The sequence below is a fragment of the Ambystoma mexicanum genome, chromosome 2p, assembly GCF_040938575.1.
Source record: "Ambystoma mexicanum isolate Mex_15411 chromosome 2p, UKY_AmexF1_1, whole genome shotgun sequence".
NCBI lineage: Eukaryota > Metazoa > Chordata > Amphibia > Caudata > Ambystomatidae > Ambystoma > Ambystoma mexicanum.
In genome coordinates, this window is record NC_090923.1 from 855,844,105 (window position 1) to 855,988,283 (window position 144,179).

The following is a 144,179-nucleotide window of genomic DNA, read 5'->3' on the forward strand; positions in this document are numbered from 1 at the left end:
TAGCAGCTAGGGAGACGCCATCTTAAATGATCCTTCAGTTCTAAAAATATGACCGTGCTATTTTGAAAGTTAGCAGGAAAAGCATGAACACTGAAGCCACGTGGAGGTTGAGCGTCTCATAGACTGTAGAGTTAATGTGGAGCGGTTGAAAATGAAAATGTGTGGTGTGGGGACGGAGGGAGAAGTGAGGCGACACTTTCATTTGCAGTTCATTTTCTGTTGCAACTGAAAACGTCAGTAAACAAAATAAAAGACAGTTTTTGCCTGAGCTAGGATACTGGTGCACGATGACTTCCTGTCCCATTAGACCATTACCATGAACAAAGTGACTTCGAATATCGCATACTTGCCAACATTCTGTGACCAAAAAGATGTAGGTTTTTTCAGGATAAGTTTCAAAAATAATAATTTGCATAACAATGACATCAAAAACACATTGGGCCTCATTACGAGTCAGGCGTTAAGGGTTAACGGCGCCGTAAACGGCGCCGACCCTTAACGCCTGATTACAAGGTCCCTTAGCGCCATGGTGAGTTTAACGCCTGCTTTTTGCAGGCGTTAAAATCCATGGGGCCTCATTACGACCCAGGCGTTAAGGGTTAACGCCGTCGTTAACCCTTAACGCCTATTCTGATTTTAACGGCTGCTTTTAGCAGCCGTTAAAATCCATGGTGCTAACCTGCCATGATGCTAATTACGCCACCGTAATTTACGGTGGCGTAATTAGCGCCTTCCCCACTCCATTTATGCCCTATGGGGCAAAAATGGGAATGGGGAAGGGAAAATGGGAAATGGGGATTTACCGCCCCACTCACCTTGGAATGGGGCGGTAAATCCGCCATCCACCATGGTGTAAATGTAGTTTACACCATGGTGGTAAGGGTACGACCCAGGCGGTAACTTACCGCCTGGGTCGTAATGAGGCCCATTGTTGGAACCATTGAAGCATTCTCAAATACACAACCCATCAAACAGCACAACATGGAAAGATGTTCAAATGTTAAAAATGTATAATTGTGAATGGTAAGTTAACACCACACTCAATTACCTAACTTCACAGAGAATACTCACACAGAGCTGGCAAGGAACGATTGCCAGTGCCCTGTAGCAGCAGCCTGGGCAGTACATATGTATTCCTGCAGTGTAAGTTGAACACTGAATGACATGGAGACTGATACCCCCCTCAGTGTGATAGGCAGATGCTGTGTGATGGTGTTACACTCTGCCACTTGCCTTCACTGGTGGTTCACCTAAAGGTTGCCCTCGGCAAGAGTGCAGGACAGAGTCACTGAGCCCAATCAAAGTAATCACCTACCAGCCCACTGCAGAGACAGACTAATTAATGTGTTGCATGCTTTGTCCTGGGCCTAGCCTCAAGCAGCCTACCCGAGTCACATAAATTACCTGTCACTGTAAAATGCAGTAGGATCTGTCACATAAATCTGTAGGTGGTAGGGATGCTTATAAAGCAGTAGCCTACTGCCTATATCTGTAGGGATGGCAAGTATCACATTGCTGTATGTGTTGCTGACATGTCTATTCATGCCGTGCTGCTTTATGAAAATCATTAATCTCATATAATCTGAATCATTGCCAAGCAGAAGTCCAATATCGAGGTAATTTCATGATGAGGAGATGTGCTTTTAAATTGTTCTATATGCTATGACCTTGCAGGTCACATTATAAAACACGCACACCATGCACGTCACCATCGGAAACACCTGCGCACAGTGGCCGTACAGATGTGCGATCTAGTGCAGAATTTTCATTTATGAGGCTAAACACCTGCTTCAACACTGATCTCTTCTGTAATAGTGCATTTCAGGAAAATGATGCTCGGGTAATGAACTGTATTGTTCACACGTACACATTGGCGCGCCTATATTTTAGCACAGCTGAAACCTCACCCTTGCAGTTAAGACAGTTAACTGATCTGGTCTGAGGGTGCTAGGCATTGTATGTTTTAAGTTTGGCTGCTGGTATATAAGCAATCCATAACACATAGCATTAGCTGTCAATGTTTTCCTGTTAGCTAATTATATAGTATCGACACATTTTTATATTGCATGTCACGCCAGAATCATCTTGCTTTTATTTAATGTAACAGTAGATGATATTAGCAAACCATTCAGTGGTACACACTTTAACTCAGAAGGATGAATAGCGGAAGCAGTTATTTTCGTCAAACCTCTGATTAAAGGTTGCATAAGACGCCTGAAGTAAAACTCTCTTGACCTTGAACTGCCACCCGACTGACCTAGCAAATTAAGGATTCAGCAGACTTGCAAGTTCCCACAGCATTTGCCCCCAGCCCAAAATCGCAGACAAAACCAAGTGGGAGTTTGTTATGGAGGCAAGACGTCGGTGGGCTAATCAGACTGTCGGACCTCTTAGCAGATTTAAGCTGGACAGAAAGAACTCTAGAATCTCTTTAAGGTTTGGTATACATTATGAAACACCCAGCTCACTTTCTGATACTCTGTGAATTGTTGTTGGCTGTTAGTGAGAGAAACGGGTCTGACCCACAATGGGTTGAAGAAGGGGAGCTTAATTGTAGCTACCGAGAGGAGTGGTGGCTGGTCAGTGTTAAATGTTCACGCTGGCTGTTCCCATACATTTCTATGCTGGCAAGACCTATATCTCACTAATACTCCTGTCCACCACCTCTCCCCCTGCCTTTATATGCGCAACTACTTCTCGCATAACTCTCTTATTGAATAATGCTTCACAGTGCCAATGTATCATGCACTACCATAACCCCTGTTGCTCTGCAAATGGCCAAAGACTTAATCTTACTCTCATGTCCTTATCTCTCTGAGCTATTTAACTTCTCGCTCTCCTTCAAACCTGCAACTGTCTTACCCATATTGAAGAAAGCCTCTGCTGATCCAACTGTCCCTGAAAACTATGACCCTGTTTCTCTACTTCCCCATTATTCGAAAGTCCTTGAGTGTGTGGTCTTTGACCGGATCACTAAGTACCTTGATGATGATGGCTTTGGAGATCCTCTTCAATCTGCTTCTGTGGGAAGCACTCCACAGAGACTTCACTCATGCATGTTTCTAACTTTCTATATGATGCTCACCACTCCAAACTCACTTCTATACTCATTCTGTTGTACCTTTCTGTCACTTTGATACTGTCAACCACTCATTTTCTCCTCCTCGCTCTCCAAGATTTTGGGTTTCACAAATCTGCTCTTGCCTTGATGGCTTCGTACCTGGAAGGCTGATCCTTTCAAATCATTTGGAACCTTTCAAATCGTTTGAAATTCGCAAACCTCTGACTGCAACCATCTCCCTATCCGTGTATCCCAAGGATCAGTCCTTTGATCACTGCTTTTCACCATCTATTCTTCTGAAAAAGGAAGACTCATCTCACCCTTTGGGGTTCACACTCAAATATATTTATCCTATCCCTCGTTCATCAGACACATCTTGGAACAGTCTCACTACAATTGCCTCATGCTGAACCCTTCAAAAATGGAAGTTATCTTTCTCCTATCTTCCAATGCTATTGCTACCCTCTTTTCTCCTATCTCCTTCCTTCCTGACCTTCTTCCCCCCTCACCCAAGGCTTACGATCTTGGTGTCCTCCTTGATAACGACCTACGATTGCAACAACTAATCGCTACCACTGAAGCTGCTTATCATATTAACCTCTTCACCATTAGGAAAATGTGTCCTTTGCTTACTAGAAAATAACAACAGGGTAAATTGTGGCTTAATCAGCCAGGATAATAAATGCCTTCCCTAACCATAGGGGCATACTATTACACACAAAACGGTTCACTAGGGAAAAAACTTTCATCTACTGGCCGGTCAAGGCGTGACGAGAGACGTCATTAGGATAGTTACAATGATAGTCCTAGCCATTGGACACAGGATAGAGAGCTGTTCTGGCCCTCTGGTTGGACACACATAAGGCTTTTTGCCCTCTCATCCATCCTCCATATATATAATATATGTACATTATAATAAGCTTTCCCATGCACAAAAAGTGTTGGGGGAATGAGGGAGGGCAGCGGAAGCCATGAGGGGATTGCTGAGAGCAGGCACAGAAGAAGGGGGCAGTTGGTGAGTGCCTGGGAGGAAAAACAATAATTTGGCAGTTTTTCCCCAAATAACTACAAATACCCAAGGGTATAATTGTGGGCATGAGTAGCTCATTACAACGTAACCACGGATATAGATTTTTTTAAAATATGTATTTTACAGCTGCAGTGACATTGGGGGTAGAAAATAACTGGCCTGTGGCTTGGTAGTGTTTTAAATGGCTGAAGGCCAAAAATATAATTTGTCCATGGCCACTGACCTGTTAGTTGCTGAAAAATATACAGTGGGCACAGTGGAAGGCCATGGCCAGTGGCACCAATACATGTACAGTGGGCACGGCTGAAGTCCTGCCCACTGGCCACAATGCCATGGACAGTAGTGTCAAAAAATATACTGCTGTCATGGTCGAAGGTCAAGCCCACAGACCATGGCCAGTGTCACCAAAACATATGCAATAGGATTGAAAAACAAATATGGTATGACAAACCCTTTGAAATTCAAGGAAATAACTATAGTTGAAGTTCAGTTAAGATGAGTAAACCTAATGTGAAAAACCATTGAAATTTTGGGGGTAATTCATAATGTGCGTGTGTGAATCTCTGCGCCAGCCACGTGCGCTAAAATCCATTTCCGCGCACAGCGTATTCATGGATTTTAGCTACCAAAACCAGCCGTGGCGCACAGTGGCGCAGCGACCCTGCAGCAGCGCCAGTTACGCCCCAAGAACGCCCCTCGCGCAGGGAAAAGCCATCAAAATCCCCAATCCAGCGCAAAGTACCAGTATACATGGCCGCCACACAGCACACGGCAAGCGGGGAATGTGTATTACTGGGGTTTGCGGGAAGTTTCACACGCAAAAGGGCCTGTGCGAGTGGGGTACGTGTATTACTGGGGTTTGCGGGAAGTTTCACACGCGATAGGCCCATGTGCGAGTGGGGTACGTGTATTACTGGGGTTCGCGGGAAGTTTCACACGCTAAAGGGCCTGTGCAAGTGGGGTACGTGTATTACTCGGGTTTGTGGGAAGTTTCACACGCAAAAAGGGCCTGTGCGAGTGGGGTACGTGTATTACTGGGGTTTGCGGGAAGTTTCTCACGCGAAAGGGCCTGTGTGAGTGGGGTACGTGTATTACTGGGGTTTGCGGGAAGTTTCACACACGATTGGCCCTGTGTGAGTGGGGTACGTATATTACTGGGGTTCACGGGAAGTTTCACACGCGATTGGCCCTGTGCGAATGGGGTACGTGTATTACTGGGGTTCACGGGACGTTTCACACGCGATTGGCCCTGTGCGAGCGGGGTACGTGTATTACTGGGGTTCGAGGGAAGTTTCACACACGATTGGCCCTGTGCGAGCGGGGTACGTGTATTACTGGGGTTCGTGGGAAGTTTCACATGCGAAAGGGCCTGTGCGAGTGGGGTACGTGTATTACTGGGGTTCGCGGGAAGTTCCACATGCGATTGGCTCTGTGCGAGTGGGGTACGTGTATTACTGGGGTTTGCGGGATGTTTCACATGTGATTTTGCTGTCAGAGCGGGGTACGTGTATCCATTGCGGTGCGCGGGGAGTCCTGCATGTGAATTGGCAGTGTGGGCCCTCCCAGGTGTCCCCTCTACCACTCCACGGCCCCTGCAGGCAGCCCACACCACAGGGGACTACCCTGCACCCCTGGTCATGTCCCGCAGGCAGCCCATCCACCATGGGCATGCCCCCCAGCAATGCCACATGTCACCTTGCAATATGATCACCAACTCTTGTCCCCCTGCACCCCCACCCCCGCAGTGAGGGGAACCTGCAAGCAGGCCCCCACTCATGTCCCCCTGCACCCCCACCCCCCAGCAGTGAGGGGCACCTGCCAGCAGACCCCCACTCATGTCTGCCTGCATCCCCACCTCGCAGTAGTGAGGGGCACCTGCCAGCAGACCCCCACTCATGTCCCCCTGCACCCCCACCCCCCAGCAGTGAGGGGCACCTGCCAGCAGGCCCCCACTCATGTCCCACACATGTCCCCCAGCACCCCCACCCCCAAGCAGTGAGGGGCACCTGCCAGCAGGCCCCCACTCATGTCCGACTCATGTCCCCCCACCCACTCACCCACCAAGCAGTGACATGCCCATCTCATGACACCAACCAAAAGTCAACTATGTACATCAACACATGTCCGTCACACACACACACAGGTTGCCATTGATTGAGTAAACCCACATGTCAACATGCATGAACCCAATGAGTGAATCCCACACATTGAAGTAAAAAATTACATGAAAACCAATTGAAAGTACTTAAAGCATAAAATAATGGCAAACATGAAATGAAATGCATGTCCAAATAAAAAAAAAAAAATACTCAAAAAAACCCAAGTAGTCCAAAAGAAAAATGGCCAAAACTCTCTGTCCACCAAACCAAATCCAAATGAAACGCAAAAAGGTAAATCCATTGATCCACGGTGAAATGAAATTAAAATGTCCAAATAAATCCAACATCCAACTATGTACAATACAATTTTCAAGGGTCCATGAGCCCAACGAAACAAATTAAACCTATCTAATAACCTACCTAACAAAATAACTATTTACAAAAGTTTGGGGCATAGTCCAAAAGCCCCAAAATAAAAAAAAAGGAAACCTAACACTATAAACTATTTACAATGGCGACGGGCAAGTCCTGCAGCTCACTCATTGATGTTTATGGAAAGGGCATCATTGAACTCCATGTCTATTTGCTGGAGGCGGGCCTCTTTCCTGGCCCCGAGGTCTCGCAGGGTGGCACTCATGGCCTGTTCCAACTCCCTGCGAGTCGCCTCGAGGCACTCTGCCCGCCTCGACACACGACGCAAGGAGAACTATGGTTAGCTGCGCCTCTTCCGCCCGCTGCCGCTCCGCACCTATACGATGGCCCAACTGCAGCCACACAGAAGGCACATCCATTCCAGGGTCCTCCTGTCCTCTGGCCAATGCCTGCCCCCCTGATGTCGATGGCCCCGAGACATCATTGCTCCCACCTAGAGCCTGCTCCTGCTGCTGCTGCTGCTGTCCATGTGCCCTGTCCGATGATGCCTGCACATCCTCCATCAGCTGGTCTCCAGTTGTGGTGTCCACCCCTGCTGGACCGCCGACTCCGGACTGTGGCAGGGATGGGATCTCCACCAAGCTGGCTTTGTTGGTCAGGCCAGGTCCACAGGGGGCCCTGGTGGAATCTGGGCCGGAAGACGGCAGGGAGAACGACTGGCGCATAGTCTCCACAGAGGAGGAGAGGTCCGCCAGAGTGCGCGTCACATGTAGGAACCCACCACCAGTGCCTCTCCCAACAATGCCACGTCGTGACGCTGCTGTTCGTGATGGCGTGCATTCTCTGCCCAGGAAGAACGCAGGTCATCACGAATGTCACGCGTGCGCAACGCGACACCAATCAGGACGGAGCCCATACATTCATGGGACCCCTCGTCCGCAGGTAGTGGAGAGGCAGATGACATGGCACTCTCCCCTACCTGCAGACGTACCTGGGATGGGGCATCCCTGCTGGTGGATGGTGGTGCAGTCACAGGGTCAAGGACAGGGACATGCACAGGCCCCTCCACGGTGACCTGTGCTGCCTCCTCACCCTGGCCCTGGACTGCACCACTTGCACCAGTGGTACTACCCCCACCAGGCCCCATGTGCGGCTCAGTAGCAGGCTCCTCCTCCTCTGTGGAGACCACCAACCTGGATTTGTCTGTACCGTCTTCCGCCACTGCAAGCCCCTGTGGGGTCTCACCCGGCCCTTCCGCCACAGCCATAGTGGCAGACACAGCACTGTCTCCGCCCTCTTCTTCACTTGACGCTGCGTAGAGGGAGACATAGAACACAAGCATCAGGGTACAGTACAATATTCCCCTAGACAGGAAGCAATAACACATGAGTGGCAGTGTCTAACATCACTTCCATCCTGTCCAACAACACATGGGTGAATGCACGCAACACACATGCATAAACAGGCAAGGCGCCGGCAATCAACATCAGCATCCATGTACAAGGGCCTCTATTAATCAAAATGTTGTCTTCAAACTCACATGCATCATGGCTCACACTGATCCCATGCACACACATCATCGGAGGGTCATGCATCATGCCTTGTACACCACAGATACAGTGGATAGGCACAGTGCATACAACGGTGACCGCACTGCATGAGTGAATCTACACATCATCACGGACATGTGTCATGAATCCATGGAGTATTGAAGTCACAGACACACTTCTCAGACACACACACATGTTCACCATACATGTAAATGACAGCAGCACCCATCCCTCACACCCCCACCATGTGCAAGAACAGACACTGGCATGCTTTCATGTGTGCATTTTCCATACAGCTCCCCATGTAGCATTAGAACTCATTCACCAACCATGTGGTTTGCACATTACTAGTCTCACATGCATGACCATGATGTCCCTGCACACACACACCCATACATGGCCCATGTCACACATACAGGCAAGTATCAGACTACCAGCACACTGCAACATGCCCTGTCTCACACACCAATGCTTGGCCACTTACCGCTCAACTCCAGATGGGTCTTCCTCTGAAGGATCTGGGCATGGACCGCTGGGCATACATGTTCCAGGACCCTCATCTGGAAGTCACTTATGCTGACCCGGCCCCCCTTCGCGAAGCGCCGGGCCTTGTGGAGGGTCCTGGACCTGAAATCCTCCCAGCCCTTCTTGACGTGCTTGATATCGCGGGTTGCCACCCCCTCTGCGTTGATGGAAACCACTACGTCGTCCCAAATCTTCTCCCATCCTTCCTTATTGGCGCGTGATGTTCCGAAGAGGGCATCATAATGCCCCAGGATATGCTCCACCAGGACACAAACTTCCTTCACACTGAAGCTGGTGGCCCTCTGCCTCTCTGGCTGGGGGTCACCAGTGGTCTCAGATGGTGTTTGCCCCGACATGGCGACCCCCGAGGCAGGCGTGGGTGGGAAACTGGGTCCTGGGGCTGGGCTGTGGAGCAATGGTATTCCCGTCGGAAGTCTTCTATTCCAGCAGGGGTGGACAAAGCAATTGGAACCCTGGCTGATGTGCAGGCACCAAATAGCAGGGCACGTGGGCAGTCAGGCAGCAGCAGATTGCAGGTGGGAGCATGCTCAGGGTTATGGGGGGCAGTAATTCGGCCTTCTGGGCAGGAGCATGGTCTTCCGTGTGTTTTTGCGTGGTCAGCTTGATACGGAGTGATTTGGCACGTGAAAAAATTGCACGTCAGCGTGTAATTGGAGGAAAGGCCCTTAGCGCGTAAGCGCGTCAGCACACATATGTGTTTTCATTGGACGAAAGGCCCTTAGCGCGTAAGTGCTTCTCTGACATTACGCGTGCGGGCGTTTCCCTCATGACGTGGGCATAGTGGTTCAGCGCACATGAAAAAACTGCACGTCCGCTTGTGAATGCGTGTAATCTGAGGAAAGGGCCTATGCGCATAAGTGACGTGCGTGGGTGTTTCCCTCAGCACGGGTTAAAGGTGAGCGGGGCCAGCAGTTTGCTGTACGTGCCTTTCGTGGAGACCGACGTGTAGCTGCTTCGTGTTGTTTCGCGCGCCATCACATCTTCACAGCGATCGAGGACGTATCTCTTCTTTTGGCGGGTGTATTGGCTATGCATGTTTTTCTGCATCGCTCTAGTCAGACATGTTTAGACGCTATTATATCCCACTGCGGGTGCCCCTGTTTATCGCACCCATTTTCGAGGTCATAGTAGCCTGCGTGTCCCACGCGTACGCGTTTTTCATGTTACTGGTTGCCACCACGTACTGAGGGAGATTGATTCCACGCACGTAGGCTGCAGGGTTGCGTGCACGGTTTTACTGCCGTTTTGGGGTGCCTGAGAGTAGCGTGACCCGTCACTACATCACCGGGGTCACATACAGCCTTGCAGGTGCAGGGGGGCTGTTAACATCTTGCATCCCACCCCCTTCACCCCAATTGCCCAGGTCTATTGTGGTGTACACCTCCCATTGGCACTACTCCATCTGTGCCGGCACTACTCAATCTGTGCCATGGTTGGAAGGCCACCAAAGGTGAGGGGCGCCTCAGCTGAGTGTACTCCTCATGGCAGGCGCGGTCAGGGACGTGGTTGGGGTGACCAGGGAGTTGGGGGACTCCAGGGTGTCCAGGGTGGCTGCAGAGGGGGAAGAGGCAGGGGTGCGCCACTTGAGCACGATGTTGTGCCATGTGTCGGTGCAGTCATGCCACCACCCCCTGTGGTTCCGGGAGATGCAGCTTTTGCATCTGGAACTGGCACCCGTGTGACCCGGCAGTCCGTTTCATCAACTGCCACGGGCCCAAGGGTAGTGGTAGCTGCAGGTGCAGCTGTGGACACCACCACCCAGGCTTAGGGTCTGCCAGCACAGGCTGCGTTGGCGATTGAAGAGCCCTTGGAAGATTTCCAACAGGACCGGAGGGAAACCATAGGGGCACGCAGGGCTGCCCTGACCAAGACACGTGTCCCTGCGACAGTAATGTCATCTGCTGCTCCGAACAGCCGGGTGTTGGCAAGTGCAAGGGCAGATGCAGCCAACAACACCCCGGTTGTGAGTCTGCCAACCAGGACAGTTGCGGTCAATGACCCTGCCACAGCGGATGTTGATGCGCAGGGTCCATTAGAAGGCACCCAGCTGCCACTGACACAAGTCAGCCCTTTGGTCGTCCCTCCACCTGCCACTCCCTTGGCTCAAACCACCAGTCCCACTGGCCATAATGATCAGGGCGGCATCAGCTAGCTAGGGTCTGCGCCACAATCCAAAAGGAGGAAGGTTGCACCTGCAGCACAGGCTGGGACCCCACACACAGCCACGACCTCCTGCACGTCGAGGAAGAAGCCTTTCTTCAACCAGGAACTGGACTTCCTCGTGGGCCACGTGCGGAAACACAGCTGTGACATGATAGTGGGTGCTAATTGTCAGACTACGGCTACCCACCGTGATACCCACTGGAAGCAAGTTGCGGAACATGTGAGTGCATTCGGCCATGATGTGCGCACGGCGCAAGAGTGCAAAAAGCGTTGGAATGACCTCAAACACAGTGCTAAGGCTAAGCGTGCCTCAAATTACAACTTGACTCTGGTGACTGGCGTTGGGCCTGCACCAGAGGAGGAAGACCTCACTCCGCATGAGTCACTTGTTGCGGAGTTCATACCATCTGAATCGGTCGAAGGAGTGGGAGAGATGCTGGACTTTGATGCCCAGTCCGGTGAGTGTTGATGCGTGTTTGTCGAGGATTTGTATGTTTTACTTGTGTGATGTGATGTGCATGACTGCCACTGCATGTCACGTGTACATGGTTATGATGTGTGAGTAATGCAATGCTTCCCTGATGCATGTCTACTCTGCTGGATGATGGACACATGGAGCAGACGGGGACTGTCCACATCACCACTTTTGCACCGTAGTCACATGCTGGTTACCAGTATGCCCCTCCGGTCCATGTTCCAGCTCACTGGCACTTCTGCATGTACCGTGGGGTAAGCTTCCTCTCAGCCCAGGAACTATGCATAGCATGACTGACGTGCATGTGTCCTCTGCCTGCAAGGGGTAGCCAATGTAGGCATGCTCCCTTGCCCCTCATACACCTGCTCTGCACCCCAATTCCATCTTAGCACTTGTCTGCTACAATATTGCTGTTGGTTACTTCCCTGGTTATGCCTCCTGTGTACATTCTAACATCCAGCGGCCAATCTGCCAGACATATCCATTCTGGTACATCCTTAGTACTTGATGCAGGGTGTCTCACTTGGACTGTGTAGAGGTCAGATGCCCCGCAGGGACATGAGTGCCCATTCATGCTCCATGTGCATTCCACGCATGCCAATATGTGTCCATGACTGGATGATCACTGTTACACAAGTCCATGATGACCCAAATTGCATGGCATTTCATCTGCCTTCCCATGTCAACTGTGGCTCAGTCCTGCCTTGCACACATGTTTAGGGTCTGACAATCTGTGAGGGTCACAGGCCTCAGCCTGTTTAATGGCCAATGACTCTGTCCAACTGGTCTAGTGTCTTCTTCACACGTGGGTGGACTTGAGAGGTTTCATCATGTGTCCTGCTTACTGTCCCATCATCATTTGCAGTGTTGTCACTTGACTCACATGAAGCTGTTGATGCTAGTCAAGACTGTCTGTCAATACACAGGTCTATGGTCAGCCTTTTGCTAGGCATCCCTGCTTTTGCACTTGGGTGGAGGGGTGCTTTGCTTCTAGATATGCTACCCATTGAATGCACATTGCATGTGATGTTTGAAGTTGACCTTGCACTGCCTTCACATTTTCTGACACACACCATGGAGTCCTTGTTCATGTAGATAGTGAGTAACATACATATTTGCTGCACTGCATAGACCCACTTCAATGCAGACTGCCACCTTTCAACAGGTCTGATCACAGAAGCAATTCCAAGTTGACCCAGCATGCATGCCAGGTTCTATTTTGTGTGACACATGTCTGCCTGATGTGTTTGTTATCAGTGTGTGTGTGTGTGTTGTGTGCTTCGAACATGTGTAGTGACCTTTTTTCTCTCTATTTTTCAGATGATGACACAATGGAGCCGGAGGATGGTGTTGTCATGCCAGGCACAGGGTTGTTATCACTACATCAACCCAGCACAAGTGGGGGTAGTGGAGTGGTAGGCCACGAAAACCCCCAAGTGCTACAGTCCATCTTGTCTCTGGTTGCCTATGAGAACAGCCCTGAAGAACACTCTGACGACAATGTCGAGTTGGATGAGCATCAGGTCCATATGTCAGGGGTGAGTGATTCTGATGTGGACACTCCTCTATCCGCGACACCTGCACTGAAGGGTCAGACAGTCTTGGGACCTCCGCCCATGGTGGATCAGGACGCAGGGTCACCCTCCACACGAGTCACTGATGTGCCTGGGACATCCCATCGACGGGGGCATGTAGTCGTGCAGCCACGAGCAGTGCCAACACAACAAGGACACACAGTCCTTGGGCCCCGCAGGGGTCAAGCCCAGCAACGTGGTTGCCACGCGCAACCACAGTATACTGAGTGGGAGCAAGACATGACTGCCAATTCTGAACGGCAGGGGGCAGCAATGGAGAACATCGCTGAGAGCATGGAGTGTGTGGCCCAATCTGTGCTCCCCCCTGCTAGGCAGGTGCTTCTCCAGCAGCAGGCGGCAAGGTCCACGGCCCGCTCACTCAGGATGGGCATGGCGGCCTCAGACAGGGCATGCCAGGCTGCAATGTCGTCTCTGCGTCAAGCAATTGCTGCTCATGCGGAGACACACATGAAGGCCCTGAGGGAGGAGCATGCTTCCCTCAGATCCACTCTGGGTGTCCTTCTGATATCCCAGAGGGAGCGGGCAGAGGAGAGATTTGCACAGCTTGAGCGTACCATCTCGGCTGAGCTACATGCTTGCCGGGAGGTGCAGCGGTTGTCCAGCCAGGCCTTGCAGGAGGAACTCTGTGTTACACGTGCTACCTTGCAAGAGGAAACACGTGTATCAAGGGAGGTTCTGCATTCAAACCTACGTGTCATCGCCACACAGAATCAGGCTCACCCGTCTGACAGACCTGCTGCCAACGAGGGGAAAGCTGCGGCCAGGCGTGGTCATGCGCCTGTGCCACGTCCTCCTTTCCAGGAAGAGCCAGACTCGGACAACAATCTATCTCCCACATAGGTCGGGCTGTGCAGGCGTTGAGCCCATGGAGGTTGTTTTTTTCCTCAGCATCACCGCAAGGATGGTTCGGTGTAACAGCCTATTACACAAGGGCAATAGACTGTCATATCTGTGGCATGTCTGCTGCTGTGGAACTTGTGTTAACACCCCTAGTGGGGATGATTGGGGTGTAATTGACCACTGTTCTTCTTTTGCTAGATGGGGTGTTTAATGATTCATGTGTACATTCATTGCTATGCATTGTGTAGTATGTTTCTTATCTTTAATGAACATGTGCTCGTTGAAAATCATGCCGTAGATAGTGTGTTCCACACTCTTGCTGTGAAAGACGGACTGATGGTGTGATTTCTGATGTACGTCTCTGACATGGTCCACTCATGTAATGCCTGAAGGGACACACACAGATGAATATTAAGCATTAATCATGTGTTTCATGGACTTTCTGCAGGGGGATGAGCCTCAAGACCACCTTTGCCAGCAGACATGGGCCATTGGACGTCTGGAATCTGGACACGTTTGGTGGTGCCGACATGCGCATGTGTGCGCAAGCAGAGGCACAAGGATTGCAATCATACATCCAATAAACAATGACGTGTTTCAAGGGACTCCAGGCAAGGTGAGCAGCACAGGGGGGTCACAACACAGTAAACCTTCCACCTGGCCAGTTGAACATGCATGCTTAGTTGCAGCACTGACGGTGAGCTTGGGCAAATATTGGTGTTGAAGAGCACAACACAGCTCAGATGTGTTGGTGGACTGATGGCTAGTTGATGGGAAAGTTGTCTGGGGCACCTGCATGGGCAGTGGCACATACCCTCCGTTCCACCATGGTCCATTGAGGCACTTGTATTAGCCATGTAGCGTTGCAAGACATGGAATGAAGCAGCTCACAGGGACAGACAGCAAGGGGCAGACTTGGGTGCAGTGCATTTCGTTTCCAAGTAGATTTTGATAAATGCACTGGCTACTTTATTTTGGTCATGGTGGTACAGGACTTGTTCTGAAGTCAGACCTTGCTATATGCATCTGTCTGCTTACCCAGGGAACATTGCATGTTGTGTGCATCGTGACAAATTGGTGTTCCATTTGCCATGCACTCACCGGTGCCTGACTTAATGCATTAACTGTGTATGAACCATCACAGGGGTAATGTTACGTATGGGTATGAAGCATCCACACAAGATTGTCTGTTTGCAGAGTATTTTGTTACTTTGGGGCATATTTGGTGGTGTGTTTGTGTTTTTTGAGCATGCACAGATTATTAACTGTGGCTCTTTTTGCAGCATTGAACTGCTCCTGTTAACGGACCTGAGAGTGTGCAGGCAGGAGGCCAGCACTCACCCAGAGATAAATTTCTCTTTGACTTCCATTTGAGTAATTTGCTGCTATGTGCATGTGAGCAAGTTTGGTCTATTTGTGTATGTGTTAATGTGTGTACTACATTTTGGTGCATTCCCTGCTTTCCCGTGTCAATCGTACTCCCCTCTCCTGCCCCTCATTCCGGTTATCCAGTATGCCAATGCCTGTGCCGATTGCATATCCCTGACCCTCCTTCCCCACCAGGGTCTCAGAGGCCTGTGTGAGTTAGACATTGCAGGCACCCAGACCACGGTGGGGGTGGTTGTTTTGTGCCACTCCTGGGCCTGTACACGGGAGCTGTGACAGTAGACATCCGTTCGTGTTGCATCATTCTATGTTATGTACCACACATGGTTCAGATCCTGTTGAGACATTGTTTTACTGTGCTACCTTGGTTGTTAACATCATTGTGGTAGTACTTGGCCTTTGTTGCATACTGCTACTTGAAGTCATCTACTGGAGGCTGTTCTGGTTTGTTTTACTGCCTGCAGGGTATTTGCTTGGCTTCTGTGGTGTCCTGCTTTGGGTTCTCTTGGGTTTTGTGTTTTTGCAAATCTAGGTGGACTCTGAGGGTACTGGCAACTTTTTACACACAAGGTGGGAGATGGTGACAAAGGGGAAGGGTGATCCTGTGGCCAGGTGGAATTCAAGGATGTCGGATGAATAACTCAGATGCAGTTGTTCAGTGGGTCGTGGTGATTTGTGAGGGAGGGGGGGTGTTTAGTTGTTGATAGTTGCCTTGCCCTGCAGTGTGATGGGCACCCTGAAATTGTAATTGTGCTTTACTATGTACATGATGTATTCTGCTCATCAATGCCTGTTCATGTGCTGTGTTTACCTTTCAGGTGTGAGGGGATAGTTGTGGTTTGACATGCTGGGGTATACACATGGTGAATGTTCACATGTGATGTGTAGAGGACAGTGATGGTCACTTGATTTCACATGCATATGTTGAGTGCATGTCCCTACTGACCCACACACTCACACTATGATCCACTACATGTACAACCACCCTTACATGTCCACGTGTACACTCTGTTTGCCTTCTGGTGCCCACTGTGTCCCTGCAGCAAATGTTCTATGACCATTTGTGGATCCTGTACATGCCTAATTTTGTTATTTTATGTAGTTTGATACTTAGATCTGATGCTCAGGGTGTGTATCACACACAATGGCTGTTCACTGTGTCATGTGCGCTGAGCAGTGTGTTGCAGGAGGTGGACATGGCACACAGTAGCTGCAGTGTTGATTATGCAATGCACATTATGCATGTGGACAGGCATTCATTGTTATGTTTCAAATACGACTTTTGGAATGCATTTGGGTATGACTTATTTTGGGTGGGAGGTTGTTGGTCAGTCATTTCATCTGATCCCATGTCAGGCATCATTGTCTGATGCCCATTTACATTTTTCACATGGCAATGTGTACCTTATTGGTACTGTGTTGGTGTATGGCTATTGCTTGCCATGTCATGTTGTGGTTTGGGAGGGTTTGAGTGACATACCAGTGATAGTCATGGCCTGTTTTGCAGGTCTGTGTGATTCACACCTTGCATGTATGCCTTTTGGTCACACAGGATTGCTTGTGTTTAAGTAGCTAGGGATGCACACAATGTGGTAACTCCATGGCAACAATCTCAGGGTAGTAAGGTTGTGACAGTTGACTGTCCCTTTGTCATCATCGATTGTCACCTGGTATGTGCCAGGCCTGTGTGCACTCCGCAGGGTTGGTAGTTTAGGTGAAAAATCTGGCCACAAGCTGGGACCGGGCTTCCTCGTCATGTGCCCGATCCCCTCCCATGGGCAGCGCCTGTGCCTGTGGTTAGGGATGTGGGGGCACCACCATGTCCACCGGTACGCCCTGCCATGTTGCAACATTGTGCAGGACACATGCTGCCACAATGATCCTGCACACTACTGGTGGGTGCATAGAGTAGCTGCCCGCCAGAGCGGTCAAGGGAGCGGAAGCGTGACTTGAGCTTCCAAATGTGCGCTCCACTATGGCCCTGGTTGCAATATGGGCCATGTTGTATCTTACCTGGAGTGGTGTGGTGGGGTTCCGGATTGGTGTCATCATGTGTTTGCTCAGAGGGTAGGCACTGTCCTCTGGAGAGGTGATAATGGTTGTGATTATTGGGGTTTGTGTATTTGTGTGTGTGTGTGACATGCATGCATGTGCACGGGCATTTGTACTCACCTAGGAGCCATGTGTCGCCATGCTTCCCAGCTTCCAGGGCCCGGCTCAGGGAGGTCATTCTGTATATGAAACTGTCATGGGTCGAGCCTGGGTACTTTGCATAGACAGAGGTGATGATTCCCTTTGCATTGCATACCACCTGTACGTTGATGGAATGCCAGTGCTTGCGGTTTTGGTAGATGTGCTTAGTGGCCCTAGGTGGACGTAGGGCCACATGGGTGCAATCTATGGCACAGAGCACTTTGGGGAAGTGTGCTACCCTGTAAAAGTCCTGGACAACGGCCTGCCTTTCTGCGGGTGTTCTGGGCATGTATATGTGCCTGCGGACTGAGGGGCACGCTGTCATGATTGCCAATACCTGGTGTAGGTAGCGTGACTCCGTGGCCTGTGAGACCCCACCCACTATGGCAGTAGTCCGCCGAAAAGACCCAGTGGCCAAAAAATGCAGGACATTGAGCACCTTCTCCAAGAGGCAATAACTGTCGTCAACTATGGTTGTTGACTAATCAAAAAATGGCACATTAACAGTAGAATAGACTGCATGACCACATTTGTAGTTTATGCAGTAAGTTGCCCTAGTAAAAAACAATACATAGGTTCAGCTGTATGTATGCTGAAAATTAGAATTTTACAGCATTATGGGACAATAAAGAATACGGATGAGATCTATCCATTAGCTGTGAATTTAGCAGAAAAGCATAACTGTAATGCTAACCTTATCAAATGTTTTGCTTTGGCTCATATACCAGAAAATAGATGCAAAGGTAATAGAGAAAGACACACAATAGTTAATGAGTCAACGCATATTATAACATTGAATACATTGAAGCCGTGTGGTCATAATTCTGATGCGGAATTAGAAATACATTTCTGCAATGAATGAATGAATGAATAATACAATTGAACTGATATACATATAATTCTATCAAGGGTATGAATTGTTCCCATTTGTTTGTGCATTATGAATGATAAATGTGAATACTTCAGTATCTGTAAGAACAAGTAATGAACACAAATTGATATGGTTTTTAATTCTAGCTAGTTTGCATAGATTTGTAGGTTGCTGTAATATATTAGCCCACTGGGGCGAGATGAAATATGAGTCCAGAGGGACAGAATTATACATGCAAGCAGAATACCAGTTGACCGCAAAGGCTATTGCCACTAATATGTATGCATTTAAAACATATATTGGTGCAATCAAAATAATGCATTTGGCAGAATAATATTTTTTGTGCAAGATTTCATTTAATTATGAATTTATAATTCTTGGAAACAAGTTCATAAACAAGTTTTAATGACAGACAATTAGGTATTATACCGTGATAAAATGTCCCCACCATTAGCCGTGTAAAGGCTGTGGCTATGGAATTGGGTCATGTGACCATAGTAGAACTTGAACTGCAATGTGAGCCACTGAAATAAATAATAGCTTTGTAAGATTGTGAAAGAAAATTGTCTGACAAAGCCTCTGCAATGGAGACGGAACGTGTGGCACACTGCTAATGGCTTGAGTGGACTAGTATTTTGCAGTAAGTCCATGCTGGTTAATGCCTTATGCTTATTAAATGTATTTTTGAACAAGTGACTGAGTTCAGGGGATATTTAAGTTTTGGCATTTGGTAGTGTTTAAGGATTTGGACCTATTTACCAATACATGTTTGTTGACATTTTCAGCTGTCTTTCTCTGGCCACACCCCTCATCACCCATATTAAGTAAGCAGAGCACCTTTAGAGAAATGTCTCTGTTCAATTATATATATATATGTAGTGAAAAAAATGTTGTTAAAAGGACGTTATGGTGAAGTTGTGCTACTAAAATCCTATCACCTTTACTGGAAAAACTATGCTAAAGGAATGTTATGCTTAAAGTGCCCTACTAAACACCAATGCAGTTCACTGACAAAAAACGTTTTTAAAGGGATGTTCTGGTTAAGTGGCACTAGTAAAACCTATGCAATTCAATGGACAAACGTTGTTACAGGGGCGTTATAGTTACAGGTAAAACCGAAAAACCCCAGAAATTCGCCAGTTATGGTAAGCTAAGCAACCATAGCTCGCGCTACCACTGTGCACTGCAAGCCCTAACACCCATGACATCAAGGATGAAATCACAAAAGTCATTGATGACATCACATGTCTGGCTCCCTCTTTTTTTTGTTCAGTGACATATCTACACCAGGTGCATTTCTTCACTGACAGTCAGGAAATACAAATTCAAAAAGGAATATATTTATAGACCTTAACCTTCGCAAATGTTCTTCCACTACTTTCCTTAGGGTTCAGTGACATCATATGATACATATACATAGGGGAAGAAGCAAGCCTGAAACACAGCAATCATTTCTGTGCAAGAAGATAATCAGTTATGTTATGGACACTTTCTGGTAGTATTGGTACCTTTTTGCTTACTTTACTTTCCCTGTGTATGCTCATATTTGTATGTGTTGTTCTCTTTAAGTTTTGTGTATCATAGTACAGTTATGTAGTAGGTGAGGCATTCTTAGCAATTTATTACACAAAACTGTGAAATGAAAGCATTTTTCATGTTACTGTCCAACATGGGAAGATTTTGAATATTGCACCTCTATGATGCATGCTGAAGACAATACCTACGTTTCTACATGAGTTGGTTCATGTACAGGAAAAAAAGAACTGTGTAATGCAATGGTGTTTATAGCAATGCATTGGCGAATGAAGTATTTATCTCATGATAGTTTTTTCAATGATCTCAGATCGTTTTCTGCCAATATTACAATGACAATCACTTATAGAGGCTTTTCAAGAAAACTAAATGCACATGTTATTTCATCAATGACATTTGTGATGTCATCTTTGATGTCATGGGTGTTAGTCCTTGCCGTGCACAGTGGTAGCGTGTGTTAGGGTTGCGAAGCTTACCATAACTGAAACATTTCTGGGGTTTTTCAGTTTTACCTGTAACTATAACTTCCCTGTAACAACGTTTGTCCATTGAATTGCATAGGTTTTTACAAGTGCAACTTAACCATAACATCCCTTTAACAAAGTTTTTTGTCAGTGAGTTGCACAGGTTTTTAGTGGGGCACTTTGAGCATAATGTTCCTCTAGCATAGTTTTTCCAGTAAAGGTGATAGGGTTTTAGTAGCGCAACTTAACCATAACGTCACTTTAACAACTTGTTTTCACTGAATTTCATAGCTTTTTACCAGGATACGTTTAGTTTGTATAGATGTACTGTACAGCATACTGAAACCAGTGGCTCCTTACTAATAGCCACAGTGGTTGCGAACAGGGCATCTGTTGGCGGACATAAGCTATCGACCATCCTGCCAAGAAAGGGAGGCGTGGTCATAAAATAGTGGTACCATGCAGCAAAGACAAGAAAGATATACAAACAGCAGCAAGTACTTTCATTGGAAGGGAACATGCAGTAGGTGTACAAACTCTGTACTTTTGAAACAAACAACGCAAATGCATAGGGTATGCAGCATAATGGAATGCAGCAACAAGAGAAGTAACGTCTGCCTTCAACAATCTTACCGCACAGCTGGTTCAAATACGAACAAAAAACAAATAGGCAGAGTTAGGGACACAAAATAGTGAGAGCAGAACGTCACTGCAACGTGGTAAGTACGCCAAAGTTTACCTTATAATTGCACAGGTCCTGCCATGTACAATGGTAGGAAAGCATGAGGTTTATTTTTTATTTTTTTATTATTACTTGTATATAATCAAGAAACAGATTTTTACAAGGACTGATTCCAGATGGAGCGAATCTCGTTTGCAGTGTGAAGAGGTTTGTCGGCAGTATAAGCCACAGTTTCAAGTTTCTGTAGATGACGGATCAGCGGCAGTGATGATTCTTGTCTTTTCGATTGCAAGTTTTAAAAGTTTGGCAGCTGCCGTGTGCCATCGGGTCTATTCGCCATTGATGATTCGATTCCACCAGATATCTTCGTTTCCTGCGAAGGAGGTGGCTGTCAGAGAGCTAAAGTAGGCGATTCTGGGTTGGTGCAAGGCAGGGCAGCACATTACTAGATGCCTTATTGATTCAGTCTGTTCAGAATTTTGGCAGAGTCTGCAAAATTTTTCTTTAGATCTCGTTCTAATGGCCAGAATTTCTTGTGTCGGTAGCACGTTCAAGCGGGCTTTCAAAAAGATTCTCATGAGGGATTTGCTGGGATATCTTTTGCAGTAAGCCATTGGCTCTTTCAGCTTATTTGTGTTCGATGGCAGGTTGACTAGAAGTTTATATGAGGTCGCTTTATCGATGGTGGTTATCCAGTCCCAACAGTCTAGTTTGGTTTTGACCCTGGTAGGGTTGTTCTTCAGATCCTCTTCCGTACAGGCAATTAAGTGGAGTTTTTGTTTTTGTTCCATGGCCCACTTGTTCATGAAGTGGTTTTTACCTATTCCAATTTCATCGGCTATCATGTGGTAGATTTCCAGGCTGTCTGGGTGGATGACTTTCCTGTAGAGCTGTAAAGTACTGTGGTCTACCATTGCTTTGAGGGATGTGAGGCCAAGTTCTCGTCTTATCGGCGCTACTGGTGTAGAATTGGGAAGTCCTAGGACTGCTCTCCAAATTAGACCTTCGAGTCTAAGCCAAAGATGGGAGGGAATTGATGGTGTGGCGTCCATGCCGTACGTCAGAGAAGGGATGATTTTTGCTTTGTAAAAACTGATTGCTGGCTGAAGTGAAAATTTGCCATATTTTCGATCGACTGCTTTTAGTTGGGCGGCTAAGTTCTTTGCCTTAGCCCAAGGGGTTGCTTGCGTATTCAGGGCGTTCTTTGTAGTATCGAGTTGGACTCCTAGGTATTTAAATGAGTCGACCACTTCGATTTTTGTCTCGCTTAGATGCCAGCGAAAACGATCTGTCTTTTTGCTCCCTGGTTTTTGCAAGATCATTATTTTTGTTTTGGATTTGTTGATCTCGAGGTTGTTGTTGATGATGTAAGTTGTGAGATTATTTAGTTGGCGTTGCAGACCGACCTGAGTTTGGTCGAGTAAGATCAGGTCGTCCGCATATAGGAGTCTGGGAACCCTTGTAGAGCCTATTTTGGGCGGAAACAACCGTATCTGTTCCTGGCTGTCTTTAAAATCACCAAGGAAGGATATAAACAGGGCGGGGGCCAGGGGGCAACCTTGCTTCACTCCGCGAGATGTTGGTATAGGCTTCGAGGTGAGACCATGATTGTTTAGCCGAACCTTTATGCTGGTGTTCGTGTGGAGACTGATTATAGGTTCCAAAATGTTTTCCGGGCAATGCCAAGACCTCAGTTTCGACCACAATTTGGGCCTGTCCACTCTGTCAAACGCTTGGGACAGGTCGACGAATGCTAGGAAGATTTGAGGGGCTCCTACTAAAACTCTTTCCTTTAGTATATTCAAACACATTATGTTGACGCTCGTGCTTGCATTTTTTTGAAATCCTGTTTGCAGGAAATCAAAGCACGTCGAGGTAGAGGTCCATTTCTGGAAGTGTAGGAGGAGGAGTGAGGCGAACACTTTCCCGATAACGTCGAGAAGGGCTATTGGCCGATAGTTCAAGGGGTCCTCTCTTACTCCTTTCTTGAAGATCGGGATGACCACAGCAGTCGTCCATGAGTCCGGAATCGTTCTTTTATCCTGACAAAGTTTGAAGATTGAGCTAATGAGGATTGACCATTCCTCCGGATGTTGTTTTAGATCAAAGTTCGCTAGGCCATCGGGCCCGGGCGCTCTTGATGATTTCAATTTTAGAATTATGGACTTGATGTCACTAATGTCAGTCTGGTCCACCCAGGTTGAGAGCTCTGTACACTTTGTTTCTTCAACATTGCCTTCTGTTGGATGAAATAGGTTCATAAAGTAGGATGCCCATTTTTCTTCTGGGATTGGATTTATCATGTGCGAGTTTGGGAACTTGCTAGATTTGTTGATGAGTGACCAAAATCGCGAGATTTTTTGTTAGTGAGAGCCTTCAGCATGTCTTCGGCGTCCCGTTGATATAGCCCGCTTCTTTCGTTTCTTAGCCATTGCCTGAAGTTCCTCGTTTCTACGTTGAGGGCATCCCAATCTTTTGGTAGGTTTGATGATACTGCCACTCTTTTCAGTTTTCTGAGGAATTTCCGTTTAACTACCAGGGTCGGATTGTATTTATGGGTGTGTTGTTTATTTTGAATTTTAGAGATCTTCCCTGGTTTTTTGAAAGCCAACAGAAGGGGAATGTAGCTTGATCTGGCCACTCCGTTTTGAGATGCGGGTTCTGAGGTCAGGCTGGCAAATTGGTCTGTTAGTTTGCGGATGTCTGGAGCGATCAATCGAAGACGGGTTCGTTGCGAATTGGTCTCGATTTGAGTTTCGTAGAGTTGCGCAAAGGTCTCTTTATTTCTGCAAATCAGGTTTAGTAGATTGTGATCACTGTGCTTTGTTTTAATGACGTTGAATGACACTAGGATGGAATACACAGGATCAGAGACGAAGATATAGTCCAGGGTGGCTGATGACGAGCCACGTTCCCAGGTTGGTATCAGGGCGTCGGGGTCTGATTTGATGGCTGAGTTAAGGAGGTTTCTAGATTTCATGATGGTGTTCCAAACGAAACCTCTATCTGAAGCGGAGCCATTGGTAAGATCTCGTCTGGTTGGGACGTTAGCTGTAAAGCAGTTCGCATTAAGGTCACCGCAGATCACAATGTTCGAAGATTTATATTTGATGGTGATTTCGTCGATTATGTTGGACACTTTTTCACACATGGTCGCTGAAGAGGTCTTTTGGGGGTTCCAGTAGACGTTAATAATTGCTACCGAGTCCTGGGTTATGGGATTAATTGGTGAATTTTCGGTGTTCCAAGTAGTCAAAATGGCCAGAATTTCATAACTGCGGGCAAGGACTTTTGTGATGGTTATACCAGATCCAATGCGGTTTGCTATTAGAAGTCCCGACGAAGGGCGACCCAATGGTCCTTTAGAGGCTGGAGATATTTCAATGCGGTAACCGTCAAGGGCCGGTTTTTCACATAGCCACGTTTCTTGAAGGCATATGATGTCGTACGGACTCAGATCTTGGCTGTCAGACTTGGTAAGGTGGACGTGGCCTCTAGTGTTCCATGAGGCTATGCTTATATTTGTTCTCGAAGATAGTTGCTGGAAAGATTTGAATGTGGGTGACGTCTCTACAACGTTGCCCGATAGTTGCTATTTCTTCACCCCTGGAGTCAGGACGTTGCAGAACCAGTTCCATTTGTTTACCTTGGCTAACTTTTCAGGCTCGTTTGGGGTCTGCTTTGTGGTATTACTCGAGGTTCTGTCGATCGAAGGAACCTCTTTGCTGGCATGGTATCTCGGCCGTGTGGTTGCGGAGTGACCATGATGCCGTTCGGAATTGTGTTTTTGTTTACGGTCTTCACTATGGTCTACTCTCTCCGCTCTCCTTGAAGTTAATCTTCAGCGTGTTGTTGTAAGGCGACCATCTGAAGGTGATCTGTTGTTCGACGAGCGCTTTTTGGATGGTGATATTGGGCTTCGGCCCCTTCTCGCTGATCGGTAGAGATCTTCAGTGCGTGACTTGAATCTATAGTTTTTTTTCGGAGACATTCTGTAGCTATCTTTTAGTGGATCTTTGAGGATCAAGGAGGGGATCTCGTAGAGGTTGAAGCCCAGTAGGGCTAGTTCGGCAAATATGTCATGTTGTAAATCGTCCAGTGCAGATTTTTTGATATGTAAGTAGGCCTTCGCTTGATTCTTTCTGTGGTATGGTTCGATTAGTGTAAAGTCGGCCGATTGTAAGTGCTGAAGAGTTTTCACCTTTTTGAGTGTTCTCAAGACCGTGTTATGGTTTAAAATCATGTACCGGTCGTTGGAAGTTTTTTGTTCGATTTTGAACAGACGGGTTGGAGGAGAGGTCTTCCTACTCGAAGTAGCACGGTTCTCCAATCCGCGTCTCAATATGCTCGGATTCAGGTTGGTACGGTTTGATTCGGGAGATGGTGCTATTAGGTGGTTCGAGATCGTTGTGGCCAAAGGAGGCTTGTTGGTTTTATGGACGGTTGGGATTGACGTGGTGGATGAGATCTTTTCGGTTCTGGTGACTTGGTCCGGTGGGGGACCATCAGTTAGGTCCAGATGTTGGCTTATATTCATCAGTGAACTCTGGGCCAAGAATTCGTCGGTAGATTTTGGGGAGGAAGAAATACAGATGACTGAATTGTTTGAGCTTGGTTTTTGCTGTGGTGTGGTTGGTATGTCTTTTGATGATTCTTTTTGTTTTATTCTTACTGCCATCAGAGGGTCAAGGGCCGACACTGTTTGAGCCGCGGGGGAGAACGTTGCGTTTGTCGCAGAGATTTTTAGCAATGGTTTACTCTTAATACTCTGTGTTGTCTTTTGTTGGTTTTCCTCTGGTCTCTGATGTTTGGGCACTGCTTGGTTTGATTGTGTATGCTTTTCCGTTTGACTTTTGAAAATCGGGGCTGGTTGTGGAAAAAGTGCCACGATTTCTGTTTGGGTCTCTTTATCCAATGCTGCTGGCGAGGTTGCTTTGAGACGGTTTGAGAGCTCTTCTAATCTACTCAACTTTGAGTCCAACATCGCACTCTGTTCTCTGTTTCGTTGTTCAAGGGCTGTTATGAAGCCTTCGATAAATATCATTTTGCTGTGCATCATTGCAGTAAGAACATTGCTGTCCTTCAGTGAGTCGTTGATGGCTTTGTAAAGCTTTCCAAATGGGGCTAAAGCTATTGTGATTGCAGACATGATGACTGGGAGGTCGGGTTTTTTCAAGGGTGATGACTTTGCTTCCGAAATTGTAATTTCACTCAATCTTCTATTTTTTGGCGGGGATCTGGATCGTGGCTAAAGTGGGGCGATGGGTCTGGTGGTTGTTGGAGGTCATCTGTTTGAGGAGAAACCTCGTCTGGAATGAGGAGGTGATCATCCAGAGGTCGAGTTGCACAGGACGTCGGCGGTGTATTGTTTCCCAATTTGTGCGCTCGTATGGGAGTAGAGGAGGTTTGGTTAGCCTGAGGACCCGGGTGTTTAGGGGAAGGGGACTTGCTTACATCAATGATGCTGGTTTCCAAGACTGAGGAGGGGTGGGTGCCCCTTGGGTTCGGGCTCGTTGGATCGGTGGTCGCTCCCTTTGGTTCGGAGTCTTTATTCACGGGGACGCCTGAGGGCACTTCGTTAGAGCCGTTTGATGTTTGCCTTTGAGGGTCGGGGGTCACTTTGCGTGGTTCTAGAACAGCGTTCACTTCTTTACGCTGGGGGACCTCGTTGTTTGGGTTGGTCGAAATCTTTTTCGGCGTCGGTTCGCAGCTGGGCGGACTAGTTGGGTCACTTTGATCCATTCGTTGGTTTTGAGATGGTAGTTTGTGCCGGCCGTGGGTTGGAGTCCCCGGCATTAATTTTCTTGCTTTGCTCATGGGTTGGAGGTCCTGAATGGCCTCCAAAATTTCAGCATCAGAGAGTTCTTTCGACTGGTCCAGTTTCCTTTTGAATTGTTTATTTATGAAGTCTTTCAGTGCACTGGACAAAAGGGGGGCTGGTAGAGTCCGCTTCCCTGTTTTCATTTCTTTGCTTGTTTTTTTGTTCGTGCTTATTTTAGACTTTTTGTTTCTTTTATTGGTTTGTTTGCAAACTTTTTTCAGACCGGGAGTTTTAGGATCAGGCGTAGAGTCGGTCTCTAGAAGGATGTTGGGTTTGTCTGACCGCCTTTCCGGGGTGAGAATAGTGGAAGTGACCCCCGGTTTCAAAGAGGGGGATTTGCTGGTGACGTACAACGCTGCGTCAACTGTTTCCACATTGAACTGTGTAGGTATGGAATCCCAGTCGGCTGGTGAGGGGGCCCAAGTGGTCAAGAGAAAGGCACTGTTGCTTTGCACTAGGGGTGGGGCGTGGACTAGTGCCTCCACTGCAATTGTCGTTGTGATCGTAGCCGAGATTTCGTCCGTAGGAAGGACCTTCGTAGGACCCTCCGAAACAGCACACGTGGTTGAGGCGGAGGTTTGGTCTGACTGAGCGCCCGGAGCTGACGCCGTAGTGGTGTTCAGGTGCAGCTTGGCGAGCGCCTGTGTCAAAGAGCTGCCGCGCTCGTTTGAAGGCCCTGCCTTAGCCGAGATCGACTCGCTCCTAGAGAAGCAGGTCCCGAAACCCTCGCCGCTGGCGGGCGGCGCAGGAGCCTGGCCTGGCCGTCCTCCGACAGCCGAAGCCAAGGTGTCCCTCGTCTCGTTTACGAGACGGTGGGGCAGCGCCCGCCAGGCGAGGGATGGGTTGCAGAAGGAACTGGAGCGGGGCGCCGTGTCGGTGGGGCAAGAGATCTGGCGGGCCTCCGTTTGTTGAAACGCTGCAGCGGATGACAGCAGACCGTGAGTCCTTAGTACGGGGGAGCACACGGGAAAGGAAGGGGGTGGAGGTTCAACCGTGTTACTAGTCAATGTTGTTTTTGTCAGCCCGGGGTTGGGCACTTCGTTTGCTGGGATGGGTGTAGATCCATCCAAAATATTTGTGGGGTTTTGGGGGTCGTTTGATGAGTGAAGTACGGCGTTGGATACTGGGATCGTGGCACCGGGGAGGTCTACAAAGTTTTGGACCTTTCGGTTTGTGTGGTTTAGAGGCCGGCTCGGAAGAGGCACGGAGCTGGCCGTGTTCGCTGTGGGCGCTGTGGCCAGAGTGCACAAAGAGATGTTGTTAGTTGCCATCAAAGGGGGCCTGAGCTCCTTTAGTTTTTTTGAGCATGGCGCTAATTTGGCACTCTTACCGTCAGATGTTTTTGAGGAACTCCTTAGTACTCGCAAAGAGGCCTCTGAGGTGAAATCTGTTTCGGACTGTGCAGGAAGGATTACGCTTGTGTCGGGGAGCTCCATGGCGCCTGCAGCAGACTGCGGACGACTGCTCACCCTCAGCTCACGCTCCGCTCACCGCTCCGCGGTGGAATGGGTGGTTTTAAGCTCCAGTAGAGAAAACAGGGTAGAAAGACTGCAGACTGCGGACGACTGCTCACCCTCAGCTCACGCTCCGCTCACCGCTCCGCGGTGGAATGGGTGGTTTTAAGCTCCAGTAGAGAAAACGGGGTAGAAAGACTGCAGACTGCGGACGACTGCTCACCCTCAGCTCACGCTCCGCTCACCGCTCCGCGGTGGAATGGGTGGTTTTAAGCTCCAGTAGAGAAAACAGGGTAGAAAGACTGCAGAGTGCGGACGACTGCTCACCCTCAGCTCACGCTCCGCTCGTAAAGAGTAGTGACTAGTTCTCATGAGCATGAGGTTTTCATTTTGTACGCAGCAATGGCAACCACTCTACAATGGCTGGAAGAGAATTTCCCGCATGACGAAATGAGTGAGGACGATAACCCCATTGGTAGGCGCCGCAGTGTGAAAAGTAAAAGAATTACAGCAATCGCAAGAACCCTAGAATGGCTGTAAGAGAATTTTCTGCATGACGAAATGAGCGACCATAGTAACACCATAGGTAGGGAACGCAGTGTGAAAAGTAACACAATTACAATATATTGCTTCATGTAAACCAAACACATTTGTTTTTCTTTAACAGCACATACGGGAATAGAAAGGAGTACACCACAAGCAGCACCTCTTCCACAACAACATACGGCCACAGGAACTGAAGGAAACGCTGTAAATACCAAACTAGACCTCCTGATTGCCAAAGTGATGAATTGCTGAACAATTTCGGCACTTTGAACGATTTCACACAAGGAAATATTATGGACAAAATAGAATACTACTACCCTACCGGCACATGCCCCCCTTCCCCATTTTCCAGCCCCCCATTCCCGCAAATTCCATGTCATGAGAGACGCTTCAATGAGCACTTAATCCCTTCCTCCCCTCACAACCAACTTCTAGAAATGCCGAAATCCCTGGTTTATGTATCCGTTTCTGGTCCCCGTTCCTTTTCCTAAAAGTGGCTATGAATGTGTAGAAATAAAGATTGATATGTAATTTGTTGCTGAATATATAAGTGCCTTTTGCTTTGTTTTAACAAGCCCATTATAACTCTGAGGGGCACAGTACTGGTGGGGATGTTTGCAAGTGCGGGAAAAGGAGGAGTCGTACGACTGCTGCACTTGGCTGGCCTGTGTACATTCACAATGGAAGCATCCGAAGGATGCCACAACGGGCCATAAGTCTGCATCCACACAACCACCTGTAAGCAGCTCTAGGAGCATATGTTTGTCGGTCGCTCAACTTCGCACTTGCGTATCTCTTCGTCTGCCGCCTGGTAACACCGCCCCAGGCCAAGATATGTGAAGAAACGTGTGATGTACTTTTAGTAGGTGGAAGCACTAACCCAAATCCTGCGGAATCGTTTGCACTTGAACATCCCACCTACTGTACCATTCACACACCCAGTTTGTTTAAAAATGTTCGAGGCACGTGTGCCATACTTTTAAGTAGTCCGGGGATCCCAAGGGTATCTGTAAAATACTTATGCACATGGGCACAAAGTATTCCTGCCAATATGCGTCCCGCGGACAGTCGTCCCAATGGAGAACAATTGCGACGTCACCATGAGAACAGAACCACGCTGCGCATGGGTCCTTATTGAGCAGACAAGATCTGGGCCGGTGCACATTTAAAAAATACTATTTTCTACAGTTTTACAGTGAAAGTACAGAGGTCCTACACTCTCCCTTCTGCATCTACTTGTTTTTGGGAAAGATTTAGGGCCACTTTCTGGTTGCACGTGCTCTGCAACAGTCCTATAAAAGGCCACACCCAAGCTGCGCTGCAATCCCTGTTTGACTTTGGAGAACAGAGCAGCAATGAAAATTGCTTCGTGCAAAAATTGCTTTGAGTACCATTGCAAGTAATGGCAACCAGGGCTTCTGCTACTACCTCTGACTCAGCAGCACCCATGCCCTCACCACCATCCCCTCCTTCTGAGGGTCCTAAACAAGGGAACAGGCGTGATAATCTAGATGGAGATCAAGAAGGAAACGAGGATAGAGTAGATCGATTCCCCATTGCCTGCAGCCAGTGTGAGTCGTGGGTGTGGAAACTATTTACCACCACAAGATGTGCCCAAATATTGTGCTAACCAGGTGAAATGCACTGAGTGAAACATAGTACTCAGTCATGGAAAACCTGGCTTGTACACCTACGGCACCACCTCCATGCGGCAGCACCTGAAATCGAATCACAAGGCAGCTGTGCAGAGGGTTGTCCCCTTTGAACAAGGCCGTAGGTTAATGTCCTCTGCAGCATCCTGCCACCACTAGGGACACTCCAGTGGGCCGGCGCACCCCGCAACCAGCCTTGCAGGCCATATTCACTGCAGCAGACCCATACCTTTCAAAGTTCACTGTATTGTGCATGTACTGCAAAGCGGTACTGTGCAGGGGTGATTAACTTCAAAGTGCTTATGAGGCTTTGGACTGGGAGCATTACAAACAGTTCCCCCTACCCAAGTAAGGTGCACCCAACATCTTCTGTTCTCCACTTACAGTTTCTTATTCCTGTGGTTGGTACCCTTTGTCAAACCTCCCTTCCTTTCCCTTCCTTCTGTGGCATTAGAAGAACAGGAAAAATGCAACACAACAGCCACCTTGCACTATTCAAAAATAAATTTTCAATGAAAGCATCAGGTGGTGCTGCAGTCTATAAGCGTTGCGTACAGGGTGGCGAACAATGGGTGGCGCGACTCCGTCAAAAACATTTTACACATTCCCAAAATGTAGCGGTGGCTCTGAAAAGAGCCTTTTTGTGCTGTTTGTGTGTGTAACGTTGGAAGCAGTGAACACCACTGGGGAAATGCTTGCTAAACTTGTAGGAAGCACTGCACTGCATTTTGGATATGACGCATAAACAACTCATTGCCAGCATCAGTCAGATGAACTCCATCTGACCAAAAGATTTTGCTACTACGAAACGTAATGTTGTCATTGTGGAAGGAGAACATGCCAACGTCTCGCAAAAAGGCACACACAGCCTTGTTCGCATTGCGCCACGCTTTCTCCATTTGTGGGCCACATGAGGAAGAACGCAGGAAGAACGCAGACATATCTGTCTATGGGCAATGCGAGAAAAAATAATGTGTGATTTTGGAAACATTGCCATCAGTTGCAGAAATGTCTACTTCATCGCAAACTGCAATGGGATGCCACTAACATGTCCTAAACTGTTCCCTCCACAATGAACAATAATAATGTCTGGATGATCGAGCGTCACCAAACTGGCACAAAGAGGACCCACATGCAGCCACTTCATCCCACGTATTCTGTACCAGTGGACATCGACATTAAGGAACCCCAGGTGTGGAACCAGTGCACAGTGTTTGGCGTAAACTTTTAACCAATGTCTCCAGGAGTCACCCAAAAGCCATATAGTCCACCTACATATCCATATGCACTCCTACTTGCAAACACACATTCTGGCACAATCTGTTGTTACACACCAAGCACAGAAATCTAATTGACTAATCCCAACTCCTGCACAGTCCCATTTCCATACGAACCACCATGAAAAGACCCAGCTGTAGCATGTGCGCATCTCCAAATGCTGCAGCTTTCGCGAACATATTGTCCTGTGGGGGGGGTGCAAGCACATTTGAATCAGGATAGAGAATCAGCTCTTTGTTGGTAGTTGTGAAAAGTGTTTTTTTTGTAAAGTTTGTAAAGCGACTTGTAAAGAAACACCTTATTGTTTGGTTTTTGTTGGGGATTGCTCTCTGCTTTTCCTCCTTACATTATTACCCGAGCTTCTGCAAACTACAATTTACATTGTGGAATACAAGACTATTTTCAATACGGTGAACAAAAAAAATATCACCTCCACTGACAAACGTCACATTAGAAGCACTAAGGTTATCTTAGGCACAGAAGAAAATCCTAGCATGGAACAGAAAAGAAGAAATACACCTGTTTGGATAATCCGTAGTCCCATTTCCATGGTAAGCATATTAAGAAGCGCAGCATGTGGCACGTGTGCTTTCCCAACTATCGCGAGGGCCGCACCCCAGTAAAGCTGGGGCAGTCCTTCTTCTCTTTCCAGCACTGTGTTTCCAGTACACCATCATTGTCTACTGTTAAATGATCACAGACGCATCTACCAATTACATTCAAGAATTCTGCATCTAACGCTATCATTAGTCTATACTAACCGTTAAACACGCAGAGCCTTGAAGTGTCTGGTGAATCAAAAGCACCTTCACTGGAAAGTATTGTAAAACGATCTACGAGTTGTGCATCCACATTCATTGGCATCGCCACCCAGCAGCACGGCCTGCAGGTATCACTTTTTGTACAGTGTATTTGCAACTGTGTTATATGTCCGTTGTAACATGGTACCTGGTACTGAATCTCAATTACGTACTGAAAATGCATAGTGTTATTTCTCCCATCATCTACCATGAAATGGCTCCTACAGTGGTAGGTGCTGGCAAAGTTGGCATTTGCCCATAGCAGCCATTGTTACATGGAAATGGTTACTCTGTTCTTTTGTTCTGTCAATTTTACAATGCTTTCCCCCATTAACACACCTCCTATGAAATTTGTAAAAATCGCATAGAAAAGGATCAGTCAGCGTATCCCACCAAAGTCCATACATTGACAGTTTTCTGCCACTTACCTTTTACACTTTATAGTTTGCACCATTTCTTCAAAAATATTTTTTTTCATGTGTGCACTGACAACAGTAACATTCAGTAACATTGCACTTGCGCGTTCTAAATGTCACTGCGCTTACTAAGATCTATGTTTTTGTTCCAAACTGTTCCCCTCCATTGCCTGGTTGTGCTCTGAAACAATTGTGTAGGAGCACGATACAAGTACAATATCAATATCAATAAATGTGCATAATGAATTTAAACGATGGAAACAGTAGATGCCCATGCACACACCAAAATATTCTGCTTTGCAGTCTGTACATCTTTCCAAACCTTTTTGTCATCCTTCCACATTAAGAAGTACTCCATTCTCAAAGTGATTAATCTTACACTAATACACACACTTGCTAAATAGGATATCATACAATATACTTGCAAATAACCCACCTACGCCTTCAACAAACATGCTTATGCTCCCAAGTCCCCATTCATATAGTAAACCATCCATGCACACACACACATTTTCTCTTCCTGCAAAGGCAGCCCCCTACACTTTTAAAGAATGTAGTGTACACATGCAATGACTATGCCATTAGCCAACATATTTTCTTGCCATCTTCTTATAGAGGTGCAGTACCCACCTCTCTCCTAAAAGCCACTGGCGTGTGCAATTCAAAATACAACCTGCAATAAACCTACTCGAACCAAGCAACAAAGTAAGTACAATACCATCATAGTGTTTTACGTCTTACTGGGAGAATGTACTATTCTTGTATTGTAGAATATAGATTTGCAGCAACCCACCAGAGTAAAAGTATATTTTGCATGAATACCGCCTGATAGTAAGCGATTGGCCTAAGCACATTTGCATCGCATTATAAATTGCATTGAATGAAGCTGAAACAGGCTAACTATGATGCCATTTTGAGTTATCTGCCATTTTGATTGTCTCTTGCTTTCTGTCCCATGTTTAGAATTGTGTTTTCAGCTCCAGCACAGCAAACTGAACTTTGTACTGTTTCATGATGTCAACATAGATAAGAATGTTGAAGCTGCTAAAGTGTATTTTTTGTCCTACACTGAGAAAGCTTGGAGGTAAACAAAAGCCGTAATAATCAGTATGTAGATACCATCTGTTCCAATAGTGCCTTCTCCATTCAAACAGCAAAGTAGAATGATGAATAGTTGAACGTGCTCTTCTTGCAGAAATCTTTGTATTCGCTCCTTGAAATTAAGCTGACTTTAAACTCAAGAACAAATGATAGACAAATATAAGCGAGCAAAATAAGGAATGTTACCTTTGTGTCTTATATTTGGAAAACATGTGAAATGTTTAAAGGAAAAGAACAAACTATTCAAAGATGTTTAGGCATGACCTAGTTATGTGGATAGGCCATGAACCCTAGGTAAATGTATTACATGAAGAGGGGATGGACGATGCCTGGGATTGTGGAAAACTTGTATAAATACTTGTGTTTTTGAAATGTCCAGCATTCTCTCATCTCATGGTGTCTTCTTGCACACATTGCGGGGTGTTGAGAGCCAGGCAGCTGCCTGTTAATAAATGCACATTATACTTTGACCTCGTGTCCAGCATATTTCTATGATGTGGTATTAAGCCTCGATATTCTTTAATCTTTCACCAGTATGTACTTCATTGTTACACATGCCACCTCAACAGTTGCTCAGTGTTTATTATGGCATCACCATTAGATTAATCCCCACATAGTAAGATACTGTCCCCAACCAAAAGTTAGAGGCCAATACACAGTGACACACATATGCCTACCCTCATATTGAACCACTCATGCACATGGCACAGATATACATGTGGAAATCTGCACATCCACACTTCCCTTTCTTCTCCAACAACACTACACAATGCCTACCAAACTAAAACTCTGGAGAAAGCAACACAGAAATAGAGCCAGGCAAACTAAAAGCATAGAAAGTAGCCATCCACTGCAAGCAGAACTTCTACAGAAAGTTGAAAGAGTACAGCTGTTAACCAAAATAGATGCACCTACCAATAAAGAAAGTGTAATTCATCTGTCAAAATTTGTCAATGAAAAGAAAAACACTAAAAAGAGTGCAACTCCCACTACTTCAAACAGACCACGTACAAATACTAATGTAAACACAAGCAAACATTCCAAAAAATGACTTTTACAAAAAAATTCCCACCACAGAGTCCTTATAAATAGAGGGGAGAAATCACACTCAACCCTCAAAACGTACCACAGAAAAGTAATCCTGGAAGCTCTTGTAGATAGCGCAATTGTCGTGAAACAGAAATTATTCATAGTAATTTTAAACAGAATGAAAACGCTAACATAATTGTTTGGTAAACTACAAGCAGTACTTCAAAAGAAACGCAATATCAGCATAATACCTTAGCCGTACCTGTACAGGTGAGTGGAGTCACACCACCAACATAGAGCAATACTTCAATGAAGAATCATACAAACAAGAGCAAGCAAAACAAATTGCCTTACATAGGAGTGGACAAGGGTATGGAAAAGATACACAATACCATAATGGAAGACGAAACACTGCTTTCAGAAATATCCCCATCAAACTTAGATGTCACTCTCCATTCCACCAAACCAACACACCTCACCTACAAATGGCCTTGCACATCAACTTGTAACATTCGGCAATGCTTAATCAAATCTTTGCAGCAGTTCCTCAATCATTATGTGAGAGTAAATGAGAAAAGAAAAGAAAATGAAAATACTACAAACGATGGACTCCTGTCCAGTGTGCAACTACACAGGAATACAAGGACATTCCTTAGCCTATATTTCACCTTCCACCATATCGAAATGTTAGCAACCCACCATTCAACTGTCAGAAATCTAGTTTACAAACTATACTATGCAAAAAGTGCAGCTTTAGCACTGCAACATTTAAATGATATTCTCGTACAGGGTACAGCCAAACAAGTGCTTGAAGAAATAAAGCACATCCAAAGGAAATATTGCAGAACTGAAGAGCACTTACAAACTCCAGCATTTTCAGACAACAGTACTGACAACATTGCACATGCCAATTTTTTATGTCAGACATACAAAAAAGAAATACAAAAGTTAAAAGCACATCTGCTGGAATGCCAAACCAAGTATGTGTGTGTTGTCATAGAACTTTCTATAGCAAGAGCACCAAAACTATAGATATAATACAGAAAATAGAAGACAATGAGGAATCCCAATAGTTTCAATTAGCTTTGTACCTTATTGCTGAAAACACATACAAAATTACTAACACCTCCAGGCTGTTCACATACTGCACTGCAAAACTTGACAATAACCAAATACCGTCACGGGTGATGAGTAATAATTTGGAAGTATTTCCACTGCCAAATGCACTGCAGCAGCTTAATTTGTATGAGAGCATTATAATGTTAATGTTAATGTTAAAGGACATTTGTACCGCGCACTATCACCACCGTAGTGGTCCCTTGGCGCTCTTTGTCAGTGCACCCATTTCAAGCAATAATACAATGTCAACCAAAAACTGCAAAATTGCCTCGCACCGAATTACTGAGAGGCATTTGTGGGAAAGTAGTCTATTTACCATTAGATCTGAAATAAAATGTAGACACTCTACAAAAGACCAAAAAAAAGTGCAGCAACTAGTGGACTAAAATAAAGTTAGGGACGCATTACAATAACTAAAAAAAAAAGCTATGAATACTTCAAGGAAATAAACGTTGAAAGAAATCTCAGAGAAACCACTGAAATAATTCAGGAGTCCTCAACAACTGGCCAATTTAAAAGTCTAGATCCTACTACAGCCTCCAATATTTTAGATCATTGTAATATTCTCACACTGCATTCCAAAGACACTTTAGACGATGCACTAGAAACATATAAAATACGCCAAGTCAACGGAGCGCCAATCAGTATATAGGGAAAGCAGTGTGGAAGCACAAGCCTTTCCTCTACTCTTCCTGACTGGAAACGGTGGAAGATATGATGAAAGATGCACAGAAATAACAGCATCAGAATACCGCTGTTTACAAATGTATTCTGAAGACCCTAGATTTAGACAGAACGTGGAGTACATATTCCACCTCCTCTGTGAAAGTGAACTGGCAACGCTATGTTATGGAGTTTCACACACATTGAAAACAGCTTCCCATTTTCAAAACATGTCTGCTGCACAGCTACTTTGAAAGGTACAAGACAAGGACAAACTTTTACAGTCAAGTATTACAAATCTCTTGGCAAACATACGTGGTACAAAAGAGTACTGGTTCCAACGGCATGCAGATGTACGGTTTATGCTACGCAACTTTAGTCCACCCACATGGTTTGTCACTTTAAGTTGTGCAAAGTATGCATGGGAACACCTGCACACTTTTCTATGCATAGCAAACAAAAACAAAACAGGTGTAGACATGAAAACACCAGGAGAACTTTGCTGTCTTGATCCTGTAAATGTTTCACGGTACTTCCATCATTGCTTCCTTGCCATGCTGTACTTCATTGGCAATAAAGCACTTCCTCCCCTCGGAGAAGTGGAACTTCTTTTGGAGAAAAGAATATCAAGCCAGAGGAGCACCACACATCCACATGCTTTTGCAGATTAAAAATGCTCCTCAATTTGGGGAGGATGGTGATGAAATTGTTTTGCAGTTCATTCACAAATATGTCACTTGCAAAATACTGTCAGAAAGTATGCATAGTGACTTAAACACACACATTTTCCAATTCCAAAGACACAAATGTGGCAAGTCTTGTCACCACAAATTTTAAGAACAGAGGCAAATACTACACCAAATGCCACTTTGGACTCCCTAGACCAGTTTCAGCAACAGGGCAAGTAAACAGCTTCATGTCTTAGGTTCGACACAGTGCGAAAGGGAAATCTCCTAAGAACATATACTGCATAAAAAGGAGCAAAGCATCAAAGTACATTAATGATTACAATGCAATAATTGCCCTCCTATGGAATGCTAATATTGATGTACAGTGTATTGCAGACAATTCCACTGCAGTTGCACGATATGTCACAGCCTACTTAACTAAAGCAGAGAATACAGAGCTCAAGACCTGTGGGATGACATACCATCTGACAAAACAATGGCACAAAAATTGTACAGCTTTGGCATAAAAATGCTGTCCCATAAAGAATGTGGCTGCTACGAAGTCGCAAACCATTTAACCGGCAACGCCTTATATGGGAAACCTGACAACATAGGTTGGCTAAGCCTTGCTCCTGCTGCATCCAGAAAAAGAGTACAGAAATTGTATGAAGACATAAAAACAATAGTCAAAAACGATCCCAACAGCCAGTACATTTTAAAGAATAACTTAATGGTCACATACTACCCCAACAGGAGTATCACTTTAGAAGTCATGTGCCTGTACCAGACAGCCAAAAACTTCAAATACATACAAAAATGACATTGGTCCAGATGAGAAAAAAAGGTAGATACAGAGTTGAAAGTTGTGAAGGCAGTCTGGTGAAACTCTCCAAACCCAGACTAATTAATCATATGAAATTGTCATTCAAAACTCTCTTCACCACAAATAACTGTACTACATGGCCCTACTGCAACTTTTCAAACCATGGAGAAAAGGAGAAGATGTATTAGGCACCCACATCTCCAATGAAGATACTTTCAATGCAAGTGAAAGTACAATTACAGATGGAAACTTTACAGGGTACAAAACCATATTGGAAAATGAACGCCAACTAGAGAAGGACTTCAAGCACAACTAAATGTAGACACTTCTGAGAGCAGTGAACCTTCTCTAAACAGGCAGCCAAGAACCACTTCGACAGCCACTAATAGCAGTTCCTGTGTTTCTTTGCATAGTCATAGGGCCTCATTACACGGAAGACGGTAAGGGTTTACCGGTACTGGTAAGGGCACCGGTACCGGTGAACCCTTACCGCCTTACTATGAGGTCCCTTTGCGGGTAGGTACTTTAACGCCTGCTGTTTAGAAGGCGTTAAAAACCAACCCGCAAAGGGACCAGGGTGCTAATTACGGTACCGCAATTTGCGGCACCGAAATTAGTGCCTTCCCCATTCCCATAGAGCCCTATGGAGCAAAAATGGGAATGGGGAAGGGCAATGGGGGAAGGGGGAATTACCGCCCGCCAACCTTGGAATAGGGCGGTAATTCCCCTTTCCACCAAGGCGGTGCCAGTATTTTACTGGCATGGACCAAGGTGCTAATAGCACTGCTGTATATAAGTGGTGAGGCTGGGTCAGGGAAAAAATATTTAATAAAGATTATCAGTAAATACCTCCAACAATTAACAAACAACAACCTTTCAGCTGTTGTAACCGCCCCCACAGGTTTAGCTGCATACAACATAGGTGGAGTCACTCCACACCGATTGTTACTCCTTCCAGTAGAACATCAAAACAAATTAGAGTACTATACATTTTCAGCAGAAGCTGCTATGGAGCTACACACAGTTTTAAAACAGATGAAAATGCTCCTAATAGATGAGGTGAGCATGGTATCTGACCCTATGTTAGCTTTGATTTGCCTCAGATTGCAAGAAGTCCCTAAAACAGACTAGGAAGAACTGTTTGGAGGAAAAAATGTCATTGTTTTCGGAGATCTCCTTCAATTACTATCAGTGAAAGGTGAACCTATGGACACAAAGTATGCCGTAAAAGTCTTGGAAGCATCAGGAATGTAAATCTCTGGCAACATTTCCAATACTGAGAACTAACTTAAAACATGTGTCAGTCTGCAGACCTCAACTACGCCAACATTTAAAAAAAACATACGGATTGGTGTACTATCAAAGGAGGCTCAGTCTACCCTCAATACTAGATGCATCCATGAGCTGTACGGGCATAACACAAGTGATGTCACCTGTATGTCCTTAATACCAACTCTAGCAAGCTGTGCACAATTCAATGCAACACAACTGAAAAAAGAAAAACAACCACTAGTGGAAATTCACGCCACAGAAAAACTGGATGTACACGGTATGACAATACATATATGTCAATAAGACATAGCACGGACACATTACTTAGAAAACTCTATCTCCAACACAGCTGGTTTGGAGAACATTTTAACAATATGTGTGAACTGTAGAGTGATGCTAAAATGTAATCTTGACGTAGAGCAAGATTTAGTTAATGGAGCACTTGGTACAGTTGTTGGCTTCTAGACATACCCTCAGGACAACAGCATTCAGTTGGTCAACATCCATTTTGACAAACTTTCAGAAGTTAAAAGAATAGGACATACAACAGTATGAGTCCTTCATTTAAAAGACATTTATGTACGCAGATAACAGTTTTCTCTGTCGCTAGCTTATGCAGTAACTATTCATAAATCGCAAGATCTAACCGTAGATCAATCATTGATTGATATTGACAGCACAGTCTTTAAAGAAGGCATGAGTTACGTAGCACTGTCAGGGCTACGTACACTGGAAGGACTTTCTAGTGAATTTTGTTGCAACTGCAGTCAGCGTAGACATTCATTGCATCATAGAGTACAATAGAGTACATGCACTCTACCCACCCCATCTGAATATCTACCCTGTTCCTCGGAAACCCAAAGGTTTCAAAAGAAAGCTCATTCAATCAGAAGTTCTAAATGATTTACCAACAGTACCACCAAAGAAATTGAAATCAGCTCATACTCCATTAACTACAAAAATCACAGACAAAAGGACAAACAAAGACAAGACATATCCAAATCCACAAACAAAAGAAAGTGCCTCTTCAAACAAACCATGTGCCCTTCCATCAAAGTACTCAGACACAGAAGTACCTGGTTCATTAACATTTTCTAATACAACAGGTGTTAATTGCTAAGCAAGAGTAACAATGAATGTTCTATTCCAAATGTCAGCAATTGTTGAAAACATTTAATTAAATGGCACAGACCAGTTGTGTTTACAAATGCTCGTCCTTCACAGAAATGCAGTAAGTAATCTTGACAACATTTAAAGTGTCTCAGGAGTAAGGCAAAACATGGTCTACTGTGCTGGAATGGTGAAATTCATGTTAAACAGAGGATCAATATGAATTTCTAATGTACTTACTACAAATACTGGACATTTTTCATATTTCCTACATGTGGACACATACGTGCAGTCTCTGCAACCATGCCATTCAGGAACAAGTCACTAATGAATGCTTTGTGTATGTATCAATACCTAAGTCTGACTCCATTCCATTTCAGCAACTGATGCAAAATGCCATCCATAGCATATTGTGTACGTTGATAATCGTTTGATGCTACATATTCACTCACATAGTCAATATGTAATTGTAATGCTTTTACGATACAATGCAAATGGAACCAAAAACAACTGCAAACTGACTGCCTTCACACATGGGCAGGTATCACTTGGCAAGAAAAACTTCACAACAGTAGCCATAATCTACCACACAGGTGACACAACCAGTGCAGGCCACTATACTGCATACATTAGAAAGCAATGGTCATGGAGGGAATGCAATACTTCCATCATTCCAAAGCTGAGATTTCCTGCACATCTTGCAAATGCCTACTTAAACTTCTTGAAGCCAAAATGTAGTCATTGATGTACAAACCTGCTATACCCTACTCCCCAGCAACCACCAGTACCTTCATAATTGCACAAAAAAAGAATGCCCTTCCACACTGTGGACCTAAAGCAACTAAGCATACCGTTAGTTTTCCAGAAATGCATTACAGTGTGTGTTGGACAATTTTATCCCCAATGAACCCAGGTAATACACTCAGACAACCAATACATGTACACAAACGACAGTAGCAGTATTTTCCACATGATACTTAAAAGGGAAAGTACTAAGTATGAGGGTACAAAACTATCTCAGTAACCTTTGAAACCACCAAGTACGCAAATGAGTCACTGCCTCTCTAAGAATACTCACACAAATTCTATAGATATGGAACTATCACTACGTAAACCCATAGTGGTACACCACCACTTCAGAATATACACAGATGTGAAAGTAGCAACAGGAATGCACAAGCTTGCAAATGTACCCTATAGGAATGGAACACTGTAAACAGTTAGAATACGCCACCTGGTATCTTACTGCAAACAGTATACTACAATGTTGTTTGCAGCATCACAACAACCAAACTCAACCTTCAACAACCACTGTGCTACAAACATATCCTTAAACACTTCCAAAGTATGAGCAGTTACAGTACGCCGAAGGCTACGTAACTACCATCACAATTCTGCAGTAGCACAGCACAATGGCACAATACTTGCAAAACACCAGTAGCAACCAAACACATGAAGAAACAGTGCTACAAAAAGGAAGCAGTTAAACATTTACAAAACACCAACTGCTATACAACACCACCCATCCTACCAACATGTATAGGCCAGAAATCATAAACCATTACTTCTCCTCCTACTTCAAGAGCACACCTTAAACATTGCTATAACTGCTGCAAAAGTTACTGTAGACATTTGGAAGTTTATTTTTTATCCAGCATGGATTTATTTTTGCCCACAGACCCAATGAGTATGCAAAGAAACACAGAAACTGCACACATTGAAAGGTACACGGGTTCAAAGCATAGTACCTGCTCTAACATGTTCTGTTCTCTTTTCCCACAGATAATGCAGCATTGATTACTACAGCATTTCAAATTCCACACACAAAAAACAGCACAGGCCCTCCCCAATCCAAACAGTAAGTATGAAATTATTGGTATCATACTTCTTTACAATGTCCACAGTGCAATGCGTGCACTTATTTCTTGCAATACACATAGCAATGCCACAATTTGCAATGTAAACCTATATTACATTACACAGCTTGTGCCTATGCCCTAAATCCTTCACTCCATCCAGTACAGTGTACAGGCTCCAGCCATGTTCTCAATATTGTAGACCCTGCCCACAACTACCGCTGCACTGTACAACTATGCATACAAACATCTAGCCACTTACCAGAAGCCCCACATATAACACAGCCACCTACCCCTTAGCCAGTGCAGTTGACATTGCCTGGCATTTCTTCCAAACAATACATAACCTATTTACTACGTACACTGTTCACTTAAGCCTATAATAAGTGGACACACTGGACACACAACAGTACAGTAACCTACACGATAATCTGCACAATCACAATAATGCAAACTGAACAATGCATGCATATGTCTAACATAACTGTCCTAACTGCGGCAAAATTTTGCCTACTCACATTCCACTAGAACCGTATAGGGCATTAGGTCATCTTCATTGTTATGTACACCATTTTAAAAGAAGGCCTACAGCACAGATTTCACTGGAGCACATAGTACATGGCTCAGCAGCCATATTGCAAACAATGTGTTACTCCTTGAACTTTCAAACTTCTGATTCCTTTTCTTATTGTGTAATGGAAACACAATAACTCCTCTCGGGAGGGTAGCTCAGGGCCAACGTGCTCACCTTGGAAGCAAGATAACATGGAGCAGCACTGGTTCGATCCCTGGATCTGCATTCAGAAAACTCTGGTTATTAAGTGCGTTATGAATAACTTATCATATCTTATATCATATCATACCATTTAAACACCATACCCCCCTTACAATGTTTGAAGGAGGTACAAAGTAATTCCTTTTGTTTGATCAAAAACAGCCCCAAACATGTTCATGCTGCAAGACACCAAACTGCGTACGATGGCCCTACTACCCCGTATGGTGATCCTTCGCACACACAGTCTGCCATCGTCCACCGTTGCCTCGTAATACACTGCACATATAAATGTTCCTTAGGGACTGTAAATGCAAATGTTATGTATGTTGCCATCTGTGCATTCAGTGCAGCATGTGTACGGCACCATCATCTCTCCTTATATGTCATACCAACTTCACCGTAATGACACTACCAACATTCTGAAATGCATGGTACAATAGAAACACGTTGCCACCTGGATCCTTTTTTTTCCTGTGTCATCTCCGGAAAGTGAAAAATAACATACCTCTCCTTCAACAGGACAAATGCTTATTGTAAAACAGCCTTGAGTGGGAAGCATGATTAGCTTCAAGTGCAGACACTGTATGGAATTGTAGGAAAAAAAAGGAAAGATAACTTACAGTGCAGTTGCTCTGCCCATGTACCCCAAAGGTAGTCTGCAACTATTCAATACGCTGTACACTGCAATTTGTCATCCACCCAATACAAGCATGGAATTTGCCGAAGTTATGTAAGTACAACTTTACATCACATGTGTATTAGGATTAAAATGTATTAGCTGCAGTTCTGTATGCATAATTAGGAATTGACTTTACCGCACACTTTCTCTGTGTGCCTTGTATGGAAGTTTATGATGACAGTAATCATGTGCCATTACAGTGCCATTTCTCCACCATTCCCCATACATTGCAAATGTGATTGTACTGCGTTTCTTGCCATTCTTCCCCAGCCCCTGTTAAGGCAGACATAAAGGACAAGACGAAAAGGAAACGCAATTTGTGCAGTGAAACAGCACACCTTATGCTCACTTGTACATTGCTACATTCCCTGTTTTGCCCTTCCTATGCCCTTTCAAACAATTACCAATTCTATGCAACCTCATTGTATTGAAAGTAATAACGGCCAGAGGTGCATGCATCAGTCAACCGGCACACAAGCATCAACAGGTCACATTTCAATGTTACAGTTTTTAGCAAAAGAGTTCCTGCATTCTCTTGCAATTGGTGGGGTGCCTTCATGAGGGATCTTTTTTTACTTTTTTCCTTTCGACACACACAGAAACATTGTGCCGTGGTTCTAACAACACTTACTAGCACTGTCATTTTTTTATAAAAAGGAAACACATGAAAGGAGCGTCTGGTGGCAACGTTTCAAAGACATTTCACTTGTGTGGAGCCATACAAGGACAGTATCACCTACAAAGCAGAGAACAAGACAGTGGGTTAACATATGACGCTACTCAAAAACACACAGAACAGGGTCCATGAGGCAGCCACCTAGTACGACATCCTTCCCACAAACTTGTGTCCTGTATGCTGCCACTAATAACGGCTACTTACATATATTCTTATTCCTGTTTCTTCTCAGCTACCTTGCACCTTACTGTGCGTGCCACCCCTCCCACTTTCCAACAGTCGGGTGGTGTACCAAGCATAGCAAGATTACCATAAGCGATGTGTTTTCCGTTGTTGTTATCTGGGCCGCCCGATAAGGTCCTGTATGTCCATTTGCGGTTCCGGCAATATGAACAAAACTGCAAACGTTTATGATTTAAGGCATTGCAGAGGAAACAGCTGCCACCTTGTCCAACTTGCAAATAAAATGCCTTCTTCCACACGGCCCACCAAGGACCAGAAATGAATCCTTTTTCCACTTTGCCAGATGACAAAAGAAGTACCAAAGTGCCCAGACGGCATTGCACACTGGATTTTGTTTGTGAAATAAAAGATCCGTGATTGCAGCACCTTACACGTTCTCGTGATCATTTTGTAGCAAAACAAAGCTCTTTCACAGTGTTGTTCGTAAAGTATGGCAATGTTATTGAAACGTATGCTCTGTGTGCGCATGTCTGCTTTTGCTTTTGTGTATGTTGTTCCTTTCCGGAGCTAGGTACTTGGCACTCACATTATGAAAGTACCTGAAGTACACGCTGTGAGCAACGACTCTCCACAACTAAAGTCAGCTATGCCAGTGACTGTTACAATGGTATATTGCACCCACACGTATAGGTAATGGAAGCGATGCACACATTAGAATTGCACACAATAGGAACGCCAAATGCGTTCATTGACATCTCAACAAGTACGCAACAGAAAGCTAACAGTCAGATGGCCTGCCATCCTGTATGTAGCAGGACTAAATGGTGTAGATGGGTTTGTCTGGTGCAAATCGATGTGGGTCGGTCTGCACATTATCCATACTTTAAATGTGTGATGCGTATTAACTTGTGTCATGTCGCAATGTCTTTCTTCACTCTCAAAGGACAGGGTATTATCAGGGGCACACCATGCCAAACAAAAATGGTGGCATGTCAGTCCATGAAGGGCAACAAGTCCAATGACATACACACTGCATGCCACCTCTGGTTGTGTACCGACTGCAAAATGTCCTCCACAACCGTTCTGTAATGGTGACCACCCACAGAAGAGATGCATACTTCAAAGAGTGTACATTGGAGTTACATATCAGTATTAGGAATGGACCAAAAGAAGGCAACAATCTGAAACCTACTTCCAACCAGTGGCAAGACTGTTAGTTCCAAGGGCCTTAGCCATGCACACAAGGCAGTAGGGGCTTGCCACTCCCAACACAACATAGTACACTGAATGTAAATATCCCGATATAATCTGCTATACTATTCCCATCCCCAATTGGCTCTGAAGGTAGTCACCTGTGCAGCTACTCAACAATGAATTATATGTGAGTAGCTGCGTAAATCATCCATATTGCAAAAGTGTGATGGTAAAAAATCCTTTAATGTCCTAATGTCTTAATACACTCACTGAAGCAAGGCACTGTTCAGGGCCATACCATTCGAAAGGCAAATAGGGGAATGTCTCGCCACTGCTGCTGTAGAAAGTCTAACATGTCCTCCACGATGATTCTGCAAACATGAGTACCTTAGGACACTTACATATTTAAAAGTCTGTGGGATGTAAGAAGGTATGGTTATAATAACTTATTCAAATGAACTAAGGCAAAGGCAATGCACTCTTTATACATATGTGTGCAATCCACATACCAGTAGCATTGTGGCCCTACTCATGGCCGCATTGCGTTGCAGGGGTTGTGCCCAAGGCCTAGGCTCTCCGCCCATGCACACAAGAGCCTAGTCCTTGGGCACACCCACTACAAGGCAATAGAGCCATGCATGGGAACATGTGGCCATGGAGCTTTCCTGACTACAGGTACGTATGAGTATAGTAATGGACCCAAACAAGGCAACAGTCTGAAACCTTCTTCCAACCAGTGGCCAGACTGTTAGGTCCAAGGGCTCAAGCCATGCACAAAAGGCAGTAGGGGCTTTGCAGGCGAAACACAACATAGTACACCGACTGGAAATATCCTCATATTGTCTCCAATGCACTCCCATCCCCAATGGAGTCTTCCTGCACTCACCAAAAAATGATAGTCGCCTGTGCAGCTACACGCCAATGAAGTACATGTGACTAGCTGCGTAAATGGTCTATATTACAAATGTGTGATGGAAAAAAATCCTTTCATGTGACAATGTCTCACTGCCCTCCCTGTGCACAAGCCCTAGCCTCTTGGGTAAAAGCGGAGGCCTAGGGCCTCCGCCCATGCACCCACAAGCCTAGGCCTTGCCCACAATCACTACAAGGCAATGGAGGCATGCATGGGAACATGTGGCCATGTACCATACTTGAAAAAAGTACCACAGCCACCAACACCCCTACTCACCGCCACAACACAATGGGAACCCACAAAGACAACATAAGCACTGATACCCCTAGCCAACAGCACAACACATTGTCAATTTCTTTGCATCATCTGCAATGCCGTCCCCATTGTGAATGAAGCGTCCATGCAGTCACCACAGAAGGGTGTCGCCTGAGGAGCTACCCGCAAATTGCTACATTGCCTGCGTACACCACTCGCACACCACTGTCCTCTTCCACCTAAACAAATATATTATATTTTCTGCTTTTCACTCCCCCAAAATTTTCATCCCCTCCTTCACCCACCCGATCCTGCAAACCATGTTTTGCAACCCCTTCTGGTGCAGCACTATCCTCTGATACACCATGGCGGTGTTTCCCAAAAATGTTGATGCGCAGCACACTTCCCTCCAGCCTACCACCAGCCGTGTCCAATATTCGCCGACATCACGTTGTACTGCAAGCCAATGAGACTTTTGTCTGTGGAGCAAACAGGGAAATGGGTCCGCAGAGCAGAGACAGATATCACTCATTTTTCAAGACGTACATTTCAGTTCTTTGCAACAAATATACTGGTCAGATTTCCACCAAAAACACAAAACCATGCTTTCGGAACCAAGCCCCCACTCCTGCTGCAAATTTGATTAAAATCCATCCAGCCATTTGGGCTGTAGCCATGCGCAAAGCTTTTGCCCATTCAGTCTATGGGAAAAAAATAATTTTGGGACCCCCTATAAATTTGTCCCCCTTGCATGAAACCTCACCAAACATGCCAAAAAAATTCAGAGCAGGGCTTGGTTCTGAAAACGAGCTTTTGTAAATTTGGTGGAAATCTGTCCAGTTGTTTTTTTTAAAATGACTAAAATGTAGGTCTAAAACAATTAGTGATATCTATGTCCGCTCTTCGGACAGGCAACCGATTGGCTAATCGGCTTGCGTCATGTCCGCAGACATGTTACTTGTTGACTGATTGGCTGGGGTGAAACATGAGGTGCATCACATGGTTTAGATGCGTCCGCCATCTTGGATCCGCGGACAGCGCTGCGACGAACACGGAAAAAATACAATTTCGGGGAGTGTGTTGGTGTGTAAGAGTGTGTGGGGAGGGTGGGGAAGTAAGAGATGGGTCAAATGCTGTATTTGTTTAGGTGGCAGGTGCCCCTGATGTGCTTGCGGACATAAAAATGCACTACTGGCTATTTTACTTTGGTATGATATTGGTTTTGGGTTGTTAGTAGAGCGTTGATTGTAATTAATATCCCATATAAGTAGCCCATATAGCACAGTTTAAACTTCGGCCATGCACCCAAGACTCTACGCCCTGGTCACAACCACCGCAGCATAACCCACCCATCAAATCAAACATCCATCAAATATGCACAAACCAAAAGTTTGTGTGCTGTTTGATTTGGAGAGTTTGGGTGTGAAGTTTTGGCTAAGTCATGAAATTAAGATTGTAGCAAGCACTGCAGTATAACATATCTATGGAAGTAAACATTTTGGATTGTGGTTTATGGTTAGATGTTTGCTTGAATGGTTGTGTTATGCAGCAGTATTTGTGGGTTGAATTATTATATACTTACTGTTTGACTTTTTTGTGATTGGATATATTTCATGACTAGGGTAACTGGAGAAGATATTCTTTTTCAATTTCTGTGATAAAAGAAAAGATCACTTGTTAGTGTAGGTAGTTCATAATAAGTTATTGCATTGCATAATAGACATTTCTGCATTATTTCGACCCTCATATTTAGTACTTTAGAAGTATTATATTTCAAACCAGAATACTGGGCAATTTGCTCAGTTTCTATGTTTGTTTATTAAATCATCGGGTCTGTGGGAAAAAAAATCCATGCTGGATTAAAAATTGTTATGGTACAATATATTTCTTTCTTTGCTTTCAGTGCTTATTTGTTGTTTCTGGCTAACCCTCTATCTGTTGGCTTGTTGCAGACTGTTTTGGGGCAATTAGATACCTGCGGGCGTATTCTAACTGTTTATAGTTTTGTATTTATACTTTCAAGTTAGTCATCTATCTGTTGGGTTGTTGTAGATTTTTGGGGCAGTTAGATACCTGTTGGAGTATTCTAACTGTTTATTTGTTGTTATATTTTAGTGGTATTGATTTATCTGTTTGTTTGTTTCAGAATTTTGGGGTAGTTAGATACCTGTTGGCATATTCTAAGTGTTTATAGTTTTCTAATTGAAGTTTTGTTAATGTTTATGCACAGATTAGTTATTAAATTTTGGTTTTAAGAGTATTAAATAAGTGTTCAGGAGATTTGCTGGTAATCTCCGCTTTAAAATAATGGTATTATCATTACATTCAAACTATCCACAATTCTTTTTTATATATGCAGTTTAGTGACCTGCTTTGGTTGTGGCTCCTGCGTGGTAGATTATACCTATTGTTGTGAAGGTTTTCTTACCTAGTGATACTTGACCATGTATTAATCCAGTCAGCTTGCAGTTGTTTTTGGTGCCATCTGCATTGTAACATAAAAGTATTAGTATTAAGTGTTTACTATGTATCTGTATTTGTAAGGTGGAGCAGTTGGTACATAATCTGCCATAGTTTGCATTTTGTACAAGGTGCTGAAATGGAATGGATTCACAGTTAGGTACTGATACATACATGAAGCATTCATTAGGGATGTGTTCCTGTGCCACATGGTTGCAGAGAGTGCATGTATGTTTCCACATGTATGAAATCTGAAAATTCTATGAAGGACTGACATTTGCAAACACAATTGGCCTGTATTGTATAAGTAAATGTTGGCAATAATTGATGGCACTTGGAATAGAATATTTAGTGCAACATTTGTGTAGCAATTTATACCAGTTATATTTGAACATTTTAATGGACTTGATAGTTCTGTGTCCAAGTCATTTTTTCGGAGTGTGTGTTGCTTCTTTGAAGAAGTACTTGAGTTACTTTGAGCAGTAGATTCTTCTTTGGTTATAGTAATTGATGAAGTATTAGCTTCTTTTATTCTCTTTGAAGGATTTGCAGTGAGATCCTCTTTTGTTTCTGTTTGAATTAGTTTTCTTTTACAATGTTTTGCTTTTTGTGGAACAGCATAGGTTTTTAGAAAGTTGATTAGAAATACTCTGTCAAGTGTACGTAAGCATGATAGTGCTACGTAGCTCATGCCTTCTTTAAAGACTGTGTTCCCAATATCTATCAATGCTTTGTCTAGGGTAAGACCTTGTGATTTGTGAATGGTGACTGTATATGCTAGACATCAAGTTTGTCTGTAGAGTAAATTCATTTATTGGTTGCATTTCTTTTTTCAACATAGTTTCATTGAATTTTGAACAGCTTGCAAGAGTTGGCATGAAGGACATACAATTGACATTTACATGTTCTAATTTTTCCATGACATCAGTAGCACATGAGTTATGGGCATAGAGTGCATGGATGTCTGGGTTTTTGATATTGATTTTGCTTCTTGAGATAGTATACCAACTCCAATACTTTTTAAAATGTTGGCGTATGTGATGTCTGCAGACTGGCGCATGTTTTCTGTTAATTCTCTGTATTGGAAATGTTGCCAAAAGTTGACATTTCCTATGCTGCCAACAGTTTTACGGCAGAGTTTTTGCCCTAAGGTTTTAAAAATAGGTTCACCTTTCACTGGTGTCAATTAAAGAAGACCTCCAAAAACAATAATGTGTTTTCCTCCAAACAGCTCTTCGTAGTCTGTTTTGAGTACCTCTTGTAATCTGAGGTGAATCAAAGCCAACATTAGGTTGGAGACCATGCTCACTTCATCTATAAGTAGCATTTTCATTTGTTTTAAAACTCTGCGAAGTTCTATTGCAGCTTCTGTAGAAAGTTTGTAATAATCTAATATGTTTTGGTGTTCTACTGGAAGGAGTAGTAATCGGTGTAAAGTGACACCACCTATGTTGTAGACAGCTGAACTTGTGGGGGCAGTTACAACAGCTGACCGATTGTTGTTTGTTAATTGTTGAAGGAACTTGCTGATGATTTGGAGTAAGAATGTTTTTCCGGAAACAGCTTGACCACTGACGTATAGCAGTGTAGGTTTGTAGTTTTGGCAGGTCCTTTTTTTTATTTTCATGTTGTACACCATGTTCAATTTGTTTTGTTACTTCTTGGAAAATGCTACGCTGCTCATTGTTCAGTTTTGATTTCAGTAGAGTGAAGTCTTTTGTATCTTCTTCATAGTGACACATGGTGTTTTCTACTTATGTAATAGCTAATTCTGCCTCATTTGCTATTAGTGGTTGTCCCAGTGGTTCTTGGCTTCCTGTTACAGAAGGTTGACTACTGTCGAGAGTGTCCTCATCTAGTTGGGCCTGGAGTTCTTCTTTGTGTTGTTGTTCATTGTGCAACATTGTTTTGTACTGTGTAAAGTTTACATCTGTTATAGTGCTTTCATTTGCTTTTAAAGCGTCTTCATAGGAGTCATAGATATCTAGTAACTCTTCTTCTTTTCTCCATGGTTGAAAAAGTTGTAGCATGGACATGTAATATAGTTCTTTATGTTGAGGAGATTTTAATGACAATTTGATATGATTAATTAAGCTTCATTTGCTAAGTTTCACTAAACTGCTTTCACAATTTGTCACTCTGTATACCTTTGTTTTCATCTGGTTTTATATTATTTTTGTATGTGAACTTTTGGGCTGTGTGGTATAGACACATGGTTTCCAAAGTGGTACTCCTGTTTGGGTAGCTTGTGTCTAGTAATTTTTTTCAAAATATCTTGGCTGTTGGGATCATTTTTGCCTATTGTTTCTATGTTGTCATATGATTTTAGATCTCTTTTTCTAGATTTAGCAGGACCAAGACTTAGCCATACTATATTTTCAGATTTTCCATACAAAGCAGTACTGGTTAAACAGTCTTCAGCTTCATTGCAGCCTTTATGCCTAAGCTGTACAATTTCTGTGACAGTGTTTTGTCAGATGATATGTTATCCCAGAGGTCCTGAAGCTCTGTTTTATCTGCTTTGGTTAAGTAGGCTATGACATATCGTGCAACTGCAGTGGAATTGTCTGCACATCTATGTTTACATTCCATAAGAGGGCAATGATTGCATTCTAATCATTGATATATTTTGCTTCTTATGTTCTTTTTATATAATATGTGCTCTTAGGTGTTTTACCTTTAACACTATATCTAACTGAAGATATGAAGTTGTTTACTTGACATGTTGTTTCAACTTGTCTAGAAAACCAAAGCAGCATTTGGTGTAGTATTTTCCTTTGTTTTTATATTTACGACAACAATATTTCCCACATTTGTGTCTTTGGAATTGTAAAATGTGTGCATAAAGGTCACTATTTGTTGTGACATATTTTTTGATAAACTGTAAAACAGTGGCATCACTGTCTTGACCAAATTTAGGAGCATCTTTAATCCATGAAAGCATGTGGATATGTGGTACTTATCTGGCTTGGTGTTCCACTTCTCCGAGGGGAGGAACAGTTTTATTACAAATAAAGTCTAGCATAGCAATGAAGCGATGATGGAAATATCTTGAAACATTAACAGGATCTAGAGAGCAGAGTTCTCCAGGTGTTAGTATATCTATGTTTGTTTTGTTTGTATTTGCTATGCATAGGAAATCATGTAAATCTTCCCAAGCATATTCTGGACAACTTAATATAACAAACCAAGTGGGTTGGCCAAGGTTTCTTATCATACAACGTACATCTCCGTGACGTCGGACCCAGTATTCTTTTCTACCACGCATGTTTGCTAACAGATTTGTAATGCTTGATTGTAGAACCTGACATATTTTGAAAATGGGTACCTGATTTCAATGTGTGTTCAACTCCGTAGTAACTCCGTAGCATAGAGTTGCTAGTTCACTTTCAAAGAGTAGGTGGAATATGTATTCCACATTTTGTCTAAATCTGGGATCATGCAAATACATTCGTAATGGGCGGTATTCTGATGCTGTTATCTGAGTGGGTCTATCATCGTACCTTCCTCCTTTCCCAGTAGGAAAGAGTAGAGGAAAGCACATGCTTCTGTACTTTTTTCCCATATGCTGATTGGTGATCCTTTGGTTTGTCGCGTTTGGAATGTTTCCAGTGCATCATCTATGGGGTCTTTAGAGTGTTATGAATGAATTGTACAATGATCTAAAATATTGGATACTGTAGCAGGATCTATACATTGAAAATAACCAGTTTCTGGTGACTCTTGAATTATTTCAATGGTTTCCCTCAGGTTTCCTTCAATATTAATTTCTTTGTAGTATTCATTATTGTCTTTTAGATATTGCAAGGCTTGTCTAACTTTATGTAAGTCCACGAGTTGTTCCCATTGTGTTTTTGTCTTTTGTAGGTACACCATTTACTAAGACAATTAAAGATTGATCTATTGGACATTGCACTCCCAGAGTGTGTGCATTTTATTTCAGATCTAATGGTAAATAAACTACTTTGCCACAAATGCCTTTCACTAATTCAGAAGGAGTTAATTTAGCTGTTTTTGGTTGAAGGGGTAGTATTGCTTGAAATGGGTGCACTGTTTGAATTATGATGCTCTCATATCAATTGAGTTGTGCAGGGGTTTTGGTAGTGGGAATAATCCCAAGTTATTTGTGATAGCACATGAAAGAGTTTGGTTGTTGTCGAGTTTTGCAGTGCAGTAACTGCAAAGTATTAAGGGTCAGTTATTTTGTATTAGTTTTCTGCTATAAGGTAGAGAACTAATTCAAACCATTTGGAATCTTCATTGTCTTCTGTTTTGTATGTTACGTCTACAGTTTTTGTGCTACTTTTATAAATAGTTCTGCGGCAACACACACACACATGGTTTGGTACTTCAGCGGATGTACTTTTACATTTTAGTATTTCTTTTTTGTATGTGTGTAGTAGAAGGATGCCATCTGTACAATTTTTGCTAGTCTGTTGTAAAGCTATTGCATTTTGCAAGTGGCTTACACTTCCAAAATATTTTCTCTGGATATGCTCTATTTCTTCAAGTAGGTCTTTGGCTGTACCATGTAGAAGATGATATGGACTAGATTTCTTATAGTTGAATGATGTGTTGATATCATTTTGATATGATGGAAGGTGCTTTTCCAAATAGGTCCTGAAATGCAGGCTAATGAATGTCCTTGTAGTCCAGTGTATTTGCGCACTGCACAGGCATCCATACTTTGTAGTAGTTTAATTTTGAATGTGTCTTTGCCTTTCACATACTGATTGAGGAACTGGCGTAAAGATTTTAAAGATTTTTTTGGCAATGTTACACATCGACATGCACAGCCATTTGTATACTGGACGTTTTGGGTCAGTTAAATGGAGAGGTGATACTGAGTTTTCTGGGGATATTTTTGTAAGCAGCATTTCTTGTTCTATTATGGTATTATTATGTTTTTCATGCTTCTTCATTAAAATATGGTTCTGTGCTCGTGGTGTGACTCCATTCACCTCCACAGATATTTAAGAAGTTATTTTTGTTGACATTTCATTTATTGAGAAGTCTTTTTTGTAGTTTAGTAGTTAGTTTTGTTAGTAGTTTCTTTCTGTTTAAAACTAAAATAAATAAGTTAATTTTGAGAAGGATTGCAATGAGAGCTTCTAAGATAAATTTTCTACGATGCTTGATTTCTCTCCTGTTTTTATAAGATTCTGAACGACTCTGTGGTGGAACATTTTTTGAAAAATACTTTTTTTGCTATGGTTATTTGCCACTACATCAAGATTTATAGGAGCAGTTTTAGCAGTAGTGAGAAGGCTATTCTTGTATTTGTGTGTTACTATACTGGGGTTCAGATGACAATACAAAGTAAGCAAGTGGTGAGGAGAAGCACTAATACTAAATCTAATGGTATGGTAATAAAACAGTTCTTTGTTCTGCAATACTAACATTCTAGAGGCTGATTCATGGAATTTGTGTCCCGAAAAACAGGGATGTGTGTGCCATTCTGGCCGCAAATCCCTGTTTAACAAATGGGGATTTGTGGGCAAAATGGCACACAAATCCCTGTTTTTCGGCACACAAATTCCATGAATCAGCCACCCAGTGTGTTTGAGTAACAAATAGAACATTATGGTAGTATTGTACTTACTTTTTTGTGCGGAATGAGTAGGTTTCTTCTGAGTTGTTATTTGTACTTCAGATGCTGCTGCTTTTCAAGAGAGTGGTCTTCACTGAAATTGTAATAGAAAGAAGTTAGTGAATATGTGTGTTTATAGCACTGTTGTTAATTTAGACGTTAGTTTCTATGTTTTTGTAGTAACTGAACATAGTGTGTGCATGCATTTTCCTTTGCCTATGTGCAGCCTATGTGCAGCCTGTATATTTTACTTAGAATCTGTTAGTTGAGCAAGCTTTTGCAAATGAGTATAATACTAAGCATATGAAACTCACTTGGTTTCTTAAGGCTGTGTTATTGGATGTTAGGAGATAGAAGAAATAATTATATACTTATTTAGTTTTTATTATAGGGTAAATGGCAGAAACTGTATAGAAAAGCTAGAATGTATGCATTTGTGAAGGTGTGTGTAATAAAGCAGAAGGATGTGATGTAGAGGCAGTTGTGTTATTTCAGCTGGGAGCATTTCTAATGATAGTGTCTATCTGTGTGAGTGTATAAAGATGCATGAACTCATCATGGCTGTGTGTAATTTTATAATGCACTACTAAGTGTTTTTATACATTTATACTGTTATTTCTCCCATCTTTTAATATGAAATGAAACTTTTTTTAGATAGCTGTGTGTGTAAAAAAAAGAATTTAGATAGCAGACAGGTTTGGAAGTGACAGTTGATTATAGCAGATGGGAAAAATGACAGTAAATTCATTTAATAGGTGATAAAGGTTAAGTGGCAGTTACCCTGTTTATATGCATTTATACGAGTTGTACATGCACTGTGCAGAAAATATGCATACCTGTAGTTAGTATTCATACATGTGGGTATGCATGAAGCTGCAAGTATAAATCTTGGAGACTTGTACAGTAGTTTTTGTAGTAGGTGCTTTCCAATGACATTGTGCTCAGAGTGATCAACAGTACATTTGAAGTGCTGAACTATGATGATGGAGTTAGATGTAGAGTTCTTGGATGTGATTGGTGGATGGTTGTGTGACTGCTTAGCTGTATTCAATGATGGAATGGTACAGAGTGTGAAGTGGAAAGGGTAGAAGGGCTGTCTAAGAGTTATTCGCTCCACGGACACCGCAGCTGTCCGTGGACAGGGCGTGCCACATCCGGGATTTTTCAGCAAATCCAGCATAGAAAGGGGACTGTAGGGATTAGCCAATAAGCTGTGTCATGACCACTGTGAGGGGGCACAAGTCGTGCCACAAGCAGGCTCCCACCAGAATCTTTAGGTCCTTAAAACCACTGCAAAAGGGCTCCTGGAGCCAGTCCTGGCACCTTTGGCACCAGGCTCATATGTATGAAGGAAGGGCTGTTCAAACCAGGTCCCATTTATGTACATGGGCCTTTAAATCCAACATGGAAGTACCCACACAGTCTAGTCCTAAGAACCAAGCCATGCGGTCTAGTGTTTTGGGTGTGGCAGGCCTGGAACTACTTTTCCTGGTACTACTTTACCTGGGCTATATAAACCACACCCTGACTGCAGAACATGCTTCGTCTTATTCTGCAACCAGCAGCGTGACACTCACTGTGTCCAGCTCCTGCTTTTCAGCATATTCCTGTAATCCTGCAAGAACAAGATCAAGATTATTTTGTTTTACCTGAGTAAATACCATCCACCACTCAGCATCCCAACTGGGCTGCAATCTGTGGAAACCGAGAGAAGAAGAAACATCTTTAATCTGGAGCACCACAGCAACATCTGCAAAGGAGAAGAGACATATTCAGGTCCACTTTCAATATTAAACAACTGCACAGCACTGTACTACCTTAACGGATTCCGGAGGCCTGTTTTTCATCTCGCTCTCATCCACTCGCAGCACGACAGTGGCCTGTGAAGAGAAGAAGAAGAAAATACAGGTTAGCTTCAAAAGACAATAAAGGTGCTGTGCTTCATGCTTTCTCTTTCCTAGAAACGTGCCTCTCCATCTGGCACGCCAGCATCAAGATTTTCTTACTAAACTGCTCTTTTATATTCTTGACTATCTGGGTGTCTCTTACACGAATTATGCTGACGACACCCAGATACTCATCCCTATCACTGGTGACTATGTAACCGATGTCAATGCACTCAACTTAGTCTATTCAGTCATCCAGGCCTGGATGGCACACCACAGGCTCTGCCTTAACGATGAAAAAACTGAGTTACTCATCCTAGGCTCTCAGCCAAAACTCACTAAACTTGACCGTAAATATAACATCTTCATTATTGATGGAAATGTCACCAACGTCACAAAAACACTTGGAATCTACCTAGACTCCACGCTCTCTCTCAACAGACAAACCAATTCAGTAGGCTCAGCCTCATCGTACATATGTAAACTCATCACAGCTTGTCACCCCTTCCTCACTACTAATCCAGATTTTTGCACACAAAAATAAGGAGATAAAGACATTAACACATTCCCACCATAACCAGAACAAAGACTTACAATGAACAAACCTACCTGCCTACCAGATACGGGGTCACAGCAGGCCAGGGCCCAAAGGCGTACTGCACCAGTGAAGCAACTCGGGCAGCTCACCAACAAACGTCAAGCGCCCCTGCGCAAGAACGCAGGACGGATAGCTCACCCTACAAATAACTAAGATTCATTAATCAGCACTGGACAACTACGCATTCAGGGTTCCAGATCCCAGAGCCTTCCAGACGCCCCCGGGGATATCAGGTGAGTGTAACAGCTGTTGAGGTTGTGGATTTGTGTTGAAAGAGGTTGTGTGTAGTGAAGATGGCTGAGGTGGAGAAATTCAGGGTGTTGGTGGTTGGAGATATGTGTGTGCATTGTTTGGAGCAGTATGCTAAATGCAGGAATGTGGCAAACAATTTTTATGTTAAAGGAGTGGAGGTGGTGTGGACACTGTGCCTGATTTCAATGTGCAGGGAATTGTACAAGTTTGTGAAGATATGGGCAAGATGAACTGTCTGCATATGGTAGTGTTGCACTGTGGTTCTTTGCATGTGGGCTATGTCAGTGCCCCTACTTTGTTGGCAGATTTGGAACACTTGGTTCAAGCAGTAATGAAAGTCCTTCCAAATGCCAAAGTATTTTTTTCTGGTTTAGTACCTAGGACAATATGGGTCTATAGTTCTGTTTTTTGTCCTCAGCAAAACATTGCTAGGTGTGCAATCAACCGAGGCATGTTTGTTTTCATGCTTTCATGCATAGAGCTGGTATGTTTGCTTTCATACTTTCATGCTTAGAGCTGGTATGTTCTTTTGTAATAATGAGAACATTGATTCTGGTAATGCTGTTCATTTTAAAGAAGATGGCATTTCTTTATCTTTTATGGGAAATGCCATGTTGTTTTGGGACATAAGGGTTGCTTTGGAGAAGCGTATGTGAAGATTTTAGGAGTAAATTAAGAAAACAAATAAAAAAACAGAAAATAAAAGGTGTCTGTAAAGAATCTGCAAAAAAAAAACAAAACAACCGCTCTTTTTAGAGCCAACCTCAAAAGGGAAATTGGGTAAATTATTTAAATTTAAATTCATCATGTTCAGATTTTTCGTTATGTCTGCATACACCGCGTATTACATACAGGGATTTTGGGGTGGAGAGGCATGCAAATGAGAATGAGCAGAGCAAGGGATTGGTTAATAAAGTTTACTGAGTGTGTTGTGTAAGGAGAGAGTTTGTCAGAAAGTCTTTTTCCTCTGAGAAGAACAGATAGCTATGGCTGTTTGTTTCAGAAAACAGATTATCTGGATTTTGGGAGACTCATGGATACATTGGTTGGAGGTGCATGCAGATCGCTATGGAGTGGCTGCACATCTTGGATTCCCTCATGTGGAAGTGCAATGGCATGGAGTGCATGGAATGAAGTGGCTGGATTTGGTACCTCTCTGTGACACAGCATCATCCAGACATAATTATTATTCATTATGGAGGGAACAGTTTAGGATATGTGTCTGGAATTTCTTTGCAATTTGCAATCAAAGAAGGACCTGGGAAGGTCATGGACATGTTTCCAAATTCCCAAGTCATTTTTTCTCGTATTGCGCAGAGACAAATGTGGCTGCGTTCTTCTTCATTTGGTCCACAAATGTAGAAAGCGAGGCGCAATGTCAATAAGGCTGTTTGTGCCTTTTTAAGAGATGTTGGCATGTCCTCTTTTCACAATGAAAATATTATGTTTTGTAGCACATACATTTTTCGCAGAGATGGAGTACATCTTACTTATGCTGGCAAACAGATTTTTCTGCGAAATATACAAAATGCATTGCAACCTTTTTTGTAATTACATGAATACATTTTGCAGTAGGTGTTAATCATTTGAAGTTTTTGAAACACAAAAAAAAACACCAAAAGAGCCACCACTTCTTCCCATAGAAAAGTGCAATGGTTCTGATAGGGCAGCACCCTAAAAGATAACTGTCTGCGGACTGTCCACTGACTTCTAAAAAAAGCACAGGGCCCTGAACTATTTATTTGTCACTTCTATTTTTAAACTGTGAAAGGTGGCTCTGAAAAGAGCCTTTTGTTTGATTTTTATTGTTTTATATTTTTTGTTTATTTTTTAAACATAACATACAAGGAAAGGAGGAGAAAGGAAGGTAAGGAAGGGACACCAACCACAGGGATAAAATAGGGCAGCTGGAGAGAGGAAGATGTAGGGTGGGACTTATTCTGGTAGTGGGCAGACCTTCTCGTGCTCCTTGACCACAGTCTTGAAAGCACTCTGAAGATTCTCCCCCCTGCAGAGTACTGCGTCGCAGTACATACACAATATCGTGACCCTCAAAAGGTAAGGGTCAGCAGCATCATCAATGGCCTGTGAGGCAGCTGGAGGGATGCGTTGTCCCACAGGAGTGTCTTTTGTGGTGACACGTGCAGAAACGGAGAATGCTGTAGAGGAACTCAACCTACTACATTTATCACAAGGTACAACCTTGCGAATAGCGCCACCATGGAATGACCTTAGGTGTTGCTTCATTAATGTCCTACCAAAGCTGTATGAAAAAGGCCTTCCACGACTCAGCACCATGTGGCACTGATTGCAGGTGACCATATTCGCACAAGCTTTTGGCACTCCATCAAGAGTGGTAAACACTGCCACACCCAAGACTCACGGCGAGTGCTTGTGGTAGGGACTTCCACTACCTCATCCTCTTCATCCTCTTCATCAGTCTCCTCTGCATCCTCACGCCTGATCCCATCTGCAGGCCCTTGGGGAGGTGGTGGCGGTTGAGAGGGTGGTGGTGGAGATTAATCTGAAGCAGCCATGGTTGCCATTTGGAGGACAGCAGGCAAAAGTCAGCAGCAATGCAGTGAATGCAAGTAGATGCAATGCTCTGTCAGGTAGCCAGAAGCACAATGAGGAGCAATTCTAGGGTGTGGCCTTTTATAAGGGTGCTGGTGCGCGTTTCGCAGACAGCCGGGAATTCTGCTGACACATTGAACACCAAAAAAAGGCTAAAAAAGTTCCAAAAAGTATGTAGATCGCCTGGGACATTGTCTGGGACATGTGCAATGGTGAACTTTTACTGTAAAATACTTTGAATTGTCCAAAAAAGTACTTTTAAAGTTTTCAGGGACCCGGGCAGTGTCCCCAAATAAGGACACATGCTCAGCGTGGGTGCGGTCACATGATGACATTGCGGACACGTTTGTGAATGGGATGGCTGTCCGCAGGACACCAAATGTGCAGGGACGGTTGTGCGCATTCGTGCGGGTGTTCTACGGACAGTGTTCAGGTCCTCAAACTAATTGAAAGTGCGACACATGTGCGATGGACAGTTAGGGACAGGCGCGATGTTCGTGGGACCTATGGGTGTGGTGCGCATGTGCGTAGATGTTCTACGGACAGTGCGGACACTCCCATTTTAATTATGAACAGTACAAACAGGTATTGGGCCTCATTATGACCCAGGCTCTCAGTGTTTAATGGCGCCGTAAAAGGCTGCGGTGCCGTTAAACACTTAGCACCTAATTACGAGGTCCCTTTGCGGGACCCGACCTTAGCGGCTGGTTTTACCAGCTGTTAAAGTAGGGACCCGCAAAGGGACCTTGGTGCTAATTACGGTACCGCAATTTGCGGTACCTTAATTAGCGCCTTCCCCATTCCCATTGAGCCCTATGGGGCAAAAATGGGAATGGGGAAGGGCCATGGCGGCATGGGGAATTACCACCCCACCAACTTCGGAATGGGGTGGTAATTCCCCATACCGCCATGGCGGACTCCGGCATGGACCATGGTGCTAAATAGCACCATGGTTTAGCGCTGCAGTCCTAATGAGGCCCATTGTGTCCTTAGGACACCTCCATTTTGGTTAATTACGTACATCGCAGACATCGAATGTGCTCTAAGAACAGTTCCATTTTCATTGCGGACGTCCCCGACATTGAGTGTGTTCTAAGAACAGTTCCATTTTGATTGCGGACAGTACGGATAGGCATAGTGTTCTTAGGACACCTCCTTTTTTGTTAATTGTGGACATTGAGTGTGTTCTAAGAACAGTTCCATCTTGATTGTGGACAGTATGGGCAGGTATAGTGTCCTTTGGACACCTCCATTTTGGTTAATTGCGGACATTCCGGACATCGAGTGTGTTCTAAGAACAGTTGCATCTTGATTGTGGACAGTACAGACAGGAATAGTGTCCTTAGAACACCTCTATTTTGGTTAATTGCAGACATTCCGGACACCTGCGCTGTCCGGGGATACCTTAACTGCCTTTTAAAAAAAAATTTGACACAAAGGAATTAAGTAGCAACACACATAACATTTTATTATATACAAATATAACATTTATGAAAGAGAGAAGGAAGCAGAAACTACACAAGTACAGGGGAATTAGGGGTTTGTAGAGAATGGATGGGAGGGATGAAGGGATGGAAGTCTCATCATAATGTTTTTCTTGGTTGTGAGGGTTTGGGGAAAGTTGACTGGGACATGGAGAGGGGGGACAGGTAGATGTGGGACAATGATATTTAATGTTTTCTTTTACATGGTCCTCCACAAAATGTTATAAAAGATTGACATTGTTCATTAGCATATCAATTTTTTGTTCCATTCACTGCAGCATTTTCTAATGTCTCTTTTGCTATAATATTTTCACTGTTTGTATGGTCTGTTAAAATAAAATGTGTTAAGTACACATAAAGTAATGGTTATTAATTGGTTATATAGAGAAGTGTCTACCATTAGTATCACTGTCTTCACTCATTTCATCACATGGGAAATGTTGTTCAAGCCATTCCAAAGTACTAAGACATTTCTGTGTAAAAAGAAATATATTAGTTTTAGTATACCTAATACAGAAAGTTTGGAAATATATAAGAACAATGAAGTTTACTTCTAGTAAGTTTTTTGTTCCTGTTGTATAGGTGTGTTGTTGCTTCATGCTGTGCAGTTTCTGTGAGGTAATTATGTTGGAGGCATATCTTTTTTGTTTTGGTACATTCCATTCTAGTACATATGCTATTTAAATGGATGGTTGATGTCTTACATATATAGGTTCCACTTCTTATTTATTATTACATATAATGGGGGTCATTCCGAGTTAGGAGGTAAGGGGAAAACGATGCCGGAAAAGGATTACCGGCATCGTTTCCCATTACAGGCTATTCTGACCTACCAGACCGTTATTTACGGCGCCGTAAAGTACGAGGTCGTAAATAGCGGTCTAGTGGCGCGCGCCCGACACTCCATGCCAAAATTAGCAGCATGGCGTAAACCGGAGCTGATCCCAAGTAATGCGCACATGCAAAAAACGGCCTCCACAAGGCCGCAAAGTACCTTACCGGCATGGAGTAAATAACGGCATCGCCGAGAAGGTGTTAAGAACCATGAGCAGTGTTTCCAAGAGGCACAGGTGCACTCAATCAGCACAGGTGGAGGCAATGGAGTCTGGCACAGCACAAAAGGAGCACACCCACACACCACACCCACTCCCACACCAAGATGATACCAATTGTAGAAGCATTCCTGGAGCTTGAGACCCTGCTTGCAAGGCAGCAACTACAACAACAGCAACAACCACAGCCCCCACCACAGAGGATACACAGGAGGAGAAGGAGGGTGAGACAGGCCCAGCATGCCCTACCGGTGCAGCCAATATTACCACGCCGGCAGCCCCCAATCCCCCACATCAGAGCCACCCCCTTCAACCTCACACCAGAGCAGATCCACACCCTGTACCGGCTTGACTGGGACACCATTACCACCATAGTGGACCTGATACATGACGATATAGTGAGCCTCATAGAAATCAGCACTGCCATCCCCCCTCTACTGAAGGTAGTGTCTGTGCTCCACTTCCTTGCCACAGGCACCCACCAGCATACAGTGGGACACATGCATGGCATTTCACAGCCCATATTTTCCCGGATACTCAACCAAGTGCTGGATGCCATCCACAACCACACAAGGGACTACATATCCCTACCCCGGACTCCCTAGGAGATATATGATACAAAAGTTGCCTTCCATGCACTGGCAGGCATGCCAAATTGCATAGGTGCCCTCGACTGCACCCACGTTGAATTGGTGGTCCCACATGCCATGGAGGTGCCATATCGCAACCGCAAGCAATACCACTCCATCAACGTCCAGATGGTGTGTAATTCCAGTAAAGCCATCACACATTGCAATGCCCAATACCCCGGATCAACTCATGACTCCTTGGACCTGCGGAACTCCACACTACCACGCTACATGGAGCGACATGCTGGACGATGTGCCTGGCTGCTTGGCGAGTAACCTGAATGGGACATGGCAGTGCATTGGGGCTGTGAGTATGTTGGCTGCCTACTTCACCTGGGTGTGAAAGGAGGGGGAGATGTCTACTTCACCTGGGTGGGAAATGGGGGGGGATGCCTACTTCACCTGGGTGGGAAAGGGTGGGGATGCCTACTTCACCTGGGTGGGAAAGGGGGGGGGAGATTCCTACTTCACGTGGGTGGGAAGGGGGGTATGCCTACTTCACCTGGGTGGGAAAGGGGGTGGAGATGCCTACTTCACTTGGGTGGGAAGGGGGGGATGCCTACTTCACCTGGGTGGGAAAGGGGGTGGAGATGCCTACTTCACCTGGGTGGGAAAGGGGGGGAGATGCCTACTTCACCTGGGTGGGAAAGGGGGGGAGAACGCCTACTTCACCTGGGTGGGAAAGGGGGGGGAGATGCCTACTTCACCTGGGTGGGAAGGTGGGGGAGATGCCTACTTCACCTGGGTGGGAAAGGGGGTGGAGATGCCTACTTCACCTGGGTGGGAAGGGGGGGATGCCCACTTCACCTGGGTGGGAAAGGGGGTGGAGATGCCTACTTCACCTGGGTGGGAAAGGGTAGGGATGCCTACTTCACCTGGGTGGGAAGGGGGGTGAGATGCCTACTTCACCTGAGTGGGAAAGGGGGGGGATGCCTACTTCACCTGGGTGGGAATGGAGGGAGATGGCTACTTCACCTGGGTATAAGGGGGTGGAGATGCCTACTTCACCTGGGTGGGAAGGGGGGATGCCTACTTCACCTGGGTGGTAAAGGGGGAGAGATGCCTACTTCACCTGTGTGGGAATGTTCACGCCAGTGCACGATGTGCACCTCACAGAACACTGTGCCCCAAGGCAAATGACACGGCACATGACTACCTAACCACACAGTGATGAATTAGAGCCGACACCTAACACAACATGACTAACAGGAAACCTGGCCAAATACCACGACACATGCATCACTCATCGGCGGCCCTTACACACCGTAAGGGCATCCTGCACCATGCAGTGCAATAGCACTATTTTGCAGACTCCTGCGTCTCACCACACAGGACAGTCATCCCTGGGAGTGCATAGAAGTGAGTCTGACAGGGATCCCACAGCGTGTCACTGGTCCTGCACACCCATATGATTGCTGCAAGTCACCATGGCACAGATCAGTGCAGAATGATGAGTATGCTACTAACTACAGCCAACCCCCCCTGTCACCAAAACTCGCACAACACATCAATGAATGAAGTCCAACACTGCTGCATGCATATACAATGCACATGCAACAAGACGTGAGTGCACACCATAACCCATCATGAAGAAGATACCCCCTCCATCATTCCATTGCACAGGACACATAGCCGGGCCAGTAATGGGGTGAATACATCCTGGGACATGTGTGTATGGCCAGTAATCACCTGCTGCCATGTAAGACAAGTACAGTTCTCCACCATGAATTTACAAACACTTACCTTCATTCCACTCTCATGCAGGTGATGCTGGGTACCCTTTGAAGCCGTGGCTCATGACCCCCGTCCACAACCCACAGAACAGGCACAAGGAGGACTACAATAGATCCCATACCTGTACACAGGTGGTGATAGAGCAGACCTTCGGCCTGTTGAAGGCACGATTTTGTTGACTCAGCCGGTCGGGTGGGGCACTCATCTACAGCCACGAGAAGTTGTCCAAGATCACCATGTCATGTGTAATGCTGCACAACATGTGCATCCGTCGGAACATGCCACTGCCCCCTGACGTGGAACTGCTACCACCAGATGATGATGAGGGGCAGGAGGAAGGAATGTCAGGACAGCATCACGGTGCCGATGCACAGGAGGGACGTACCGTGTGGCAATCATTGATCGGACAATATTTCTGACTCACTAGTCAGCTGAGGGTGTGAGGATGACAGGACATCAGGCACTGGGTGTGGGGATACATGTACACCATGCACTGTGGAACATTAAAAGACACATGAACAATGATCAATGTCCACTCTGTTTTTTTTGGATGATCAACCGGTGTATTGAATAATAATGTTCTAACGTGTACAACAAAACCTCCACCACCAGCCCCTCCCCATCCCCCCAACTCCCACACACACCCTCATCCCGCTCTCCCTCCCCCCAACTCCCACACATACCCTCACCCCCCTCCCCCCAACTCCCACACACACCATCACCCCCCTCCCCCTCCCCCCCAACTCCCACACACACCCTCACCCCCCTCCACCTCCCCCCACAACAACCCCACAATAGTTCCATTAGGACAACATAGGCCACATGTGTGTGCCGGCATGGTCAATGTGCACTCCCAGACCCAGGGGGATCCATGTCGTGGCGGCGCAATGTACGCAGTGAACGACAGACCTGGCTGGTCTGGGTGGGGGAGCTTTGTGAAGGTCGGTCCTCCTGCTGGGGCTGTGGTGTGGGGTGTGCTGCTTCCAGGGCATCTGCGATCCGGCCAAGGACGTCACAGAGCTGGTTTGTGCTCGCTGTAATCACCTCGCCCAGAGCCTGAAGGTCATTGCGCCACTCCCGCCTTGATTCGCGATTGTCCCTGATGAACTCCTCAATGAGGCCTGTGAGATGCTGGGAGCGCACTACATCCATGGCCGATGTGGCCGATGTGCTTGGCAGGCTTGGTATTGGGCCTGCAGGCCTTTCCGGAGATTCTGCAGGGGAAGTGGATACAGGACAGGCAGGTTGTACTCCTTGCCCTGTGAGCCCTGGGGTATCACTCTCCCCGGAGTCGCTGTGTGCCACCTGGCTGTATGATGGTGTGTCAGGGGTATGGCCAATGTCATTGGTGTCCTCCACGTTGGCTCCCGATATTGATGGGGGGGCTGTCTGGCACATCGAGGAGGCACATGGCTGCATTCTCACCAGCCACACTGGACTCCTCAGAGTGCAGTGTGGGACATGTGTCCAGCGGCACTGCAGGCATGGGTAGGGGTGCGGGTGGGGGTTGTGTACCCTCCATGGGGGTTGCTGGAGCAGGTGGTGTTGCTTGTGTTGTCTTCCTGCTTGCAGGTATGAGGCGGCCCCTGACTCTGCCCCTGGAGGTACTGGCCCGGGTGCTTTCCTGGTCCTCGCTGTCATGCTCGCTGCCTGTGGGGGGGGAAGAGAGAGACGGCATGAGCAATGATTTGGGGGTCAGCATTTCTACATGCCTATGGTATCACAATGGGATTGTAGCAGTTTGTTAACATTTGGGTGGTGAGTGGGACAGTGATCTGGGCTTGGATGGTAAATGCATGCAGATGTCTGGGTCACTCATGTTGGCGGAGTACTGTGATGACTCACATTCACAATGTTTACAATCACTGCCACGTGTGCCTCACAGATTCGGCCTCTTTGTGTGGTACGGCCCATATGGGTTACAACCTTGCACCTGACATCAGCCGGGGTCCCACTTGTTACAGCATGATTTCATTTGGGGGGGGTTTGCCCAACCATGACGTGACACCTTAGCCAGCCCTTGGCAGTGACTTACGTTAGGAATGCATGTTCTGTCTTGACTCATGACACTCACCTCCATCAGCGGATGACGCTGCACCGCACTCCATTCCTCCAACCCCCTCTATGGCTTCTGTGCCCATCATGGCCGCACACGTTTTGTCCAACGGCATCATTTTGATGGGGGAACCTGGCCCTCCTCCTGTCTCCAGGGCCTGACTTCTGTTTGCCGAGAGGATGGCCCGCATCCTGAGACGGAGGTCATCCCACCGTTTCCTGCAGTCCTTGGTGGTGCAGGGGGTGTTTCCCATGGCGCTCACCCTCTGTGCCACCAAGGCCGAGATCTCTTTCTTCCTGACAACGGTGGGCCTCCGCATATCACTGCTGAATACAGTGTCTGCATGTTTGTGCAGAGTGTCGACCAGTACCTGCAGCTCATCCTGGGTAAAACGCTCTTTCCTTATGCGTGCAGCACCTTTTTTTAATGATTTGGGCATGATGCTGGTCTCGAATGCCTGTTTATCTGATCACTATATGCCTCAGGGTCCTGTATGGAGAGGATGGCAATGGATTGTGATTTTAAAGATGGCCGCTGTGCTCCTTCCCATTCCTGTGCGATGACGTTTTTTCCGGTTCCATTTTTTAACAGTGACCGTAAATAGCGGGGACCGCTATTTACGGTTACCGCTAATTTCTCTATGTCGTTAGTGTTATGTACGGTGCGCTTGTTGCCGGTAAGCGCTTTTGGGGCCCTTTTATGGCATGGCGCTGAGGTACATTACCGGCATGGCGCAAAGCGCGTGCACGCGAAGTCGAAATAGGCCGATTTTTACGGTCTTGTGCCAGAACAGAAACGCTCTTTACGCCATGCCGGTAATCGCCTGTACTTACCGCCCTACTCGGAATGAGGCCCAATGTGTTCATGTGCTGCTTTTTAAACTTGTTCAGAGTTTATATGGCATGATACAACAATATAAGATACCCGCTGAGTTTTGGGTAGTGTTGATGTTGTCCGTGTTTGTCCACGTACATACGCACAGTCCGCAGACATCAAAATCACTAGCAGGGAGTTGAGTATATTGTATGTTATATGTATATAAAGTAAGAGAATCCTAGTAAACACCTATGAAATTCACACTATGGCCCTCATTACAAGTCAGGCGTTAAGGGTTTAAGGGCGCCGTCGGCGCCGTTAACCCTTAACGCCTTATTCACACTTTAACGCCTGCTTTTTGCAGGCGTTAAAGTCCAAGGCGCTAAGCGACCTTGGTGCTAATTACGGCACCATAATTTACGGAGCCGTAATTAGCGCCTTCCCCATCCCCATTATGTCCTATGGGGCAAAAATGGGAATGGGGTAGGGCAAATGATGAATGGGGAATAACCGCCCCACTCACCTTGGAATGGGGCGGTAATTCCGCCATCCACCATGCCGGACTCCGGCATGGAGCATGGTGCTAATAGCACCATGGTCCAGCGCTGGACTTGTAATGAGGGCCTATGTATATCTATATTCAGTAAAAAAAACTTTGGTTACGGGAGGTTTTGGTTAAGTTGCGCTATTAAAAACCTAGAAATTCAGTAAAAAAAAACATTGTTAAAGGGACGTTATGGTTAAGTTGCGCTACTAAAAACCTATGAAATTCAGTGAAAAAAACTTTGTTACAGGGACGTTAGGGAACCTAATAAAACCGAAAAACCCCTGAAATTCACCAGTTATGGTAAGCTAAGCTACCATAACTCACGCCACCACCGTGCACTACTAAGACTAACACCCAGGATGACATCACTGATGACATCACATATCTGGCTCCCTCTTTTTTCCTTTACTGACATATCTAGGCCACTAACAGTCAGGAACTAAAAATTCAAAAAGTACTATATTTGCACACTTATACTTGAAATATGTTCTTACAGTAATTCACTTGCGGTTCACTCACAGCATATGACACAGACTTGGAAAATAGCAATGCTTTGTATTTATGAAGATGATCAGTAAGGTTATCAACATTTTTTTTATAGTTCTGTTGTTTTTTTATTACTGTACTTTCCCTGCATATACTCATATTTGTATACATTGTATTCACACTGCTTACCTTAGTGTCCAGTCACATTATTTGATCATTGTACATAGGGAAGTAGTAGCTTTGAAGCAGAGCAATAATTTCTGTGCATGAAGATAATCAGTTAGGTTATGAAGATTGTCTGGTAATACTGCTCTTTTTTTTTTTACTTCATTTTCCCTGTATATGCTCATATTTCAACATGTTGTTGTCTGTTTCTGTTTTGTTTGCAATAATGCAATTATATAGAAACTGGGTTTTATTGGATACTTATTAAATATTTCAGAGAACACAAAACTCTAATAAGAAAGCATTTATCTTTTCAGTATTCAACATGGCAAGATTATTAATATTGCACCTCCACTGGGAGTACTGGGGTATGCTCCACACAATTCCTATGTTTCTACATGAGTATCTTAGTATACTGAAGAACTTATAGAATGCTATTTGTATCACTGCATTGCTTAATGCACTACGTACCTCATGATATTTTTTCCAATGACCGTTGACAGTTTATCAACATTACAATGAGAACCCCTTGTTCAGATTTTCATGAACAGTAAATGCACATGTGATGTCATCAGTGATGTCATCAATTACATGTGTGATGTCATCTTTGATGTCCTGGGTGTTAGTCTTAGCAGTGCACAGTGGTGGCGCGAGTTATGGTTGCTTAGCTTACCATAACTGGCGAATTTCAAGGGTTTTTTCGGATTTACTTCAAGCCATAACGTCTTTCCACATGGTTTTCATGTAACTCGACAAGAAGTTGGATCCTCTGCCAGAGACTACCTCCTTAGGAAATCTAACTTGAGTGAAAATGCCCACCCTCTCAAACAGTGTGCCAACCACTGGCAATGGCTGCAGTGGGGCAATGACACTGCCTCCAGTCTTGCAAGACAACTGACAAGTGGGGCAGGTCCTGCAGTGGGACTCCACTTATACTCCCATCCAGGGCCAGTAGAAATGTGCAGAGAGACTCTTGTTAGTCTTCTTGGTACCAAGATGACCAGCTAAGGATACCTCATGTGTCAACTGCAGCAGGAAGGGCCTGTAAACCTGGGGTACAACCAATCTCTTGAGGGCACCAGGTTCAGACTTAGTGGGCTCACTGCAAAGGTGCTCACCCCCCAAAATAATTCGGAAAGACCTAGGCTCTTCTCCTTGTGCCTGGGCCAGGGCCTGTTTCCTCCGAACCTTGAGAGAGTAGCATTCTCTCTGCCCCTTGCAGAAGTAGCCCGTAGAGGGCTCCACTTCAGCAAGCAGGCATTGAAGGTTGGGGTGATCCTCTGGGTTGAGCATCTCTCCCCCAGGAGGGTCCTCTGCCTCTTCTCCCTCAGGAGTTGATTTTGGGTTTACCACTGGACCCAGCCCGTTTGGAATATGAATCCCAGTGGGGGCTGTTGAAGCAGCAGGGATGGAAGGAGCCCCCTTCACAGAGGTGGCCTTCTTACTCTTCTGTCGTCTTGCCTTGGGTCGCCTCTTTGGCTAGGGTACCTGACTCTCAGTCAGACCCATTGTTACCTGTGACCTAGTGACTGAAGCAGCAGTCAGGGGGAGACCCTCAGAGATCAACCCCGACTCCACTAGATCATTTTCTAATAAATTGTTTTCATGTACATTGTCCTGAACCAGGACAGGAAGCTGTGCTGTCTTGTCTCCAATCATAATGTTGACTAAGGCTACAGGCGATCATTTGGGACGCCCACCAGCTAACCTAGTGGTTCTCAGAGGAGCACCTACACAGTCCTCTGGCTTGAGAAGGGTCCTGCCCACCACTGTCATGCTCGCCCCAGTGTCTTTCAAACCAGTGACTTGGTAACCACAACATACAGTCACACGGAAGGCTCCAGCCAGTCTGGCCTGGACTTCCTCAAAATACCATATATGGAACTTCCACCCAACAGCCAGTCAGGGGGAAGGGATAGAGTCAGGGCTTCCCAGGACTTTGGGAAAAACAAGGTAACAGGCACTATAAAGCAAGAGGTCACACGGCCATCTTGTCTGCTATCAGGAATCAACTGATTCCACTGCGTATTCCAAAATTGATGATCCTCAGAGCATCTGTCAAATTCGGCATGGAGCTACCACCAGCCCATACACTGCTGTGTGGGCCACCCACTGGTGCCCGAAACATACACTAGGGGTACAGAGTTGTACCTCCACCCATGGGTTCCATAAGGGTATCCCAAGGTTCTGTACACCAAACCAAAAAGAGGACAAGCTGCACTGCCAGGAGTACCACATGGACTCCTGGGCAGAAACCAATACAGAACATACATGAAAAAGGACTGCAGGATAAGGACAGGGAATCCCTGTCCGTCCAATGCATTTCCAGCATCACAACATTGCCAAGAGTACCTGCTCCAACCCCTTCGGCCTACATTCACCAATAAAAACCCAAATCCCAAAACCACAGAAACCTAACACCTCCTGATTCTTGGAAGAACTTGTCCACCTGTGCAGGGTTAAACGATCACTAGAACATCTCTGAAAAGTGTTACCTACCCTTGAGAACTGCCAGTCAATTGCCTCGCTATCCTGTTCCTACAAGAAAGCAGTCCTTGCCTGCAAATCTAATGGCAGAATTACCAATGCTAGCTCCAATAGCAGAGACTTATTTATGTTCCTCATAGAATTGTAAGCCCCTATCCCCCCAGTCGCCAATGAACACACTGACAATGACTGGTGCACCACAATCCAAGATGCCGACACCCACAAACTTGATTTGCTACTCACCAAGATTAATGCTGAAAAGGTCCTGCAAATTGCCCATACTTAGGCCTAATGTCCCTCTCACTGGAATCCCTAGGTCTAATTCCCCACTCGTCACCTTCAACCATGTCACAGAAGAGCAAGTTATCAGAACCATCAGAGGATGGAAAACATCTAATTGCAAAGGCGAATGCGGCTCTGCTCATATAGTAAAGCTCTGTGCCCCAACACTTGCCCCCTTTATCACTGAGTTTACCAATACCTCCTTCTCCACATGCATCGTGCCGGCCAACATAAAATCCACCTGGGTCAGTCCTCTACTGAAAAAGCCCTCCCTTGAACCTTCAATCCCCATCATCTGCCGCCCCATTACCAAAGTACCATTCCTACTTAAAGTCTTGGACCGCCTGGCGTACGTCCAAGTCCAACAGTTCCTACTCGGGAAAAGGCAATCTGGCTTTTGCCCAAAGCATAGTATTGAAACTGCCCTACTTCACTTGAAAATACAAATGGATCCCATATGTGATGTGGGCAAAATAGCTATCCTTTCACTGCACGTCTCAGCGGCTTTTGACCTTGTTGATCATAACATACTTTGTCATCATCTCCTTTCTCAGTGGCTGCACCACACAAGTCTTCATTGGGGACTCAGGGGCGGATGCCATCCCCGCACCACTGGGGTTACCTCAAGGGTCTTGCCTCCCACTCACACTGTATAATACCTACACCAAACACCTTTTTGACCTCCTTGACTCCAGAGAAATCATCAACGCCAAATTTGCGGTTGATACGCAAATCCTTATCCCCCTCTTGGGTGAGAACATTGCGGATTCCATTAAAATCAACTCTGTCTATTCCACAATACAAAACTGGATGGCCTCCCACAATCTCTGCCGAAATGATGAAAAGATAGAGCACCTACTCATAGGCTCCCCACACCAACTGAGACACCTGGATGCAAACTGCTCTTCTTTCTGTATTGATGGTACATCCATCTCATTACTCAAACAAAAAAGAAAACACTGGGTTTTCCTAGATTGGAATGGATTATGTTGGCAAATATGCATGTACTGCCAACATATTAAACTCACACACACCAAGTGCTACAAATCTTTTCCATCTGCTTTTATTTTCTTTTACAAAAAAGTTGCACACAGAGCTCCTAAAATTAACTGTCATGAAAATACTCCTGAAAAAATTATTTTAAACAGTCATCATTTTCCATTATTCATTAAATATGAACATTCCACTTTCCAACCTCACTCATTACATCCCTTACACTACCACCACTCTCCATCTGCTGACACATATCTGTATAGCGCCAAAGTGTCAATATACAATAAATTACTCTTCTTACCCACTCTCTACTGTAACACAGTAAACACTGCTGCGACAACAATCTGCCATTGCATTACCACTAGGCCACAGTTTCCCTATTCTTTAAATTCACTGCAACACAACACAAATGCATTACCCCACAAACAGAGAACTTTTATTAAAACCAGCAAGACAAAAATAGCCTACATATTCACTTTTTACTAACACCAATGTTCGCCCTGTTCTTTCAGAGGCCTAAAACACAACTACTTACACTCCAATTCTTCTAACAACATAGTTAACACACTTAGTACACCATCCGTAACACAACTATATGAATTATTTTTCCTAATAACTCCTCCTACCTTCATAAATAACAACCTGTCTTACTAAAAGTATTTCACCATAACCACATGTACCCACTAACTTTCTTTTACAATTACAGGAAAGAAGAAGATTGCTGAAACTAGCTGCCGAAAAAAGAATACCCTTCACATGGTACAAAGTAAGAACATTAATGTGGATTGGGGTTGAAAGATTGTGATGGAAATGTTACAGGGAGAAAAGACCAAAGATTATTTTTCCGAACTAAGCTTTGTTTTTTTTGTCCCCTGAACATTTCTGACTTGGACCCCACCCACAACCATACCTCCACCCCCACCACAATCCCCCTACTTACCTTGTGGCGGCCGCAGACTCGCTGTGTCCCTGCAACATCGGTTCCCTTTCACTTCCGTGATCAGGAACAGGAGCCACATGGCCCTTTTATTTTTGGGGGGGGGTCTTTTTGGTCTTGGCTGCAGGTGACACCCCTGCAACCCCGCTCACAATATAGTGAGGAAGTGTGCAGGGGACACCCCCACAGCCCCAGCAATGAATGCATCATTTGGTCGAACTTTTCGGCCGTTCAGAATTTTCAAACGGCCGAATTTTGCCCAAATCATGCATTCAGGCTTTTATTATCAGACATTTTGGACATTTTCCATTAATGTACCATGCAGATTTCTGTAATTGTAACAACATACTTCCACTAAATATTAGATCAGAGTATTCTTTTCCAATCAACACGTATTTCACTCTTACTCATTATATTGCATCATTAACATTCTTTCTTTTGCCATATGAACAACACCATTACAACACCCACTGGTTTCCTCAAAATATCACAATGTTTCTACTCAGTCAGTCACACTTCTACAGACTCTAATCTTTCCAACCTCGTCAACCAGACCTATTATGATACTTCACAATCAAATAACACTCTATTCATCTCTACAATCACAACCACACACCCATGCACCATACATGCATATACATTACACAAATTTCAAACCCAAACTTCCTTTTTTCCCAACAAACACAACAAAATGCCTACTAAAAAGCAACTCTGTATAAATCAAAAACAAAAGAGAGCAGATAAGAATAAAAGCAAGCCATATAGTCAACCAGCACTAAAACAATGCATAGCAAACATTAAAACTAAAAAGCTAGTCACCTCACTCAACACAACTAAACCAACCACAACAAAAAAAGGCAAAGCCCCTCTTCCAGAAACTAAATGTAAACAAAAATGTACAAAAAAAGCAGACCTACTAATGAACCTAACACTCTATCTATCTGTGTTAATGCAGCTACTATAAAACAATCCAAAAAATTAATGTTACAAAACATTTTCCACCGTAGAGTTCTTCACAATCTTATAATGAAAGCTGAAAAGTCACAATCTACAGTTAAAAACTACTGCAGGAGACTAATCCCCGAAGCTCTAACTGACAGCATGTTTCTACTAAAGAGAACATTATTTATATTGATTTTAAACGGAATGAAACCACTAACTAAATTAATGAATACATTACAAAAAGTTCTTTCAAACATTTGCAATGTCAATACAGATACCCTTTCAAACTTTTGCAAAGGTGACTGGATTCAAACGAGCAACACAGGACCTTATTTCAATGAAGAGGCTTATAAACGATAAACAAAAACAATTGCAATAGACAGTGATGGCTGAGGGTATGAAATAGTAGGAGACACCATTATGACACAAGAAACAGTTACAGAAACAACATCACTAAAAGACTTTCAACAAATAGTCCTTTCATGCAAACAAACCTTCCAGTGTACCAATGACATGCAGCTCAATGTGTAACATATGGCAACAATCATTTAAATCTTTATTACAATTACTCAATCACTATGTGAAACTAACAGAAAAAAGTAAATTAAAACTTTACAAACCATGTAATCTTGCCCATGGTGCAGCCACACTGGACTATGAGGATATTCATTAGCCTGCACTTTAGGAACTGCTTGCAATAGCACCTTCCATCACATCAACATGTTAGCAACATATCATTCCGCTATGCCAAATCTTCTGCATAGACTATATTATGAAAAAAGTTCTGCTCTAGAACTGCACAATTTAAACAACATTCTCCTACATTGAACAGCCAAAGAACTCCTTCAGAAATAGAACAGATCCAAAGTAAATACTTTGGAACTGATGTTGACTTAAAACATTCAGTAATTTCAGAAAACAGTACCGACACCCTCACAAAATATCTAAGTTTCAGAACACATCTGCTGAAAACCAGACCAAATATGTGTCTGTTGTCACAGAACATTTTATAAAAAGAGCACAGAAATAGTATATATAGACTACAAAATAGAGGTGAGGAATCCTATCGGTTCCAATTAGGATTATATCTAATAGCAGAATCTCAACACAAAATAACTGACCCCTCAATAGTTTGCGCATACAACAAAACAAAGCTTGACAATAACCAAATGCCATCATGTGCTATCACTAAAAACTGCAAAAGATCTTCAACAACTTAACTTGTATGAAAGCATTATAATCCAAACAGTGCACCCATTTCAATCTATAATGCAATTTCAACTGAAATAAGCCAAATTACTTCCATCTGAGTTACTAAAGAGCATCCATGAAAAAGTAGTATATTTACCATTAGATCTCAAAGAAACCATAGAAACTCTATGAGGACAGAGACCAATAGATCAATCTTTGATTGTGCTAGTTACTGGTGTACCAACAAAAGACAAATTAATTTGGAAACAACTAGTTGACTTAAACAAAGTTAGACAAGCCCTACAATATCTGAAAGTAAACAATGAATACTGCAAAGATATAAACATAGAGGAAAACTTAAGAGGAAACCACTCAAATAATGTATGAGTCACCAGCTGAGGAAACTAAGCCTACCCACATGGTTTGTTACTTTAAGTTTTGCAGAGAATGCATGGGATGACTTGCACAACTACTTATACACTGCAAACCAAAATAAAGAAGGAATAGATATAAAAACACCAGGAACATTATGGGGGTAATTCATGGAATAAATGTGCAGCAAAATTTGTGGTGCAAGCTGGCGCAAGCGTGAAAAAGCTAGCACATGCGTGCGAATCGCACGCGTGCGATTCATGCAAGGCCCTGCGCATGTTTTTCCCGGTATGTGTGCTAAATCCTTGCTTACCTTACACGTCACTGTGACTTTCCAAACGCGTGCATGACAGGAAAGGGGAAAGCACACAACTTCTCGCGCATACACCTAAAAAGGGGGCGGAACACGGGGAATGGGGAACAACGCATGAAATTGTAGGCGTAACGTGGGAAAAACCGCTGGGAAACACATGCAACGGCCACACGCTAGTGAACAAAACGTATTCATGGAATCTAATAGGGAAAACCCACGCACGTCAAAAGACACGCACACGCACAAATACGTCCGTCACACGAAAGCAGGCGGAAGCGCCTCCGCGCAGCATAAAAGTGCACGCAAACAACAAACAAGCTATACAGCTACAATGAATGTCCCATTCCTCGCATCAGTGATCGTGGAACACCACAGGAGGAGGAGAATAGCCAGTCCCTGAATTTTTCTGCCCAGGACCAGCCTTTTTGGGATGCCTGATGACCAGGTCTATGGCAGGTATAGGTTTCCACCTCATATAATCCTAGAGCTGGTCAGGGAGTGGTAGGATGAACTCATATCACCCACCCTGTGCTCCCAAGCATTGATCCCCTTGGACCTTGGAGAAAGTGCTCCAAGAAGGTGCTCAATGTACTGCATTTTTTGGCCACTGGGTCATTTCAGCAGAAAACTACCATAGTGGGGGTCGTCTCACAGGCCACGCAGTCACGTTGCCTACACCAGGTGTTGGCAATCATCACTGCACACCCCTCAGTCTGCAGGCACATATACATGCCCAGAACACCTGCAGAAAGGCAGGACGTGGTCCTGGACTTCTACAGGGTGGCACACTTTACCAAAGTCCTCGTGCCATAGATTCTACCTATGTGGCCCGTCGTAGGGCCACTGAAAACATCTACCGCAACCGCAAGCACTGGCATTCCACCAACGTGCAGGTTGTATGCGATGCCAAGGGAATCATCACCTCTGTCTATGCAAACTATCCTGGGTCCACCCATGACAGTTTCATATTCAGAATGTCTGCCCTGAGCCGGGCCTTGGAAGCTGGGAAGCATGGCGACACATGGCTCATAGGTGAGTACAAAAGTTTGTGCACATGCATGCATGTCACACATAGACAAATACGCAAGCCCAACTAATGACAAGCATTATCACCTTATCAGGGGACATTCCCTACACTCTGAGCACCTACATGATGACGCCAATACCCGCTGAGTTTTGGGTAGTGTTGATGTTGTCCGTGTTTGTCCACGTACATACGCACAGTCCGCAGACATCAAAATCACTAGCAGGGAGTTGAGTATATTGTATGTTATATGTATATAAAGTAAGAGAATCCTAGTAAACACCTATGAAATTCACACTATGGCCCTCATTACAAGTCATACAACATAGCCCAAATTGCAACCAGGACCATAGTGGAGTGCATATTCGGAATGCTCAAGTCACACTTTTACTCCCTTGACCGATCTGGCGGACAGCTACTATATGCACCCCTAATAGTATGCAGGATCATTGTGGCAGCATGTGTCCTTCACAACATTGCAACACGGCATGGCGTACCAGTGGACATGTTGGTGCCCCCACATCCCCAACCACATGCACAGCCACCGCGCATGGGAGGGGAAAGTGCATGTGGCAAGGCAGCCCGTACCCTGCTTGTGGCCACATTTTTCACCTAAACTCCAACCCATGCAGAGTGCACACAGGCCTGGCACATACCAGGTGACAATCGATGATGAGAAAGGGACAGTTAACTGTCACAACCTTACCACCCTGAGAATGTGTCCACATAAGTGCCGCATTGTGTGCCTCCCTAGCTACTTAAACACAACCAATCCCATGTGACCAAAGGGAACACATGCAAGGTGCCTATCCCCCCTGCAAAACAGGGCATGAAAGTACTGGTATGCCACCCAAACTCCCCCAACCCCCATGACTCCGTCTGCCACACCATACCATGGTATTCAAGGTCAAAACATCAAACCATATGCACATGCCACAATATTCATGAAGTGCCACTTGAGAAATGTAAATATGCACCAGACAATTACACCTGACATGTAATCTGAAGAAATGACTGAACAAAACCTCACACCCTGAAAACGGTGGCTCAAATGCATGCCACCAGTGGTGCAAGCAACAAACGTCAGAATACCTGTTGGCATGCACATTGGACAATAGAAAATTGGCATTTCAAACACTGTGTGCTGCCTGTGTGTCCCCTTCAACACACCGCTCACCGGACAGCACAGTGAGTGTGCATTGCGCTGGGGAAACCCCTTGAGCATCTTGACTAAAAAATGCAATTAACCAAATAGTACCATGTCATGCATGTACGCAATCAATGATTCGGAAGTGAACATAGATTGTCGGGACACAGCATGCCTGAGAAGGCAATCTGGGTGCACGTGTGTGCATGTTGTTGACGTAGTTGGTGTGGGGGTGCATTGTGTTTGTGTCAGTAGGGACATGCATCGAATACATGCGCATGTGAAATGAAGTGAGCCTCAGTGTCCTGTGCACAGCACATGAGAACATTGTACTCAAGGACCCCCCTGTGTGTTAAACCACAACCATCCCCTGACACCTCAAAATAAAACCCAACATAGGATCAACCATTGATCAGCAGAACATGTCATGTACAGAGTACGCCACATCGACAATGGAAGACAGTGGGCAATGACTGATTCATTGAAAATCCTTATAGGGCCTACACACAAAGTTCATCAAAGCGCCTCAAGGATGGAGGGAAGAAGGGAGAATAACAATACATTCCAATAAGTACTTCAAACAGTCCAGAATGTGAAAATGAACTATCAAATCAAAGTACATATTACAAGCGCCTCGAACAATAAGGGAGAGTCTAGGGAGGGAGTGTGGGAAAACAAAACTAGCATCAACATTGCTATGCCTGATGGTAATAGTTGCAGTGCAGGAGTCACATAAGGAGGGGGGTGAGGGAAGAGGAGGGAAGAGGTGAGGAGAGTAACAAAACTAGTGACAAACTGTGGAAGGTCAACAAAGAAACAGGATAGTGCTGTGGAGGGGGAGAAGAAACACAAAAGGGAAAGGGGTAACAGACAACCTGTAATCAGTGTTGGAGGGACTGATGATAAAAGTAAGTGCCAAAATAAAACTAAAAAAGGTGAAGGTGGGGGGCAAATGGACAGAGGCAGAGGGGGAAGTCTCTGCAAAGAACAAGCGGCTATGTATCACTATGCCTGATGGCAATTAGGGTAGTGCCGGAAAAGACAGACAGAGGATAAGGATGAGGGGAAAGGGTGGTGGAGCGGGAGAGGGAGGAGAGAAGGGAGGAGGGGGCCATGGTCTAAATACATGAAGGGGGGGTGGGGGAAAGAAAGCACACACAGGGGGCAGAGGGAAAGAAGACGGTGCAGAAGGGGAGTGGGTGTGATGGTGAAGGGGGAGACAGAGGGAGACTGGTGGGGCAGGGGAGACAGGGGGACAATCAAGGGACCCAGGAGGGTGGTGGACAGGGCTAGACAGGGCCCCCATTGTGGGAGGGGAGAGTAGGTCCAGGCCACTAACATGACATTCAAGTCAAAAACAATGATGCCATACTTCAAATAGCACAACAAAACACAGGCATGGTTGCAAGATGTCCAAAGCAGGTCAAGCAAGGAAAGGGGGTGACATGGATAACTCAGCATGCAGCCTTCAAGTGGCATATCAAAATCACTGTAGGGCAAGTGTCCCAATGCAACATTGTCAGCACACGGACCCCTCGCACCATCAGTTTGTGTTACACAGCCAAAGGCTGCATGGTACCACCTACAGCAGGAAGTCCCTGAACATAGACAGTCAATTCATAAAAAAATATCATAAGCAACATGATGAAATGCACAGTCAACAGAATACTCACCAAAGTGAAATGCAGACATGCACTGCAGAAGCCATCCAGAATACCCACTAGGGGTGTACACACAAGTAGGACTGCAGGCTTGCCACAGATATGACAGAAGCCCAATGCCCCTGTGTGAGATGCTGTCACACCGAGCCATCCTTGCGAGCCCATGGCAAGGGGAATCAGGAGTAGCATATGTGTCAGGACCCCAAGCAAAAGACATACACAAGACAAGCCTGAATGGGCCAAACTGGAACACACAGTGGTTGCCTTCAAATGCCACGTAGCACCACTTTATCACATGAATGCACAATAGACAAAAAAAATGCAATTAATAATAATCAGCATAATTAAAAAATTCATAAAGTAATTATTAGCAGGAAAAAAAGAAAAAAAACATATCAGTAAATAAAAAAAGTATTTGCTGTAAAAAAATAAAAAAATATTTTAAAATTAATAATATTTAAAAAATCCAGAAAAAAATAATAAAAATAATAAAAAATTGGCATGAAAATAAAATAAAATTCACAAAATATTTGCAGAAAAAAAATCTTAAAAATATATGTATAAAGAAAACAATATTTACAGGAAACCCTCTGGATGGAAATCAGAAGGTGGACGTGGCTCTGTTGCCTCACCATGCCTTGCCGTGCCTTGCCCCTCAACGGCAGCAAGCATGTGGGTCTGGTAAGCCAGGTCCTGCACAGCAATGACAGGTAGGTCAGCATGCATTACCTCACGTGTCACATGTGCTTCCTCCTGCAAGGACTGACGTGTAAGATGGAGTTCTGCCTGCATGGCCTCACATGACAAACGGTGCGACTACCGGCTTGCATGGAGTTGAGCGGAGATGATCTTTCAAGCTGCACCATCCTGTCTTCTGCCCGCCTACTCTCGTTCATCCAGAGCGCACCCAGAGTAGATCAGAGGGATTGGTGTTCCACCCTCAGGGCCTCACGGTGTGCCTCTGCTTGAGCATCAAGTGCTTGATGCAGAGCCACCATTTCAGCCCGGTGTGCCCTGTCAGGCGTTGCCATGCCCAGCCTGAGTGAACAGCACATGGACGAATAGCCCGCTGCTGGAGCTCCACTTGCCTTACAGAGGGGAGGATGGAATGGGCCACACTTTCCATACCTTGAACAATCATCTCAACTACTCCTCCCTGTTGCTGTGCTATGGCAATCATGGCACGCTCCCACTCAGTTGACCTTGGTGTCACATGGTCACCGCGTTGCCCGACACCACACCTGCTGGGCCCAAGGAGCTGTGGTCCTTGCTGGGTTGGTGCCACCTGTGGCTGCAGGACTGCATCCCTCTGTCGACCTGATGCCCCAGGAACATGGCCAACTGGTGTTGAGCGTGACCGTGCACCCGTAACCACCACAGATGGACATTCTAACCTTGCCTGGCCCCCTACTGCAGGTGTCGCAGACAGAAGATCATCCAACACAGGATCACTTACCGGCGACAACATGTCATGATGCAGCTCCGGCTCAACATAGTGGTCAGAGGATACATCAGAGCCTGATGCAGAGTCAGCTCTGGACATGATGGCCTGGAGCACCAGTGGGCTCTCTTCGGCTGCCACCCCACGACCACCACTGGTGCCTGGTTGTTGATGTGACCTGACCACCGCATCTGGGATGACATCTTCATCCTCTGCTGCCAGTGCATCATCACCTGCAACATAAACAAAAGAAACATGAACACGCATGTCAGTAGCACATACCACATGCATACAGAGCACAACATTGACAGCCAACTAATGAAGCAGCCATGTCACAGGCAACTCAAACCCCAACATGCATCCAGTGGCATTGCAATACAAGGGTATCCCAAAAGCATAAAAGGATGTGTGCAAAATGTGAAGGCAACACAAGTATTGCATATTGCACATCACCTGCATCCCACACAACCTCTAGCAGGCACATATCCAAAGCAGAAATGAGAGATGGCAACAAAGAGATGGCACCTCGCATAAGCATGGGGGAACACACAAACAGCCACAACTGGCAATCAAACTATGACACATGTAACATGCAGGTTCATGTGCAGCACTCTACCATCAACTTTGCAGAGCATATGTGTCACAGGAGGCACCTACGCTACTGCATTTCCATACAGTGAAAGGAGGGACATGGTTACATACATGGCAGGTCGCCATCACACAGCAGCATTGTGTTGGCATGTTGAAGGGCTGAACTTGGCACAGGAGTGGGTGTGTGAGGTGCAGTGCATGTGTAGCCCCTCAACATCCAACATCAACATGTACATAGTGATGTCAATCTCCAAATATGATGGCAATGTAAGCGCAATGGCAGCCATCATGTGCAAATGGCATGCACCATGTAGCATGAATACTGTGAAAACCCCACCCTCTTGGCAATAGCAGGGGGCGCTGCATGGCAATGAAAGGTTCCCCACAGAGCTATGCATTGGCAGATAATGTTGGCATGCGTCTATTGCATTTCGTCAGTCAAATGTCACTGCAGCTGATGAGAAGTGGACATGATGCAGCACAGATGAGGAACCATCAATAGTACACCCATGCATGCAGAAGACACCACACCAGTTGAAAAGAGGCAGTGGGCCTGTGATAAGGGGAGCCATGTGAATGACACAGATATGGACACCCTAAAGACATGCGTGATGACACACAGACCCACAGTGAGCATGAAATGGCTGTCCAAATAACATGACACTTGGATCATCCTGGAGACATAATACAATGACCAGATGGTCAAGGACACATAGTGGCATACATGGAATGCATATGTAACATGAATGCATACACATGTGCATGAGGAGCCACTGCCATCAGCACAGTCAGAGTGAGACACATTGCACCAAGGACAAAGGATGTATATGACATGACAGTGCATCTCATCAAGATTGCACTCCTTGTGGATTGTTCAAAGGATTGTCTTTTAAATCAATTCTACCCTTTGTCTCTTGTTCAGTAGTATACAGACAGTCATGTGACTCTTCATCGCCGCAAGCAGTACCTTGCGGGAAAGGTAAGAGTTCATCCGGATTAAGAACACAACACCTCTTAATTTGAATGTGAGGAGCAAACAAGATCAATTCATATCTCGTCAACCGTGCGGAAGTGAGGTGTTGCATTTGGGTTCTGTTCAGTAGAACATCTACAGAGTGAGGCACCATCAGGGTTAGATCATGGCCTAGGACCATTCCCTCACTCTGTTTTATAGACGCAGCAGCGACAGCTCGCAAACATCTTGTCAAAGCGCATGCTACAGGACCAAGGGCGGAAGAAAAGTAACCCAAGGCCTATTCTTCCCTCCATTTTCCTAGTTTAATACAGCCAAAGCACATCCATCACATTCATGCACAAACAACACAAAGGCCTTTTCATAGTTTGGTGTGCCCAAAACTGGTGCCGAGCACAATGCAGTCTCGAGCAGATCAAATGATTGCTGGTGTTCCGTGTTCCATGGCAATGGCGAAGAAATGCCCTTCTTTGTCAAAGCCAACATCGGTTTAATCACCAGTGAGAAGTTTGCGATCCACAACCTACAGTAAGAAGCCATACCTATCAAGGCTCTAACTTCCTTCTGTGTATTTGGGACAGACATGCCAGAAATGTGTTTTATTCTTTCAGGTGTCAATCTTCTTCCCTCCTTTGACAGGACAATAGCCTAGATAGGCGACCTCCTGGCAACAATATTGAAACTTTTTAAGTGAAGCTTTGTGACCATGTTTAGCTAGATGAATAAGCAACAACACAGTGCCCTCCTTACAGGTGCACTTAGAGTCTGCAGCTAAAAGCAAGTCATCAACATACTGAAGCAATGTACAAGTAGAGGGCAATTCAAGAGTATCAATCTGTTCTTTCAAAGCCCTATTGTAGATGCTAGGACTCTCTGTGTAACCTTGAGGTGCACGAGTAAATGTAAACGAGTGTCCCCCTAAGGTGAACGCGAACAAGTATCTACTGTACTTGTGTATAGGAATACTAAAGAAAGCATTCTTCAGATCCACAACACTAAAGTAAGTAGCTGTAGCTGGAATCATGGTTAATATTGTCATTACATCAAGCACAATTGGAAATTTCGGAGCGACTACTTTATAAATGGCACGCAAATCAATTATGAAACGGAATGGAATTGCATTATCGCCTTTTTTGTACACGGGTAAAATCGGACTACCTGCAATTTCCTCAATCACCCCGCGATGCACAAAATCGGAAACAATGCATTTCAAAGCTTGCTCGCCCTCAATGCGTGGCAGCTTAATTCCATGTTTCAAGACTTTTTTAACAGGCTCAATCTGTAAAACACTGACATCATTGTCATCAATTGCCCATAAGCACTCTAGTACATCAATGAATTCTGGCGGCAAAGGCCTGGTTAGGAATTGAGAGACAGAAAGTTGCTGTGGTGAAATCGTCAAACGTACTCCGTCAGAAGAACAATGAATTACCGCATTTAATTCTTTCAACAGATTCAACCCCAGCAAATTCTCTCCACAATTCGAAGTCAACAGGAAAGGACAGTGGTCTGTAAAGGTACCCAAAGAAATATGTATCGGTTAAGAAACTGGACAAACAACTGGTGTTCCTGAAAACCCTACAGAAACATTGGTATGCCCTGACAGTGGAATGTTTGGAACCCGAGAATGATCAATGGAACACTTCTGTGCTCCAGTATCTTTCAAAAACAAATGTTTCCTATTTCCCACTACCATTTCAACATAGGGACCTTTCTGATTAACGGGAATAGGTGTAGGTTCCAAACCATGCTCTGGGCAATCCTAACGAAACAGAATATCATCAAAAGGAAGCTCTTCAGAGAGGTAAGCAGCAGAAGGATAATCAAATATGTTTCTAGTATCCACAATCGGAGTCTGATTATCCTGTGAAAAAGGTTGTTGAGGATCCTGTGCAAACGGACCTCTACCAGGGCCCCCTACACCCGGGCGACCTCTGGATCGTCTACCCATATTTCCGAATGTGTTATTCGACCTCTGCCGAAGGACGGGGCATTGTGCATGCCAATGACCCTCTTGTCGACAATAGGCACACTGGTTAATGTTCACAGGACCCAAGGGCACATTCCCTTGTGGAACATACTGACCTCTAATCTGCGAACTACCCCCTCTGGGGCCTCTAACAATTTGCTGTAATAATACCTTAGTCTTTAAATCACCTTTTCGCTTCTGAACTCTATCTTTTTCATTATTGACATGATTCTCGTAGTACTGAGCCATGTGCAGTACTTCTGATTGGGACTTCGCCGTGCAAGCGCTCTCAGAAGACATTATTTGTGTCTGGATGTCAGGTAGCAATCCACGCACAAATTTGTCCACAAATAATCTTTTCACAGACTCTGTGCCTAAGTCTTGTCCGCTGAAATCTGAGAATACCTGTTCGAACCGATTAAAGAATTTGGTAGCACCCTCAGACATCCCTTGGACACAGGCTGTACGCTTGTCCCAGATAATCCTCTTTTCAGGAATTACAGTCTTCAATTTTGCAATGATTCTATCAGGAAAAGTTAGTATCACATGGGGCAGTCTTTCACCAGCTGGCCTTTCCCCATCAAGTCTAGTTATGTTAGCCCATGTATCTCCCAACCCTGGTATGTCGTCTATAGTCCTAACTTGTTTCCATAAATCTATGGGCAGAAGTACAGGAAATAACAAATCAATGTCACCCAGGGTGAATACAGAGGACTGCAAGACAGACTCTATGGCCCTCATTCCGAGTTAGGAGGTAACCATGGAGTAAATAGCTCCATGGTTGCCTTCCAACTCGCCGGAAATCCGGCATGGTGTATGGAGTAATTACCGGTCCCATTCCAAGGTTGAAGGGACTGGTAATTCTCCATTTAACTTTTCCCTTCCCCATTCCCATTTCTGCCCCATAGGGCTCAATGGGAATTGGGAAGGAGGTAATTACGGCACCGTAAATTACGGTACCGTAATTACCTCCGAGGTACCTTTGCGGGTCCCGTAATTTACTCCTGCTAAAAGCATGGGGGTAAAGAGGGACCCGCAAAGGGAACTCGGAATACGGAGGTAAGGGATTACCGGCATCGGTGCTCTTACTGGCGCCGGTAATCCCTTACCTCCAACCTTGGAATGACCCCCTATTTCTTTATAGAATCCTGTCGGATTTTTCCTAATGTCAGGAATATATTGTCTAAAAGTGTTCACTTCCTGTCTTAAGAACGGGATGTGAACAAACTGTGATGCATAATGTGCAGGAATGTTCACAGCAACTATATTCGCCGCAGCATCAGCCGCAATCTCAACCTTCGGGAGAAATGTCAGAGGAACCTCTCTCATAGGCAACTGAGAAGTAGGCAACTCCGAGCACTTACTAAGCAACAGAGCTAAGTCGAGCGCTAAAGCAGTTGAAGAAGTGTCAAGTTTAAAAAGCTCTCTTATAAATACTCAATAACTCTATGGGACAACTAACCTTTCTCTTTACACAATCATCCTGTAGGTACTCTAGCATTACCTGTATCACTTTCCTCTGCATTTCCGGCGTATACTGACTGTATGTGTCATATACCTCAACTGGAGTTATCGACATATCTGAGATCCATCAAAGCGCGTCTTTCGTAAAAATTCATACTTCCTCAGATATCGATTTTCGACAAGGAAGGAACCTTTTCTGTACATACATACTTTCCTCCTCATCATCCTCATTCTGTAACCTTTTCAACTCCTTTCTATGCTCAAATATCCTCTCACCATGCTCATTTACTTTCTCCAAAGTGTCTCTTGAAAACGCTAACGTGTTTAGATCTCGCAATCCTTGTGGGAGATCTGCATTATTTAATTTGCCCCATATTATACATAAATGAACCCCTAAACCTTCAATGAAAACATTTTTCTCAGGAAAATTATCCATATTAGAAAGTGTGGCAAGAATATTAGCTCGATCATCCTTCTCTATACAATGCTTAGCCCATGCAATTAATTCATGTTTCTTTTCTGGAGGTACAGTATTGCGAGTAACAACCCTTGACCCCGCGCCCTGATCAACTACAAGCGGTACGAGGCCACTTGGAAGAGGGGGAGCAGGCAAATTCAATGGAGGTACTATTAATGGTGCAATAGGAAGAGGTGGAGGAACAGGTGGAAGAACAACAACTGGAGGAAAAGGAACATTAGGAGGAGCAGGAACAACAGGCAGAGCTTTAATAGCACGAATAACTGCAGGAAGAGGCACAACAGCAGGAAGTGGAACATACGGAGGTGGCGCAGTGGCACCAGGCCTTTGCTAATTTAAAAATTTGTCAATAAGTAAATCAGAAACATGGAAATCTTTAGAAGGATATATTTTCTGAATGCCAAGTGAGAAAGCCCTATCCATATTCCTAGCCGACTCAGGCTGTTTATTTTGGTCATACAACAATGCTTTTTCGGCGTTCGTCTTATGACGGCCTGCATGTTTTTCCCTACTCTTAAGTTGCTGTAACGCTTCTTTTTTTCCAATTCTGCAAAACATCGAATGCTGCAGGTCTAGCCTTTTTCTTTAATAGAATTGACTGTAAATACTCAATACGAGGGATTTCAAAACTACCATTGATTGGCCACTGAAGTTTGGAGGCATGTCTGGTTTGTCTGTGCCAAATATCATTAAGCACTATACTTCCAATGCCATGCTTACAGTACATGGTACACGCCGGTGACCCCTCCTGTGGTGCCGGATGGCTAAATTCCAAAGATTGTCTATCGCTGCGGAATAACGCCCTGAAGCAGGTAGACAATTTCCCAGGCATATCAAAATATTGGTGTTACCTGGTCAATAATTGTGTCTGCAGATACAACGCGCCAAAATCAAATTATCAGGATACTTAAGAATCGGGTCACAACTCACCTGAACAATCCTAAGGATGTCCAATCGGATTACAAAGAATCTTACCTAACTAATCTTACCTCGTGTTTGGTGATTTCGGCAAATCTGCCTGCCTCGATAAGTGGACTCTCGTCAAGATGCCGTCTCAGACCACACGCTCATCGTCCAGGGAACGGGTTGTGCAGCGCTGCTGAGGTGTCGCGTCTTGTTCAGAAGGGGCCCCCTTCACCGTCCGATCCTTGTCCGATAGCGTGTCAACCTTCGACAATCCGTCATCAATCTTGAGCGTCCCTATTCTGCGCCAACTGTGAAAACAAAGTGAAAATATCGAGGCTGAGTACACCAAAAGGAAATACACCAAACACAGGTTACAAAGGGACATACAAAGATCTTTAATTTATACTGAACAAAGGACAGAAACAATCAGATAGCTATCAGCCCTCAGTACAACACAGCGAACTCCAGCATGGTTCGGTGTACTCAGGGACTGTACATTAGAATTAGTCGCATTTTTATACCATTTGCGAACATGATGTTCAACCCTACTGCGGGTTAATATTCCTCTAATACATTACTGATCTAGGGTTCATGCCGAGTTCACACATCTGTATGCTTAGGGTTTGCCTTTAATGCATTCGCCAACAAGTCTACACGGTAACAGTGTATTTTAGGATTCCTCATAGAGTCTTCTCAAACATTACTACAATGTAGTTAAACAAGTGTTCTCAGTTCTGTATTTGGATACATTGTTCTTAACATATGCCCGCGGATTAGTTTCTTTAGCACAAGTAATCCTTTACACACAGGTCAACGAAGGACAGGGTCTCAGTTCACGTCCCCAACAAAAGGCCTGCAGGCAAGTTACATATTAGTTGTACGCAGAGGTCAAGACGGCCATGTTGTATTTCAAGGGAAGGGAAGAGGGAAATTAGTTGAGTGTCTTCAGCATAGCACTGGAAGTCATAGCAGAACATGAAAATGCAGTAAGCGAGAGCTGCCAGGTGCTGTTTGTAAAGTCAGGCTGAGAGGTCAGACCCCTGGTGAACACCAGAGGTAGAGAGGGAAATTGAAGAAAGGAAGGAGCCAAGTTGTAGCTGGGAGGGTCACACACGACAAACACACATGTCATTGAGTAACACGCATCAATACTCACTGGACGATGCATCATAATCCATCCTCTCTAACACTCCACAGATTTGTTCTTCTGGGATGAACTCTGCAGCGATCTCGTCATTCTGAGTGAGATCCTCCTCCTCTGGTGGTGGTCCACCACCAGTCACCAGAGACATGGAATAATTGGAGGTGCGCTTTTGTTTTGCACTGCGTTGGAGGTCATTCCAATGCTTGTAGCAGTCCTGAGCCATGCGCACCTGGAATCCCATGGCTGTCACACCATCTGCAACATTCTGCCAGTGGACCCAACACTGGGCAGGCATGAATGGCACTGTTGGCCCACAAGCATATCGCGTTGTCCACGTAGTCCGCAAGGAAGTCCAGTTCCTGCTTGCCAAAAGGCTTCTTCCTCAGTGTGCCGGAGGCCAGAGCTGTGTCTGGGGTCCCAGCCTCTTGTGCAGGAGCATGCTTCATCCTTTTTGGTGGTGGTACTGACCCTGAGTGGCCAATGTGGCCCTGATCAGTGAGGGCAGTGGCACAGGTGGTCTGGACCAAGGCAATGGGTCTGACTCACTGCCAGGGTGGTGTTGGCCTAATCTGCCCATGCAGTTACCACCATCAGGTTGCTTGGGGCAGCATATGTCATAACTTCCCCAGATACATGTGCCCCAGTCACAGCTACACTGGACCCACGTGGCCCGCGCCTCGTCACGAAATGGAACATGCGCTGCCCAACCCCAAGCCCAGGTGGTGGTGACCACAGCTGCACCTGCAGCTACCACCACCGGTGGGTCCGTGACAGCAGTTGTAAGTTGCTGTTGGGTCATATTCGCGACAGGTTGTGATGCAACATCTGCATCAGCAGGAGCCACAGGGGGTGGTGGCATCTCTGCACCAGCACGTGGCTGGGCATCCCGCCCCAGTGGGCACTCCTGCCTCTTCCCCCTCTGTAGCCCCCCTCGCCACCCTGGACTCCCTGTCCCCCTGGTCTCCATGCCCACATGCCTAACCATGCACACCCCTGGGAGGATGCCCAGCTTTGCCCCCCTTACCCTTTGGTGGCCTCCCAACCATGGCACAGATGGTAAATAGTCGATGGGAGGTGCACTCAACAATTGTCCTGGGGCATTGGGTAGAAGGGCACAGGGTACTGGATGGGATAGGTACCCCTGTCCTCCTGCAAGACTGTCTGTGACCCCTTTGCAAAAATGCCGGGTCACACAATGGTCACACCCCCCAAAAATAAAAAATAAAATAAAATAAAACATTTAAAAAAAAAATTGACAAACAATGACAACCAAAAATTGGACAATTACAAAAGAAAAATGTGCACGCAACCCCGGTAGCTCACGTGCGTGGATTTAACTTCTAGCAGTACGATGTGGCACCCAGTGACAAACAAAACATGTAGACGTGGAACACGCAGGCTACTATGACCTTGAAAATGGTATGCGATGCACAAGGGGAACCACAGTGGGAAAAATAGCGTGCTCCACTGTGTGGAAAAGAAAAAGAAAAACACACGCACTTGTGCGCGTAGGCAACACTGCACCAAAAGAAGATTTACGAACTTCAAACGCTGTGAAGTAATCGCGTGTGATTCCAGAAGAGTAAACACACGTGTCGGTCTGCATGAACAGCACGTACAGGGGACTGCTGGCCTGCACTCACCTTTAACCCGTGCTGAAGGCTACGCCCACGCGCAAGGCAATGCCCACGTCATTGCCGTGCATACGCGCTAAGGCCCTTTCCTAAAATGACACGCATTCACATGCGAACGTGCTGTTATTGCACGTACGGATGCACCCGTGCCGAGGGAAACACCCACGTGTAAAGTCATTTACGGGCTTATGCGCGCATCACCCCAGACCTTGCCCCAAAGGCAGCCCATCACCCCTGGGTATTACCCAAAGGCAGCCCATCACCCCAGACCATGCCCCACAGGCAGACCATCAACCCTGGGCATGCCTCGCAGGCAGCCCATCAACGCAGTCCATGCCGCGCAGGCAGCACATCACCCCAGACCATGGTCCCACAGGCAGCCCATCACCCCTTGGCATGCCCCACAGGCAGTCCAGCACCCTTGGGCATGCCCCACAGGCAGCCCATCCACCCTCCCCATGCCCCGCAGGCAGGCCATCACCCTCCCCATGCCTCGCAGGCAGACCATCCACCCTCCCCATGCCCCGCAGGCAGCCCACACCACAGGGGGGACTTTTTCCACGCAATTTACATGGCGCGAGCAGGGTACACGTATTCCGAGGTGTGCGCGTGGTGTTTTACATGTGATTTCACTGGCGCGAGCGGGGTACATGTATTCCAAGGGTTGCTCTGGGAGTTTTACATGCGATTTCGCTGGCGCGAGTTGGGAACGCATATTCCGAGGTGTGCGCAGGGTGTTTTGCACGTGATTTTGCTGGCGTGAGTGGGGTGCAAGTATTTCCGAGGGGTGCGCAGGGAATTTAACCCATGATTTTGTTGCCACGAGTGGGGTGCGCGGGGAGTTTTACATGTGATTTTGCTGGAGTGAGCGGGGTATGCGTATTCTGATGGGTGCGCCGGGAGTTTTACATGCGATTTCACTGGTGCATGAGGGCTCTGTGGTGTTTATAGCACGTTTTCGTGGTTGGGGGGCTGTATGCTGGTCCACTGGTCTTTGCGCCATGTAGGGAATTTGTGCAATGTTTTTGATGCATGGGCAGGCCTGCGGACTTAACTGGCGCTGCTGCAGGGTCACTGTGCCACTCTGCACCATGGCTGGTTATGGATGTGAGAATCCATGAATGTGCTGTGCGTGAAAATGGGTTTTGGTGCACACAGCTAGCGCACGCTGACGCACGCTCGCTCTCTGCGCTGCCAGCACGCGCTGCTTCTGCGCTAAAATCTATAAATTACCCCCACTGTATCAAGGTACTTTCACCTTTGCTTACTTGACATGCTGCAATTCATTTGCAATAAAACTACTTCCCCGCTCATAGAAGTGCAACACTTGTTTTGGAGAAAAGAATATCAATCCAGAGGAGCACCTAACATCCACATGCTTTTGTGGATAACAAATACCCAAATTTGGCCATGACACGGGTGCCACTGCTTTTGAAATCCCTTCGGAAACCACAGATGGAGACCTAGGTACACAAATCTTACGCTTCTAAAAACATAAGTGAGGCAAGTACTACTGAAATAGATATACAAACAAAGGCAAATACTATACCAAATATCCCTTTGGCTTCCTTAGACAAGTTTGCATGAAAGGACAAGTAAATAGATTAATGTCTTCCGTTAGATGCAGCGTAAAAAAAAATCCCGTAAATACACATACAACATTAAAAGGGACAAAGCCTCCAAGCACATCACTGATTTCAATGCAATCATTGCCCTCTTGTGGAATGCAAACATAGACATACAATACATTGCAGACAATTCCACTGCAGTTGCAAGATATGTCATAACCTATGTCATCGAAGCTGAGAAAACAGAGCTAATACCTCTGGGAGTGACACAACACTATCAAAAAAGTGTACAGCTTCAGTATAAAAATGCACTTCAGTAGAGAATATGGATGTTACAAAGCTGCATACTGTTGAATAGGTAAAGCCTTATATGGCAAATCTGAACACATTGTCTGGCGGAAACTTGGTCCAGCTTAAAAAAGAGTACTAAAATCCTACCAAGAGATAGAAACAGAGCCACAAATGATGCCAACCGCCAGTACATTTTACCAAAATAGAAGTACTGCTTTAGAAAACATGTGTCTGTATGACACTGCCCATAACTACACCTATGAATACAATGTCACACCAAATGAAACAACTGGCAAATATTCTCAACTTGTAAAGGAAGCCTAGTGAAGCTCATGAAAGCCAGTTGAATAATTCATCATCATTTAAATTTCCACAACTTAGAGAACTGTATTACATGGCCCTTCTCCAACTTTTTAAACCTTAGACAAAAGAAAAATCATTACTAGCGGTATCTTCTGAAGTAGTAAAACAGAGAACGGAGAAAAGAGGTCCATTGATACTTGGTAGGGGTCTGAATAAACAAAAAAAACATTGACAACCAGCTTTATCACTATGAATTGGAAAAAAAAGTCAAGAGGTGAGGATAAACGAGAAAGAGAGGAGAGGATAAACAAGAAAGTTGAGGAAAGGAAGAGGGATACAGTAAGGAAACGTCCTAGAAGCAAAGAAATACGAGAGGAACTCAAAAAATCTACAGAGAAAGGTGGGAAAAGACCAGACGAAAAACTAAGGAGACCGTCACCAAATGACAGAGCAAGGAAACAGCTAAGGATTGAGGAATTAAAAGAGAACTATCCAAACTTGAGAACGGATTTCTGGAAAAAATTGGAAGATCGTCGAGGTCTGAGGTGACACGCATCGGGATCGAATAGAGAATCTGATCTTGGAGACAAACGGAATCCAAAAAGAAACCCTAAAATGGGCCGTAGTGAGGAACAGAAACCGGAAATCACCAGAATGAGAAAGGCTACTCACCTGATGTATAACCTCAAACTGGAAAGAGCGTCAAAGAATCAAAAAAGAATAATCCTGAACAGGAAAAATGTGATGTCTATTTTCAAACAAATGTCAATACTCAGAAAGATCTGTACAGATGATATCTTGATGATTGAATTCCGGGAAGAAAAAAGGCCGGATGTAGTAATACTCCATCTTGTCTCACAAAGGGTGAAAGAAAATATACTGAAAGCCAAGGAAAGGCTTGCGGAAGCTGGCTTCAGAATATCGGAACCCGAGTGAGTAGAAAGAACTAAAACAAAGATCAGCAAGCCCTCGAGAATGGACCAGCTGAAACCCAGATGGAAAGCGCCTAATGGAGAATTTAAGAGCCATGGTCACAAGACACCAGAAAGAACCTACATGAAATCGAGATATGAGGCGACTACTAGGGAAAAAAGACATGCCCGAGGAATAGTCGAGGAGGAGACCCCACCACTTAAATCTACATCGGGATCTAAACGAATAAAATATTCGGAGAGTGAATATCCAAAGCAAAGGTATAAGGATCCCCTGGATGGGGGATTCAAGCGGAGAGATGAACGCAGACCCCGGTCAAACACTCAGTTTGAAAAAATGAGATTCACGGTGGACAATTCAAAATCAACAGAAGTAGCGTACAGATCAACTAAGGAAACTTTCAATGTAAAAGACAGAGTTTACAGAAGTAACAACCAAGATCACAACAAGGGAGAGCGAGACCTAAAACCCGAAAAAAAGAAACAATAGGCTGAAACAGAGGCATTAAGGGACAAAGCCCTACTGGCCTCATGGAATTCCAGGGGTTTTAACCATCTCTTTTCAGGGGAAAGCGCTTTCCTGGGGAAATATGATATCATATGTCTGCAGGAATCATGGATAAGAACTCTCCCAATATGTGAAGGATACGAGGTTTACATGAATCCAGCAAAGAAAGGTCTGTTACGTAGACCTTGTGCTGGCCTCTTGACACTTGTCAAAGAAGACAGCGATTTTGAAGTGCTGCGACATCACACCCCAAATCCTTACATTCAGACACTAAGGTTAAAGAAAAAGACAAAATCCCAGGAAATCGGAATTCTCATAATAAACACCTATTGGAGTCAAACAGACTGTGCAATCGAAACATACTTACTCGACATTATGACTGAAATAGATGAGTCAATGATAAAGGATAAAAAACAATTTATTGTCCTTTGTGGAGACCTGAACATAAAATTAATGGATAAGACAGGAAAGCCCAAATCTATCTCTGCGATGGAGGTAAACGCTAAACGATGGATGGAAGAAATGGAAATAAGAGAAATGAAAATGCTTAATGGTCTAACGAAAGGTGATTTAGAAGGAGCCCCTACATGGTTCAATAACACAGCTTGTGCGGTCCTAGACTATTGCTTCATAGCGGAGAACACCCATAGTTGGATAAACTCCATGAGAATAAAGAAACAAAAAAGTAGTGACCATGCTCTGTTGGAGGTTGAATTCAACTGGGTCTCTGGGAGGGCAAGAGGCTCATCCAAATCCCTCGTAGAAGTGACAGGAGGCCGTAATAGACTGAGAATCAAGAAACCATCAATTGTAAAACTATTGGATGGCTATAAAAACCAAGTTGGCAAAAAGGCGGATGAGGTGGAATATAAATGGCTACTAAAACAGTTTGAAGTCCAACATAAGGGGAAAAATAATGCCTCAATAACCAGGAAACAAAACGTATAACGCGGAACTGGTGGCAAAGAGAAAGGAACCTCGGGCATCACTTAGAAGATTAAAACAAAGTGCACTACCTAATAAAAAGGAACGAAAATGTAAACAATCTTACAAAAACTGGTAATCCTCATCGAAGGAATGGCATGCACAATGTGATGCGGAAACAATGTTAGCAGCGTTGCAAACAGCAAATACACGCAGCTTATGGGAGATCATCAATAAAAGCGAGGAACTCCAATCAGCTGTAACTATCCCCTAGGTCTCAAAAGAGCGATGGGTTAAGCATTACACCTCCCTTTTCAGGAAAACCCCAGGAGATTAATTAAATTCATGCCCTTGCAAAAGGGGAAACACACCCTGGGAAATCAACTATGACTATGACGATATTCTGGGGATTATTAAGAAGCTAAGTTCTTCGAGAGCTGCCAGGCCAGATGGCATTTCAAATCAGTTACTAAAAGAGAACCGGCATGAATGAGCAAGCTTCATTATACAGCTCTTTGATCAAATAAAGAAGACCAGAACCATTCCATCATCATGGAAGGAGGCACTGGTAGTGCCTATATTTAAAAAAGGAGATTGGGAAGACCCAAAGAATTACAGGCCTATCGCCCCCCTGGACTATATAGGGAAAATTTTCCCCTCAATTCTCTTAAGAGATCTTAAGAAATGGGCAATACAGAAAGGTATATTGGACAAACGACAAACAGCCTTTGTTAGCGGGGTAGGAACCACCTTGAATTTATTTATCCTGAACGTACTAAAGCTTCGGGCCCTCAGAACCAAAACAAATCTATATTTAGGCTTTATAGATTTGGAGCAAGCCTTCGACAGAGTCAGTAGAAATCTACTATGGGCAAAATTGAAGACCTTGAATTACCCGAGAGACCTCATGGAGGCAATTCAGGAATGGTATACAGGAACATCAATCCAAATTATAACAACAAAAGGAGGAGCCACCACGGAAAAAATTCCTACATTTAAAGGAATTAAACAAGGCTGCGCTCTAGCCCCCTTCCTATTTATTCTATACCTGGCAGACATGGTGGAATTCCAGAGTAAGATTAGGGCGTTTCCGCCAAGGATTAATGGGGAGGAGCTGTCCTGGATCCTTTATGCTGATGATGTGGTCTTCTTCGATCAAACGGCCATAGGTCTCCAGCGTCGTATTACAGATTTCAAACAATACATGGACAAAAATCAAATGAAGGCAAACATAAAGAAATCTGTTATATTAATAATGAAAACATCCAGAGGGCAAAAATCAAAAAGAAAGAATTTTGTATGGTCAATTGACAATCAAAAATTGGATATAGTGGATTCAATGATCTACCTCGGAATAAGAATAAAAAAAAATGTGAATGAGTCTGGTCAATACTCCCTTATCAGAGAAAAAAATGTAAAAATTAACAAATTAAGGAAGAGCCCTCCACCGCAGATATGGGAAATATTCAAAAACGCCAATACTGTCCTTTTACAAGCAAAAAGTGGTAGCCACTTTGACTTATGGTGCTGAATCCCTGTTAAATCTGCAGTGGGAAAGATGGGATGTCATCAAAGCTTACTTTTGGCGGAAGATTTTAAGGTTGCTTAATAGTTTGGCGATCTCAACAATAAGGCATGAACTACGACTACAGTCCTTGAGATCAACAGTCTTGTGGAAGACAATCTCTTTCTATAGAAAGTGTATTTTGGAGTCACCGTCACCACCTTTTGAGATCTTGGCTAAAATACCGACGGTAGGTAAGGACATAAACCTACAACTATGGAAAGAGAAATGCCAGTCGGTCCTAACTCATTACAACATAAACTCATTACAACCTATTAAGCATCTGGCTCAGCCTGCATTATTGAGCCCAGTTAGCGCCCTTTATACATCAGCACTATTACACCAATTTGCACTCCTTCTGATCTAGCCCACTATATCAAGTTGATGCCCCACTTATTTTCAGTAAATGTGTAACTGCAAATCTAGGTGCTACCTATAACACCCTACCTAGCTGTGTTAGCTCGAATTTAGAAATCATTCCACTGCTTTCCAGCCAATTTGTGTATTTTGAACCTAGGTGCTTCCCTTATACCTCACCCAGTTGTGCTATTTCAAACTCTGGAGCTACCCATTATACCTCAGCACCATCCTGTGAACCTTGTACTGCATTGTATTGCCGTGGACTATGACACAACTCTGTGAGCTTTATTTTGCACTGCTTGGTTGGTCCCTCTGCCTGCACCACCCTGTGATTCCCGCACTGCTCTGGCTGTGTCACCACCCTGTAAATTCTAGTCTTTTTTGCAGGTTATAGCTATTTGTTGTGCATTACCTGTGAACCATAACTGTACCATTCGGCCACCTGCTAGTTCTGACTGATTGCCCATTATTGCTATGTTGACCATTGCACTGTTTATCTACCATGTGCGCGCACACTGAGCTCCGCTAACTCACTTCTCGCTCTCCCGCTACTATGCATCTCCAAAGTGCTCTTGTGCTTTGAGGTGCACTTTGACCAACTGTGCCATTGAATCTGGTTGTATTTCTAGCCAACTGTGTTTCCTAAATCTAGGTGTAGTCTAACCCTATTTACTATTTTCGAATCTAGATGCTTTCTCAACCAAAGTCTCTATCCTGCCTCGAGATGCATTTCTGACCAACTGTGCAATTGAATCTGGATGTTTTCTAGCTAAATGTTCTACTTGAAGTTAAAGGCCGCCCCTCCGCTCCCAATTTAAATTATTATTCTCTGACCTCAAACTACTGCACCTTAGCTCGAGTGCACTACTCCTTAACCAGCTACATCCCTTTAGCCTACCCCCAGCTCAAATTAGCCACCATTCACCTAGTTTGCCCTGCTCCCCCAACTAGTGCCACCAGCATTACACACTGCTATTACCAGACCATGATCTTCTGGCTCGCCCTAATCATGTTCCCTTTCTGCATAACGTTGGACAACGTACCCCACAGCGGTAATAGCTACATAGCCTACCAGGACGGCTTGGCTAAACTAGGGTGCCCAAGACACCACCCCATCCCATGCCCCACACCGTTCCAACCCGCCGTATCCCCCTTCCCATCCACCCACCACCCCCCTCATACTCCTCACATCAATCTGGCCCCCCAGCCAACACAACACAACACACAGCCACCCCAGTCCCATCGCCAAGCCTAACCAAACTAAACTAAACTAAACTAAACACCAAACACCCCGCCCGCTCCAAGCCTTCAGGCCTAACCCCCCTTCCTTCATTCCCAACCTCACAACCCGCAGCGCCAGACTAGGCACCAGGCTCCCTTCTACAACTACTGGGCCCAAAGCCAAATCCAACACCAAAACCAATGCAAAACACAATGCGCTGAATAAGCCCATACCTCCCTCACTAATAGGCGCCCTACTGAATGTCAGATCCTTGGCTGCCCACCCCACAGAGATTGCAGACATCATTCTTACCAATGATCTCAACTTCCTGGCCTTAACAGAAACTTGGCTTTATGAGGCGTCCGGACCACACTTATCGCTAGCCATCCCTGACAAATAATCTATCCTCAGAGCTGATGGATCTAACGCTAGAGGTGGAGGCGTAGCGATCATCTCCAAATCCTCCCTAGACCTCAGATCAGCCTCTACAGTATCACTCACATCCTGCAAAATACTCACAGCCAAATTGCAAACTTCCCCCACAAACACAATCACCCTATACCTCATATACAGACCCCCAGTCCCCCCTGGGGTCTTTGAAGAAGACATCACATCTCTCATCAGTGAAAATTCCAAACCGTCAGCACAAATCATAATCCTCGGGGACTTCAACCTTGGTTATCAGGACCCGAGCGATGCACATGCTGCATCTCTAGCCAATGTCCTAACAGAACATGACTTCACACAACTCAATGCACTCCCCACCCACCAAAAGGGCAGAACCCTTGACTGGGTAGCAACTTACAATTGCAACACAATCTGCAAGGACCCCCAACCTCTGGCATGGACTGATCACCACATGATTCCTTTTGAGGTCAACACTAATCAGATACTGCCTAATAAATACCCCCCAGCATCTGCCTGTCCCACAAGGAACAAATGCAACATTACTGCTGAAGCCCTACTACCCTTGGTCCTACCCACCCTCAACGCTCTCCCCGCCAACGCTGACTTAAACTTGCTGATTGACACCTTCAATGACTCCATGGCTAAGGCAATGGATTTCGTTGCCCCCATCAAACTACGTAAAGACAAACATAAAGCTCACCTGAACTCGTGGTACACCCCTGAGCTCAAATTACTCAGAAAAAAGAAAGCCAAGGCACAACTCACATGGAAGACTAACCCCTCTGTGGAAAATAAATCCAACCTCACAAACCTATCCTCATTATGCAAAAGTGAGATAATTTGCACCAAAAAAGTTGTATACAGCACCAGGATTACTCAGACAGGATCTTCCACTAAAGAATTATTTAAAATTCTGAAGGAATTAGAAAACCCCACGTCACCTCCAGACACCTGTTTGAAAGACAAATCCTGGTGCACAAGCATCAAAAACACCCTTAACAACAAAATTACAGGACTCCAAATCAAAATTGAGGACAAACGCAAACAACTCTCCAATAACAAGGTCACCAGCTCTAGCCACCCACGCCCAACAACACAAGTTCGATATTCACATTTAAGAAAGTTACCACTACGGAAGTTCAAAAAATCATCACTTCCTAAAACCCTCGAACTGCAAAGGAGACAGTTGTCCCACCCAAATCATAAAAGATGCAGCTAGAGAGCTCTCCCCCTTCATCACCAAACTTATCAACCTATCCTTCACCAATAATTCCATCCCCAGCAACCTAAAACAATCATGGCTTCTCCCACTCTTGAAAAAACAATCCCTAGACCCAGCCATATCCACCAACTACAGGCCCATCACCACAGTCGCATTCCTACTAAAAATCCTGGACAGAGTTGCCTACATCCAAATTCAGGAATACCTGGAATCCAACCAACTGCTAGGAATACGTCAATCTGGCTTCAGACCTCAACACGGAACAGAAACCGCCCTTGTTGATTTCAAACGCCAGATTGATGAAATTAAAGACAAAGGCAATGCCGCAATTCTACTCCTCTTGGACCTCTCAGCGGCCTTCGACCTGTCCAGCCACGAAATCCTTTGCAACCACCTAGCCACAGCAGCTCACTTCTCCTCCTCTGCCATCACATGGATACAATCCTTCCTGGCAAATAGAACCATGCGAGTCTTCTCAACAACAGCAGCAGCAGACCCCATCCCCATCTCATGCGGGGTCCCACAGGGATACTGTGTATCCCCCACTTTGTACAACATATTTACAAAGCCTCTATTTGGCCAACTGGACCATCTGGGTGTCACCTACACTAATTACACAGATGACACCCAGATACTCCTCACCATCACAGGCAATTACCAAGCGGACATCGCTCGGATCAGTGAAATATTCTCCATCATTCAGGCATGGATGGCCTCTCACGGCCTCTGCCTGAATGATGAGAAGACAGAGCTCCTCATTGTAGGCTCCCCCAACACCCTAACTGAACTCAATCCCAACTACAACAACATCACGATCGATGGTCACACCATCCCTATTGCCAAAAGTGTGAAAACCCTCAGCTTCTATCTGGATGCCAACACCAACCTCTCCAAACACACCAATATGATTGCCTCAGCCTCTGCCTACACCGGCAAGCTCATTAGGGCCAGCAGACCCTTCCGATCACCCAATAGCTGCCTCACCCTCGCCAGAGCCCTCATACAATCCAAACTAGACCACTGCAAAAGCCTGTACCTAGGTTCTAACCAATCTGTACTTAACAAACTACAGGTACTCAAAATAATGCTCTGCGCGCAGCCCTCAACATTCCCAGGCGAGAGCATATCTCCACTGCTAGGAAAGCCTGCAAATGGCTCTCCATGTGCCAGAAAATTGACTTAAAAACCATCTGCCTCACGTACAAGTCCCTCAATCACCTAGCACCACCATATATAACTAACAAATTCACCCTGAAACCCACTACCAGAACCACCAGATCCTCCAACACTCTATGCCTGTCAGTGCCCAGATTCCACCTAAAAAGAGTTGGCGGGACTAGCTTCACAGTACTTGCCTCCCAACTCTGGAACACCCTACCTCTCAACATCAAATCTATCGAATCCTTCCAGATCTTCAGGAGGCAAGTCATCAGCTGGCTCCTGAACAAAGAGTAGCTAACACCTGACCAGTGACTGGCTCATGTACTGTATATGACTGTATATTATAAATGTATATTGCTACCTGTATATTATTCTAACACTTAAATTGCAAATTGTTTTCCTTATATTACATATGCATGTACTATAAGTATGTATGTACGAAGTATGCAACACAAAGATACTTCTCAACTATGTATCCGTCTTCTTAAGCGCCCTTCTACCCCTGGGTTTGGAGAGCTATACAAATAAAATAAACAAACAAACAAACAAAAGAAGAAACTCTGATAATAAATCCGAACAAAGCGAAGAAAATCTTGCAAGAAAATGACTGGGACGAGACGAGCATACTAAAGCAACAAAATAAACTATGCCATAACATCGCCTGGGAGCAGAAAACATTAAATGATCCACCACCATATTTGAAGAGATTTCCATCGTCTCATTATAGAGATCTTCTGATGCGATGTAGATTCAACATCTTATTAACCAAGGAGGTGCAACTCCAAAGAAAACAGATTACGCCTCTAGAGGCAAAATGTTGATATTGTGAAAACCCTGACATCATTGAAACAATCAGGCACTTGGCACTATCTTGTCCTAAGTTAGCAATGGAATGAATGCAATGGATTGGAGACTATGTTCCATGTATCACCCCATTTACAGAAGAGGAATATTGGGAGAGACTGATGACAGTAGAAAATGTAGGCAAAACGCTTGATGTGCTGAAATTCATTGAATATATCCTGGTAAGAAGACCTCAAATACAGCTCTAAGGACTGTGGATGGACCCTAGTCAGTAAAATTTATAAGGGACAAATCCATAAGGGACATATTTGATCTGCTCCCAACAGTTGCAAATCTACTTCTCCATCAGATCAGTAAGGAAGGACCTAAATGTATATAGATGTACATGGATATGATATTGTCAAGTGATTGTAAATCATGTTAAAAGTTAAACAAAATGTAACCAATAAAACATTTTTTAAAAAAATGATTAGGTGACTATGACTCATTTGAAGCTGCATTCAAAGCAAATGAAAGCAGTTTAACAAATGACAATTTCGAACAATACAAAGAAATGTTGGCTAATGAACACCAACAAAAGGAAGAAATTGAAGACTTGTCAGTGCTCGAATCATAGCTAAATGATGAACAACTCACCATTCATCTAGGAGTCACTCAAGAAATCAAACATCATTTTAAACATGAAACTAAAACGTGTAGCTTTAAAAAATATAAACCTCTACTCATGTATGTAAGTTGTGAAACTGGTTCTGGTAAAACGTTCTTAATTAAAATAATCAGCAAATTCATACAAAACTTAACAAAGAACAACCTTTTGACTGTAGTAACAGCCACAATAGGTTTAGCTGCCTACAACATAGGAGATCTAACGTTTCACCGACTACTGCTCCTCCTCGTAGAACACCAAACCAAATAAAAAACCTGCACATTATCAGCAGACGCTGCTACAGAAGTACGCAGAACTCTGAAACAAATGAAAGTGTTTCCGAAAGATGAAGGAAGCATGCTTTCCAACCTCATTATGGCTTTAATTAATCTCAGAATGCAAGAAGTCCTAAAATCCAACTAGGAAGAACGGTTTGAGGAAACCATGTTATTGTTTTTGAAGACCTCCTACAGTTAACACCAGTAAAGGTTCAACCTATTTTCAAAACATTAGGACACAACCAATGCTGCAATATGCTCGGCAGCATTGGAAATGTAAATCTCTGGAAACATTTTCACTACAGAAAACTAACTCAAAACATGCATCAGTCTGTAGACCTCACCTATGCTAACATTTTACAAAGCATAAGAACTGGTCTTCTTACAAAAGTTGCAAAATCCATTTTAAATAGCAGACTAATCCATTAGCTATACGGACGAAACACATATTTTCCTGATGTCATGTAACAATGAATTCAACAAAAATCTAAAATGCATGCCCATAATGCCAACCTTTGCAAGCTGTAGTCAATGTAATGAGACAATGGGCCTCATTACACGGAAGGCGGTAATGGTTAACGGCCACCGTTAATGGTAACGGTGACCGTTAACCATTACCGCCTTACTACGAGGTCCCTTAGCGGGTTGGTGCTTTAACGCCTGCTTTTTGCAGGCGTTAAAAACCAACCCGCTAAGGGACCTCGGAGCTAATTACGGCACCGCAAAATTGCGGTGCCGTAATTAGCGCCTTCCCCATTCTGATAGAGCCCTATGGGGCAGAAATGGGAATGGGGAAGGGCAATGGCGGAAGGGGGATTTAACACCCCACCATACTTGGAATGGGGCGGTAAATCCCCTTTCCGCCAAGGCGGTGCCGGTAATTTACCGGCATGGTCCAGGGTGCTAATAGCACCCTGGATCACCGCCTTCCGTGTAATGAGGCCCAATGTTGAAAAAAGAAATGCAACCCATACTGAATATCAGCTCCACAAAAAAACTAGAAGTGTACGGCATGACACTTCCTATGTGTCAACAAGCAACAGCACAACTAAATAGCTTTGAGAAAAATGTATCTCTAAGACGGCTAGAATGGAGAAAATATTGACTCTGTGTCTAAAATGCAGAACACTTCCAAAACGTAACCTGACATAGAACAGGGTTTAGTCAATGGAGAAATTGGTACAGTTGTTGTCTTCCAAACATGTCTACAGTCCCCTCCAGCTCCTGACAATTGATGTCTGCAATCACTCCTGCACTTTCCACAAGCTGGCTATACTTTTACCTATTGTTTTATTTATTCTATTTATTTTGAACTGTTCATCCTATGTACTGCACTGCCCCCTCCCCCGGGCCCCCACACTTTCCCTTTCCCTCCTCCCCTGTACTTGCGTGATTTCAATGTCACCTGGCATGCTAAGATCGGTGTCTCTGTATTTGCTCTGTCCCTCCTCCCTTGCTTCGTCGCGCCTTGAAACACTTGTGTATAGGCCCATTATAAATGCCATAACATATCATATCATAGTCACATGAAAACAACATTTAATTTGTTAACATCCACTTTGACCAAACTTACAAAAAATTGCCCCTAGAATAGCTTGTTTTCTTTTTTCAATGACATGTACGTATGGAGAGACCACTTTTCTCCATCTCTTGCTTATGCTGTCACTATTCACAAATCACAAAGTATAACCCTAGATCAAGCATTAATGGACAATGACAGCAGTCTTTAAAGAAGGTATGAGATACGTAGCACTTTCCCATCTGCGTACACTCAATGGTCTATTCCAAACAAAGTTAACGCTGATGTTCCTTGACTGCTGCAATACAACAGGCTGCGTGTACTACATATCCCCATCTAGATATGTACGCTGTACCTCCAAAAAGGAAACCTTTAAAAAGAGAACTAATAGAAACATAAACTATAACAGATCTCCCAACAATACCACTAAAGAAACTACAACCAACTCCTTCTCCATCAAAAAATGAAACCACAAAACTGTCTAGTACAAAGTCAACTGCATGTCGATCAGAAAACAAAGACACAAATGTCTCTGCTCCAGAATAATCTACAGGCCCATGAAACGATCCACAAACATAACTCTCTGGTCTGTTTAAATTCTACAACACAACTGGAGTAAATTGTTATGCTAATGTAACAATTTTCTTTTCAATAGCCACCAAAAGTTCACAACATTTACTCAAACGGCTCGGACCAGATCCAGATGGAGTTGTACACATCCATATTCTGTTTCTTACCCAGACCCATGGACTCTAAGGATACAGTTGCCTGAAGACCCAAGGGTGCTTCAGCAAATAGTTCAAATTGGGCACTAGCCATTTGTACTTTTTCCTCTGGGGAGAAGACTAAGGAGGCAGTGCTGATCAATGCAGGTTTACCCTTGCACCTGGTATCCCTTTTGACATGGTCAGTTGACCCACAAACATCACATTTGCTAAATGCTCTCTGGAATGCAGGGTTTCTGCTGACCTCCCTCTGGTCGGGCACCAGAGGATTGACTAGCCCTATTTGGTTTCCCATGTGGCTTACCCTAGTTATGTTTGGGGCCCTCTTCTGGATTGGAGGTATTAGAATTCTCCTTGTTATCTTTCTTTGGCTTCTTTCCCTCATCCTTCTTCTGAGTTTCCCCAGAATCCTTGTGAGTAGCCCTGTTGGCAACCTACAAATCAGCCTTAGTTAACTTCTTTGGATCTATTTCCTTAGACTCAGCCAAGTGCTCTCTGAGCTTAGGAGAGCATGCATCATAAATTGACTCCAACATAACAAGATTTCTCATACCTTCATAAGTGTTTACTCTGTAACCCTTAACCCAACCATCTAAGTTTTTCAAACATTCACATACCAAGGTAGCCCAAAGGGTACATCATGCTTCTTGAGGGTCTTAAACCTCTTAAGGTACTGGGAAGGGGTGTTCCCAAATCTAGCAATTAAAGATAGCTTCACACACTCATAATCCATCCTATCCACCTCCCCCAACTCCATCACAGCATCAGATGCAACAGTGGGTAGCCTAGAGAAGAGCCAAGGAAGCAATTGATTCCCTGTAATGTCTTGAATCCCATGGTTATACTCAAACATTGCTAACAAATCCAAAATATCAAGCTTAGCCTCATAGATACCAACAATTTCTTTAGGCATATGGGGTGTTTTAGGACTAGAAGACCTAGAAGACTCTGGGAGAGAAGCATTTTCAATAGACAATTTCTTCATTTCTAGTGCATGATTCAACTCCATTTCTCTGAGCTTAAGTTCTTGATGCTTTTGTTCAGTGTGAGCATTAATACGTTTGAATTCCAATTCAAGCCTCATCTTTTCTAGAGCAATGAATTCAGGACTGAGTGTACGACCTGATGAGGTCCCAGTGGACAAAGGTTGAGGTTGTTGAGCAGGCAGAGGAACAGTAAGGACTACATTGTGAGAAACACCTGCCTCATCTAACTCATCCATAATAACTAACACATTATCATCCTCATCATTTTCCACATTTGCTGGAGGGTCAGGTATTTCAGACCCACTCTCCAGACTTTTTATCTCTAACAGCCTTTCAATTAATTCTGACTTTTTGCCCTTAACAGAGATATTCCTTTCTTACACACATATTTTTTTAGATAATCCACAGTGTAACTAAGAAGGGTCTCCTGACTGTAGCTTTCCATATTAGACAGGATAAAGAATTGCTTTTTAGTGATGTTTAGCCTTGTGATTAGTTGATCCAAGGTAATAGCAGCACTATACTTTATCCTCACAAGTGTACAACAGTGTTAGGCAGAATCATATGCAGTACCCTTTGGGAACACCACCCACAATTAAGATGTGCACGCGTGCGATTCAAGGAAGGGCCTGCACATGTTTTCCACTGGTTGTGCGCCAAACCTGTGCGTGGTGCACATGGGTGCACACCTCATTGCAACAACCTGAATGCAGTGCGTGACGCGCACATGGAAAGCGCACAACGTCGACGCACACACCAAACAGGAGGCGGGACATGCATCCCGCATACAGTATAAAAGTGGCGCGCAAACAACAAACACATATATACAGCTATGATGAATGCCCCATTTGTTGCAGCACTGATCGTGGGACACCGCAGGAGGAGGAGAATAGCTAGGGCTCACATTTCCCCCCCCCCCGGACATGCCTTTTTGGGATGCCTGACGACCAGGTCTACGGCAGGTATAGGTTTCCACCTCGTATCATCCTAGACCAGGTTAGGGAGTGAGAAGATGACCTTAAATTCCCCACCCTCCGCTCCCAAGCATTGAGTCCCTTGGAGAAGGTGCTCAATGTCCTGCATTTTTTGGCCACTGGGTCATTTCAGCGGACTACAGCCATAGTGGGTGGGGTCTCAAGGCCACGCAGTCACACTGCCTACACCAGGTGTTGGCAATCATGACTGCGCGCCCCTCAGTCCGCAGGCACATATACATGTCCAGAACACCCGCAGAAAGACAGACTGTTGTCCAGGACTTTTACATGGTGGCACACTTCCCCAAAGTGCTTGGTGCCATAGATTGCACCCATGTGGCCCTACGTCCACCTAGGACCACTGAGCACATCTATCAAAACTGCAAGCAGTGGCATTCCATCAATGTGCAGGTGGTATGAGATGCAAAGGGAATCATCACCTCAGTCTAGGCAAACTACCCTGGCTCCACCCATGACAGTTTGATATACAGAATGTCCGCCCTGAGCCGGGCCCTGGAAGCTGGGCAGCATGGCGACACATTGCTCCTAGGTGAGTACAAATACCTGTGCACATGCATGCATGTCACACACAGACAAATACACAAACCCCAATAATCACAACCATTATCATCTCTCCAGGGGACAGTGCCTACCCTCTGAACAACCACATGATGACGCCAATCCAGAACCCCACCACACCACCCGAGGTAAGATACAACGCTGCCCATATTGCAACCAGGGGCATAGTAGAGCGCACATTCAGAGTGCTCAAGTCACGCTTCCGCTCCCTTGACCGTTCTGGCCGGCAACTACTCTATGCACCCCCAATAGTGTGCAGGATCATTGTGGCAGCATGTGTCCTGCACAATGTTGCAACACAGCAGGGCGTACTGGTGGACATGGTTGTGTCCCCATATCCCCAACCACAGGCACCGACGCTGACCATGGGAGGGGATAGGGCACTTGGCGAGGCAGCCCGGACCCAGCTTGTGGCCACATCTTTAACCTAAACTTCAACCCCTGTGGAGTGCACACAGTCCTGGCACATACTAGGTGACAATCGATGATGACAAAGAGACAGTCAACTGGCACAACCTTACCACCCTGAGAATGTTGCCATGGAAGTGCTACATTGTGTTCATCCCTAGCTCCTTAAACCTAACCAATCCCGTATGACCATAATGAACACATGCAAGGTGTGTATGACACACCCCTGCAAAACAGGCCATGACAATCCCTGGTATGTCACCCTAACCCTCCAAAACCACATCACCCGTGCCTGCCACACCATGACATGGCAAGCAATAGCAAAAGGCCAACACAGTAACAATAATATACGAAGTGACATGTGATAAATGGAAAGTGGCTTCAGACAATGACGCCCGTCATGGAATCAGATGAAATGACTGACCAACAACCTCCCACACAAAACAAGTCATACCCAAATGCATCCCAACAGTTGTAGCATGAACATAACAATGAATGCCTGTTCACATGCACATTTGGCACGTCAAAATCCCTACTCCTGAATCGTGTGCTGTGTGCGTCTCCTGCAACACACTGCTCAGCACAGAGCACAGCGGCCAGCCATTGTGTGTGAGGCACACCTTGAGCATCACATGAAAAGGACAAAATAAATAAATAAACAAATGATGCATGTGCAGGATCTACAAATGGTCATAGATCATGTGCTGCAGGGAGACAGTGGTCCCCAGAAGGCTAACTGTGTGCACATGTGGACATGGAAGGGTGGTTGTACATGTTGTGGATCATAGTGCGACTGTGTGTGTCAGTAGGGACATGCACTCAATACATGCATGTGCAATCAAGTGACCATCAGTGCCCTTCAGGCATCACATGTGAACATTCCCCAAGTATACACCCCAGCATGTCAAATCACACCAATCCCCTCACACCTGAAAGAGACACACATCACAGGAACAGGCATTGACCAGCAGAACACATCATGTACATAGGACACCACATTTACAATGCCAGGGTGCCCATCACACTGTAGGCCAAGACAACTGTCCAACAACCAAAGACCCTCCCTCATTCACATATCACCATGACCTACTGAACAACTGTGCCTGGGGTATGTAGCCTTCTTCCTTGAAGTCTACCTGGTCACAGGATCACCCTACCCCTTGGTCTCCATATTACGCCTTGTGTCTAAATAGTGTCCAGCACCCTGAGAGGCCACCTTCACTGGCAAAAATACCAAATGGAAGAGAACTCAAAGGAGCCAAACACACAAGCCAGGCAAAAAGCCTGTAGGCAGCCAAAAACACCTGAAGATTCTCCAGTAGATGACTTGAAGTAGCAGTAAATCACAAAGCACAAGTACAAGCACTATGATGGAACAACCAAGGTAGCACAGTTAAACAATGCCATAACAGGATGTGTACCATGTTTGGTACATAATATACAATGATGCAGCACCGACTGATGTGTAGTGTCACAGCTCCGGTGTACAGGCGCAGGAGTAGCACGAACCAACCACACCCACTGTTGTCTGGGTACCTGCAAGGTCAAACTTACAAAGGCCTCTGAGACCCCGATGGGGAAGGAGGGTCAGAGATATGTTGTCTGGACAGGCATTGGTATTCTGGATAACCGGAAAAGAGAGGCAGGAGAGGGGAGTCGGATTGTCAAGGGAAAGTAGGGAAAATACAAAAATATACTATACACATTAACCCATACTCAATCAGACAAAACATGTCCATCATGCACATTGTACCAAATGAGTCAAATGGAAGTCAAAGAGAGACTTATCTCGGGTTGAGTGCTGGCCTCCTGCCTGCGCACTCCCAGGTCCGGTAACAGGATACGTTCAATGCTGCAAAGAGAGTCAGAGTTACTAATCTGTGTGTGTCTACAACACACACCCACACCACCATATATGCCCCAAAGTAAGTAACTCCTCCACAAACAAACACACTTGCCTGCTGCTTTGTACCCATACGTAAGATTCACCCCGTGATGGTGCATACACTGTCAATGCATTAAATCAGGCGCATGTGGCTGCGTGGAAAATGGAAGACCAATGTGTCAAGATGCACACATCATGCAATGGCCCCTGGATAAGCAGCTAGACACATATAGGGAGGTACAACGTCAGTACAAGTCATGTCCCGCCATCCCCAAAATAAAATAGGTAGTGGATGTGTCAATTGGAACGTGCAAATGATATGCACTGCACACAAGTCTGTCCCTCGCTGCGTGCCACTGTGCGCTGCTCCTTTTTCAGGCTCGAAACACTACAGGGTTAATACATCTGCCTCAATGGAGCATGGTTGACCAGAGGATATGTGCAACTGCCCCTGCGTGTGCCCCTGACAACTCGGAAGGCAACTTGCCATTAGTCCACCAATGCATCTTAGCTGTACAGTGCGCTTCAACACCAATATCTGCCCAAGCTCACCGCCAGTGGCGCTACTTAGCATACATGTGCAACTGGCCCGGTGGAAGGTTGGGTGTGGTGTGTGCCCCTTGTGCTGCTCACCTTGCCTGGAGTTCCTGGAAAGACATCTGCTTCTGTTGGATGTATGAGCACAATCCCTGTGGCTATGCTTGCGCACACATGCACATGTCTGCACTACCAAACGTGTCCGGCTGCCATATGTACAATGGGCCATGTCTGCTGGCAAAGGTGGTCTGTAGGCTCAATCTCCTGCAGAAAGGGCACAAAACACATCATTAATGCTGGAAAGTTGACTGTGGGCGTCTCTTCATGCAGGTTGTGACTGGGCCATGTCAGAGACGTACATCACTATTCCATCCACCATCAGTGTGACTTTGACAGGCAAAGTGTGGGGCCACTGTCTACAGCATGAAGTGCATCAAGCACATGTACATGAAATAAAATAAACATACAACTCAATGTATAGCAATCAATGGACACATGAATCATTAAACCACCCATCTCTAATGCAGAAATGCGGTCGATTAGACCCCTACAAGCCCCACTAGGGGTGTTAACACAAGTAGTACAGCAGCAGACAGGCCACAGATATGACAGTCAAAAGCTCTTGTGAAATAGACTGTAACACCGAACCATCCTTGCGAGCCCATGGATAAGGGAAGCAGGAGTGGCTTATGTGAGTCAGGACCCCAAGCTGCAAACACATACACGAGACAAGCTTGAAGGGCCCAGCTGGAACAGACAGTGGATGCTTTCAAAAGCCACAAAGCACCACACCGTCACATGAATGCACAATAGACAAGCAATTTTAAACTATATTTACTAATTAAACTAACTATGAAAAACCTACCTTACCTATTTAAACTAACTATCAAATAGAATGTTAACTAACTAAACTAATATAAAAATCAAAAATGGCCACATACGACCCGGGGGGAGGCACCCAGGAGGGGGGAGGTACAGGGTGCAGCTCAACACCTACATGCGATGATGTTGAGGAAAAAAAAAACCTCCATGGGATCCACGCCTGCACAGCTAGACCTGTGTGGGAGATATCTTGTCGTACGAGTCAGTATCCTCCTGAAAGGGTAGACGTGGTACAGGAGCGGGACCACATCTAGGCGCAGCTTGCCCCTTGTCAGCAGCAAGTCTGCCGGACGGGTGAGCCTGGTTCTGTGCGGTGATGACACGTAGGTCACCATGCAGAACCTCTCGTGATACGCGTGCTTCCTCTGCAAGGTAGCACGTGTAACACGGAGTTCTTCCTGCATAGCCTGGTTGGACAACTGATACACCTCCCGACAAGCATGTAGCTCAGCTGAGATGGTACGCTCAAGCTGCACAAACCTCTCCTCTGACCGCTCCTTCTGGGACTTCAGGAGGACACCCAGAGTGGATCTGAGGGAAGCATACTCCTCCCTTAGGGCCTCCATGTGTGCCTGTGCGTGAGCAGCAATTGCTTGCCGCAAAGACAATATTTCAGCCTGGCATGCCCTGTCTGAGGCCGCCACGCCCAGCCTGAGTGAGCGGGCCGTGGACTGTGCCGCCCGCTGCTGGAGAAGCACCTGCCTAGCAAGGGGGAGCATGGATTGGGCCACACGCTCCATGCTCACAGTGCTGTTCTCCATTGCTGCCCCCTGGCGTTCTGAATTGGCAGTCATGTCTTGCTCCCACTCAGTATACCTCGGTGGTGTGTGGCCACCGTGTTGCTGGGCTTGACACCTGCGGTGCCCAAGGCGCTAACGACTTTGTTGGGTTGGCACCGCCCGCAGCTGGAGGACTAAAGGACTAAGCTGGTCAAGGGGCACAGCGAGTAGAGTGCAGAGCCTGCTAACATAGGTTTGAATCCCAGTGGGGCAAAACTCAGCCTTTCATCCTTACTAGGTCGATAAATGAGCACCACACACCGTGGGTAATAAGCAGCGCTCAGATACCTGAGGGTTCGTAGCGCTATATAAGGCCAAATAATTATTTTTAAATTATTAAATTACAGCCCCCCGTCTACATGATGCCCCAGGCACATCAGAAACTGGTGTGGAGGGTGACCGTGCATCCCGATCCACCACAGGTGGAGGTGCCACCACCATCTGGCCCCTCAGCGCAGGTTTCGCGGACAGAGGAGCGTCCACATCAGAATCACTCTCCCCAGACGAATGGACCCGATGCACATCCAACTCGACATGTTCTTCAGAGTGATCGTCCGGGCTTGACTCATTGACAGCCACAGACAAGATGGTCTGTAACACATGTGGGTTCTCGTGGCCTACCACTGTCATGATCTCTGCTTCCAAAAGGTCAGGGTTTTCCCAACTCCCTTGGAAGCAGATCCATAACCCAGGTTCCGAGTGCCAACCAGTCCCAATTGGGACCTTTTGGACCCAGTCCTGGCGCCAGTGGCACCAGGCTCATAAATATGCCCAGTCCCAGCGCTGGAAGCGCCGGGCTCATAATGCTTGGGTGGACTTACCTGCAGCAGACCATGCTGCTTACTTGCCTGCCAGTTGAGCCTCTGATCCTCTTCTGTTTGAAACTACTTTTCCTGTTGGGTGGGGCAGGAGCCACTCCCTAGATTCAGAACACTGGAACTCTTCTGGAAAGCAGGAACTCTTTTCTTACCTAGGCGTGGCTGTGGAAGGAGACACCTAAGCACTACAGGAGGCTATTTAAACCACACCCGATGGATGAATCTTGCTTTGCGTTATTCTGCATCCTCTGCAGCAGAACGCTCATCGTGTCTTCTGCATCTGATCCTGGGCCTAAGGAAAAAGGCTTACCATCCTGAATCCAGTCTTAGGCAACACCTATAAAGACAAGAAAGAACAGGTTAGCATTACGGTCTTCAGTGACAGCTCTTCACTTACCTGGTCCATCGGCTGTCACCAACGCCTCGCGCTGCATTCCGGCATCTGAAAGACAAAGGCTTACCTACTCTTCGTGCGCTCCGGAGGTCTTCACACTGCATTCCGGCATCTGAAAGACAAAAGCTTACCAACTCTTCGCACGCTCCGGAGGCCTTCGGCGCTGCATCCCGTATCTGAAAGACAAAACAAGGTGCGTTTAAAGACATTGGGGAACTTTAATACTCACGTGCCATTACTCCTTTCCACATCTAACCCAGTGGGTATTCCGGCACCCTGCAGCCGCTCCGAACTTGTACCTGCAAAATAAAAAGACAGTTAGAGCGCATCGTGAAGCAGGCAACAAGCGCTTACTTACGTGCTTCCAGGCGCTTCTATTCATCACACGGGCTCCATCTTCAACTCACTTCAGCCCGTCATCCGCCATCGCCGGAACCCTGCAAAACAAGAAACATCATTACTAAAGACTTTAAAGACATTAGAATTACTCGAAACTTACCGTTCGTGCAGTAAACGACGGACAGCAGTCCTCTGAAGTCAAGAGGCCTGCTCCCCTTATCCAGTGAAGAAACTGTTTACAGCACCCTGCTCCGAGGCAGATGGAGAGCACGGTGTTCAATTACCTAAGGTGAGAGCGTTAACCTTTGGGGTTCTACAGGAGAAGAGAAAGGGAAGAAGAGAGAGACATTCAATAACCCAGTTCCTTAATCCCATATTTTCTATCTGCAGACATCTTACCCTTCAAGTCAGACATACAGTGCACAGATGTCCAGCCCAAAGAGCCAGCCGTGTGTTACACATCACCTTTGCAGATACGGTATACGCCCAGTCAAGACCGGCGCCTCTACGGGAATCAGGTGAGCGTTACAACCACCCCATGACCCCCACTTGTGCCGGGTTGCTGGTGTGATTGCAAACCTGTCTCTGGCATGACAACACCACCCTCTGGCTCCATTGCGTCATCATCTGGAAAGTGTAGAAAAATATCTCCTTAGTACACATGTCTGAAGCACATAACACACACAGACATAGACATCACACTGACAGCAAACAGATGAATCACATATGTCACACACAAATGTGAACCTTGCATTCATAGCCGGTCACTTTGACATAGCATCAGGTACTAGGCTTGCAGAAAGTTGTAACGCGGCTGTGAAGTGGTTTGATGCAGTGCAGGCCATGCGTACGTTATCCACTATCCACATGAACAAGCACATAATGATGTGTATCATTTGACTTGAAGACAGTGCAAGAGCAAGTCTGGGCATCACATGGAATGTGCATGCAATGTGTTGCACGGCTGCAAGAACCCCCCCCAAGTGAAAATTCAGCGATGCATTGCTTGTCAGCGAAAGGGTGACCAGAGACCTGTGCATTGGCAGACAGTTCTGTCTAACATCAATTGCATTATCTCACTCAACTGACAACAGAGCAGATGATGATGGGCCAGAAAGCATGACATATGATGACCCTCAATAGTACAGACATGGGTGCAGAAGTCCCTACACCAGTTGAACATAGTCAGTGGGCCTGAAACGTGGTGAGGCCTGTGCCCTGAACAGACTGTGACACCCAAAACATGTGTGTGGTGCGGGACTGATCCATGGTGGGCATGGAATGGATGATCAAAATCAAAGAAATGTATGTCACACACACTTGTTACGCTCACCTGGTATCCACAGGGACGCCACCCAGCTGGGTCACTCGCTGGTATGCTTCTCAGCTTTGCCCTGATGTGGTCTGCGGGGAAGGTTCTGCCTTGTGGTAGAATTAGGCGTGCTCTCCGTCCTGCCTTGTTTGCAGGGGCACGTTGTCTTTCATGGGCGACTACGGTCCAGTTACTTCACTGAAGCCAGCCCGTTTGATATTGTTCAGGTAAATCGTATTGCTGTACTTTAGTTTTGTTGCTATCCTGCATGCCTTTCTTTGCTTAAAATGTCTCTTTTTTCTCCCTTAGGTTTGCAGAGCTTCAACATGGCGAACTGTCTTGATTGAGCCCCGCTGGTAAATGATGGCGCATTAAGAGCGCTATGATGAGGTAAGTAAGCGCTATGCGCAGCGTTGCAAAGTCTTGCCTTTGCTAACCTGTGTTTTCCGACCAGCCAGGTAAGCCTTTTGAGCATTTCGTAATTTGTAAATGTCTCTACAGCTTTCTTTAATGTTGCCTCTATCTTCCTCTTTCAGGTCGTTCTGTCCGGGAGGCGTGCAGATTCGAGGAAGCTGTTCTCAGTAGCTGAGAGTGTTTAAAGATGAAGACTGCAGGTAAGATGCTGCTGCTAATGATGTTCCTTTTGTCTCCTTGCAGGTTCTGCTTCTCCGAGGTTCAAGGGAATAGCTGGACACGGGAAGCATGTTCTGCAGTCAGGGTGTGTTTTATATAGCCCAGGTAAAGTATTACCAGGGAGTGTAGTTCCAGGCCTGTCACACCCAAAACACTAGACTGCATAGCTTGGTTCTTAGGAACCAAGCTATGTGGATGCCTCCATGTTGGCTGCCAATACAATAAAGTAGTTCCCAAGCACATTGATGTTCATGGTGTATGAGCCTGGTGCCATAGGTGCCAGGACTGGCCCCATGAGGGCTTTTGAAGAGGATGGCAGGCTATAGAGGCCTGAGTCCTGACTCCACCTGGCGAATGGGTTTTGGGCGAGGGTCGTGACAGCACTACAATGATCATCCAGTCAAGGACACATAGGGGGATGCATGTAATACACATGGAGCATGAACGTGAAATCATGTTCCAGCGGAGCATCTGCCAGCTGCACAGTCCAAGTGATACAACCTGCATGAAGTGCAGAGGATGTACACCACTGCATGTGTCTGGCAGGTTGGCTGGTCGAAGTTTGCATGTACACAGGAGTCTTGAACAGGCCATTGCAGTACACCAACGTGATGCACACCTCTGCAATGACAAAATTGGGGCACAGGGTTGGTGAAGGGGCAAGGAAGCATGCCTATGTGGAGTACCCGCATGCATGCAGAGGACACATGCACATCAGTCAAGCAATGACACAGTCCCAGTGCTGAGAGGAAACACACCAGGGCTACATGCAGAAGGGCCATAGAGATGAAACATGGACTGTAGGGGCAGCTGGGTGAGTTGCATGTGATTAGGGTGCAAGTGTGGTGGTGAGGACAGTCCATGTCTGCTCTACATGTCCACTATCCTGCACAGCAGGCACGTATCATACAAGCATTCCATTACATGCACACGAGAACCATGTAAACAGGAGATGCTGTGGCAGTCAAGCACAACACATCACACATGCAAAACACACATGTCGTCGACTAACAGGCATCAACACTAACTGGACTGGGCATCAAAGTCCGGCATCTCTCCCACTCCTTCGACCAATTCTGTTGGTATGAACTCTGCAACGAGAGCCCCGTGTGGAGTGAGGTCTTCCTCCTCAGGTGGTGGCCCACCGCCAGTCACCAGAGTCATGTTGTAATTTGAGGCACACTTTGCCTTAGTGCTGCGGTTGAGGTCATTCCATTGCTTTTTGCACTCTTGTGCTGTGCACACCTCATGGCCGAATGCACTCACATCATCCGCAACTTGCTTCCAGTGGGTATTCCGATGGGCAGCCGTAGTTTGACAATTCGGCCCCACTAGCATGTCATGGTTGTGTTCCTGCACGTAGTCCACGAGGAAGTCCAGTTCCTGCTTGCAGGAAGGCTTCTTCCTCGACGTGCTGGAGGCTGTAGCTGTGTCTGGGGTCCCAGCCCCTACTGCTGGTGCAGCCTTCCTCCTCCTGGCGCTGGTCCGGACCCTGGCAGGCAAATGCCGCCCTGATCAGTATGGGCAGTGGCGCTGGTGGAATGAGCTGAGGGAGTGGCAGGTGGAATATCGGGTGAAGCCCTGACTTGCGTCAGTGGCTGCTGGGTGCCCTGGAATGGACCCTGAGCATCAACATCCGTTGTGCCAGGGTCATTAACCAGGACTGTCCTGGTTGGTAGACTCACAACCGGGGTTCGTGTCAGCTGCATCTGCCCCTGAATTTTCCAACACCCGGCTGGTCCGGGCAGCAGATGTCATAGAGGCCCCAGGGACACGTGTCTCGGTCAGGGAAGCCCTGCGTGCATCTACAGTATGCCTCCTGACCACCTGGAATTCTTCCATGGACTCTTCATGTGCCAACGCAGCCTGCACTGGCAGACCCTGAGCCTGGGTGGTGGTGTCCACAGCTGCACCTGCAGCTACCACTACCCTTGGATCCGTGACAGTCGATGAAACGGACTGCCGGCTCACATGGGCACCAGTGTCAGATGCAAGAACTGCATCTCCTGGAGCCGCAGGGTTTGGCACAACATCGTGCCGAGCTGGCTCACCCCTGCCTCTTCCCCCTCTGCAGCCACCCTGGACACCCTGGAGTCCCCCTACTCCCTGGTCACCCCGGCCACGTCCCTGACCACGCCCACCATGTGGAGTACGCCCAGCTGAGGCACCCCTCACCATACGTGGCCTCCCAACCATGGCACAGATGGAGTAGTGCCGGCACAGATGTAGTGGTGCCAATGGGAGGTGTACACGGCAATTGACCTGGGCAATTGGGGCGAAGGAGGTGGGATGCAAGATGTTAACAGCACCTCTGTACCTGCAAGGCTGTTTGTGACCCCAGTGATTAAGTGACAGGTCATGCAATGCTCAGGCACCCCAAAACTGCTGTAAAACTGTGCATGCAACCCCTGCAGCCTACGTGCGTGGAATTAACCTCCCACATTATGCAGTGGCACTGAGGAACACAAAAAAACACGTACACATGGGACACGCAGGCTACTATGACCTCAAAAATGGGTACACGATACACAGGGGCACCCGCAGTCGGAAAAATAGAGTGCGCTACTCACCGTCAGACTAGCGTGATAATGAAAAACCTGCATAGCCAATACCCCCGCCAAAAGAAGAGATACGTCCTTTATCCACTGTGAAGTTGTGATGGCGCGTGAAACAACACGAAGTAGCAACACACAAGTCGGTCTCCACGAAAGGCACGTACAGCAAACTGCTGGCCATGTTCACCTTTTACCAGTGCTGAGGGTAACGCCTGCATGCATCACGTCACTTACGCGCTTAGGCCCTTTCCTCGGATTGCACGCATTCACATGCGGACGTGTTGTTTTTTCACGTGCTGATGCACTATGCACCCGTCATGAGGGAAACGCCTGTGCGCATTACGTCACAGACGTACTTAAGCTCTAAGGGCCTTTCCTCGAATTACACACTGACGTGCTGTTTTTTCACATGCCTATTCACTCTGTATCAAGCTGGCCACGCGACAACACACGGAAGACCAGGCTCCTGCCCAGAAGGCTGAATTACTGCCCCCCAGAGTCCTGAGCACGCTCCCACCTGCCATCTGCTGCTGCCTGTCTTCCTGCTGGCCACGTGCCCTGCTATTTGGTGCCTGCACGTCAGCCATCTGCAGGGGTCCAGTTGCTGTGACCACCCCTGCTGGAACTGAGGACTCCAACTGGAGTACTATCGCTCCACAGCCCAGGACCCAGTTTTCCACCCACACCTGCCTCATGGGTTGTCATGTCGGGGCAAACACTATCGGACACCACTGGCAACCCCCAGCCAGAGAGGCAGAGGGCTACCAGCTTCAGTGCCAATGAGGTTTGTATCCTGGTGGAGCAAGTCCTGGGGCAGTATGATGCCCTCTTTGGAAGTTCACGCACTGACAATGAAGGTCGAAAGAGTATCTGGATGGACATTGTGGCTGCCATCAACGTGGAAGGGGTGGCAGCCCGTGACATTCAACACGCCCGGAAGCGCTGGGAGGTCTTCAGGTCCAGGACCCTCAGCAAGGGCCCGCGCCTCTCGAAGGCAGCGGATGCTGAGGGTTGCCGGGTCCACCTAACCAACATCCAGATGAGAGTCCTGGAACGTATACGCACAGAGCTTCACATCCAGGTCCTTGAGAGGCAGTCCCGTCCGGAGTCGAGCGGTAAGTGTACATGCGTACTGTTTGGACACTGTGCATGTAGAGGTGTGCCAGGAGTGTGCATGTTGGACAAATGTATTTGTAGGGCCACGTGTGAATGCGTATGTACAGGGACATGAGCCTGCCGCATGTGAGTAATGTCATGTGTAAAACACATCAATGGTGTATGTGTCTGAAATGCATGCTGGCCAAATGCATGGGTGGGTGCACACATGTTTGAATTTCAGTTTATGTACTGTGGCATGGTAGTGGTATCACACAAGGATGCTGGTTCCACCAGCATGTATCAGCAACATGCACATGTGAATGTGTGTGTATTTGTGAAAAGTGCAACTGTGATAGACCATGGATGCATGTGACACCCACATGAAGGAGACAAATTTGCAGATGTGACATGGATGGCAATGATTTCACTGTGACAGGTGGTGGGGTTGTACTGATGCTTTTATGTCTGATGACGTGTGTGCATTTGTTTGGCAGTTCCCATGTATCATGTGACGTCAGGCTGACCTGTGGATGTACATGCTGGTGTAGGTGTACGGATGCTGCTGCCTGCTGCATGAATCATGTTAAATTGCACATGGGTGTGTGGTCAAATAATATGTGGGTTGGGGAGTGTGATGGCATGTGTGCATTTTGGAACTGCAACTCATGTATAACTGTCATGTGTGTATCAGACCATTGTACAGTGACCTGATGCCTGTGTTCTGTCTCTCCCTGTCTGCAGCGTCAACTGATGAAGAGGGCGGAGATGGTGCTGTGGGACACAGAGGCAGGGATCCCACCGCCAGCCACAGAGGCAAGGCCCAGCTCCCCTCCCAGGTTGTCATCTCATCGGGGAGTGAGGAGTCTGGTGCCGCCTCCATGGTGGCAGCTGCTGGGGGTAGGTCTAAGAGGCGGAGGTCGGAGGTGGACTCCTCGGCAGCAGAAGGGGCAGTTGAGACCCCACAGGGACCTATGGAGAAAGATGGCACAGAGTCATCCAGGTTGGTGGGGGATTTGGTTGAGGAGGAGGCCGTGGAAGTCACAAACACGGGGCCTGGAGGGTTGGATTCCACTGGTGCCAGTGGTGCAATCCAGGGACAGGAGGCAGCACAGGCTGCCGCGGTGGTGCCTGTGTGTAATCCTGTCCCCGATCCTGTGACTGCATCATCCGGCACCACAGGTTCTCGTGAGGACAGTGCACGTCATTTCAAATGTCTCGAAGACCGCATCAGCCTACTAGGCAGGGTCACCAGTGCTGGGTTCCTCCGTGTGCTGGAGCTTCTGCTGACCCCCTCCTCAATTGAACCCCCTATGTGCCAGTCGTCCTCCGTGCCATCTTCCTGCCCAAGTGTCATCCGGGCACCCTGTGGAGCTGTCCCTGACCCAGTGGCTAGGCTGGTGGAGGACACATCCCTGCCACAGTCGGGAGTCCGAGGTCCAGCAGGGGTGGCCACACCAACAACTGGACCCCATCGGGAGGATGACATACAGGCAACAACAGGCAGGGCACATGCACGGCAACAGCAGGCTCAAGGTGGGAGCGATGATGGCTCAGGGCCAACAACATCCGAGGGGCAGGAATCGGCCAGAGGGCAGGAGGACCCTAGATTGGGAGTGTCTTCCATGTGGCAGCGGTTGGGCCAGCGGATAGATGCAGAGCAGCGGCGGAAGAGGCACGGCTGACAATGGTCAGGGCGGAGAACTCCATGCATAGGGCGCTGAGGCTGGGGCAATTCACAGGGAGTTGGATTTGGACATGGCATTGTCCCTGTGAAAACTTGGGGCCATGGAACAGGCCCGCCTCCAGGACATAGACCAGGAGTTTGATGATGCCCTGGGCCGGGATATCGAAAGTGAGCTGTCAGACTTGCCCGTCGCCATTGCATATAGTTTGTAGTGTTAGGTTTCCTTTTTGTTTTGCATTATTTTGAGGCGCTTGGACTATGCCCCACCCTTTTCTATATAGTTATTTCTTAGGTAGTTATTTTTTATAGGTTTCATTTAATTCGTTGGGCTCATGGACCCTGGATTTCTTTGTTGTACATTGAACAGTGGATTTGTCATATATTTCTTATTTTTTTATCACCATGGATCAATGGATTTTACATTTTTCGTTTTCTTTGGATTTGCTTTGTTGGGCGGAGACTTTGGACTCATTTTCATTTGGATAACTTTGGATTGAGACTTCATTCTTTTTTTTCTGTTTTGGACATGCATTTCATTTCTTGTTTAAAAATGTTTTATGTTTTTGTTTCATTACCTTCATTTTGTGTGAAATACATTTTGATTTATTACTTCCTTGTGCGGAATTCGCTCATTGGTTTAATGCATGTTACAATGTGGGTTTTCACAATCACTTGCACACATTGTGTGTGTGTGACGGACATGTGTCGATGTACATAGTTGACTTTTGGGTTGTGGCATGAAATAGGCATTTCAATGTGGGGTGGATGGAATACTTGATTGGGTGTTTAGACTGGGGTGGCGTGCATTGGAATTTTGGTGGACATGAGGCCCATGATTGTACATCTTGATGACGTGTTCGGGGTGGGCATGAGTAGAGGCCTGCTGGCAGGTGCCCGTCAAAGCTGGGGGGGTGCAGTGGGACATGAGTCAGGGTCTGCTGGCAGGTGACCATCAATGCTGGGTGGGAGGGTGCAGGGGGACATGAGTCGGGTCATGCTGGCAGGTGCCCGTCAATGCTGGGTGGGGGATGCAGGGGGACATGAGTTAGGGCCTGCTGGCAGGTGCCCGTCAATGCTGGGTGGGGGGGTCAAGGGGGACATGAGTCGGGGCCTGTTGGCAGGTGCCCGTCAATGCTGGGTGGGTAGAGATGCAGGGGGACATGAGTCGGTGCTCACTAGTGCATGGTGACATGTGGGCTGGCTGGGGGCATGTCCAGGGTGGATGAGCTTCCTGCAGGGCATGCCCAGGGTGGATGAGCTTCCTGCGGGACATGGCCAGGGGTGCAGGGTAGCCCCTGTGGTGTGGGCTGCCTGCAGGGGCTCGGGAGGGGGTAGAGGGCACACCTGGGAGTACCCTCACTGCCAATTCACATGTGAAACTCCCTGCGCAACCCACAGAATACACGTACCCCGCTCAGACTGCGAAATCACGTGTGAAACTCCCCGCGCACCCCTCAGAATACACGCACCCCCCTCGCACTAGCAAAATTGCATGTGAATCTCCCCGCACACCCCTCAGTATACACATGCCCCGCTCTCCAGGCAAAATCGCGTGTGAAACTCCCTGCACACCCCTCAGAATAAATGTACCCTGCTATCCAAGGAAAATCACGTGTGAAACTCCCCGTGCACCCCTCAGAATACACGCACCCCCCTCGCACTAGCAAAATTGCGTGTGAAACTCCCCACACACCCCTCAGTATACACGTGCCCCGCTCTCCAGGCAAAATCGTGTATGAAACTCCCCGCCCACCGCCCTGAGAATACACGTACCCTGCTCTCCAAGCGAAATCGTGTGTGAAACTCCCTGCGCACCCCTCAGAATACACATACCCCGCTCTCTAAGCAATATTGCATGTGAAAATCCCTGAAAAACCCTCAGAATAGATGTACCCCGCTCTCCAAGCGAAATCGCATATGAAACTCCCTGCGCACCCCTCAGGGTACACATACCCTGCTCTCCAAGTGAAAACGCGTGTGAAACTCCCCGCGCACCACTCAGAATACACACACCCCCCTCGCACTAGCGAAATGATGTGTGAAACTCTCAGCGCACCCCTCAGTATACACATACCCCGCTCTTGAGGCGAAATCACGTGTGAAACTCCCTGCTCACCCCTCAGAATAGACATACCCCGCTCTCCAAGCGAAATCGCGTGTGAAACTCCGCGCGCACCCCTCAGGATACAAGTACCCCGCTCTCCAAGTGAAATCACGTGTGAAACTCCATGCACACCCCTCAGGATACACGTACCCCGCTCTCCAAGCAAAATCGTGTGTGATACTCCCTGCGCACCCCAGGATTACACGCCCGCACCCCATCCACCCTCAACATTACCCACAGGCAGCCCATCACCCCAGTGCATGCTCCACTGGCTGCCCACACCACAGGGTGGAGTTTTACACACAATTTCGCTAGCGTGAAGGGGGTACATGCATTCTGAGGGGTGCGCAGGGAGTTTTACATGCAATTTTGCTAGTGCGAGGGGGGTGCGTGTATTCTGAGGGGTGCACGGGGTGTTTTACACATGATTTTGCTAGTGCGAGAGGGGGACGTGTATTTTGAGGGGTGCGCAGTGTGTTTCACATGCGTTTTTTGTGGCTGGGGGGCTGTATGCTGGTCCACTGGCCTTTGCGCCATGTACTGGGTTTGTGCACTGTTCATGGCGCATGGGGTGGGGTTGGGGGCGTAACTGGCACAGCTGCAGGGTCGCTGCGCCACTCTACACCACGGCTTGTTTTGGATGTTAAAATCCATGAATACGATGTGCGCTGTTATGGGTTTTGGCGCATGTGGCTAGCGCAGACTGCCGCACGCGCAAACTGTGCGCCACCAGCATGCGCCACTTGTGCGCCAAATTCTATGAATAAGTTTTTGCCAAAAGTTTGAAACTAATTTGGTCATAAGAAAGTTTACTTAAAAGAATAGGGAAGGACAAGCCCTCGGATTGGCGAAAGATTTAAAATCCTTAAACTGAGGTTGGAGGGAACGAACAGTACCTTTAGAAGAAGAAGGATGCTGTAGCTGAGGCAGATGTTCCTGGCAGATCCTGCAGGCTCACGGTTCCTGAAGCAACTGTCGGACTGACACGAAGAAGGAAGACTGGAGGGTCCTGCACTGCACAGGCGAGAAACCAGCAGCAGAGCAAAGCAACAAATTAAAAGGTGTGCTCCTTAAAACCCAAACAGGGTCCGGTCCTCCTGGCTATCCGGTTCACTGCAGCTGTGCACAGCAAATTCAACCATGGGAGGGAGGCCTTGCTTGGTGTTTGGCGAACTGGTTTGTCCCACCAGCTCAATGGAAGAAGATTCCTTGCAGATCTTCTCTGTCATCGAATTTTGGAGATTCGGAACCGCAGCAGGGCTTCACCAGGAGGTTCATTCGTGGTAGTGGTCCTCTTCTATCAGCTTCTCTTCGGTTCTCTCGATCCAGTGGTGACTCTGCCTTCAAAGTCCCAGAGACCTGCTTTTTATGCAGTTTTCCCACATTCACAAAGCCTGGCTGTCAATCAAACAGCAGGGTGCTGTACTGGCACGACAGTCACTTAGCCAATCAAACAAGAGTGCGATTTGGGTTTCCAAGGGAACCCTGTGCATGGGTCCTAAAACCCCTCCCTCACATCCTGTCTACCGAGACTCTCAGGCGCCTAAGGAGGGGTTTTGTGCAGAAGCCCGCCAAAGGACGGCAAACAAAGGAACCAAACCTGGTTTGGCACGCAGAGTAAAACACGACAAATGCCTTTACAAAAAGAAATGGTAAATTAACCCAGCCGGAACCAAATAAAAGTAATTGGGGTCCAGCGGACTAAAGTTCGAGGGTACTAACTTAGCCTAAAACTGTACCAAGGCTATTTTCATAGACCGCGGTTGGAAAAATATGGTAGATACCACTGCCACCAGCTAAATCTTAAAGAAAGGGCAATTAAATAATGTTCCATGAGAGACAGACGAAAAGGGATATTTATCAACCCTTTCCAGTACTCTATGTAAGGTTGTACTGGGTCTATGAATTTAAAAGGACTAATAAAGTCAATGGCAACTTTACATGTTCTGGGAGACTGTAGTCAGTCCCAGAAAATGGAGTTTAAAGTGTGAAATCTGAAGAAAGACAACCCTATGACACTGTACTAAAGGTGCTGTGTGACACACAGTAAAAAGATGATGCATATGGAGTAGGTGAGGCTCCACAGTCTATGAACACAAACATGTTAAACAAACAGCAAAACACACGTAAGAGTGGGAAAAAAGGCTCACACTCTTAGCAGCTGAAAAAAATTAATCCTAGAAATCCAGCAGAGCTGCTGAGGGACTCAGTAGGTAAGGAAAATTAGCCATTGTGGAGAATTCTCCCTAACATAACACTTACAGTGTCTCAGGTATAAAACAAGAATTGGACTACTGTACAGGAATGGTAGAATGGACCATAAACACACAGGAAGATACACAAGAATTCCTAATGTACTTACTACAAGCACTGGAAACCAAAAATATCCCTATACATGAAATCTTCCAGGTTTCATACATGTGGAAACATACATGCACTCTCTGCAACTATGTTTCACAAGATCACATCCCTAATTAATGATTTGTATATGTATTCATACCGAATTCGGAATCAATTTAATTTCAATAACTTCTGCAGAAAGCAAACAATGGTATATAATGCAATTTTTGCAATTCAGACAAATGTTCCACCGTACAAATGAACTCACGTAGCCAATATGTCATACTAATGCTTCTAAGGTACAATACAGATGGTACCAAAATAAATATAAACATACAGGCTTCACACACAGCCAAGTATGTCTTGGAAAGAAAACCTTGACAACAGTAGGTATAATATACCACTCTCTGCAGTCATGTTTCATGACAGCACATCCTTAATGAACAATTTGTACATGTATCTATACCAAATTGTGAATCCATTCCATTCCATTTCACCAGCTTCTGCAGAATGCAAATCATAGCATATTATGCCCTTTTTGCAATTCAGACAATTGTTCCAGCATACACATTAACTCACATAGCCAATATGTCATACTAATACTTCGAAGGTACAACGCAGATGATACCAAAAAATAACTGTAAGCTTACTATATTTACACATGGTCAAGTATCTCTTGGCAAATAAACCTTCACAACAGTAGGCCTAATATACCACACTGGTGCCACAACCACTTCAGGACTACACTGCATATGTCAAAAAAAAAGTAGTTGGTTTGAATGTAACAGCACATCACTTACTCCAAAACATAGGTTACCAGCAATTCTACAAATTCCTACTTAATATTCCTTCAACCCAAATGTAGTCACTAATCATTACCACAATTAACAGTTAGAATAAGCCAACATGTATCTAACTACATCCATAATACTACAATATTACTTTTAAAAGACAATTTAGTTATAATAAACCAACAGGTATCTAAGTATTTTAAAAATACCATCCATTAAAAAACATTTGAAATACACCATCACAATTCTTATCTGACAAAAAATCTTCTAAACTCTAATGTAGTTAGAATACGCCAACAGGTATCTAAATATTTTAAGCATTCCCTTAATCACAACATACTTCAAACAAACATACTATCACACTTACACTCACATAATTGTAATTGTTTCTTTTATTTCAGTATGTATTTTTTCCAATGACCCAATTATTATTTAATGTCAATACAACAGTAGTGTGTCATACACCAATGTACCATAAATAGTACTTAGAATGTGCTATTTATGAGGGTCTAAAGTCTCTAAAGTAAAGGTATATGTAACATTGTATACAATTAAAGCTTTTCAACTCTACTGCTCAACATATCATAAAGTTTTTATTCCAGATAAAATGAACCAGAAACTCCAGCTTCATAATGCTATGGAACAAAGTACCCACACCAATTATAATCAAATGCTTATTCTATAAGCACTATCCTCAATTGTACTACAATCATAAGCACCATATACAGTTCAATTATATAATTGCACCATATTTCAAACACGTTATACTCCTACTATACTGTGGTGATATTTATTCCATTGATCCTTGAAACTGTTTTGTCAATATTATAATAAGAATACTTTGTACAGACTTTTCATGAAAAGTAAATGAACATGTGATGTCATCAGTGAGGTCATCAATGACATTTATGATGTCATCTTTGATGTCCTGGTGTTAGTCTTAGAAATGCACTGGGGTCACGTGAGTTATGATTGCTTAGCTTACCATAACTATCGAATTTCAGGGGGTTTTCGGTTTTACTTTGAACCATAACGTCCCTTTAACAAAGTTTTTTTGTTACTGAATTTCATAGGTTTTTAGTAGTGCAACTTGACCATAACCACCCTTTATCAAATTTTAATTTACTGAATATACATATTCATAGTGTGAATTTGATAGATGTTTACTAGGATCCCCTTACTTTATATACATGTAACACATAAAATACTGAACCCCCAGCTAGTGATTTGATGTCCGCGGACTGCGCGTATGTCCACAGACGGATGCAGACAACATCAACACTACCCAAAACTCAGGGGGTATCATAAATTGTTCTATCAGACCATATAAACACTGCACAAGTTCAAAAAGCAGCACATAAACACATTATAAGTAATAATAAATAAGAAGTGGAACCTATATATGTAACACATCAACCATCCATTTAAATACCATATGTACTAAAATGGAATATACCAAAACAAAAAAGATATGCTTCCAACATAATTACCTCACAAAAACTGCACAACTAGGAGCAACAGCAGACCTACAGAACAGTTAGAACACAATGTAACAGAAACTAATAAGTAAACTTCCTTTTTCTTATTTATTTCTAAACTTTTTGTATTAGGTACACTAAAAGTAATATATATATATATTTTTTTCACACAGAAATGTCCAGTACTGTGGAATGGCTTGAGGAAAATTTCCCACATGAGGAAATGTCTGAAGACATTGATACTAATGGTAGACACTTCTCCATATAACCAAATTAATAATAATTACTTAATGTGCACTTAACATATATATATATATATTTTAACAGACCATACAAACATTGAAAATAATACACCAAAAGAGACATTAGAAAATACTCTGTAGCGAATGCAACAACTAAATTGACATGCTCATGGAAAATTTCAATCTTTTGAAACATTTTGTGGAGGACCACATAAAAGAAAAAATGAAATAACATTGTCCCATATGTACCTGTTCCACCTCTCCATGTCTCAGTCAACTATCCCCAAACCCTCAACACCAAGAAAAACGTTATGATGAGACTTCCATCCCTTCATCCCCTCCCATCCATCCTCTCCAAACCCCCAATTTCCCTGTGTTTGTGTCAGTTCATGCTTCCCCTCTCTTTCCTAAATTTTATATCTGAAATATTATTGCCCATATGTACCTGTTCCCCCTCTCCATGTCCCAGTCAACTATCCCCAAACCCTCAACACCAAGAAAAACGTTATGATGAGACTTCCATCCCTTCATCCCCTCCCATCCATCCTCTCCAAACCCCCAATTCCCCTGTGCTTGTGTTAGTTTCTGCTTCCCCCTCTCTTTCCTAAATTTTATATCTGTATAAAAAATAAATATGTGTGTTTTAATTCAGTCCTTTGTGTCTTATTTTTTTTTAAAAAGGCAGTTGGGTTGTCCGCGGACACTGCGCCTGTTCGGGATGTCCGTAATTAGCCAAAATGGGGGTGTCCTAAGGACATTATACCTGTCGGTACTGTCCCCAGGCAAGATGAGACTGCTCTTAGAACACACTAGGTGCCCTGAATGTACGCAATTAACCAAAATGGAGGTGTCCTAAGCACACTATTCCTGTCTGTATTGCCTGCAGGCAAGATGAAACTGTTCTTAGAACACGCACAGTGTCCGGGATGTCCGTAATTAATCAAAATGGGGTGTCCTAAGGACAATATGCCTGTCCGTACTGTACGCAAGCAAAATGAAACTGTTCTTAGAACACGCGCAGTGTCTGGGATGTCAGTAATTAACCAAAATGGGGGTGTCCTGAGGACAGTATGCCTGTCTGTACTGTATGCAAGCAAAATGGAACTGTTCTTAGAACACACTCGGTGTCCAGGATGTCCAAAATTAAACAAAATGTAGATGTCCTAAGGACACTATACCTGTCCGTGCTGTACGCAAGAAAAAGGAAACTGTTCTCAGAACACACTCAGTGTCCGGGATGTCCGAAATTAAACAAAATGGAGGTGTCCTAAGGACACTATACCTGTCCGTGCTGTACGCAAACAAAATGAAACTGTTTTTAGAACATGCGCTGTGTCCGGGATGTCCGTAATTATCCAAAATGGGTGTGTCCTAAGGACACTATACCTGTCCGTACTGTCCGCAGGCAAGATGAAACTGTTCTTAGAACACACAAGGTGTCCTGAATTTCCACAATTAAACAAAATGGAGGTGTCCTAAGAAAACTATGCCTGTCCGTACTGTACGCAAGCAAAATGGAACTGTTCTTAAAACACGCATGGTGTCTGGGATGTCCGTAATAAACGGAAATGGGGGTGTCCTAAGGACACTACCCCTTCCGTACTGTATGTAGAACATCTACGCCATGCGTACCACACCCATAAGTCCTGCGCACATCGCGCCTGTCAGTAACTGTCCGTCTCACTTGTGTCGCACATTTAATTAGTTTCAGGACCCGAACATTGTCCGTAGAACACTTGCATGCATGCGCACAACCGTTCCTGTGCATTTGGTGTCCTGCGGACACCCGTTCCCTTTGCGGACGTGTTCACGACGTCATCATGTAACCGCACCCACGCTGAGCATGTGTCCTAAATTGCGGACACTGTCCAGGTCCCCAAACATTTTAAAAGTACTTTTTCAGACAATCCAAAGTATTTTACAGTAAAATTGCACCATTGCAATATCCCAGACAATGACCCTGACTTTCTACATACTTTTTGGAACTTTTTGAGTCTTTTTGAGGTGTTCGATCTGTCCATGAACAGTGCTGCTGTCCGTGGGGCATGCACCAGCACCCCTATAAAGGTCACACCCCAGAGCTGATCTTCATTGTGCTTCTGGCTATTACAGATTGACTTTTTCTGCCTTTGCTGCTCTTGCTAAGATTATCTCATCAACCCTAATGGCATCCATGGCTGCTGCTCCAACTGGTGCTACATCTGCCTCAGCACCACCCCCAGCCCCTCCACCACCACCACCTCCCTGCAGAGGGGAACAGGCGTAAGGATGTAGACGAGGAGGATGAAGAGGATGAAGAGGATGAGGTAGTGGAAGCCCCTACTACCAGCACTCGCTGGGAGTCTTGGGTGTGGTGGTTGTTTACCATTCATGGTGACATACCAAAAGCATGTGCGATCAAGGTCACCTGCAAGCAGTGGAAAATGGTGCTGAGTCATGGGAGGCGTGATTCTTACAGCTTTGGTATGACATCCATGAAGCGACACCTAAGGTCGTTCCAAGGTGGGGCCATTCGCAAGGTTGTACCTTGTGATCAACGTAGTAGGTTGAGTTCCTCTACCACATCCTCCATTTATGCTCCTCTCAACACAAGAGACACTCCTGTGGGAGAGCGCATCCCTGCAGCTGCCTCACAGGCCATTCACGATGCTGTTGACCCTTACCCTTCAAGGGAAACAATATTGTGTATGTACTGCGACACAGTGCTCTGCAGAGGGGAGAATCTTCAAAGTGCTTTCAAGACTGTGGTCAAGGAGCACCAGAAGGTCTGCTACCTACCTAAATAAGGCCCACCCTACATATTCCTCTCTCCACCTGCCCTTTCTTATCCCTGTGGTTGGTGTCCCATGCTTACCCTCCTTTCCCCTCCTCTCCTAGTGTGTCATGTGTAAAAAAAATATATATATATAAAACAACAAACCCCACCCCCAAGAAAAGTCTCTTTTCAGAGCTGCCTTTCACAGTTTAAAAATAGAAGTGGCAAATAAATGGAGCAGGGCCATGTGCATTTTTTAGAAGTCCGCGGACTTTCGCGGACAGCTAAAATTTTGGGGTGCTGCCCTAGCAAAACCATTGCACTTTTCTCTGGGAGGAAGTGGTGGCTCCCAAAAGAACCTTTTGGTGGCGTTTTGTTGTGTTTGAAAAACTTGAAATAGTCAACACCTACTGCACAATGGATGGCTGTAATTCCAAAAAAGGCAGCAAAGCATTTTGTACATTTCTCTGAAAAATCTGATTGCCAGCATAAGTAAGATGGACTCCATCTCTGCGAAAAATGTATGTGCTACAAAACATAATATTTTCATTGTGAAAAGAGGATATGCCAACATCTATTAGAAAGGCACAACCAGCCTTATTGACATTGCGCCTCACTTTCTCCATTTATGCACCAAATGAAGAAGAACGCAGCCACATTTGTCTCTGCGCAATATGAGAACAAATTACTTGGGAATTTGGAAACATGTCCATGACCTTCTCAAGTCCTTCTTTCATTGCAAATTGCAAAGGAATTCCAGACACATGTCCTAAACTGTTCCCTCCACAATGAATTATAATTATGTCTGGATGATGATCTGTCTCCAAATTAGCACAGAGAGGTACCAAGTCCAGCCAATTCATTCCACGCACTCAATGCCAGTGCACTTCCACAGCAGTAGCAAGATCTGCAGCTACTCCACAGCATTCTGTAAGCACTTCCAACCAATGTATCCATGAGTCTCCCAAAATCCATATAATCTGTTTTCTGAAACACACAGCCATAGCTATCTGTTCTTCTCTCAGGAAAAATACTTTCTGACAAACTCTCTCCTTACACAACACACCCAGGAAACTTTACTGACCAATCCCTTGCTCTGCTCATTCTCATTTGCATGCCTCTCCTCCCCAAATTCCCCGTATGTAATACGTGATATCCGCGGACATATCGAAAATCTGAGCATGATGAATGTAAATTTGAATAGTGTACCCGATTTCCCCTTTGAGGTTGGCTCTGAAAAGAGCCATTATTTTTGTTTTTTTGCAGATGCTTCACAGACATCTGTTATTTTGTATTTATTTTTTTACTTTGCTCCTAAAATCTTCACATAGCCTTCTCCAAAGCAACCCTTACATTCTAAAACAGCATGGCATTTCCCATAAAAGATAAGGAAATACCATCTTCTTTAAAATAAATAGCTTTACTGGAATCAATATTCTCATTATTACAGAAGAACATACCTGCCCTAAGCATGAAAGCACACATGCCTTGGTTGATTGCACACCTAGCAATGTTTTGCTGAGGACAAAAAACAGAACTATTGTCCTATATTGCCCTAGGTACTAATCCAGAAAAAACTACATTGGCATTTGGAAGAATGTTCATTACTGCTTGAACCAAGTGTTCCAAATCTGCCAAAAAAGCACGGGCACTGACATAGCCCAAATGGAAAGCACCATAATGCAAAACTACCACATGGGGACTGTTCATCCTAACCATATCTTCACAAATGTGAACAATTCCTTGTACATTGCAATCAGGCACAGTGCCCCGCACCTCCTCCACTCCTTTAACATCAAAATTGTTTGCCACATGCCTGCATTGAGCATACTGCTGTAAACCATGCACACATATATCTCCAAGCACAAACACCCTGACTTTCTCCACCTCTGCCATTTTCACTACACAACACAAATCCACGACCTCAACATCTGATTGGTTGATCCCTACAGTCCCCTTTCCATGCTGGATTTGCTGGAAATCCCTGGATGTGGCATGCCTTGTCCGTGGACAGCCGCGGTGTCCGCGGACCGCATAACTCTTGGACAGCCTTTCTACGCTTTCCACTTCACTCTCTCTGCCATTCCCTCATTGGATACAGCTAAGCAGTCACACAACCATCCACCAATCAAATCCAAGACCTCTACATCTAACTCCATCATCAGAATTCAGCACTTCAAAGGTACTGTTGATCACTCTGAGTACAAGTCTCATATCATTGGAAAGCACCTGTCAGTCCAGAAAAAACAAACACCCCCTGAGGATCCGGAAATGAATGATAATTGGTTGGCCGAAGACCAACTGCCTCATTTACAGTGTTAAAAATATATATTCATTAGTTATTACATAGCTATTAGTTCAACTAGAGTGAGGCCATTTTAAGATGACCAGAATCACCATTTTGTTTTCTCTCTCTGCTCTCTCTAACGTTGCCACTTTGCCTCATGTAAAACTGCTTTGCTGTAGATATTATTTCGCTTCAATGGTCCAAGGCTAAGAAACATGATGAAACATTACACTGGAGAGCCAGACAGAAATGCCCGATACCCTCCCTCACATATCCTTGAAGACAGGGAGCAAAGCATTTAATCAGTACACGAATGCCAGCGAGTCTCCTCAAAGAATAGCAATGTACGAAACTAGCATTTAAATAGTTGAATTATGCTCTTCTTTATGGCCCCCCTTTCTGAGCCCAGTGAGGCCCCGGAGAGCGGGCTGACCTCTACAGCGAGAATCAAAACTAAGCGATAGTGAGGACTGGTATGTGCCAGTCTCCTACGTGCAGCTTGACCATGAAAAACAGAAATGCTGTGTTCTCGCAAATAAAGAATGGTGTCTGTAAAATTGAAGATTGCAAACCGTTACTAAATATGGTGGTCTAAGGTGTCATATTTGTCACACTGGTCAATCATCGCCTCTAATTCAAAGGGAAATGAATTGGGGGCGGCATCAAATGTGTCATACTTTGTCATTGCTGATTGTAAGGTGCTCGGTTTGTATATATGTAACTGATGCACGTTTCATTCTCTATTGCGTCCCCCGAGGTCTGTTAGACACACGTCGCGTGGTGTGGGACCATTTGGCCAACTGGGACTTCTTTGTATTGCAATAAACCCTAGATTTTGGGAACGGAACCTTGTGTCTGGCGTATCTATTTGAGTGTGGTGACTGTGCCTTGTTTCCACACCCGAGGGTTCCTCAAGGGCCCCTTCACACCTACTACAAAAACTACTGTACAAGTCTCCAAGATTTCTACTTATAGCTGCATGCATATCCACATGCATGAATACAAACTGCAGGTGTGCATATTTTATTCAGAGTACATGTACAACTCATATGAATGAATATAAACAGAGTAATGCCTCTTAACCTGTATAACCTATTAAATGAATTTACTGTAATTTTTCCCATCTGCTATAATGAACTGTCACTTCCAAACCTGTTTTCTATCTATTTTTTTTTTACACACACACTTTTCTAAAAAACTATAATATTAGAAGATGGGAGAAATAACAGTATAATCGTGGAAAAACACTTAGTGTATTATACAATTACACACAGCCAGGAAAAAATCATGCATCTTCATGCACTCACACAGATAAACACTATCATTGCAAAGCTCCCAGCTGCAATGACATCACTGCCTGTAAATCACATCCTTCTTCTTTATTACCCACACCTTCACAAATGCATACATTCCATGCTTTTCTATACAGTTTCCGCCATTTACCTTATAAAAATTGCAAAGTAAATATATAATTGTTTCTTCTTCATCCTAACATTTTATAACACAGCTTTAAAAAACCACTGCGTTTCATACACTTAATATTCTACTCATTTACGAAGCATGTTGAACTAATATATTGTAAATTAAATATAAAGGCTGCACATAGTCAAATGAAACTGCATGCATACACTATGTTCAGATATCAAACAAGAATACTACTACAAAAACATAAAAATCAGCGTCTAAATTAACATCTGTGCTATAAGCACACAAAATTACTAACGTCTTTCTTTTACAATTGCAGGGAAGACCACTCTTATGAAAAGGCAGCAGCATCTGAACTACAAACAACAACTCAGAAGAAACCTGCTCAATCCACAAAAAAAGAGTAAGTACAATACTACCATAATATTCTTAATGTTACTCAAACACACTGTGTGGTTGATTCATGTAATTTAGGCACCAAAAAAACTGAGATTTGTGCACCATTCTGCCCACAAATCCCCATATATTAAGCAGGGATTTGGCACACAAATTCCAGTTTTTTTGGAACACAGATAACATAACTTAGCCCCTAGAATGTTAGTATTACAAAAAAAGAACTGTTTTAATGTAATACCATTAGATTTACTATTAGTGCTTCTCCTCACCACTAGCTCACTTTCTACTGTCATCTGAACTGCAGTATAGTAACACACAAATAGAAGAATACCCTTCCCAACTAATTGTAGCTGCCCAATGCACAATCACACACCACCACATACATCCTTACTATGATACTCAGACACTCATGCACACAGCACACATACATTGCAGAACAGCCCAACCCATACCTTCTTTTTTTCAACAGACCCCAAAGAATGCCTACTAAAAAGCAAGTCTGTAGAAAGCAACACAGAAATAGAGCAAATTACAATAAAAGTGTCCCAAATAAGCATCCATCTCTAGCAGAATTTATACAAAAAGTTCAAACAAAACAGCTAATATAGTTATTAAGCGAAACAAAACAAGCTTCCAGTACAGAAACTCTGCCACCTCCATCAAAATGTAAAACAAAACAGAAAGGGATTAACAAGAATTCAGCTACCACTACTGCTAAAACTGATCCTACAAATCTTGATGTAGTGGCAAGTAACCATACCACAAAAAGTATTTTAGCAAAAATGTTGCGCCACAGATTCCTTCAGAATCTTATAAAAACAGGAGACAAATCATGCACAACTCTTAAAACCTACCGTAGAAAATTAGAAGCTTTGACAGACAGTGCAATCCTTCTGAAAAGGAAGTTATTTATTTTAGTGTTAAACAGAATGAAACCACAAACAAAACTAACAACTTTTTTCATTTTTTTTATCATTTGGTTCAGTTACATAAAGTAACTTTTCAAATATTTACAACATTAATCTCAATAATGACAATAGCTCTATAAATAGAGTACCACTTCACATTAAAACAAGAAGAAGAAAAGGAAAAATATACATTCATACAATCCATTTAAATACTGATAGTATTTTACGCACAGATAATAAAACCAATCGACTAATTACACTCTTGAAAAACTTTACAAAAAATAAAATTTCAATGGTCAACACAAATGCACCAAGGACCAAAAGAACAGTTATCCAGACTGACATTAAACAGACCTAAGTCACACCTATCAAGTCCCACCTGGAGTGCGTGTTAATACCTCATATAGAGTTAGATTCTATTTTATTAACTCTTGGTAACACCATTTGTAGGAATAGCACTACTGCTATTTGGACTCGCACTCGGGCATTTGAAAAAATGAATTGCCATAGTTCATCACTATCCATGTCATTGTGTAGTAGAATTACCCTATCGAAGCACCTTATTCTAGGCTTCCTCAAGGCTATACATTCTACTACTAAAAGCTGTAATGTTTCTCTTTGGGACCAAACACAGCAGTACCTACAGTAGTTTTGTTCAACCGTCAAGATTTTCCTTCTACACAATATGTCCCGTGTTGGCCATATATTCAGTCTAAACCTCAAGTAATCCTTACGAATCTTAGGGGATGGGCATTTCAGCAGGTAAGATTCCATAATGCCCAATTTTTGGGCACCAAAGATCAAAGATTTAAAGTATGTGTATGTTGCACATCACTCTTCATTCAAGGCCCAGTTGCCTAAGTAGATCTTAGCTTTAGCTCAATCAGTATTTGGTAGCAATAATTCAGTGGACACATCACAATCACCCAGCTTAACCATTACATGATTTCTCCAAGCGCTAGGAAAAGCACATCCTGATTTGATTAACTTATTAGCAGTTACTTCTAGGATAGATGCACTTTTTAAACCCAATAAGCATTCACGGAAAAACACACATTGTTTCCACAAAACAGGAGCGTATAACGACAATAGCCCAAGTTCATGTCGAATAATCGCCATAGGCACACTAAGTGGAAGAGACAGTAACTGTTTCCAGTACATTGATTCCAAGGAATCCCAATACTCTTGTTTTTCTGGGAGGCTTCCCTCAACCCCATATGTGATTATGGGGACTACCTTAATTTTGTAGAACAATACCACGTGTTGCAGAGAAAACTTGCCATATTTGTTAATTAGGATCCATGACTGGGAGATTAGGTGTTGAATTCTGTTAATGTCTTGGAGCGACAATGTAGGAATCTTACACTTGACCACAGAGGAAGGGATGCACATTATTATTTGTGATTTCTCAGTATTAATTACCAGATTGTTTAACTGGTCATAATCTCCCAATCACTGCAGCATTCGTTGGAGACCCTGCGGAGTTTGCAAGAGTAAAACAAGCTCATCCGCGTATAGGAGATATGGGATTTTCTGAGCACCATCTTTCGCCACATCTCCATTACAGCTTTTGAATTTGCTACCTAAATCTAAGATAAAGAAATTAAACAAGAATGCTGCCAATGTACACCCCTGCTTTAATCCTCTTTTAGTCACAATTTCTGGGGATAGTTTCCCATCAAGACTTATGCATACTCGCATTGTTGTATTTGTGTGAAAACAAATTATTAGCAAAATCAGCGAGTGTGGGCAGCCATACAATATTAACTTCTTATATAACTGTGATCTATCCACAGAATCAAAGGCTGCTTTGAAGTCAATGAACCACATATACAGGGGTTGTCTTCGTTCGGCCTGCTGGGCTTTAATCATCTTCAAGGTCATAATATTAGGGATGGTTCCAAGACTCTTGACAAAGCCTGACTGCAATGGGTTAATCAAATTCTTAATCCTTACCCATGATTGAAGTTTGTCCAAGACTAAGCGACAACAAAGCTTCCCAGGGACATCCAACATCGAGATGGGTCTGTAGCTGCTGGGGTTCCCTCTACACCTTTTTTGTAAATTGAAATCATTATTGCCTCAGTCCCTGACTTCGGTAGGGTCTGCAACATATTCACTAGCAAAATGATTTGATACAGAATTGAGGCCCAAAGGTCAGGGTATTTTTTAAGACCATAGTTAGAGAGCCCATCTGGCCTCTTTGCCTTAGAGTTACTTGCCATACTAATCAGATGATGTATATCGGCTAGTTCAAACTCCAATTGAAAGGCAATCGGGAACTTCAGTTGTTCACTAGTAACATTGGTCTTGACTGGGGCATAAATATTAGTAAAATATTCAATCCAAGTATGCACATGGACAGCTGATGTTTGGAGAGCCAATTGTGGTACCACTGTCACTTGGTTTATCACAGTCACATTTTTTAAATATTTTTACTTGCTAAGGTTTTCAACATGGTTGCACTATCCAATTGAAACAGTGCCGCCCGATGGCCTTTAATCCAGTTTCGATATCTGGTTTTTAACCTACTAGATAATTGGTTTCTGACCTCTTCGGGCATTCTGCTAAAGCCTCTCAAGTCTGAAAGTCTCAATATTTTCCCCTTTAACAGCCATATCAAAGACGTGAAGATGGCACTTAACAGCCGTTCTTTCAGACCTAGAATGTTGAAAGACTTGAAATAAGTATATACATCTCACATCCTCCAACAGGTTATTCTTATTGGATAAGCCTATTCTTAGCAATCTTTCCAATTGTATAACTTTGCTCTCTGACCATCATAGCTGATTCCCACCGGCATTCACTATACATGAGCCTTTCACCACAGGTTGATCAGGCCCATTAGGGATTACACCAGTCTCCCACTTGGCCATGAGCATGTTGTGGTCGCTTGCCTTTGATTCTATCACCTCAAAATTTTACATTGTCGGCCACAATACCTGATTCACAAATATATAGTCAATAACTGACTTACTTTCGCTCTTCTGCCATGTCGTCATAGGGGGGATATCAGAGCCAAACGCTTCGTTAAGCATGATCAAACCCCTGGCCCTTACCATTGAGGACCACGTTTGATATCTTTCTTTATTTCTGTTGTCAGATTCCACTAGGCAATTTAAGTTCAAGTCTCCCACCACCACTACTGCACTAACGGTATGTTCTTCCACTACCAAATCTAAAAGACAATTTATATCATGGAGGAAAGTGTCATCCGACATGGCAAAAGGGTTCCACTAGACGTTTAGTATAGCATATCGAACATTCCCCACCATAACTTTGACCATAAGCATATATTTATTGGGTGAAGCACAAAATTCCAAGGACAATCCTCTCCTCATTTTAACTGCAGTTAGGATACCTGAAATAGGACTGCCTGCCGGGGGCTTTAAAGCAGGGATTAGATGTAATTCATGGTTATCCCAAATGGGTAGTACAGTCAGCCAGGTCTCCTGCAGCAATACTATATCCCATTTGTTCAGACCACTTTCATCATTATTAATCAGATGCCTAAAAACCCTGGTATTCCGACTTACAAGCATAAGGCAGGCCCCCTCTATTTCCTTCTTGCATTAATTCTTGGTGCAGGAACAACAACCCTGGCATGGGAGATTAGTAGGACGCTGGTTCATTACTCTTTGACTTTCCCCCACTGAGCCATTCTGACAAGAACCCTGGTCCTTTGGAAGCCTTTGATGGGGTGCAGATCCCCCTTGCACAATGAATTCGAATTCTAGGCTATACAGATCATCTTTAGCATGCCATATTACATTTTTCACTACACGAGATTACACCCAAAGTCTTATTGAGTTCAAGTGATGTTTGACAGTAAATTCTACCAATGCTATATCCAAGGACACAATGTCCACCAGTTGGTGAATTTCGGAAAATATAGCCATTGCGGCCCTACTATTTAGTTCATACTGCGCAGAGGGTGGTTTCCTACATGCCAGGACTAGTGAGCATGGTGCCGGGGGTAATCTATGATGATGCTTTTGTTTTTTGTCTTCGACTATTTGGGTTTTTACTGGCACCATTGCTTGTGGTCTTTGCTGGATCTGTCCTTGCATTTGGCTTAGAGCACTCTTTATTAAGCTCTTGATAGCACCAGACATCTCAGCTGGTGCACCAATGCTGCTTTTTTGTGACAGCAGCACCTGATAGTGTCTGTCAGTTTCCAAAGCGAGTGCATTAGAGGACTGGACTTGTCACAGAGGGGCCTCAAGTGCCTTCTTCCTTAGATCTAAAACCTCAACCTCCACCACCTCATCACCTTTACTTTTCTCCAACACATTACTCACTATAGAGGCAGAATCGACCGTTGGTTGTTTAGTTGGGTTCGGTAGTATTCCTGCAGGGATGATAGCTCTTGTCATATAGGCATCAACTACCCTAGGGATTTCCAATCTATGGGCAGCCTGGACTGGGTCCAATGCTGACTGCTCGCCAGTCGAATGACAGCTCACCTCACTGGACGCCATATTTTGTTTGTTTATGTTTTCATCTTCATTGCTGTTGCCGGTGCTTAAAACCTCCATCATATCATCCAACGGGGGGTACATCATTGCATCATTGCATGAGCAGGAGTGAAGTTAAGAGTACCAGTTTTCCTAGCTTGGGCATGGAGTTGATATTTTTACTTTATGGCTTGGGAAGTTATCATAGTATTACGCTTCGGTACTGATATTACTTTAAAAAACTGCTTCACTGAGGATATTTTTCGGTAGTGGTTGATTTTTTTGGTAATTTTTGTTTTGTACTATTACTCGCTTTTGTTTTTGGGCTCTTGAACCCCAATTATAGGTGCTATAGATATCTGTTTATCAACCTCCAGAACACCTTGGGCGCCCATACTTTTGGTCAGACCTATTTTCTTTGATTTTACCTTTACTGCAGTATCCACATTTTCTGCAGCCTTGTCATAGATTTTCAATAAAGGGGACTACAGGCCGGGAGTCTTGCGTGTTTCCCTTGTCTTCTTGGGAGCTCACATTGAGGACATTAGAATGAGTTTGACAAGCCACCGAGAACACTTTGTACCCATTTATCAGATAACTTCTCTATTAGGATGTTATTCTTTGATTGCCATAGAGTCATTTTTTGCAAGGAATCGTTAAATACAAATAATTTTTGTTCACATATGTTTAGGGTCTTAGACATTGATGATATAGCCAAGTTCATTGCTAGCAGCGCAATTCCTACCAAATTATCTGAGTGCGTGATAATGAGTGAGGTATTGGTGCTGTGATTGGTCATAATCACCTTTATTGGAGAGGGTGCATCATCAGAAGAGAAAGAATCTCCACTACTAGTTTCAGAGAACATCACCGGGGACGCGGATAAATGCTCAGACAACAAATTATTTGAGAACACAGAATAATTTGCTTCCAAATTGATAACTGCGTCATCACTCACTCCTACAGAGCTCAATGCTGCCATCTTCGTGGCAGGCCCTGTGTTTATTACAGACTCCAATCTGATAGCATCAGTCGGGATATCCGACTCCATTAGCAGCTCAACTGAGCTATCCTCAGCTTGCTTAGGCGTTGGTGCATTATTCATTTTGGCCATCTCACATATTTTTTCCGGGTTCATATATTCACTAGCAGGCTTCCCCGTTTCTGTAACAACTTGGCAGGGGATACCACATTTCGCTTTAAAAGCTGACAAAGAACCATTACAGAATGATTGAATATCCGCATTCCCCCAAGAGCTCTTATCACTGAGGGACTGTCTGGGTGCAGAGCATGCATATGAAGCTGGCCTGTTCTTCTTCAGGCCCCCACTTTCCCCCTTCGCAGGGGGCTTCTGGCTGGAAGGCCTGTTTTTAATGTTTGGCGTATCATCCTTGCCTACTCAACTCCAGAGGGCTCTTTCTCAGAGGGCAGATCCGCATCGCCTCTTAGCCTCTGCGCCTCCACGCTTCGGAAAAGAGGCAAAGAGTCACTTTGCAGGTACTTCTGCAGGTGCGCGCGCTGGTGCGCATGCATGCTGATTTTAAACGTTCTCTTCATGGTGGGCGTGGCCAAAGGCTTACGGCAGGTAGAACTGAAGTACCGTTCACAACACAGGAGAACAATCTTCACTCTAAGGACAACCGCCAGCCGGACAGGCAAAGAGGCACTTCACTGGTACTTCTGCAAAAACTAACTACTAAACTACAAAAAAGAATTCTCAATAAACAGAATGTAAACAAAAATAACTTCTTAAATATCTGTGGAGGTGAATGGAGTCACACCACAAGCACAGAACCATATTTCAATGAAGAAGCATACAAACAAAAGTAAACAAACCCAATTGCCATACATAGAAGTGGACGAGGTTATGAAAAACGTAATAATACCATAATTCAACAAGAAATACTGCTTACAAAAATATCCCCAGAAAACTCAGTATCACCTCTCCATTCGACTGAACCAGAACGTCCAATATACAAATGGCCATTCACTTCAATGTGTAATATTGCCAAACAATCTTTCAAATCTTTACGCCAGTTCCTCAATCAGTATATGAAAGGCAAAGACAAAATGAAAATGAAACTGCTACAAAATATGGATACCTGTCCAGTGCGCAAATACACAGGACTACAAGGACATTCATTAGCCTGCATTTCAGGACCTATTAGCAAAAGCACCTTCCATCATATCAAAATGATATCAACACATCCTTCAACTATAAGAAATCTAGTATATAAACTGTACTATGCTGAAAGTCCTGCTTTAGCACTAGTCAATTTAAATAAAAATCTTCTACATGGAACAGCCAAAGACCTACTCAAAGAAATAGAGCATATCCAGAGAAAGTATTTTGGAAGTGAAAGCCACTTACAAAATGCAATAGCTTTACAACAGACTAGCAACAATTGTACAGAGGGCAACCTTCTACTACACACATACAAAAAAGAAATACTAAAATTTAAAAGTATATCCACTGAAGTACCAAACCATGTGTGTGTGTGTGTTGCCGCAGACCTTTTTATAAAAGTAACACAAAAATTATAGACATAACATACAAAATAGAAGACAATGAAGATTCCAAATGGTTTGAATTAGCTCTCTACCTTATATCAGAAAACAAATGCGAAATAACTGACCCCTTAATAATTTGCAGTTACTGCACTACAAAACTTGACAACAACCAAACTCCTTCACGTAATATCAGAAATAACTTGGAATTATTCCCACTACCAAAACCCCTGCAACAACTCAATTTATATGAGAGCATCATAATTCAAACAGTGCACCCATTTCAGGCAATAGTACGCCTTCATCCAAAAACAGCGAAATGACCTCCCTCTGAATTAGTGAAAGGCATTTGTGGCAAAGTAGTTTATTTACCATAAGATCTGAAAGAAAATATGCACACTCTGGGAGTGCAACATCCAATAGAGCAATCTTTAATGGTCTTAGTAAATGGTGTACCAACAAAAGACAAAAAAAAATGACAACAACTCGTAGACTCACATAAAGTTAGACAAGCCTTGCAATATCTAAAAGACAATAATGAATACTACAAAGAAATTAATATTGAAGAAAACTTAAGGGAAACAACTGAAATAATTCAAGAGTCACCAGAAACTGGTCAATTTGAAATTCTAGATCCTGCTACAGTATCCAACATTTTAGACCATTATACAATTCATCCATTACACTCTAGTGACACCATAGACGATGCACTAGAAATGTACCAAATGCGACAAACCAAAGGATCACCAATCAGCATAAGGGAAAAAAG